Source organism: Amblyraja radiata, chromosome 2, assembly GCF_010909765.2.
Source record: "Amblyraja radiata isolate CabotCenter1 chromosome 2, sAmbRad1.1.pri, whole genome shotgun sequence".
In the NCBI taxonomy this organism is placed as follows: Eukaryota; Metazoa; Chordata; class Chondrichthyes; order Rajiformes; family Rajidae; genus Amblyraja; species Amblyraja radiata.
This window is the reverse complement of record NC_045957.1, coordinates 123,324,999-123,469,177: the sequence shown is the minus strand read 5'-3', so window position 1 is coordinate 123,469,177 and position 144,179 is coordinate 123,324,999. Positions and strand designations below refer to the sequence as shown.

Genomic DNA, 144,179 nt, shown 5'->3' with positions numbered 1-144,179 from the left:
ATTTGGCCCAACTCATCCAGGCCAACCAAGATGTCCTCATCTAAACTAGTCCCAATTGTCCACATTTGGCCCATATTCCTCTGAACCTTTCCCACCCAGAGACCAAACCCAGTGTCTTTAAAACGCTGTTATAGTGTCTGCCGCAACCACCTCATCTGGAAGCTCGTTCCATGCACCCACCATCCTTTTCACTATGGGTGCTGTCTGTGCAGAGTTTGCACGTTCTCCCTGCGACCACGTGGGTTTTCTCCGGGTGCTCAGGTTTCCTCCCACACTCCAAAGACATGCAGGTATGTGGTTTATATTTGCTTCGGTAAAAGTTGTAAATTGTCCCCGGTGTGTAGGATAGCGCTAGTGTGCGGGGTGATCGCTGGTCGGCGCGGACTTGGTGGGCCGAAGGGCCTGTATCCATGCCCCGTATCGCTGATGTTTAAAGTCTTGTGTCTCCAACCAGAATAAATTAAGTTGTTTAATTTTATTTATTAATTTTACTTCGGAGTCACGTGAAGAACCTGCTCAGTGCGCAGGCGCGCCATTACGCCAGCAGTGCAACAGCGGCTGCCACGGGAGTTAGGCGCTCCCGCTACAGAATGAACCGGACCATCAGGTGAGTGCCCTGAGGTCGGGTTTTCTTTTACAGGTGAGCCTTTTTCTGCTTGTGTTTTTTACAGGCAGAGAAAAAGGCTCTGGAATAAAACTGTCCCCCGTTCAAGGAGGAACGTATTCCCGTCGGGGAGGGGGGAAGCAACAGGCGGTAGGAGCGTTACCCGGTGTTCCGTAATTCCCCGACACCGTGCTGAGGCCAGCCCGCTAGTACCTGAGCAGCGGGCTGGATGCATAGAGAGGCATCCGGCAGGTGTTCCCGATGTCGGACGGGACGTCTCTCCATCCTTCTTTACCCTGTACCTTGTGGTCATGGTTTCCGAAGAGTCCACCTTGTGTTCACCATACTGTCTGTTGGACAATTCATACTGGACATTTTTTACATTTACCAAGCTAATTGACCTACAAACCTGTATGTCTTTGGAGTGTGGGAGGAAACCGAAGATCTCGGCGAAAACCCGCGCAGGTCACAGGGAGAACGTACAAATTCCGTACAGACAGCGCCTGTAGTCGGGATCGAACCCGGGCCTCCGGCGCTGCATTTTGCCGTAGGTCCCCTGCTCAGCAGACTCCATATCCCGGTGCTGGTGGACGGGGTGATCGCTGGCCGACGCGGGACTCGATGGGCCGAACGGCCTGTTTCCGCGCTGTATCTCGAAACTGTAAATAAATCTTCGATCTCAACAGCGCGGGCGTTTTGTAGTCAGGGGTGACCTTGGTAAAACGTTCCCATCACGATCGGCCCATCTTCGCAGCGTAGAACTCCCCAGTTCCCTCAATCACGGCTGTCAGGGGGTCAGGTCAAGGTGAACGTCAGCTGTGATGTTATCATGCTCGTGAGGCCGGCGAGATAGTCCTGCCGGTGAATTTTAGTTTAGTTTAGTTTAGAGATACTATACGGAAACAGCCCCTTCAGCCCACCGACACACACTAGGGACACTACAAGGTTAATTCCCGGGATGGCGGGATTGTCATATGCTGAGAGAATGGAGCAGCTGGGCTTGTACACCCTGGAGTTTAGAAGGATGAGAGGGCATCTCATTGAAACATATAAGATTGTTAAGGGCTTGGACACGCTAGAGGCAGGAAACATGTTCCCAATGTTGGGGGAGTCTAGAACCAGGGGCCACAGTTTAAGAATAAGGAGTAAGCCATTTAGAACGGAGACGAGGAAACACTTTTTCTTACAGAGAGTGGTGAGTCTGTGGAATTCTCTGCCTCAGGGGGCGGTGGAGGCCGGTTCTCTGGATGCTTTCACGAGAGAGCTAGATAGGGCTTTTAAGCGTAGCGGAGTCAGGGGATATGGGGAGAAGGCAGGAACGGGGTACTGATTGGGGATGATCAGCTATGATCACATTGAATGGCGGTGCTGGCTCGAAGGGCCAAATGGCCTACTCCTGCACCTATTGTCTATTGTCTATTGTCTATAGAGACAGTTTACCGTTGTACCAAAGCCAATTAACCTACAAAACCTGCGGTCACGGGGAGAACGTACAAACTACGTACAGACAGCACCCGTGGTCGGGATGGAACCCGGGTCTCTGGCCCTGTAAGGTAGCGACTCTACCGCTGTGCCACCATGCCACCCCAAAGCACAGTACCTGTGCTGTACTGTTTTACGCTGACTTTGTTTGGGATCCATCTCTGAGGAAGAATGTGCTGGCGTTGGAGAGGGTCCAGGGGAGGTTTATAAAAATGATCTCAGGGATGATTGGGTTAACATATGAATGACTAAGTTTGTTGGCCAAGTATTCACATACAAGGAATTTGCCTTGGTGCTCCGCCCACAAGTAACAACATGACATACAGTGACAGTTAGGAATGACACATAAAACATTAAACATTAATAATATAATGAATGTTTGACGGCAGTGGGCATGTACTGGCTGAAGTTTAGAAAGATGCGGGGGGGACTTCATTGATACCCACCTGGTGATGAAAGGGCTAGATGGAATGGATGTGGAAAGGATTGAAACATATAAGATTGTTAAGGGCTTGGACACACTAGAGGCAGGAAACATGTTCCCGATGTTGGGGGAGTCCAGAACAGTTTAAGGATAAGGAGTAAGCCATTTGGAACGGAGACGAGGAAACACTTTTTCTCACAGAGAGCGGTGAGTCTGTGGAATTCTCTGCCTCAGAGGGCGGTGGAGGCAGGTTCTCTGGATACTTTCAAGAGCGAGCTAGATAGGGCTCTTAAAAGTAGCGGAGTCAGGGAATATGGGGAGAAGGCAAGAACGGGGTACTGATTGGGGATGATCAGCCATGATCAGCCATGATCTCGAGGGGCCGAATGGCCTACTCCTGCACCTATTGTCTATTGTCTATTGATGTCTCCAGTAGTGGGAGAACCCAAGAGCAGAGGGCATGTCCTTAGAATAAAAGGACCTGGCTTCAAAATTGAGTTGAAGAGAAATGTATTTGCTAGAGGGTGGTGAATCTGTGGAATTCATTGCCACAGACGGCTGTGGAGGCCAAGTCAAGTCAATGGATATTTTTCAGATGGAGATTGACGAATTCTTGATTAATAAGGGCGTCAGAGGTTATGGGGAGAGGGCAGGAGAATGGGGTTAGGAGGGAGAGATAGATTAGCCATGATTGAATGGCGGAGTAGACTTGATGGCCTGAAAGGCCTAAATCTACTCCTATGACTTACAAACCTATGTGCTTGCTAGAGTTTAGAACAGGGGTTTCTCAACGTTTTTCGTCCCGTCTACCCCAGGCAATTTTAATAGCAAATAATAAAGTTATTGCACTTATTTATGAATTCAATTCTTCAATTCAATTCAATTCAACTTTAATGTCATTTCACAAATACTGAGTATGGGTACAACGAAATGCAGTTTTGTGTCAGTCCGTAGTAGTGCAATATAGAAATTTTTTTAAAAAAAGAAAAAAAAAAGAGGATACAGAATAATCAAAAATACAGAATAATTAAACAATGGGGTTGGAGGGATCGGAGGAATCTATCGGCGGGACTCCGAGTTCAGCAATGTGACGGTATGATTGTAGAAGCTGTTCCTCATCCTGCTGGTACGAGACCTGAGGCTCCTGTACCGCCTCCCTGATGGGAGGAGGGCAAACAGTCCATGGTTGGGGTGGGAGGGGTCTTTAATGATCTTCCCAGCCCGTTTCAGACACTGTTTTCGGTGGAGGGCATCCATGGCAGGGAGCGGGGCACCGATGATGTGCTGCGCGGTTTTCACCACCCGTTGTAGTGCCTTCCTGTCCGCAACAGTGCAGCTGCTGTACCATACCGTGAAGCAGGTGGTTAGGATGCTCTCGATGGTACACCGGTAGAAGTTGGTCAGGATCTGGGGGGACAGGTGGGCTTTCTTGAGCCTCCTCAGGAAGTAAAGGCGCTGCTGTGCCTTTTTGATCAGCTTGGAGGTGTTGAGGGACAAATCCTCCGAGATGTGTACCCCGAGGAATTTGTAGCTGGAGACGCGCTCCACCTCAGTCCCGTTTATATGGATGGGGGTATGTCTGCCCCCTCTGACCTTCCTGAAGTCGACAATAAGTTCCTTCGTCTTCTTGGAGTTGAGGACGAGGTTATTATTGGCACACCAGGTTGTCAGGTGCTGGACCTCCTCTCTGTAGGCTGACTCATCGTTGTCACTGATCAGTCCTACCACTGTGGTGTCGTCAGCAAACTTAATGATGGCGTTGGATCCGTACTTAGGGATGCAGTCGTGGGTGAAGAGGGAGTAGAGGAGAGGGCTGAGCACACAGCCCTGTGGCACGCCGGTGTTCAGTGTTATAGTGGTGGAGGTGAGGTTGTTGACCCTAACAGACTGTGGTCTGTTGGTGAGGAAATCCAGTGTCCAGTTGCAGAGGGAGGTGGAGATGCCAAGTCCGCTGAGTTTGGTGATCAAGCTGGTGGGGATGACAGTGTTGAAAGCGGAGCTGAAATCAATGAACAGCAACCTGATGTAGGAGTTGTTGTTGTCCAGGTGGGTCAGGGCAGAGTGTAGAGCCGCCGATATGGCGTCCTCTGTAGACCTGTTGGCCCGGTAGGCAAACTGATGGGGGTCCAGTGTGGGTGGGAGGCTGGCTTTGAGGTGAGCCAAGATCAGCCGCTCAAAGCACTTAGCAATGACAGGGGTGAGTGCCACTGGGCGGAAATCGTTGAGGCTCCCTGTGGCTGACTGTTTGGGCACTGGCACGATGGTTGATGTCTTGAGGCAAGTGGGGACAACACCCTGGGCCAGTGAGAGATTGAAAATGTCGGTAAAGACTGGGGATAGTTGTCCAGCACATGCCCTAAGCACCCGGCCAGGGATGCCATCGGGGCCGGCAGCTTTGCGCTCATGCAACAACTAATGATGAACAGATACCGGTGAACCAGAACCAAACACAGTCAGTCAATGAGAAAAAATATGTACAAATCCAGAATCAACAAATGTACCTCCTGGGCAGGCAAAATTTACCCCAGGTTGGGAACCCTTGGTTTAGAAGGACGAGGTAGATCTCATTGAAACCTACCGGAGAATGAAAGGCCTGGATATAGTGGACGTGGAGAGGAGACTCGATGGGCCAAACGGTCTAATTCGGCTCCTATGACTTATGGACTAATGGGAGGATAAAATAGATTCAGCCATGGATGAATGGTGGAGTAGACTCGAAGGGCCGAATTATCTAATGGACCTGTCCCACTTACGCAACTTTTTCGGCAACTGCCGGCATGTTGAAAATCCAGCGGCGACCAGAACGACGCTACGACTCTTTGGGCGACTGAGGAGACGACTCACGACCGTACAGGTGACGCCCTGGCGACATGTCGCGGGGGTGAAGCCTGTATGGTCGTGAGTAGTCGCCCAAAGAGTCGTACCTTGTTCTGGTTGCCGCTGGATTTTTAACATGTCGAAAATTGTTGGCGACCTGTAACGACCTATGACACTTAAAAAGTCGCGTAAGTGGGACAGGCCCAGAAGAGTGCTCCTATATCTTAATGATCGCTATTCACTAAAACGTCCCGGTGGTGAACTGGTTAATTCAGTCACGACCACAAACCACTTAAGGATTTGGATGGGAGGAAGGCAAGGCTTTGAAAAACAACCATTCACAAATCTGCAGATGTTAATCTAGTGTCTTGTTCGAGGGAAAACATACACTGGGTCACGGGAAGTATGAAGAACGAGATCAGAGCGAACGTACTCAGCCCCTTGCTTCCAGTCCTGACGGAGTTAATGACGCATATCAGTGTAACCTTGTCTGTTTTGATAGGTTTTGTTATCTGTTTCCGACAGGAATCGGTCGGTGAAAGATTGCAAGGGAAGTATTAAAAGAAAAAGTGAGGCAAAGAAAATAATATTCACAGATAATTGACGTAGATCTGAGCGTTTCTAATAGCTCAAATGCACATCGATTATCTCTAATAGATAGACGTAAAATGCTGGAGTAACTCAGCGGGTCAGGCAGCATCTGTGGAGAACATGGATAGGTGACGTTTCACAGAGTGCTGGAGTAACTCAGCAGGTCAGGCAGCATCTGTGGAGAACATGGATAGGTGACGTTTCACAGAGTGCTGGAGTAACTCAGCGGGTCAGGCAGCATCTCTGGGGAACATGGATAGGTGACGTTTCGGATCGGAACCTTTACTGGCTTTATCTTGCACTAAATGTTATTCATGTTATTCCTTTTTCATGTACACTGTAAATTGGCTTGATTGTAATCATGTATTGTTTTGTGTGAAGTCTGGAATTCTCTGCCTCAGAGGGTGGTGGAGGCCGGTTCTCTGGATACTAAGTTTAAGTTTATTGGCCAAGTATTCACATACAAGGAATTTGCCTTGGTGCTCCGCCTACAAGTGACAAGGACAGACAGTGACATTTAGGAATGGCACATAAAACATTAAGGGACAGAAGTTTAGGGGTAACATGAGGGGGAACTTCTTTACTCAGAGAGTGGTAGCGGTGCGGAATGAGCTTCCAGTGGAAGTGGTGGAGGCAGGTTCGTTGGTATCATTTAAAAATAAATTGGATAGGCATATGGATGAGAAGGGAATGGAGGGTTATGGTATGAGTGCAGGCAGGTGGGACTAAGGGAAAAAAGTTGTTCGGCACGGACTTGTAGGGCCGAGATGGCCTGTTTCTGTGCTGTAATTGTTATATGGTTATTAATAATAAAACATTATTTAGATAGGGCTTTAAAGATAGTGGAGTCAGGGGATATGGGGAGAAGGCAGGAACGGGGTACTGATTGTGGATGATCAGCCATGATCACATTGAATGGCGGTGCTGGCTCGAAGGGCCGAATGGCCTACTACTGCACCGTTTGTCTATTGTCTGTTGTTTTTCCACTGACTGGAAAGCACGCAACAAAAGCTTTTCACTGCACCTTGCCACACGTGACAATAAACTGAACTAAGCCAAACTATTCTTCAGCCAGTGGAACTCATTGCCACAGATGACTGTGGAAGCTGTCATTGGGTAAGGCAGAGATAGATAGATTCTTGATTACAAAGGGTCAGAAGAAGAGCCAGATTGGTTGAGGCTTAGGTTTATTGTCACATGTACCAAGGTATAGTGAAAAGCTTTGTTTCGCATGCTGCCCAAACTGATCCAAACAGGTCTGAAGAAAGGTCTCGGCCCGAAACGTCACCCATTCCTTCTCTCCAGAAATGCTGCCTCACCCGCTAAGTTACTGCAGCATTTTGTGTCTACCTAGATCAGATAATACGTGTAAGATCAGATAATTCTGTAGCTAAATACAATCAGGTCAAACTCAGGTGCACTAGGTAGAGCAAAGGGGAAGATACAGAGTGCAGAATATGTTCAGCATTGTAGCGCATGAATAGACAATAGACAATAGGTGCAGGAGTAGGCCATTCGGCCCTTCGAGCCAGCACCGCCATTCAATATGATCAAGTGGGTTTTATCCGAGCGCTCCGGTTCTCCGGGAGTCACAGTCTCCAGTTAATCGGCTTCTGTAAAATTGCAAATGGTCCCCATTGTGTAGGAAAGACAATAGACAATAGATAATAGGTGCAGGAGTAGGCCATTCAGCCCTTCGAGCCAGCACCGCCATTCAATGTGATCATGGCTGATCATCCACAATCAGTACCCCGTTCCTGCCTTCTCCCCATATCCCCTGACTCCACTATCTTTAAGAGCCCTATCTAGCTCTCTCTTGAAAGTATCCAGAGAACCGGCCTCTGAAGCAGAGAATTCCACAGACTCAGTTCCAGAGACAAAGTCCAATGTCCGCAATGGGGTAGAGGTGAATGGGACAGTACCCTAGTTCATGGAGGGACCGTTCAGAAACCTGATAACAGAGGGGAAGAAGGTGTTCCTGAGTCTTTCAAGTGCTTTCAAGTTTTTTGAATCTGCTGCCCAATAGTAGGGAGGAGATACAAGATGCATTTATTTGTCACATGTACCAATTGGTACAGAGCAATGTGTGGTCACCATACGAATAATAAAGAGCACAGAACACGATAGTCTTTACCACAGACATCCCCACACAGTGGGATTAAAGTTTCCCACCATGAGGGAAGGCCCAAAATTCAGTCATCCTCCTCTATTGTTGGTCGGAGGGCTCACGAACCCCCCCCCCCCCCCGTCGCCGCTACGGGCGGCCCGATGTTCAGGCCCGCTCGCCGGGGTGATGGAACTCCAACCTTGGGACTGGAGAACATCCGAATCGGCCACCTTGGACATCTGAATCGGCCACCTCCTACCGGAGCCCGCGGCTCCCGAAGTCCACAGGCCGCGATGGGCGGAGATTCAACGCTGGCGGCCCTCGGCAAAGGGATCCCAGGACTCCGCGATGTTGAAGTCAGCGCCAGCCGCGGCTGGAAGCTCTACGAACCACAGCCCCACGATGTTGAAGCAGCAGGCCCAACGCTCCGGAGCTTCAACGGCGATCCCAGGTCAGGCATCGCCCGCTCCGCGGTGAATCCATCTCTGCGCCGCCGCTGCTGAAGCTCTGGTCCGGGTCCCCGGCAGGAAAGGCCGCTCCAAACCAGGTGGTAGGCCGCAAGGAGGGGGGCAAGGACGCGACTCGGAGAATAGTCGCGTCCTCGCCAGGAAGCGACTGAGAAACAGTTTCCCCCTTACCCTTCCCCCCTCCCCCACATAGAAAAGTTAAAGAAACTAAAGAAACAAACTTTTAAAACTAACTAAAAATTAAAAAAAGACAGAAAAACAAACAGACTGTAGGCAGCGGCTGCCTTCAGTGCGGCGCCCCAAGTGGCCAGAAGGAATGACCGGGGTGAGACGAGTCTTTAATGATGTTGCCTGCTATTCCGAGGCAGCGTGAAGTGTCGATGGAGTCGATGGTGGGGGAGTCTGGTCTGTGCGATGGACTGGGCCACATCTACAACTCTTTGCAATTTCTCTCCGTCCCCAACCAAGCTGTGATGCAAGCCGACAGCAATGCTTTGTGTGGTGCATCTGAAGGAGTTGGAGTCACTGGGAGACATGTTGGACTTCGTCAGTCTTCCCATTGTTGTGGCTTCTTAGTTATGGCATAAACGCGCTTTGGTCCATAACAGATCATCGCTGATCTTAAAGCCAAGGAACCCGCACATGTCCGTCGGGGAATGTTGCCGACTGGCCCGCTGCAGACTGCAGGAGTACGCACTGAAGCTCGGTGCAGCCAACGCTAAGGCTCGGTGGGGGAGGACCACAGTCTAGGCTCCTTCCGCTGCTGGACATGGGGGGCAGGGTGTGGTGGAGACACCCCTCAAAATAAGGGAAGGGATTCCACGCCAGTGGGCCACGTGAGTGGCAAGGGTGGGGGGTAAAATTGTGATTTGGTGAAACTGTATTGAATGTATGTACAGCCTCCGAGAATGTCGGATGGAGTTTTGTAAAGATCATGTATTGTATATATTTACTTCTCGAATAAAGTCTATTTTGAAATTTAAAAAAAAAGGAACCTGCAGCTTTAGACTATAGAGATACAGCACAGAAACAGGCCCTTCGGCCCACCGAGTCCATGCTGACCAGTGACCACCCCATGCAATGGCACTGTCCTACAACACTAGGGGCAATGTTACAACATAACCAAATCCAATTGACCTAAAACCCTGTACAACCCTCCGCAGTGTGGGAGGAAACCGGAGCACCAGGAGGGAACCCACCCTCACGGGAAGAACATTAAAAACTCTGTACAGACAGCACCCGTAATCTGGATGGAACCCGGGTCACTGCCGCTGCAAGACAGCAACTCTACCGCTGCGCCACCGTGCCACCCTATGCACTCATCGATTTTCACTTTGGCACCATTGACATGGAGTGATACAGCGTGGAAACAGGCCCTTCGGCCCAACTCGCCCACACCGACCAACATGCCCCAGCTACACTAGTCCCACCTCCCTGCGTTTGGTCCATATCCCTCCAAACCTGTCATATCCATGTACCTGTCTAACTGTTTCTTAATCGTTGGGATAGTCCCAGCCTCAACTACCTCTTCTGGCAGCTTGTTCCATACACCCACTATGTGAAAATGTTACCCCTCAGATTCCTATTAAATCTCTTCCACTTCACCTTGAACCTACGATTACCCTACTCTGGGCAAGAGACTCTGTGCATCTACCTGATCTATTCCTCTCATGATTTTGTACACTTCTGTAAAGTTTTGCGTACAGTTTTGGTCTCCAAATCTGAGGAAAGACATTCTTGCCATAGAGGGAGTACAGAGAAGGTTCACCAGACTGATTCCTGGGATGTCACGACTTTCATATGAAGAATGACTGGATAGACTCGGCTTGTACTCCCTAGAATTTAGAAGATTGAGGGGGGATCTTATAGAAACTTACAAAATTCGTAAGGGGTTGGACAGGCTAGATGCAGGAAGATTGTTCCCGATGTTGGGGAAGTCCAGGACAAGGGGTCACAGTTTAAGGATAAAGGGAAAATCCTTTAGGACCGAGATGAGAAAAACATTTTTCACACAGAGAGTAGTGAATCTCTGGAACTTCCTGCCACAGAAGGTAGTTGAGGCCAGTTCATTGGCTATATTTAAGAGGGAGTTAGATGTGGCCCTTGTGGCTAAAGGGATCAGGGGGTATGGAGAGAAGGCAGGTACAGGATACTGAGTTGGATGATCAGCCATGATCATATTGAATGGCGGTGCAGGCTCAAAGGGCCGAATGGCCTACTCTTGCACCTATTTTCTATGTTTCTATGTAAGATCAACTCTCATCCTCCTGCGCTCCAGGGAATAGAGACCCAGCCTGCTCAACCTCTCCCTGTAGCTCACACCCTCTAGCCCTGGCAACATCCTCGTGACCGGCCTGTCCCACTCACGCGACTGCCGGCACCCGTCATAGGTCGCCGAAAATGTTCAACATGTTGAAAATCCAGCGGCGACCAGAAAGGCGCTACGACTCTTTGGGCGACTGAGGAGACGACTCACGGCTGTACAGGCGACGGACGCCCTGGCGACATGTCGCGGGGGTGACGCCTGTATGGTCGTGAGTTGTCACCCAAAGAGTCGTACCTTGTTCTGGTCGCCGCTGGATTTTCAACATGTTGAAGATTTTCGGAGACCTGCAACGACCTATGACGGGTGCTGGCAGTCGCCGAAAAAGTCGCGTAAGTGGGACAGGCCCTTTAAATCTTCTCTGTACCCTTTCCAGCATGGATTAACTGAGGCACGTTCTCCACCACACTGTCTGATGTCGAACTCCCTGGCAATCATTTCTGAACACTCCTTGTGGCTGAAGGTGAACTAATCAGATAAGAATAGGCACCTTGTAGTGGTTTCAGACAGTGTTGGGTCGTTGTAAGGGTATTGTCTTGCACTCGCTGGAAGCCAGCCACGGCTGCAACAAATCCCAGCGTTTAGTGACCCTGCCTGTAGTCATCGCCTGCAGAAAATCTTCCACATCGGCAGATAAAGCAACAGTCACCTCTCTCTGATCCATATCTGCACGGCAGAATCTAATAATTTATCCCTTGATGGTAGACAAAAGTGCTGGAGAAACTCAGCGGGTGAGGCAGCATCTATGGAGCGAAGGAATGGGTGATGTTTCGGGTCGAGACCCTTCTTCGGACTTCAGACCCTTCCATAGATGGTGCCTCACCTGCTGAGTTTCTCCAGCATTTGTGTCTACCTTCGATTGTTCCAGCATCTGCAGTTCCTTCTTAAACTTACCCCTTGATGCTGATTTTTAGTTTTTAGTTTTTAGTTTTTAGTTTTGGAGATACAGTGCGGTAACAGGCCCTTCGGCCCACCGGGTCCGCGCCGACCAGCGATCCCCGTACACTGACACTATCCTACACACACTGGGGACAATTTTTACATTTACACCAAGCCAATTGATCTACAAACCTCCACATCACTGGAGTGTGGGAGGAAACCGAAGATCTCGGAGAAAACCCCACGCAGGTCACGGGGAGAAGGCGCAAACTCCATAAAGGCAGCGCCCGTAGTCGGGATCGAACCCAGGTCTCCTCGGTACATGTAACAATAAACTAAAGTGAACCAAACTATCTAAATGGCGTCAAGTTGGGAAAAGGGGAAGTACAACGGGATCTGGGGGTCCTTGTACATCAGTCTATGAAAGTAAGCATGCAGGTACAGCAGGCAGTGAAGAAAGCGAATGGCATGTTGGCCTTTATAACAAGAGGAATCGAATATAACCATATAACAATTACAGCACGGAAACAGGCCATCTCGACCCCTCTAGTCCGTGCCGAACACATAGTCTCCCCTAGTCCCATATACCTGCGCTCAGACCATAACCCTCCATTCCTTTCCCATCCATATAACTATCCAATTTATTTTTAAATGATATAAACGAACCTGCCTCCACCACCTTCACTGGAAGCTCATTCCACACAGCTACCACTCTCTGAGTAAAGAAGTTCCCCCTCATGTTACCCCTAAACTTCAGTCCCTTAATTCTCAAGTCATGTCCCCTTGTTTGAATCTTCCCTACTCTCAGTGGGAAAAGCTTTTCCACGTCAACTCTGTCTATCCCTCTCATCATTTTAAAAACCTCTATCAAGTCCCCCCTTAACCTTCTGCGCTCCAAAGAATAAAGCCCTAACTTGTTCAACCTTTCTCTGTAACTTAGTTGCTGAAACCCAGGCAACATTCTAGTAAATCTCCTCTGTACTCTCTCTATTTTGTTGACATCCTTCCTATAATTAGGCGACCAAAATTGTACACCATACTCCAGAATTGGCCTCACCAATGCCTTGTACAATTTTAACATTACATCCCAACTTCTATACTTCAATATAGGAGCAAAGAGGTTCTTCTGCAGTTGTACAGATCCCTAGTGAGACCACACCTGGAGTATTGTGTGCAGTTTTGGTCCCCTAATTTGAGGAAGGAGATTCTTGCTATTGAGGGAGTGCAGCGTAGGTTTACAAGGTTAATTCCCGGGATGGCGGGACTGTCATATGCTGAGAGAATGGAGCGGCTGGGCTTGTATACTCTGGAGTTTAGATGGATGAGAGGCAATCTTATTGAAACATATAAGATTGTTAAGGGTTTGGACACGCTGGAGGCAGGAAACATGTTCCCGATGTTGGGGGAGTCCAGAACCAGGGGTCACAGTTTAAGAATAAGGGGTAAGCCATTTAGAACGGAGACGTGGAAACACTTTTTCTCACAGAGAGTTGTGAGTCTGTGGAATTCTCTGCCTCAGAGGGCCGGTTCTCTGGATACTTTCAAGAGAGAGCTAGATAGGGCTCTTAAAGATAGCGGAGTCAGAGGATATGGGGAGAAGGCAGGAACGGGGTACTGATTGTGGATGATCAACCATGATCACATTGAATGGCGGTGCTGGCTCGAAGTGCCAAATGGCCTACTCCTGCACCTATTGTCTATTGTCTATTGGAAGCCTCTTTGACCACCTGTGATGCCACATGCAAGGAAGCTACTGAGATTTTCCCACAAAATCAAAGTAGTGAGCCAGCACGGTGGTGCAGCGGTAGAGTTGCTGCCTCACAGCGCCGGTAAACCCGGGTTCCATCCTGATTACCCGTGCTGTCTGTACGGAGTTTGAAAGTTCTCCCCGTGACCGCATGGGTTTTCTCCGGCTGCTCCGGTTTCCTCCCACACTCCAAAGACGTGCGGGTTTGCAGGTTAATTGGCTTTGGGAAGATTTAATTTCAAGTTCATATGTGATAGGAGCAGAATTAGGCCATTAGGCCCATTAAGTCTGCTTTTTTTATAGTTTTGTTTAGTTTAGAGATACAGCACGGAAACAGGCCCTTTGGCCCACCGGGTCCGTGCCGACCAGCGATCCCCGCACATTAACACTATCCTACACCCACTAGGGACAATTTTTACATTTACCAAGCCAGTCAACCTACAAACCTGCACGTCTTTGGAGTGTGGGAGGAAACCGAAGGTCTCGGAGAAAACCCACGTAGGTCACGGGGAGAACGGGACTGCAAACTCCGTATAGACAGCACCCGTAGTCGGGGATCGAACCCGGGTCTCCGGCGCTGCATTCGCTGCAATTCTACTGCTGCGCCACCGTGACCGTCATTCAATCACATCTTTCCCCTCTCAACCCCATTCTCCTGCCTTCTGGCACCCGTACTAATCAAGAATCTGTCTTTCTCTGCCTTAAAAATATCCATTGAATTGTCCCCGGTGTGTGGGATAGTGCCGGTGTACGGGGCGATCGCTGGTCGGCGCGGACACGGTGGGCCGAAGGATCTGTTCCCGCGCTGCGTCTCTAAAGTCTAACGTGAGGTTTGTCAGTGTCGACGAGAAGTGAAGCAGAATGTTTCTCAACGATGAGAGCAACAGGTAAATGCGGGCGGAGAGGGCTCCGGGCGTCTGGCTTCACTGGAGGCAGTAAGTAAACATGTAGGTCCTCCATGCGATTAGGAAGGGGAGACGTACGTTGGCTTTAATCGTCATCACCCTGCGTTAGTTAACCTTGCAGCCAACACGCGGGGGCTTTGCTGACGCACTCCTGCAGTGTGTTGTGCGCTTGGTTCAGACTTTAAACTTTAGAGGTACAGCATGGAAAACAAGGATCGCCCCGTACAACAGCAGGGGTAAGCCATTTAGAACGGAGACGAGGAAGCACTTTTTCTCACAGAGAGTGGTGAGTCTGTGGAATTCTCTGCCACAGAGGGCGGTGGAGGCAGGTTCTCTGGATGCTTTCAAGAGAGAACTAGATAGGGCTCTTAAAAATAGCGGAGTCAGGGGTTATGGGGAGAAGGCAGGAATGGGGTACTGATTGGGGATGATCAGCCATGATCACATTGAATGGCGGTGCTGGCTCGAAGGGCCGAATGGCCTACTCCTGCACCTATTGTCTATTGTCTATCCTACACAATGGGGACCATATGCAATTTTACAGAAGCCGATTAACTGGAGACTGTGACTCCCGGAGAACCGGAGCGCTCGGATAAAACCCACTTGGTCACAAGGAGAATGTACACCCCGCGCTGCCTCGGCAAGGCCAGCAGCATAATCAAGGACGTGTCGCACCCCCGGCCACTCCCTCTTCTCCCCCTCTCCCATCGGGCAAGAGGTACAGAAGTGTGAAAACAAACGCACACCTCCAGATTCAGGGACAGGTACATGGATAGGACAGGTTTAGAGGGATATGGGCCAAACGTGGGCAGGTGGGACTAGTGTAGATGGGACATGTCGGCCTGGGTAGGTTGCCCGAAGGTCCTGTTTCCACACTGTATGACTATGACTTGGACATCAGAGAAGCTGTTCCCTAAGATTAAAAAGATCTAGAACTACAAGTTATAGTCTCCAGATAAGTGGTGCACAAAGTCATTCTGAGACAGATTTACAGGCTCCTCAAGATGGCCGCCGCGCCTTCTTTAAATTCTGACATGAAACGTCACCTATTCTTTTTCTCCAGAGATGCTGCCTGACCCGCTGAGTTAGAGTCACAGAGTGATACAGTGTGGAAACAGGCCCTTCGGCCCAACTCGCCCACACCGGCCAACAATGTCCCATCTACACTAGTCCCACCGTGCCTGCGTTGGGTCCATATCCCTCCAAACCTGTCCTATCCATGTAACTGTCTAACTGTTTCTTAAGTGATTGGATAGTCCCAGCCTCAACTACCTCCTCTGGCAGCTTGTTCCATACACCCACCACCCTCTGTGTGAAAGAGTTACCCCTTGGATTCCTGTTAAATCTTTTCCCCTTCACCTGGAACCTATGTATCTGGTCCCCTGGTTATAGACTCATAGAGTGATACAGTGTGGAAACAGGCCCTTCGGCCCAACTCGCCCACACCGGCCAACAATGTCCCAGCTACACGAGTCCCACCTGCCAGCATTTGGTCCATATTCCTACTAACCTGTCCTATCTGTGTACCTGTCCAACTGCTTCTTAAATATTGGGATCGTCACTGGAGTTACTCCAGCCTTTTGTGTCTATTCTGGCAGTCAAATTATTGACATACATGGGCCCCGGGTCATCGACCTCCCCGTGGTGAGCACTGTACAGCAGGCAGTGAAGAAAGCGAATGGTATGTTGGCCTTCATAACAAGAGAAGTTGAGAATAGGGGCAAAGAGGTCCTTCTGCAATTGTACAGGGCCCTAGTGAGACCACACCTGGAGTATTGTGTGCAGTTTTGGTCCCCTAATTTGAGGAAGGACATTCTTGCTATTGAGGGAGTGCAGCGTAGGTTCACAAGGTTAATTCCCAGGATGGCGGGACTGTCATATGCTGAGAGAATGGAGCGGCTGGGCTTGTATACTCTGTAATTTAGAAGGATGAGAGGGCATCTCATTGAAACATATAAGATTATTAAGGGTTTGGACACGCTAGAGGCAGGAAACATGTTCCCGATGTTGGGGGAGTCCAGAACCAGGGGCCACACACAGTTTAAGAATAAGGGGTAAGTCATTTAGAACGGAGATGAGGAAACACTTTTTCTCACAGAGAGTTGTGAATCTGTGGAATTCTCTGCCTAAGATAGGGTAGTCAGGGGATATGGGGAGAAGGCAGGAACGGGGTACCGATTGTGGATGATCGGCCATGATCACATTGAATGGCGGTGCTGGCTGGAAGGGCTGAATGGCCTACTCCTGCACCTATTGTCTATTGTCTCAATTGTATAAGATGTTGGAGAGGCCGCATTAGAGTAGTGTTTTCAGTTCTGGGCACCATGTTACAGGAAAGATGTCAAGCATCGCCATTCAATGTGATCATGGCTGATCATCCCCAATCAGTACCCCGTTCCTGCCTTCTCCCCATATCCGCTATATTTAAGGACCCTATCCAGCTCTCTCTTGAAAGCATCCAGAGAACCGGCCTCCATCGCCCTCTGAGGCAGAGAATTCCACAGACTCACAACTCTCTGTGTGAAAAAGTGTTTCCTCGTCTCCGTTCTAAATGCTTTACCCCTTATTCTAAAACTGTGGCCCCTGGTTCTGGACTCCCCCCAACATCGGGAACATTAAAACCCAGAAGAGTTTCTCGCCTCGGCACCTGTCTCCAAGTCAGATCTCGGTCTATAAACAGGACACTGACGGGGGGAGATCACTGATGGACTCGCAGTGAAAACAAAAATCATCCTGCGTAACAACGAACAGGTGCATTTGCCCCAACCACACAAACGCTGCCGCACTCTGCTAAGGTTAACAAACAATATAGTTTCATCATGATGTTTTAGCTTCCATTCTGTGATCGTTCAGGTTGACAGAGCCAGTGAGATACGTTACCTCTGTTATGTCTACAGGGCAAAGTAAAGCGTTAATGGATCTGACCCTCCCCACTGACCCTTCAATTTGTGATATGTTATACATCTTGCGACAAGGCTCAATACCCCAAGGTGTTCTTCGTTAAACTGGAGTAACGCAGCAGGTCAGGCAGCATCTGTGGAGAACATGGATAGGTGACGTTTCACAGAGTGCTGGAGTGACTCAGCGGGTCAGGCAGCATCTGTGGAGAACATGGATAGGTGACGTTTCACAGAGTGCTGGAGTAACTCAGCGGGTCAGGCAGCATCTCTGGAGGACATGGATAGTTGACATTTCACAGAGTGCTGGAGTAATACCCCTGTCCCAATTAGGGAACCTGAATGGAAACCTCTGGAGACTTTGCGCCCCACCCAAGGTTTCCGTGCGGTTCCCGGAGGTTTTTGTCAGTCTCCCTACCTGCTTCCACTACCTGCAACCTCCGGCAACCACCTGCAACCTCCGGGAACCGCACGGAAACCTTGGGTGGGACGCAAAGTCTCCAGAGGTTTCCGTTCAGGTTTCCTAAGTGGGACAGGGGCACAACTCAGCAGGTCAGGCGGAATCTCTGGAGAATAGGGATAGTTGACATTTTGGGTCAGAACCTTCTTCAGACTTTTTGAAGAAATACTGTACAAAATCTTGAGAGGAGTAGATTGAGCAGATACATGGTCTCTTGCCCAGAGTAAGATTTAAGAACCATTTGGACAGGTACATGGATAGGACTGGTTTAGAGAGATATGGGCCAAACGCAGGCAGGTGGGACTAGTGTCATGTCATGGGACATGTTGGCCGGCGTGGGCAAGTTGGGCCGAAGGGCCTGTTTTCACACTGTACTTTATTTCTGAATTAATTTCACTTATGATGAAGAGGCCAATACGGCTTTATAGAGACTTCTCGATAGATGCAAGGATAGGAAGGGTATAAGTTTAATTTAGTTTAGTTTAGTTTAGAGATGGGGTCAAGGAAAGAGCGTTCATGTCCTATTTCCACCAATCTTTCCACCACCACGCACAAGAAGCGACAAGACAGACAACCTTGTGTACAGATGCCGAGAAGTGTGTTCAGCTCTGGCTGAACAATTTCTAATCTTGTGTGATGGACTCGATAAGAAGAAGTATAGTATTATTGTCACCTGTACTGAGATAGAATGAAAAGCTTTTTTGGTTTTGCGATACCCAGTCAGGGGAAAGACAATACATAATTACAATTGAGCCATCCGCAGTGGACAGACAGAGTTGTGATTCTGTGGAATTCTCTGCCTCAGAGGGCGGTGGAGGCCGGTTCTCTGGATACTTTCAAGAGAGAGCTAGATAGGGCTCTTAAAGATAGCGGAGTCAGGAGATATGGGGAGAAGGCAGGAACGGGGTTCTGATTGGGGATGACCAGCCATGATCACATTGAATGGCGGTGCTGGCTCGAAGGGCCGAATGGCCTACTCCTGCACCTGTTCTATTGTCTATTGATAAAAGGAATCATGTTTAGTGCAAGATAAAGTCATAGTAAAGTCCAATTAATGATTGTCCGAGGATCTCCCAAATTTGCGTACAAGGTGTTTTTTAACTTTATTTCTGGATTCATTTCAATGATGGCGGTGGAGGCCTCAGCCGATACGATAGTGAAGTTTGAGAGACTTTTCAATAGGTCCATGGATATGCAGGGAATGGAGGGGGTGTGGATTATGTGCAGGCAGGTAAGAATTGGTCTCGGCATCATGTTTGAGGCAGACATTGTGGGCCGAAGGGCCTGTTTAGTTTAATTTAGTTTAGAGATGCAGCGTGCAAACAGATCCTTTGGCCGAGGGAGTCCGCACCGACCAGCGATCCCCGCACTCTAAGCCCCTGCCCACTTAGTTCATAAGTTCATAAGTTTATTTTGTCACATACACCAATTGGTGTAGCGAAATTCACTGGCCAGGTCAGTCATACAATTTAAAAAAGCAACAGACTCAGAAAACACATTTTAACATAAGCATCCATCACAGTGACTCCTACACATTCCTCACTGTGATGGAATGCGATGTGAGGCGAAAATAAAGTTCCAAGTCCTTCCCTTGTTGTTCTTCCTTGGTCGGGGGCCTCGAGCCCCCCGTTGACGGGACGGCCTTGACTCCCGTAGCCGGCGGCGTTTGGGCCCTCCGCGTCGAGGCGTTCAGCTCCTGCATCGGGGGGTTGTCAGCTCCCCCGCGCTGGATGATCGAACCTCGCGTCGGGGCTGGACGAACCTTCCGCGGCGTTGGAGCTCCCGACTCGGCCTCTCCCGAGACTGCGAGCCCTTGATGGTAAGTCCGCAGGCTGCGGTGGGAGCGATCCCAGGCAAGGGATCCGCTCCGATGATAAGTCCGCGCCCCGCGGTGGGGCTCACGACAGTCCGAGGCTGCCTCCAGCTCCAGCGATGGTAGGCCGCAGAGTCCGGAGAATGGGATCCGAAACTTGATCACATCTCCGGGAAGGTAAGACACCTCCTCCCCCCACATAAACAAACAGAAGAACATTAAAACAAACTTTAAACAAACACTGAAAATAACAAAAGGATCAAAAAAACGAACAGACTGCCGGCAGGGCTGCCATGTCCCTCCTCCGGCGCCCCCTACTTAGGAGACCTAAACAGCAACCTCTGGTAACCTTGCCCGCCACCCAAAAATCAAGGCCGAGGTGACCTGCAACCTCCTACCACCTCCCACGCATATGTTGAAAACCTTCCTCGACTGAAGAAAACCGGCTTCGACTAGCCCTGCGACTAAAAAATGATCGATTTTGCAAACGGCAACCTATTTTTAGTCGAGGCCGGTTTTAATCATGATGAAAAAATAGCGGCAACCTAATTGAAGCCTCGACCACGCGGAAACCACTCTCGACCATTAGGGAGAGTGACCAAAACCTTCGGTGACCTCATGGAAACCTTGGGTGGCGGGCAAGGTCACCAGAGGTTGCTGTTTAGGTCTCCTAAGTGGGACAGGGGCTTAACACTATCCTACACACATTTGGGGACAATTTTACAATTGCACCAAGGCAATTAACCTACAAACATGTACGTGTCTTCGGAGTGTGGGAGGAAACCGAAGTTCTCGGAGAAAACCCGCTCAGTTCACGGGGATGACGGACTCCATGCAGGCAGCACCGGTGGTTGGGATCGAACCCGGGTATCTGGCGATGTAAGCGCTATATGGCAGCAACTCTACCGCTGCGCTACCCCGCCATCGTGTTCTTGTTCTGAAACTAATCGCTAATAGTATGGTTCAGCTCACATAGAACATAGAACAGTACAGCACGTGAACGGACCCTTTGACGCCAAAGATGATGCCAAGACTAATCCTTATCTGCTTGCCGATAATCCAAACCCCTACTTTGCTTGTATTTCCGTATGCCTATCGTAGAGTCATAGAGTGATAAAGTCTTGGGCCCACGCCGACCAACATTTCCCATCTACACTAGTCCCACCTGCCTACGTTTGGCCCATAGCCCTGTCCATGTACCTATCAAAATGGTTCTGTCCAAAAATCTCTTGAATACCGCTATCGTATCTGCCTTCACCACCACCGAGGTACAATGGGCGGTCACGGTGGCGCAGTGGTAGAGTTGCTGCCTTACAACAAATGCAGCGCCGGAGACCCGGGTTCGATCCTGACTACGGGCGCTGTCTGTACGGAGTTTGTACGTTCTCCCCGTGACCTGCGTGGGTTTTCCCCGAGATCTTCGGTTTCCTCCCACACTCCAAAGATGCACAGGTCTGTAGGCCAATTGGCTTGGTAAATGTAAAAATTGTCCCTGGTGTGTGTAGGATGGTGTTAGTGTGCGGGGATCGCTGGTCGGTGTGGACTCGGTGGGCCGAAGGGCCTTTTTCCGCGCTGTATCTCTAAGCACCAACAGCAGCGCATTCCAACTACCCACCACTCTCTGGGGAAAATACTTGCCCTGCACTTCTTTAAACTTACAGCAGGGGTTCGGCGACCTTGTTCTGCATCGGGGCCGGGACGCATGTGTGTGAGCGGATGACGGGCCACATCTATCACGTGTACACATGGATCCCGCCCCCGTCCCGCCCCGGATGGCAGGCATCAAATCACGTGTTCACGGAAGGTGCACAAAAATGCTGGAGAAACTCAGCGGGTGAGGCAGTCTCACGCAATCCTTGCATGTCTCCACCCGCTGAGTTTCTCTGGCATTTTTCGTCAACCGTCGATTTTTCCAGCATCGGCAGTTCTTTCGTAAACGTGTTCACAGAATTGAATTGAATTGAATCCTTTATTTGTCATTCAGACCTTTCGGTCTGAACGAAATGCTGTGCGTGGTGCGTGGCTGTGCCGGCGGCTTTGCGCAGGATACGGTACGGACAGAGCTCGGCGGCGCTTGGCCACGCTCGGCGGGCTGGATGATTGCGGGGAAAAAATCTGCCTGCACGCCGGATGATTTAGGGTTATGGGCCGCATTCGGCCCGGGGGCCGTAGGTTGCCGAACCCCGTTCTAATTCTGTTCCTATCAATTATGACCTTGTGACCTTAACAGATCAAGAATCTATCTATCTCTGCCTTAAATATATCAATTGACAGCCTCCACAGCCTTCTGTGGCAATTAATTCCACAGATTCACCGCCCTCTGACTAAAGAAATTCCTCCTCATCTTAGGGTGGTCACGGTGGCGCAGCGGTAGAGTTGCAGTCTTACACCGACTACGGGCGCTGTCTGTACGCAGTTTGTACATTCTCCCCGTGACCTGCGTGGGTTTTCTCTGATATCTTCGGTTTCCTCCCACACTCCAAAGACGTGCAGGTTTGTAGATTAATTGGCTTGGTAAATGTAAAAAATTTGTCCCTAGTGGGTGTAGGACAGTGTTAATGTGCAGGTCGTCGCAGACCCGGTGGGCCGAAGGGCCTCTTTCCGCGCTGTATCTCTAAACTAAATCTCCTTCCTAAAGGAACGTCATTTAATTCTAAAGCTATGACCTCTGGTCCTAGACACTCCCACTAGTGGAAACATCCTCTCCACATCCACTCTGCCCAGGCCTTTCACACACACGGCCCAAGAAGCAGCAGGGAATCTTTCCAGTGGATTCCCGGAAAACCAGTAGCAAATTTGGAAAGTCTATCCTAACAGTCTGGTTTCTTACTGCATTCCATCTTGCCACACCCTCCCCCCCTCAACCCCCCCCCCCCCCCTCAACCAGCACCTGATAACACAATATGCCAGCATCTGCTGCAGCCAAGGATTTAACAAGCATCTGCCTTCAGTTCAACTTGTCCTTTCATGTTTAGCTTGTTTAATTTTTCTTCTCTCTCTCTGCTGAAAGTACACTGATAACATCGCAGCAAAGGGAAAATACAGTCAGACAGCACGGAAACAGGCCCTTCTTCCCAACCCGTCCTTGCCAACCAAGATTCCCCGCCTACGCTAGGCCCATTTGCCTGCGTTTGGCCCATATCCCGCCAGACTTTCCTATCCATGTACCTGGCCAAATGCCGTCTGAAAATGTTTTTAGAGAATTTCAGCGACGCAGAGCGGAAAGGCCCCTCGGCCCAGCGAGTCTGCGCTGTCCTGTGGTTACACTCGCACTATCCTACACACCAATTAATAGACAATAGGTGCAGGAGTAGGCCATTCGGCCCTTCGAGCCAGCAACGCCATTCAATGTGATCATGGCTGATCATCCCCAATCAGTATCCCGTTCCTGCCTTCTACCCATATCGCCTGACTCCGCCATCTTTAAGAGCCCTATCTAGCTCTCTCTTGTAATTCCTCATCTACATCAACCTACAAATCTGCTCGTCTTTGGAGTGTGGGAGGAAGCCAGAGCACCCGGAGAAAACCCACGCAGGTCACGGGGAGATCGCACAAACTCCGTACAGACAACACCCGTAGTCGGGATGGAACACGGGTCACTGGCGCTGTGAGGCAGCAACTCTACCACTGCGCCACCATGCCTGTACTGTAGTGTTCTAGGTTCTCTGTTCTTGTAGGTTGTGAATAATATACACATTTAAAAACGAAGTACCGGGTCCCAGCCAGTGCCGATGAATGGGCTCATAAAGTTACACACATTAGTTGCCGGTGCCAGTGAACACGTTCTTCCAGGCTACTCCTTCTCGGCTCAGCTGTTACGGAAGTCGGTGGAGTTGACTGTCTGGGCTTGAGGTGCGTTGGAATCAGTTAAGGGCCTGTCCCACTAACGCTATTTTTTCGGCGCCTTACCGGCGCCCATCATGGTCGCAGCAGGTGGCTGAAATTTTTCAAACATGTTGGAAATCCATAGGCGACCAGAAAAAGGTACGACTCTTTGGGCGACTAATGAAACCAAACAGGCGTCACAGTCGCAGCAGGTCGCTGAAAAATGTCAACGTGTTTAGAAGGATGAGAGGGTATCTCATTGAAACACATAAGATTGTTAAGGGCTTGGACACGCTAGAGGCAGGAAACATGTTCCTGATGTTGGGGGAGTCCAGAACCAGGGGCCACAGTTTAAGAATCTCTGTTCGCGGGGTGACGCCTGTATGGTGGTGAGTAGTCGCCCAAAGAGTCGTACCTTTTTGTGGTCGCCGCTGGATTTTCAACGTTTGATATTTTTCGGCGACCTGCTGCGACTGTGACGAGTGCCGGCAAGTCGGCGGGAAAAAAACGGGTAAGTGGGACAGGCCCTTTAAGGTTGTGATGAAGAGAGCTGATGAAGGAAGGGAAGCCTGGCTTGGGGCCTTTATCTGGGAGCTGAACAAAGCTGGGAAGATTAAAGAGAACATCAGTCGGGCAGATAAGAGATGAGAAGGATTGGAGAAAGCGCCGACGCAGGTAGTTTACCTGCAGCTACCCTACCTGTTGGGTGTGACCTGACTGAGTCTTGCCTCCGTTGTAACCCATTCCATGTTAAATTTAGGCACGTTTAAGAATAAGGGGTAAGCCATTTAGAACGGACACGAGGAAACACTTTTTCACACAGAGAGTGGTGAGTCTGTGGAATTCTCTGCCTCAGAGGGCGGTGGAGGCCGGTTCTCTGGATACTTTCATGACAGGGCTAGATAGGGCTCTTAAAGATAGCATCCAGGGAATCGGCCTCCACTGCCTTCTGAGGCCGAGAATTCCACAGATTCACAATTCTCTCGGTGAAGAATTGTTTCCTCATCTCTGTTCTAAATGGCCTACCCCCTTATTCTTAAACTATGGCCCCTGGTTCTGGACTCCCCCAACATCAGGAACACGTTTCCTGACTCTAGCGTGTCCAATCCCTTAATAATCGTATATGTTTCAACAAGATGCCCTCTCATCCTTCTAAATTCCAGTGTGTACAAGCCCGGCTGCTCCGATTCTTTCAACATATGACAGTCCCGCCATCCCGGGAATTAACCTCGAGACTGCGTAATAGCAAATGTAGGCATAGTCAGAGTCAGGCAACCCTTCAGCTCAGCTTGCCCAAGATGTCCCATCTACACCACCATCTGCTCACATTTGGCCCATATCCCTCCAAACCTTTCCTCTTCATGCATCTGTCCAAATGTGATTTAAATAGTTACAGTACCTGCTACAACATCTCCTCTGGCAGCTCGTTCCATATACCCACAGCCCTTTGTGTAAAAAGGTTGCCGCTCAGGTTAGACATAGAAAATAGGTGCAGGAGGAGGTCATTCGGCCCTTCGAGCCAGCACCACCATTTATTGTGATCACGGCTGATCGTCCCCAATCAATAACCCGTGCCTGCCTTCTCCCCATATCCCACTAGCCCCTAGAGCTCTATCTAACTCTCTCTTAAATCCACTCTTTCCCACCTCACCCTAAACCTATATCCTTGAATCCTGGTTCTTGAATCCTCCACTCTGGGTAAAAGACTCTGTACATTCACCCTTAAGCAGTTCAGCTCATGATCTTATACACCTCTATCAAAGGACAAAGGACATTTGAGTTACCATGCAGCAAACAAATAAAATAAGCACAACACTATAGAATTTAACATAAAACATAAGAACGTCTCCCCGCATTGGAATCAACGTTTCCCACTGTGAGGGAAGGCACCAAAGTTCAGTCATCTTCCTCTTGTTCACCCGTGGTCGGGGCCTATTGAGGCCTCCGCAGTCGCCCCTCATCCTCCTGTGCTCCAAGGAATACAGTCCCAGCCTGTCTCGGCCTTCCCTGTAGCTCTGGCCACGAATAGTGAAAGGCCTGGATAGTGTGGACGTGGAGAGGATGTTTCCACTAGTGGGAGAGTTCTAAGACCAGAGGGCACAGCCTCAGATTAAAAGGACCTATCTTTAGGAAGGAGATGAGGAGAAATTTCTTTAGCCAGAGGGCGGTGAATCGGTGGAATTCATTGACACAGACGGCTGTGGAGGCCAAGTCAATGGGTATTTTCTAAGGCGGAGAATGACAGATACTTAATTGGTAAATGCGTCAGGGGTTATGGGGAGACGGCAGGCGAATTAGGTTGTGAGGTAAAGATAGATCGGCCATGATTGAGGCCGCAGTAGACTACAGGGGCAGAATGGCCTAATGCTGTTCCAATGATGTATGAACGTATGAACTTATGAGACCCTCGAGTCCTCACAAATCTTCTCTGCACTGGGATGGGATCTGTTGCGGAGCTGGTAACACACAAAGGATTATTGTAGTCTGAAAAAATACACGTAAAACTGCACTGCAAAACCGAAATAGCAAGAAAAATATCTCCGACATGCTGGTTTTTGTCTGGGAAGAATTTGTACAGTTGCATTTTAATCTCTGGACATCGCTGATGCATCTGTGACAAGCCTGTTTATGTGATGAAGATACTCTCTATCAGAACTACCAGCATTTAAACAATGACGGCATGCTTGGCTTTAATCCCAGTGTGGAGAAATGCCTACGTGCGGAGTGGCCGCGGCAGATTTGTGCGACTTTGCTGCCTCTGGGGCAGCGTTTGATGAAAGAATTTTGACACGCCCAAAAAGGTTTTGCAAGATGCTCTGTGAAGTGACCGATATAATGCGGGCGGCACGGTGGCGCAGCGGTAGAGTTGCCACCTCGCAGAGCCAGAGGCCCGGGTTCGATCCTGACCAGGGGTGCTGTCTGTGCGGAGTTTGCACGTTCTCCCCGTGACCTGCGTGGGTTTTACTCCGGGTGCTCCGGTTTCCCCCCCAACACTCCAAACACGTAGGTTAATTGGCTTCTGTAAAATGTCCGTAGATGAGTCGGATAGAAATAGTGTACAGGTGATCGCTGGTCGATGCGGACTCGGTGGGCCGAAGGGCCTGTTTCCGCGTTGTATCTCTAAACTAAAACTAATGGGCATATTCCAGCATCAGTACGTGAATACAAACGTGACTTGCTGGAATCTTTTTGAAGAATAATTTAACAAATTATTTTAAATGTCTTCTTTACTGAAGTCATAGAGAATCATGGTCATTAGCACAGAAACAGGTTAATAGACACTAGACAATAGGTGCAGGAGTAGGCCATTCGGCCCTTAGAGGGGCCACAGTCTTAGAATAAAGGGGAGACCATTGAGGTGAGAAAAAACTTTTCACCCAGAGAGTTGTGAATTTGTGGAATTCCCTGCCACAGAGGACAGTGGAGGCCAAATCACTGGATGGATTTAAGAGAGAGTTAGATAGAGCTCTAGGGGCTAGTGGAGTCAAGGGATATGGGGAGAAGGCAGGCACAGGGTATTGATTTGGGACTATCAGCCATGATCACAATGATTGGCGGTGCTAGCTCGAAGGGCCGAATGGCCTCCTGCTGCACCTATTATCTGTTGTCTTTTTTTTAAATTTATTTATTTATATATATATTTTATTAGAAGTACAGTAAATTACAATAATACTCATCACATAAATCTTATTACATTTTGTTGTACCACTTCGTTTTCTGAGCTTTAAAAAAGGTAGAAATAAAAGAAGTAAGGAAAGTGAGCAAGAATCGTGAAGGTGCAGGAAAGTGTTGGGAGAAGAAAGCCCCTTAAGGAAGAAATTAGAGAAGGAAGTAAAGAAAGGAAATAAGACCCTAGAAAGAAAAGAAGAAAAAAAAGGAAAAACAATCGCTCTATTGTAACACAAAACTCCGCAAAAAAAATATACCAACCGTGTTTTAAAAAAATATATATTTTATACCCCCCGTTACCAGATCCTGGTACCATTTATATTTTAAATTACTATTGCACCTTATGCTTGTAATAGTTCCGTAAATGCAGACCACGTCTTTTGGAAGTTCACATATTATTTCTTTATCTATCTATCTATCTATCTATCTATCTATCTATCTATCTATCTATCTATCTATCTATCTATCTATCTATCTATCTATCTATCTATCTATCTATCTATCTATCTATCTATCTATCTATCTATCTATCTATCTATCTATCTATCCTTTCTTATCACATGTAACGTCACGGTAAAATTCTTTGATTTGTGTACCACGGACAAAGTATGCAAAGGGGGGCTACGTATAGGGCACCGACAAAGTTACAAAGTGTTCAATATGGTCCACAATGGTCCCTCTTTGTTCTCCGATTCCCTTTATCATGTATCCCTATACTCCAGCTTTATGTGTCCATCACCAATTCCTTCCTACACATCTCTACACTGTGGACGGCTCGATTGTAATCATGTATTGTCTTTCCGCTGACTGGTCCGCTGACGCATCAAAAGCTTTTCACTGTACCTCGGTCCACTAAACCCCATGGTCTGCCGAAAGGGAGAAGAAGGGAGAAGAAGGAATAACCTGGGGGCATGGGTGGAAATCCTGCGGGGAACGGGAGGACACGCACGCACGCACCCCCCCCCCCCCCCCATGCTTTGTAATCCGGACTTTGTCAGCCGCTTTCTTTGGGCTGAATTGGCCCGTTCGCAGGGCCTTTCAGCGCCCTGCGCGGCTTAAAATCAAACTGCTGCATCGGGGCGATCAAGGCTCCCGATGTTGAAGCCCCCGCAGGCCAATGAAAGGCCCCGTGAACGGGCCGATTCAAGCCCCACGATTCGGGGCGGACGTAGCTGCTGTTGCTGGAGTTCGTATTCGGTCACCATCCAGGTCAGCTCCCGATGTTACCGTCCACAGGACCCATGGCCGAAGCCTCCTGCGTGTGCGTGCGTGCGTGTGTGTGTGTGTATGTGTGTGTTTGTGTGTGCGCATGTGCGCGCGCGGCCGACATGAAATTGTGTCCCCCCCATGTTTTGATAGCGATTTCCGTGCCTGCCTGGGGGTGACAAGCCATTGATAATATTGGCTGTTTTTTCCCGAGACAGCGTGAAGTGCCAAACACTGATGGGCAGAAACCTCCATGAAAAAGCCCGCCTGTAGTAGTGGTACTGACACGGACAGAACGAGTTGGTTCAGTATTTAGCCCAAATGACCTTGACATACTTCCTTGTGTTTGATTAGCCTGTCTGAAAGCAGAATTGTTTAGCTTTAGCATGAGCGGGTGATGTGAGACGTTCCGTTCCTTTGACGTTGCTATTATGTTGGTGAAGGGCAAAGTGTAATCAGCATGTAAACACGGCCGTGACAGATGGAGGAGAGTGTGGGGATTAACTGTCCAACTTGAGGTCATTCTGGGTTGTCAGGTGACAGATTCACCTTCAACACCAGACAACAGGTGCAGGAATGGTACCCGGACGCGGCGCCGACAGACAAGAAGCCGAAGCAAAGAAGTCGAAGCCAAAGAACCGAATGGAAACGAGGCCGAAACGCCAATAAACCAAAAGAGTCCGAAGCCGAAACGCCAACTAACCGAAAAGATGGGACGCCTAAATGCAAACTAACCGAAAGGGCGGTACGCCAAAAAGCCAACGAACCAAAAAGCTGCGTAGCCTAAAAGCAAACTCACCGAATGGCCACTCTGCCGAAACGCCACCTACCCGGAAGGCGGCATCGCCTACAAGCCAACGGACCGAATGCCGCTCAACAGAAAAGTCCAATAATGGACATGACGTTGCCGGGGGGCGGGACTTGTCAGCGATTGGTCCAGACCCCCGCGTCCATCACATCACTGTGGAGGGATGAACATTGTCCCACACCTCCGCTCCACCCGACCCACAGCCCACGGAGGGTGGGCGTGGGAGAGTGAGGGCTGTCCTGAGGGATGCGCACCTTCGGCCGCTTACAACTTGCTGTTTGGGTTCAGATTGCCCAGTCACCTATGGCTTGTGTGGGAAAATGAACCCCACGCCCCCGTCTCCCCCTTCTCTCTCCCCTCTTCTCTCGCTCCCCCTCTCTCTCTCTCCCTCCACTCTTCTCTCTCTCCACTCTTCTCTCTCACCCCCCTCTCTCTCCTCTCTCCCTCCCTTCTCCCTCTCCCCCCCTCTCCCCCTTCTCTCTCTCCTCCGTCTCCACCCGCGGGAGCGTCCCTCAGTCACTGACTGTGATGCACCGCCATCGTACCCCAACCCCCACACCAGGGTGACTCACCCCGGCCGCGGGGACAGACGTTTTATTTATTACCGTCTCGGTGCTTGCGAACGCACCCAAGCTCCCACGCACAAAAGAGGCAGCATCTCTGGAGAGAAGGAATGGGTGACGTTTAGTGCCGAGACCATTCTTCAGAGTGCGTCTGAAAGGTCTCGACCCGAAACGCCACCCATTCCTTCTCTCCAGAGATGCTGCCCGGTGAGGCTGCTGTCACACAGTGACCCAGCCGGAGAGGCTGCTGTCACACAGTGACCCAGCCGGTGAGGCTGCTGTCACACAGTGACCCAGCCGGTGAGGCTGCTGACACACAGTGACCCAGCCGGTGAGGCTGCTGTCACACAGTGACCCAGCCGGTGAGGCTGCTGTCACACAGTGACCCAGCCGGTGAGGCTACTGTCACAAAGTGACCCAGCCGGTGAGGTTGCTGTCACACAGTGACCCAGCCGGTGAGGCTGCTGTCACATAGTGACCCAGCCGGTGAGACTGCTGTCACACAGTGACCCCGCCGGTGAGGCTGCTGTCACACAGTGACCAAGCCGGAGAGGCTGCTGTCACACAGTGACCCCGCCGGAGAGGCTGCTGTCACACAGTGACCCAGCCGGAGAGGCTGCTGTCACACAGTGACCCCGCCGGAGAGGCTGCTGTCACACAGTGACCCAGCCGGTGAGGCTGCTGTCACACAGTGGCCCGGCCATTAAGGCTGCGTCACATAGTGAATGGCGGAGAAGAAAAGATGGGCCAAATGGCCTAATTCTATTCTTATGAACGTTTAGATAGCCACATGGAAGTGTAAGGAATGGAGGGATATGGATCATATGCAGGCAGATTAGATAATTTCAGCAAGGTATCATGTGTGCCAAAGCACCAGTCATGTGCTGTACTGTTCTATATTCTAATTCAATGTTCATACCATTGAGTTGTAAGCTACTCAAGCGGAATATCTATATATAACTAAAACTCTCATCTTGTATGTATGTGTATATATATATATATATATATATATATATATATATATATATATATGTGTATGTCAAAGGTGCAGTGAAATAAATTTGCCAGCAGCGATACACTTAAAAAGAACACACAATACACAATAAGATTTAACACAAACATCCACCACAGCATTCTTCACTGTTCAGCCAGTCCTCCTCCTTTGTTCACCCGTGGTCGGGGCCATGAACCCTCTGCAGTCGCCGCTACGGACGGCCCGATGTACAGGCCCTCTCGTGGGGATGATCCAAACTTCGACGTCAGGACAGTCGAACACACTCCGAGGCTTGGTGCCCGAATCGGCAACTTTCTTATCAGCGACCGTGGCTTCAGGGTGTTATAGGCTGCAGGTCGGCGGTCAGAGCTCTTCTCCGGCGATCCCAAGCAAGGGATCCCAGATGGTAAGTCCACTCAACGCCACGCCCGCGGCTAGAGGCTCCGCAGACCACAGCCCCATGATGCCAAAGTCACCAGGCCAGCGATCGGAGCACTCCTTTCTGGCGACCCCTGGCAAGGGTGCGCCCGCTCCGCGATGGAAAAGTCCACGCTGCGCCCACTGTTGTAGCTCTGGTCCCGACTCCGGGAAAGGCCGCTCCAATCCATGGTGTTAGGCAGCGAGGGAGGCGACATAGAAAAAATTGCCTCTCTGTTGAGGAGGCGACCGAAAGCGGTTCCCCCTTCTCCCCCACCCCCCGCCACCACCCCCCCACACAAGACACACTGAAAGACACTAAAACAAACATTTGGACAAACTAAAAAAACTTAAAAAGTTAAAATAACGAACACGCTGCTGGCAGGGCAACCGACCCGCAGCGCCCTCACCAACCTGAATGTATGTATGTGCCCCAAATACAGCTAAAACATTACACGATAGCGCTAACATTTTAGGGGCGCCTTAGTCCCCATTCACCTGCGGTGTGCAGTAGCAAGTTTCATTCGATTTGACAGAGTAATTCCCTTTAAAAACTTAAATTATCTTTCTCCCGCAAACGGCACTGCACTCCCACTTGCCGGCCCGGGTCCACGCTTGGTCGAGTGAGAAATAAAATCAGAGAATTCAACATTCATTCCATCCCTATAACTGCAGACTTCAATTCTGGTTGAGTCTCTTGGAAAAAGATCACTATTAACGCAGAGTATAGATCGGCAAATAAGTGTTTAGTTTAGATTAGGAAGGAACTGCAGTTGCTGATTTAAAACAAAGATACACACAAAAAGCTGAAGTAACTCAGCAGGCCTGACATAATGTCTGAAACAAAGGAATAGGTGACAAAGGAAAGGAATAGGTATCGGAGCAAAGTGGTCCTTCTGCATTCGTAGCTTGAAGGGCCGAATGGCCTACTCCTGCACCTATTGTCTATTGTCTATTGTACAGGGCCCTAGTGAGACCACACCTGGAGTATTGTGTGCAGTTTTGGTCTCCAAATTTGAGGAAGGACATTCTTGCTATTGAGGGAATGGAGCGTAGGTTCACCAGGTTAATTCCCGGGATGGCGGGACTGTCATATGTTGATAGAATAGAGCGGCTGGGCTTGTATACTCTGGAATTTAGAAGGATGAGAGGATATCTTATAGAAACATATAAAATTATTAAGGGTTTGGACACGCTGGAGGCAGGAAACATGTTCTTGATGTTGGGGGAGTCCAGATTGTGCATGATCAGCCATGATCACATTGAATGGCGGTGCTGGCTTGAAGGACCGAATGGCCTACTCCGGCACCTATTGTCTATTGTCTATTGTGACGTTTCAGGTCTTGAAGGGTCTCAGGTCTGGAAGATGCCACCAATTCATTTTCTCCAGAGATGCTGTCTGACCCGCTGAGTTACTCCAGCTTTTTGTGTCTTTCTTTAGTTTAGTTTAGTTTAGTTTAGATTAGTGTGGAAACATGCCCTTCAGCCCACCGAGTCCACGCCAACCCGCAATCACCCAGTACAGTAAGTTCTATCTTACACACAATTTAATTTTACAGAAGCCAACTAACCTACAAACCTGCATGTCTTTGAGATGTGGGAGGAAACCGGAGCACCCGGAGAAAACCCACAAGGTTCACAGGGACTGCCGCCCTCAATGTGATCCAATGAACTTTGAGTCGCACCCCGGCCACTCCCTCTTCTCCCCTCTCCCATCAAGCAAAATATATAGAAATGTGAAAACGCACACCTCCAGATTCAGGGACAGTTTCTTCCCAGCTGTTATCAATTATTGCAACTGAATCATCCTGACACAACCAGAGAGCAGTGCTGAACAACTATCTATCTCCTAGGTGACCCTCGGACTATCTACGATCGGACTTTACTGGCTTTACCTTGCACTAAACGTTATCCCCTTATCATGTATCTACACACTGTAAATGGGTCAATTGTAATCATGTATTGTCTTTCCGCTGACCGGATAGCACGCAACAAAAGCTTTTCACTGTACCTCGGTACACGTGACAATTGGCCGAAGTGAACTTTGAAGGTAGACAAAAATGCTGGAGAAACTCAGCGGGCGAGGAATAGGCGAAGAAGCGTCGAAACGTCGCCTATTTCCTTTGCTCCATAGATGCTGCCTCACCCGCTGAGTTTCTCCAGCATTTTTGTCTACGAAGGAATAGGTGACTTCGCTCCATAGATGCTGCCTCACCCGCTGAGTTTCTCCAGCATTTTCGTCTACCTTCGACTTTTCCAGCATCTGCAGTTCTTTCTTAAACTGAACTTTTGTATTTTTTTGTTTTGAAGAGGACACAAATCTTCTGAGAATCCTTATCTGTCCCTGAGAAACAGCAGCCAAAAAAAAAATGTAGTGTATATATACATCTACTAAATAAGCATGAAGATGCAGGTCCTACCCGTGAGTGGTTCTGTGGCTCACTCACCCTGATAGCGATCTTATAGCCAGGATATTGCGGGCTGTTGTTGATAATCCATCTACCAGCTGCGCTGCTGCGGATTCCAGCCCGCTTACCTGTCTTTTTTTGATCGTCCCCAAGTGCCAATAAGCGAGGATGAAAAAAAAAAGTTACTGAGCACCAGAGAAAGTGGTGCCTGAATGTGTAGGAAGGAACTGCAGATGCTGGTCGACTGCTGGTTGTAGTCCCTGCCTCAACGGTTTGGCCGAACGCATTATGGGAACTACACTCACCCCCGCCCCTGCAGGACCTATACACCAGGAGGTGCAGATCCAGAGCCAGCAACATTATGGGGGACCCCTACCACCCCAGCAACGGACTGTTCCAGCTGCTACGGTCAGGCAAACACCTCCACTGTCACGCTGCGAAAACAGAGAGGATGAGACGGAGTTTCTTCCCACAGGCCGTCAGGACTGTAAACTCTTATCTCACCAGGGACTAATTTACTGTTGTGTTGTGTCTTTTTATTTTTTTCTAAAATGTAAATACTGGTTCTGTTCTGTTCTGTTCTGTTGTTCTGTAGTTTTTTGCACAATCCGCAGGCATTGCCACTTTCATTTCATTGCACATCTTGTATGTGTATGTGACAAATAAAGTTGACTTGACTTGAACTAACTCCTCTGGCAGCTTGTTCCATACACCTGCCACCCTCTGTGCAAAAATATTGCCCCTCATTAAATCTCCCCCCCCCCCCTCCCACCTCACCTTAATCCGATGTCCTCTTGTACATGATTCCCCTTCTCCAGGTAAAATACTCCATTCACCTGATCTATTCCCCTCATGATTTTATACACCTCTATAAGATCAACCCTCATCATCCAAGAGACAAGACTCAAGAGAGTTTTATTGTCATGTGTCCCAGATAGGACAATGAAATTCTTGCTTTGCTTCAGCACAACAGAATATGTAAAACTAATACGGAACAGGAGATAAAAGTTCAGTGTGTCTATAGACCATAGACCATATATATATACACAATAAATAAACAGATAAAGTGCAATAGGCTGTTATTGTTCAGAGTTTGTTTCATGACGAGTTTAACAGCCTGATGGCTGTGGGGAAGCAGCTATTCCTGAACCTGGATGTTCCAGATTTCAGGCTCCTGTACCTTCTTCCCGATGGCAACGGAGAGATAGGTGTGTGGCCAGGGTGGTGTGGGTCTTTGATGATGTTGGCAGCCTTTTTGAGGCAGCAACTGCGATAGATCCCCTCGATGGTGGGGAGGTCAGAGCCGGTGATGGACTGGGCAGTGGTCACAACTTTCTGCATTCTTTTCCGCTCCTGGACGCTTAAGTTACCGAACCAACGCTACAAGGAATAAATTCCACAGATTCACCACCCTCTGGCTAAAGAAATTCCTCCTCATCTCCTTCCTAAAGCCACGTCCTTTTATTCTGAGGCTATGCCCTCTGGTCCTAGACATATCTTTAGGAAGGAAATGAGAAGGAATTTCTGGCCGAAACCCTTCTTTAGACTGATGTAGGGTGGGGGCTGATGTAGGGTGCCCCCTTCTTCTTCTTCTTGCGTATGGCGTGCACAGCCTAAAGTTGTAAGACAACTTGTTCTGTTTGATCTTTTGTTTGTGCACACCGGGTTGATTGCATTTGTTGAATCAGGGTGGACCACGTGAAGGTTGCAATCTCCCACCCCAGGGTGCCCCCCACCCTACATCAGTCTGAAGAAGGGTTTCGGCCCGAAACGTTGCCTATTCCTTCGCTCCATAGATGCTGCCGAACCCGTTGAGTTTCTCCAGCACTTTTGTCTACCTTCGATTTTCCAGCATCTGCAGTTCCTTCTTCAACAAAACTGAGAAGGAATTTCTTTAGCCAGAGGGCGGTGAATCTGTGGAATTCATTGACACAGATGTCTGTAGAGGCCAAGTCAATGGGTATTTTTAAGGCGGAGAATGACTTAAGAATCTCCTCTATAAGATCACCCCTCAGTCTCCTGCACTCCAAGGAATAAAGTCATTGTCACACAGTGTGGAAACAGGCCCTTCGCTAGACTTGCCCATGCTGACCAACATGCCCCATCTACACGGGTCCCACCTGCCCGCGTTTGGCCCACATCCCTCTAGACCTCAAGATTTTGCAAACCTCGTTAAGGTCACCCTTCAAAAATCACCATACTGTATGTAGGAAGGAACCGCAGATGCGAGTTTCAGGTCGAGTCCCCTGAGTTCACAGTAGGGTCTCGACCCGAAACGTCACCCATTCCTTCTCTCCAGAGATGCTGCCTGTCCCACTGAGTTACTCCAGCGTTTTGTGTATGTCTTCAAAGCTGTGCCTGATCTCTGCGGCTTCACATGTTTTGAAGGACGTCGGGGTGGTGTTATGAATGAGGCAGAGCGGGCATTTGAAATTAGATCCCATTACCACTGCATTGAAAATATAGGGAATCTGCTGTGGGAGTAGATTGAACGATTAGCTGACTTCTTTCAACACCGCTGAGGTAAAGATAACACAAAGTCAAACAATCTATGTTTTGTGATTTACCCTCGGGAGATAGCTTAGAGAGATAGGAAGTAGTTCTACAAAACTGAAATCCTTTTGACAAACATGAGCTGACACTCTTTGAAATCTGCATTTAACTCTTTGCTCTCATCTGCATCATTGAGACCAAAGATTGAGACCTTTCAACTATCTTTAATCAGACATTATCGGACTTCAATGTTATATCTTGCATTAAATTTAGTTCCGTTTTCAGTTTAAAGATACAGGAGCTGAAACAGGCCCCTCGGCCCACCGAGTCAATAGACAATAGACAATAGGTACAGGAGGAGGCCATTCAGCACTTCGAGCCAGCACCGCCATTTACTGTGATCATGGCTGATCATCCACAATCAGTACCCCGTTCCTGCCTTCTCCCCAGATCCCTTGATTCCGCTATCTTTAAGAGTTCTATCTAACTCTCTCTTGAAAGCATCCAGAGAATCGGCCTCCACCGCCTTCTGAGGTGGAGAATTCCACAGATTCACAACTCTCTGGGTCGGATTGTCAAGAAAGACTCTCTCTAACTTCTACAGGTGCACAGTAGAGAGCATGCTGACCGGTTGCATCGTGGCTTGGTTCGGCAATTTGAGCGCCCTGGAGAGGAAAAGACTACAAAAAGTAGTAAACACTGCCCAGTCCATCATCGGCTCTGACCTTCCTTCCATCGAGGGGATTTATCGCAGTCGCTGCCTCAAAAAGGCTGGCAGTATCATCAAAGACCCACACCACCCTGGCCACACACTCATCTCCCTGCTACCTTCAGGTAGAAGGTACAGGAGCCTGAAGACTGCAACAACCAGGTTCAGGAATAGCTACTTCCCCTCAGCCATCAGGCTATTAAACCTGGCTCGGACAAAACTCTGATTATTAACAACCACTTTCTGTTATTTGCACTTTATTTGCACTTTATTTATTCATGTGTGTATATATTTATATCACGGTATATGGACACATTTATCTGTACTGTAGTAAATGCCTTACTATTTTTCTGTGTCCTTAATCAAAGCAAGAATTTCATTGTCCTATACAGGGACACATGACAATAAACTCACTTGAACTTGAAAAAGTGTTTCCTCACCGAGTCCAGGCCTACCAGCGATCACCTCGTGCTATCCTAACGGGCCTGTCCCACTTAGGTAATTTTTTAGGCAACTACAGGCGACCAGTTTGTCACCACATGTTCACCAGTGGTCACCGGAAGTAGTCTCCTCAGTCGCGCAAAAAGTCGTAGCATCTATCTGGTCGCCGCTAAATTTTCAAAATGTTGAATTTATTTCGGCGACGGTGAGTTTGACACAAATGAGCATAGCTTGACTTCTCCTGACGTGGGTGCTGTCGTAGGTTGTCGCCAGGATGACGTAGGTTGTCGCCGTTCTTTCGGCGAACTGATATGACTATGACTGTCGCCAGCCGTTGCCTAAAAAATCGCCAAGTGGGACAGGCCCATAAAACACTGTCCTATACACTAAAGACAATTTTTTTAACAACTTACCAAAGCCAATTAACCAACAAACCTGTAGTCAAGTCAAGTTCAAGTTCAAGTTCAAGTTAGTTTATTGTCATGTGTCCCTGTATAGGACAATGAAATTCTTGCTTTGCTTAAGCACACAGAAAATAGTAGGCATTTACTACAAAACAGATAAATGTGTCCATATACCATGATATAAATATATACACACATGAATAAATAAACTGATAGTGCAAATAACAGAAAGTGGTTGGTAATAATCAGAGTTTTGTCCGAGCCAGGTTTAATAGCCTGATGGCTGAGGGGAAGTAACTATTCCTGAACCTGGTTGTTGCAGTCTTCAGGCTCCTGTACCTTCTACCTGAAGGTAGCAGGGAGATGAGTGTGTGGCCCGGATGGTGTGGGTCTTTCATGATACTGCCAGCCTTTTTGAGGCAGCGACTGCGATAGATCCCCTCGATGGAAGGAAGGTCAGAGCCGATGATGGACTGGGCAGTGTTTACTACTTTTTGTAGTCTTTTCCTTTCCAGGGCGCTCAAATTGCCGAACCAAGCCACGATGCAACCGGTCAGCATGCTCTCGACTGTGCACCTGTAGAAGTTAGAGAGAGTCTTCCTTGACAATCCGACTCTCCGTAATCTTCTCAGGAAGTAGAGGCGCTGATGTGCTTTTTTGATGATTGCATTAGTGTTCTCGGACCAGGAAAGATCTTCAGAGATGTGCACGCCCAGGAATTTGAAGCTCTTGACCCTTTCAACCATCGACCCGTTGATATAAATGGGGCTGTGGGTCCCCCTCCTACTCCTTCCAAAGTCCACAATCAGTTCCTTGGTTTTGCTGGTGTTGAGGGCCAGGTTATTGCACTGGCACCATATGGACAGTTGCTCGATCTCTCTTCTGTACTCTGACTCATCCCCATCAGTGATACGCCCCACAATAGTGGTGTCGTCAGCGAACTTGATGATGGAGTTCGCACTGTGGTTCGCTACGCAGTCATGGGTATAGAGTGAGTACAGCAGGGGGCTGAGCACGCAGCCTTGAGGTGCTCCCGTGCTGATTGTTATTGAGGCTGACACATTTCCACCAATACGAACAGACTGTGGTCTGTGGACGAGGAAGTCGAGGATCCAGTTGCAGAGGGATGCGCAGAGACCCAGTTCTGCGAGTTTGGTAACCAGTTTGGAGGGGATGATTGTGTTAAATGCCGAGCTGTAATCAATGAATAACAGCCTGACATATGAGTTTTTGTTGTCCAAGTGGTCCAGTGCGGAGTGGAGGGCCAGCGAGATCGCATCCACCGTTGATCTGTTGTGGCGGTACGCGAACTGCAGTGGGTCCAGGTTTTTGTCGATGTAGGAGTTGATTTGCTCCATGATCAACCTCTCAAAGCACTTCATCACCACCGCCGTTAGTGCCACTGGTCGATAGTCATTGAGGCATGTCACCTTACTCTTCTTGGGCACCGGTATAATTGATGCCCTTTTAAAGCAGGTGGGGACCTCAGACCTCAGAAGTGAGAGATTGAAAATGTCCGTAAAAACTCCTGCCAGTTGGTCCGCACAGGTTTTTAGAACACGGCCGGGTATACCATCAGGACCAGGTGCTTTTCGGGGGTTCACCCCTCTGAAGGATTTCCTGACATCGGCCTCTGTGACTGAGACTGAAATGCCATCGCAGCGAATGGGGGATCGGGAAGGCACATCAGTATTCTCCCTGTCAAAGCGTGCGTAAAATGCATTGAGCTCGTCAGGGAGTGATGTTACACCGGCATTCGAGCTGCCTCCTGGTTTTGCCTTGTAGGAGGTGATTGCATTCAGACCCTGCCACAGCTGCCGAACATCTGTCTCGTCCTCCAGTTTGGAGCAGAAGTCCCTTTTGGCCTTTCTGATGGCCTTACCAAGGTCGTATCTGGTCTTCATGTAGGCCACTGTATCATCGGAGGTGAATGCCCTGTGTCTGGACTTCAGGAGAGTGCGGATCTCAAAGTTCATCCAAGGTTTCTGATTGGGAAACACTCGGAAGGTTTTTGTAGGGATGCAGTCCTCCACACATTTCTTTATGAAGTCTGTAACGACTGTGGCGTATTCGTTCAAGTCCGTTGCCGAGTCCTTGAACATTGCCCAGTCTACAGACTCCAAACAGTCCTGGAGTTGTTCTTCTGCCCCCCCCCGACCAGCTCTGTGCTGTCCTCACTTCTGGGGGTGCGCTCTTTAATTGCTGCTTGTAGGCAGGAAGAAGCAGCACCGCGGTATGGTCGGATTTACCGAAGTGAGGGCGAGGGATAGAACGATAGGCATTCTTGATGGTGGTGTAGCAGTGGTTGAGGGTGTTTGGTCCTCTGGTGCAGCAGGAGACATGTTGGTGGAAGTTGGGGAGTGATTTCTTGAGGTTCGCCTTATTGAAGTCCCCAGCAATGGTGGTAAATGCCTCGGGGTAAGACGTCTGGTGTTTGTTGACCACGGCCTGCAGCTCCTCCAGTGCCAGACGGACGTCTGCCTGGGGTGGGATGTAGACCGCGGTCAGGATAACGGAGGTGAATTCTCTCGGGAGGTAGAAGGGACGGCACTTCACCGCCAGATGTTCGAGGTGTGGAGAGCATGAGTTGGACAGGACTGCCACGTCGGAACACCACGCAGAGTTGACCATGAGGCAGACGCCCCCTCCTCTCCCTTTCCCAGATGCCAGGGTACGGTCCATGCGGTGGATGGAGAACCCTTCAGGCTGGACCGCTGAGTCTGGGGAGCTGGGGGTGAGCCATGTCTCTGTGAAACAGAACACAGAGCATTCCCTCAGCTCCCTTTGATAAAGCAGTCTTGCCCTTAAGTCCTCCACTTTGTTTTCAGGATCAAACCTGAGTCTCTGGCGCTGTAAGGCAGCGCCTCTACCGCTGTGCCGCTCCATTAGAGACCTTTCAACTATCTTTAATCAGATTTTATCAAACTTCAATGACAATGTTATATCTTGCACTAAATGATTTACTTTTTATCCTTGATGAAGAAGTGTCTCGACCCGAAACGTCACCTATTCCTTTTCTCCTTAGATGCTGCATCACCCGCTGAGTTTCTCCAGCAATTTTCTCTACTTACCTTTTAGACAATAGACAATAGGTGCAAGAGTAGGCTATTCAGCCCTTCGTGCCAGCACCACCATTCAATGTGATCATGGCTGATCATCCCCAATCAGTACCCCTTTCCTGCCTTCTCCCCATATCCCCTGACTCCACTATCTTTATGAGCCCTATCTAGCTCTCTCTTGAAAGTATCCAGAGAACCGGCCTCCACCACCCTCTGAGGCAGAGAATTCCACAGACTCACAACTCTCTGTGTGAAAAAGTGTTTCCTCGTCTCCGTTCTAAATGGCTTACCCGTTATTCTTAAACTGTGGCCCCTGGTTCTGGACTCCCCCAACATCGGGAACATGTTTCCTGCCTCTTTTATCCTTTATCTGTGCAGTCAGTCGATGGCTAGATTATATTCATACGTAGTCTTTTCTCTGAATGGATGGCACACAAACAAAAGCTTTTCATGTACCTCAGTACACTTGACGATAATAAACTAAACTAAGTTGTTGTCAGTTAGCAAGGTTCATGAGGCCTCATTTTCCATATTCATCGACATGTTTTAGACAGTCAGAACTGTTTTTCCTCAGGATAGAAATATTAAATATTAAGAGGGCACAGCTGTAAGGTGAGAGAGGTAAAGTGTAAAGGAGATGTGCGGGGCAAGTGTAGAAGAAACTTAGAGAAACAGCATGGAAAGAGGCTCTTCAACCCACCATGCTGAGCATTCATCACAATCTCACACTAGTTCTATCTTATTCTATTTTCATCCATCCCCTGCAAACTTGGCTCAATTTAACCCTATCTCCGACCACGTCTTTGAGATGTGGTAGGAGATGGGGACAAAGTTTAAAGGAGATGTGCGCGGCAAGTTTTTTTTAACGCAGAGGTTGGTGGGTGCCTGCAACGGGCTACCAGAGGTGGTGGTGGAGGCAGATACAATAGAGGTGTTTAAACGGCCTTGCCAATTTATTTCGGCGACTGCCGGCATCATTGACTGACGTATCCGGTCACGGAAAAATTTGCGGCATGATAAAGTTTGACGTTTTCTGGCAAGTGTCGCAACATCTTTTGGGGATTTTGTAAAACGTTCAAAATCTTTTGGCAACGCTGATATGACGCCGGCTGTCGCCGAAAAAAGTCGGCAAGTGGGACGGGCCCTTAAGAGTTTGAGTTTATTGTACAGTGAAAATCTTTCGTCGCGTGCTAACCAGTCAGCGGAAAGACAATACAGGATTACAATCGAGCCGTCCACAGTGTACAGATACAAGATAAAGGGAATAAGGTGAATAATGTTTAGTGCAAGGTAAAGCCAGCAAAGTCCGATCAAAGATAGTCTGAGGGTCTCTCTACTTATCATCAAAAACAGTATTTAGAATGGATCAGATACATAAAGTTCTGCAAATCTTTTCTACCTGTGATCAACATCCAGCATCAGATATTGTTTTTGACAGGTATCATTCTTGAGATATTCTTTTTTGCCTTGAAGATAAACATGTGAAGATAAATCATCGGCAGGTGAGATAAATAGCTCGGGAAATCTCTCAAAGAGAAACATTTGATGCTTTGCAGACTACAAGCCTGAAAACTGAACCAAGAACGGTACAGCGTAGCACAGGCCCTTCGGCCCACAATGTCCGAACAAGATGCCAGGTCAACCTAATCTCCTCTGCCTGCACGTGACTATCTAAAAGCCTCTTCATTGGAGACCCTTGGACTTCACTAGAGAGATCCTCGGACTATCTTTGATCGGACTTTACTGGACTTTATCTTGCACTAAACATTATTTCCAGAGTCACAGAATGATACAGCGTGGAAACAGGCCAACTTTCCCACACCGACCAACATGTCCCAGCTACGCTAGTCCCACCTGCCTGTATTTGGTCCATATCCCTCCAATTCTGCCCTAACCATTTACCTGTCTAACTGTTTCATAAATGTTGGAATAGTCCCAGCCACAGCTTGTTCCATGCACCCACCATCCTTTGTGTGAAAACGTTACCCATCAGATTCCTATTAAATCATTTCCCCTTCACCTTAAACCTACTGTATGTCCTCTGGTCCTCAATTCACCTACTTTTGGCAAGGCACTCAACGAGATCTATTCCTCTCATGATTTTGTACACCTCTATAAGATCACCCCATCTCCCCCATCCTTCTGCGCTCCAAGGAATAGAGTCCCAGCCTACTCAACCTCACCCTATAGCTCAGACCCTCTAGTCCTGGCAACATCCTCATAAATCTTCTGTACCCTTTCCAGCTTGACAACATCTTTCCCTTAACATGGTGCCCAGAACTGAACACAATCCTCTAAATGCAGCCTCACCAACGTCTTACATAACTGCAACATGACCTCCCAACTTCTATACTCAATACTCTGACGGTGGATGGTCTTGCAGATCACGTAGATGGTTGCGAACGATTGCAGCAGGATCTGGATCGATTGGCCAGGTGAGCTGAGGAATGGTTGATGGAATTTAGTACAGAGAAGTGTGCGGTGTTGCATTTTGGGACGCCGAACAAGGGCAGGACCTACACAGTGAATGGTCGGCCTCTGGGTAGTGTTGTAGAGCAGAGGGATCTAGGAGTACAGCTGCATGGTTCCATGAAGGTGGAGTCAGAGATAGATAGGGTGGTCAAAAAGGCTTTTGGCACTTTGGCCTTCATCAGTCATAGAGTCATAGAGTGATACAGTGTGGAAACAGTCCTTTCGGCCCAACTTGCTCACATGTCCCAGCTACACTAGTCTCACCTGCCTGCGCTTGGTCCATGTTCCTCCAAACCTGTCCTATCCATTTCTTAAATGCTGGGATAGTCCCAGCCTCAACTACCTCTTATGGCAGCTTGTTCCATGCACCATGTGTGAAAAAGTTATCCCTCAGATTCCTATTAAATCTTTTCCCCTTCACGCTTTCCGCTGACTGGTCAGCACGCCACAAAAGCTTTTCACTGCACCTCAGTACACGTGACAATAAGCTAAACTCAAATACATAGTGTTTAAGAAGGAACTGCAGATGCTGGAAAATCGAAGGTACACAAAAATGCTGGAGAAACTCAACGGGTGCAGCAGCATCTATGGAGCGAAGGAAATAGGCAACGTTTCGGGCCAAAACCCTTTTCCAGTCTGAAGAAGGGTTTCGGCCCAAAACGTTGCCTATTTCCTTCGCTCCATAGATGCTGCTGCACCCGCTGAGTTTCTCCAGCATTTTTGTGTACCTTCAAATACATAGTGACTGCCTTATATGCTGAACGTGGCTGCAGGTTAACACTCAGTGTCTATTAGCGCCATCTGCAGACCAGTTTAATCTTTGTCAAAGCCTTACAATAGACAATAGGTGCAGGAGTAGACCATTCGGCCCTTAGAGCCAGCACCGCCATTCAATGTGATCATGGCTGATCATCCACAATCAGTACCCAGTTTCTGCCTTCTCCCCATATCCCCTGACTCCACTATCTTTAGGAGCCCTATCTAGCTCTCTTGAAAGTATCCAGAGAACCAGCCTCCACCGCCCTCTGAGGCAGAGAATTCCACAGACTCACCACTCTCTGTGAGAAAAAGTGTTTCCTCGTCTCCGTTATAAATGGCTTACCCCTTATTCTGAAACTGTAGCCCCTGGTTCTGGACTCCCCCAACATCGGGAACTTGTTTCCTGCCTCTAGCGTGTCCAAACCCTTAATAATATTATTTGTTTCAATAAGATTCCCTCACATCCTTATAGCTCCAGAGTATACAAGCCCAGCCGCTCCATTCTCTCAGCATATGACAGTCCCGCCATCCCGGGAATTAACCTTGTAAACCTACGCTGCACTCCCTCAATAGCAAGAATGTCCTTGCTCAAAGTAGGGGACCAAAACTGCACACAATATTCCAGGTGTGGTCTCACTAGGGCCAAAAACGTTCCACTGTACCTCAGTACGCGTGATAATAATAAACTAAACTACATCAGAGGTCTGGCAGCGTCTCTGGAGAACATGGACCAGTGACGTTTCGCGTTGGGACCCTTCTTCTGACTTCAATACAGGAAGTGCTGTTTGGACAGAGGAAATTTGGTATCATACGACTGGTTTCATAAGATATAGGAACAGAATTAGGCCATTGGGCCCATCGAGTCTGCTCTGCCATTCGATCGCGGCTGATCTATTTTTACCCTCTCAACCCCATTCCCCTGCCTTCTCCCCGTGACCTCAGATGGCATCGCTGAGGTGTGGCACAGATCTTAGATCATTGCAAACAATTTTGCTTCCTAAATAGAATATTTTAAAGAGAAACTGTGGACCATTCCCACTCAATGACAAAAATGGTGCCGTGGTTGCATCGTGGCCTGGATCGGCAACCTGAACGCCCAGGAGCGAAGAAGACTGCAAAATGTTGTGAACACTGCCCGGTCCTTCAGGGGTACTGACCTCCCCACCATCGAAGGGATCTACAGGAATTGCTGCCTCAAAAAGGCAGCCAGCATCAACAGAGACCCACTCCACCCTGGCCACACACTCATCTCACTCCTGCCATCGGGAAGAAGGTACAGGAGCCTGAAAACTGTAACGTCCAGGTTCAGGAACAGCTTCTTCCCCACAGCCATCAGGCTATTAAACACTACAACCTCAAATAAGCTCTGAACTACAATAGACTGTTATTATTATTATTGCACTATTATTGTCAGTGTTTTTTTTGTGTACGTATGTGTGCGTGTGAAATTGTTTCACAACTTCATAACAAGAGGATTTCAGTATAGGAGTAAAGAGGTTCTTCTGCAGTTGTATAGGGCTCTGGTAAGACCACATCTGGAGTTTTGGTCTCCTAATTTGAGGAAGGACATCCTTGTGATTGAGGCAGTGCAGCGTAGGTTCACGAGATTGATCCCTGAGATGGCGGCGGGACTGTCATATGAGGAAAGATTGAAAAGACTAAGCTTGTATTAGAAGGATGAGGGGGGGATCTTATAGAGACATATAAAAATTATAAAAAGACTGGACAAGCTAGATGCAGGAAAAATGTTCCCAATGTTGGGCGAGTCCAGAACCAGGGGCCACAGTCTTAGAATAAAGGGGAGGTGAGAAAAAACGTTTTCACCCAGAGAGTTGTGAATTTGTGGAATTCCCTGTCACAGAGGGCAGTGGAGGCCAAATCACTGGATGGATTTAAGAGAGAGTTACAAGATACAAGATACATTTATTTGTCACATGTCCCAGTTGGTACAGTGAAATGTGTGGTCAGATAGATAGAGTTAGATAGAGTTAGATAGAGCTCTAAGGGCTAGTGATATCAGGAGATATGGGGAAAGGGTGGGCACAGGTTATTGATTGGGGACGGTCAGACATGATCACAATGAATGGCGGTGCTGGCTCAAAGGGCCGAATGGCCTCCTCCTGCACCTATTTTCTATGTTTCTATGTTTCTAACCTGAATCAGTGCTATAGGCCCAATGACTGACTCCATTAGCTGATATTGATCTTAAAATACTCACTACTTCACAAATCAAAGTAAAGTTTCATTATTTTATTAATCTGTAACAAAATAAATGTATTAATTTGTATTATAGGAGAGATGCCCTTCATACGTTCCATAAGTCATAGGAGCAGAATTAGGGCATTCGGCCCATAGAGTCCATTACTGATCTGTCTTTCCCTCTCAACCCCATTCTCCTGCCTTCTCCCCAGAACCTTTGATACCCGCACTAATCAATGTCAATCTGTCAATCTTCGCCTTAAAAATACCCATTAACGGCTTCCACAGCCCCCTGTGGCAGTGACTTCTACAGATTCACCACCCTCTGACTAAAGAACCCTCCTCATCTCCTGTTTAAAGGTATGTTCTTTATTCTGATACCATGCCCTCGAGTCCTGGACTCTCCCACTAGTGGAAACATCCTCTCCATATCCACTCTATCCAGGCCTTTCACTATTCGGTAAGTTTCAATTAGGTCCCCCCCCCCCATCCCCCCCCTTATCCTTCTAAACTCCAGTGAGTACAGGCCAAGTGCCGTCAAACCCACACATTCCAGGGATCATTGTCGTAAAGCACCTCTGGACCCTCTCTAATGCCAGCATATCTTTCTTATAAAGCCTCAGCACTACATCCCTGTTTTTATCTCTCAAAATAGAGAATAAATTCAGAATAAGGGCTAGGCCATTTAGGACTGAGATGAGGAAAAACTTTTCACCCAGGGAGTTGTGAATCTGTGGAATTCTCTACCACAGAAGGCAGTGGAGGCCAATTCACTGGATGTATTCAAGAGAGAGTTATGCCCCTGTCCACTTAGGAAACCTGAACGGAAACCTCTGGAGACTTTGCGCCCCACCCTAGGTTTCCGTGCGGTTCCCGGAGGTTGCAGGCGGTTGCCGGAGGTTGCAGGTAGTGGAAGCAGGTAGGGAGACTGACAAAAACCTCCAGGAACCTCCGGGAACCGCATGGAAACCTTGGGTGGGGCGCAAAGTCTAAAGAGGTTTCCGTTCAGGTTTCCTAAGTGGGACAGGGGCATTAGAAAGAGCTCTTAGGGCTAACAGAATCAAGGGATATTGGGAGAAAGCTGGAACAGGGTACTGATCATCAGCCATGATCATGTTGAAACATAGAAACATAGAAAATAGGTGCAGGAGGAGGCCATTTGGCCCTTTGAGCCTGCACTGCCATTCATTGTGAGTATGGCTGATCATCCACAATCAGTAACCCGTGCCTGCCTTCTCCCATATCCCTTGATTCCGCTAGCCCCTAAAGCTCTATCTTTTAAATTCATCCAGTGAATTGGCCTCCACTGCCTTCTTTGGGAACATTTCTCCCCCTTCATTGGGAACATTTTTCCTGCATCCAGCTTGTCCAGTCCTTTTATAATTTTATACTTTTTTATAAGATGCCCACTCATTCTTCTAAATTCAAGTGACTACCAAGCCCAGTCTTTCCAATCTTTGAATGGTGGTGCTGGCTCATAGGGCCGAATGGTCTACTCCTGCACCTATTTTCTATGTTTCTAATATAAATGCTAACATTGCATTTGCATTGAGGTGGAAATGGTGCAGAGCCAGCACTTTTAATTTAATTTAAGAGTGCAGAAAAGTTTTACAACAATGTTGCCAGGACTCAAGAACCTGAACTATGGGATGTGGTTGGGCAGGCGAGGCTATGTTACAGTTGCACAAGACGTTGGTGAAGCCATACTTGGAGTTGGGAGTTCAGTTTTGGTCACCCTGCTATGGGAAGGATACAGGGGGCGGAAATCGCTATCAAAACATGGGGGGGGCACAATTTTTGGGTGGCCACACACACACATGCGAGGTTTTGGCCGTGGGCCCTGTAGACGGTAACATCGGGAGCTGACCTGGTTGGTGACCGACCACGAACACCAGCAACAGCAGCTTCGTCCGCCCCGAATTGTGAGGCTTGAATCGGCCCGTTTGCGGGGCCTTTCATCGCCCGGCGCGGTTTAAAACCGGCAGCAGGATCTTCCATTGCCCGGCGGGGGCTTCAACATCGGGAGCCTCGGTCGCCTCAACGCAGCAATTTGACCGCGGGCGATGGAAGATCCCGCGGCCGATTTTAAGCCGCGCCACGCCGTGCTGGGCGATGAAAGGCCCCGTGAACGGGCCGATTCAAGCTCCGCTCTATGATCTTTGCTCCACCAGGACGTCTCCCTCCTCCAATTACCGCCCTCTATCCTCAGTCCCACCCCCGTACTTCCGCCTCTGCCCGACACCTCTCTCCTCCAATCATCGCGCTGAATCAGCATGCCCCCACCCCACTGCCTGCTGACCGACGTCTCTCTCGTCCAATCGGCGCCCTCGATCATCAGTCCCACCCCCACTATATCGCGGAAGGCGGAGATTTTTAATAGATTTTTTTTTCACCAAATTTCAAAATACGGATTATAAAATATTTGGGGGGATTGTCCCGCACCTCTCAAAACATGGAGGGGACGTGTCCCCCCTGGGATTTCCACCCATGAAAGGATAAACTGCAAAGAGTGCAGAGAAGATTAACGAGGATGTTGCACGGACTCAAGGGCCTGAGCTATAGGAAGAGGTTGTGCAGGCTAGGACATTATTCCTTGGAACAGGGGAGACTTAAGCGGTGATCTTATGGAGGTGCTGAGTGTATGGAACAATCCATGGAGGGGGTAATCGACGCAGGTACTATCATAATGTTTAAGAGACATTTCGACAAGTACATGGATAGGATAGGTTTAGAGAGATATGTACCAAACGCAGGCAGGTGGGACCAGCATAGATGGGGCATGTTGGTCGGCATGGGCAAGTTGGGCTGAAGAGCCCGTTTACACGCTGTATGCCTCAGAGATGTTCAGTCAAGCTGGTACTTGTCATATATTGTTTAATGATTCTTAATCGGCGCCATTTCAAAACTTGGAGGAAATATTGTTGAAACAAAATATTGTCAGGGTCTGATTGAAACTGACAACCTCCGTCATTTCTTTCACCACAGCTTTTCTTGACTAGAATAAACAGCATATCACCGAGCTCAACTCATGGCCACGTCTACTCACGCGAGACAGTGAAATCCAACCACCAGTAGCTTTTTTTTTTAAATCATCTTTACATCTCATTGGTTTCACTTTTGAATCCTGTTCTTTGAAGGTTTGGAAAAAGTATGTTTTCCAAGACTGTGACAGAAAATATCAATAGACAAATCAGTCAGCATATATGAAATACAGATCAACATTTTCGAGTATAGACCCGATTCATTTCGCTCCTACCATTGGGAAGAAGGACCAAGAGCCCGATAACCGTAACCGCCAGGTCTGAAGAAGGGTCTCAACCAGAAATATCACCTATTCCTTTTCTCCAGAGATGCTACCTGACCCGCTGCATCACCCCAGTATCATAATCATAATCATAGTTTATTAGCCAAGCATGTTTTGCAACATACGAGGAATTTGATTTTTCATACAGTCATACCAATAAAAAGCAACAGAACACACAAAATACATTTTAACATGAACAGTGAATCCTCCACATTCCTCACTGTGATGGAAGGCGAAAAAAAGTCCAATCTCTTCCCTTCTTTGTCCTCCAGCGGTCGGGGGCCTCTAACATTCCGTTGACGGGACGATCTTACTCCCGTAGCCGGCGGCAGGCCTCCTCGTCGGGGCGGTCAAGCTCCTGCATCGGGGGGGGAGAATCTCAGCTCCCCCGTGCCGGGCGATCTGACCCCGGGTCAGAGCTGGTCGAACGCCGTGCGGTTTTTGGAGTTTCCCGATGTCGGTCTCTTACCCGAGACTGCGAGCTCCTCGATGGTGAAATCCGCAGGCCGCAGTTTGAGCGTCGATTCCAGGCAAGGGATCGGCTCCGATGGTAAGTCCACGGCCCGCGGTGGGGCTCAAAGTCAGTCCCGAGCGAGGCCTCCAGCTCCACGATGTTAGGCCGCAGAGTGACCGGAGGTATGATCCGGAAAACAATCGCATCTCCGGCAAGGTGAGTGATTGAAAAAAAGTTTCCCCCGACCCCCCTCACCCACCCCCCACATAAAACAAACCAGGGAACATTAATACTTATTTAAACACACTAAAAATAACAAAAAAAAGACGAAAAGGACAGACAGACTAGCCATCGAAGCGCCACCCGTTGGAACCCAGTATTTTGTGACCATCTCAAGTTCAAGTACAGCTTCTTCCCAACAATCATCAGCCTCTTGAACACTACACAACACTAACTTCAACTATGAGGTCAGAAGAAGCGTCCCGACTTGAATCATCATCTTTTAGAGATTAGAGGATGCAGCACGAAAACAGGCCCTTCGGTGCACCGACCTGTGATCCCCATTACACTAACATATATCATGCAACAGTGGAAATTCACATTTAAAAAAATCAAAGCCAATTTATCCACAAACCTGTACGTCTTTGGAGTGCGGGAGGAAACCGGAGCACCCGTGGGGAAAACCCATGCGGCCACGGGGAGAACATACAAACTCCATCCAGACAGCATCCCATAATCAGAATCGAACCCGGGTCTCTGGACTGTAAAGCAGCAACTCTACCGCTGCACCACTGTGCTGCCACATCACGTATCCAAGTCAAGTCAAGTCAAGTTTATTCGTCACATACACATCCAGGATGTGCAGTGAAATGAAAAATGGCAATGCTCGCGGACTTTGTGCAAAAAGACAAACAAACAAACAATCAAACAAACTACAAACAGAATGTAACAGAATCACATATTCTTTTTCATATTAAATATTGTGGGCGGAAGGAAAAAGGGGAAAAAAACAGCAATTTTAAGAAAAAGCAGTAGAGTGGTACAGTAAATTTAGTCCCTGGTGAGATAGGAGTTTACAGTCCTAATGGCCTCTGGGAAGAAGCTTCTTCTCAACCTCTCCGTTCTCACAGCATGGTAGCGGAGGCGTTTGCCTGACCGTAGCAGCTGGAACAGTCCGTTGCAGGGGTGGAAGGGGTCTCCCATGATTTTATTGGCTCTGGAGTTGCACATCCTGATGCATAGTTCCTGCAAGGGGGCGAGTGAAGTTCCCATAGTGCGTTCGGCCGAACGCACTACTCTCTGCAGAGCCTTCTTGTCCTGGGCAGAGCAATTCCCAAACCAGATTGTAATATTTCCGGACAAGATACTTTCCACAGTTCCTTTTTCTCCAGAGTTCTCCAGAGAGACTGCCTGACTCGCTGAGTTACTCCAGCACCTTGTGTCCTTCGATAAACTACTTTGGACTGTCTTATGTGCATAAAGTCTTTTATTTTAACTGGTATAACGGTTATTAATTTATAGATGTGGGTTTTCACCGGGTGCTCCTGTTTCCTCCCACAGTCCAAAGACGTTTGGGTGTGTAGGTTAATCAGTTTTGGCAAAGATTGTAAATTGTCCCTAGTGTGTGTGGGATAATGCTTGTGTATGGGGATCACACTGGTCGACGCGGATTTGGTGGGCCAAAGGGCCTGTTTCCACACTGTATCTCTGACCTAAACTAAACTAGACCAATTTCTTCATTTTGAGCTTCATGCAGAATGACTACAGCACAGATGTAAATTAAAAACATCAAATGCTGAAAACACTCAGAAGCTCAGGATACTTCGTGTGGGAAGAGAAACAGAGTTAACATTTCAGGTCAAAGTTCTTTCATCCGGAGAAAGGTTTAAACTGTGCTTTTGTAGACAAAAAGGTGCCGGTTAAAATATAATTCCTTTCTGTTGGTGACTATAGAAACAGAAAATAGGTGCAGGAGGAGGCCATTCGACCCTTCGTGCCAGCACCGCCATTCATTGTGAATTAGGCCATTCGGCCCATTGTCTACTCTGCCATTCAATCATGGTTGATCTATATTTCCTTCTCAACCTCATTCTCCCACCTTCTCCCCATAACCCCTGACACCCTTGCTAATCACAATAGACAATAAGTGCAGGAGTAGGCCATTCGGCCCTTCGAGCCAGCATCGCCATTCAATGTGATCATGGCTGATCATCCCCAATCAGTACCCCATTCCTGCCTTCTCCCCATATCCCCTGATATCCGCTATCTTTAAGAGCCCTATCTAGCTCTCTCTTGAAAGCATCCAGAGAACCTGCCTCCACCGCCCTCTGAGGCAGAGAATTCCCCAGAACTCTCTGTGGGAAAAAGTGTATCCTCATCTCCGTTCTAAATGGCTTACCCCTTATTCTTAAACTGTGGCCCCTGGTTCTGAACCCTTAATAATCTTATATGTTTCAATGAGATATCCTCTTATCCTTCTGTCCAGCTGCTCCATTCTCTCAGCATATGACAGTCCCGCCATCCCGAGAATTAACCTTGTAAACCTACGCTGCACTCCCTCAATAGCAAGAATGTCCTTCCTGAAATGAGGGGACCAAAACTGCACACAATACTCCAGGTGTGGTCTCACTAGGGCCCTGTACAACTGCAGAAGGACCTCTTTGCTCCAATACTCAACTCAACTCAATCTTTGGGCGGCAGTGTGCCGCTCTTGAGCATGCGCAGTGAGGCAGGCCGGTCGCCTGGGAGCGAAGGCGGGGCTGTTCCGTCTCTAGCGTTGCCATGGAGATGATTGAGATTGACGGCGGCGGGGCGGGGCCATCGCCCGATCATGCGCGTTGAGGCCCGGCGTCGCCAAGGTGACAGCGCCGGGATTGACCGGAGCCGCCTCTAGAGCATGCGCACGAAGGCCGGCCAGCCGTTGCTATGGAGACGCTAGGGGCGGGTGGGGGGGCGGTGCCGCATCCCGAGCATGCGAGTTGAGCCGCGGCGTTGCTATGGAGACGCCTGCGGGTGGACGGCGGCGGCGGCGGCGCGTTGCCATGGAGAGGCCGGGCCTAGAGCCGGCGATGGGCGGCAGCGGCGTGGAGGTAAACAGGGCGGCCGGGGTGAGCGACGCGGGGTGCTGGGGAGGGGTCATAAGATCATGAGTGGGATCGGGCAGAATTGGACCATTCGGTCCATCCAGTCTACTCCGCCATTCAATCATGGCTGATCTATCTATCTCTCCCTCCTAACCCCAGTCTCCTGCTATCTCCTCATAACCTCTGACATGTCAGGGAGGCTCCGGCCCCCAGCGGTCTGTCTTCCTGTGGCAGCGGCCCTGTGGTGGACGGCGCCGGCCCCGGGCTGGGCTGGGCTGGGCAGGCAGCCGCCCCTTGACACACAGAGGGAAAGAGTGGGGTGGAAGAGAGGGTGGGAGAGGTGGGAGAGAGAGATGGGAGAGAGAGCGTGGTGGGAGAAAGGGAGAGAGAGAGGTGGGAGAGAGGGAAAGAGAGGAGGAAGAGAGGGAAAGAGGAGGGAGTGAGTGGGGAGAGAGGGAAAGAGAGAGGTTGGAGAAAGGGAGAGAATGGGAGAGAGGTGGGGGAGAGAGAGGGAGAGGTGCGAGAGAGATGGGAGAAAGAGAGGGGGAGGGAGAGAGAGAGAGAGGGGAGAGATGGAGAGAGAGGTGGGAGAGAGGGAGCGAGGGAGAGAGGGAGAGACGAGGGGTGAGATGCAACATGAGAGAAGAACAATTTAATAGGAATCTGTGGGGCACCTTTTTTTCACACAGGGTATATGGAACGAGTTGCCTGAGCAGGTAGTTGAGGCTGGGACTATAACAGCATTTGAAATACAGGTACATGGATAGGACAGGTTTAGAGGGATCTGTTTCCATGCTGTATGACTCCATGAGATAAGAGATGGACGGCATCATGTTCAGTGCAGACATTGTAGGCCTGTTCTTGTGCTGTACTGTTCAATGTTCCAAAGATACAGCATGGTAACAGGCTCTTCAGCCCACCAAGTCCACACTGACCATTGATCATCTGTTCATACTTACTGTTAGGTCAGCATCATTCATTCTCTTGTGGACTGCTGGATCTGGCATTTGCTATTGTCTCAATAGACAATAACTGCCTCACAGCGGCAGAGAACTGGCCTTGATCCCAACCTCCGGTGCTCTCTGCATGGAGTTTGCATGTTCTCCCTGTTTCCTCTGGATGCTCTGGTTTTCTCCCACACCCCAGACATGTGGGATGTGTTGGTTCATTTGTAAAATTGTCCATAGTGTGTCAGAAGTGGGTAAGAAAGTGAGATAACATTGAGCAGGTGATTGATGGTCAGTGTGGACTCGGCAGGCCAAAGTGTCTGGTTTCATGTTGTATCTTTCAAGTAATCAATTTAAATAGTAATCTGAAATATTGAGCTAAGCAGTAGAAAAATTAAGACGAGACACAAGAGACTGCAGTTGCTCGAGTGTTGAAGTGTGAAAACGCACACCTCCAGATTCAGGAACAGTTTCTACCCAGCTGTTATTAGGCAACTGAATCATCCTACCGCAACCAGTGAGCAGTGCTGAACTACTATCTACCTCTATGATGTCTCACGGACTATCCTTGACCTGACTCTACCTTACACTAAACGTTATTCCCTTATCATGCATACACTGTAAATGGCTTGATTGTAATCATGTACTGTCTTTCCGCTGACTGGTTAGCACGCAACAAAAAGCTTTCCACTGTAGCTTGGTATTCGTGACAATAAACTGAACCGAACGGGATTCTCTGGCAACATAAACTGCAACAAACATATTGGGATAAATAGTGTAGACAAACTGAAACTTTTGCCCAGTGTGGAAATGACAAAGACAGATGATACCAAAGATGGCAGATGACATTAAAGTAGGTGCTACCATAGGCAGGGAAGATGCTTATCAAAAATGACAGCAGGCTCTTGAACAGCTGGCCAAGTGAGCAGAGGAATGTGTCTCACCTATCACACAGATCACAGGAGATCTGGAAGCCTTGGGCGAATTGAATTGTCCGTGTCTTTATTTACTTATTTATTTATCTATTTATTTATTTATTTATTTTTACATTTGAGCGTGATAAATTTGTGATCAGCGTGAGAGCGTGAGAATTTTTGTGAAATGTGTGAGTCTCACACTCAATGCATGAGAGTTGGCAGCCCTGGCTGTAGGAAGAGGCTAGGACTTTAGGAGTGGTGGTGCAGTCCGATACAATAGTGACATTTAAGAAGTGACGTTTGGATAGGCACATGGATACGCAGGAAGTACGTCATCAAGTTTGCCATGGACATTGTGGACTGAAGGGTCTGTTCCTCTTCTGTAGCATTTTATTGCTATACACTGGAGGGGCTCTGAGGATTGGGCAGCATCTGTGGTGCAGGAAATTCTGGGTTGAAGCCCTGCATGAGGACTCGTGAATTTTGATTTTTTGATGCTTAGAGAAGCAGTTGCTTGTAGAGGAAAACTCAACATAGTTAAATTGTTAAATATCTGCTTGAGAAGCAGAATATTGGTGGTGCCTGACTTTAATTCCAAGGAAGCCTGATAAAGACAGGGGATGGAAGCAGAGAGGCTCTGGATTTTCTTGGTCATTGGAACTGTTTCTGGGAAAGGAGGAAGTTTCAAAGATGGATGGGTTGCACCTCAATTCAGACATTGATGGGACGGTCCCAACCTCAAACGTCACCTATCCACGTTCTCCAGAGAAGCTGCCTGACCCGCTGAGTTACTCCAGTACTCTGTGAAATGTCACCTATCCATGTTCTCCACAGATGCTGCCTGACCCGCTGAGTTACTCCAGCACCCTGTGAAATGTCACCTATCCATGTTCTCCGCAGGTGCTGCCTGACCCGCTGAGTTACTCCAGCACTCTGTGAAACGTCACCTATCCATGTTCTCCAGAGATGCTGCCTGACCCGCTGAGTTATTCCAGCGCTTTGTGTCCTTTTGTGTAAACCAGCATTGGAGTTCCTTGTTTCCACAATGAATTGCAGGAATTTGTTTAATATTTAAATTGAAGAAGTGACTTTCTTTTTGAAATTTGGTTTAGTTTTTCATTTTCATTTTAACTTGGAACAATAAGATGGTATCATTTACAGTGTTAGTCAACAGTAAATACCCTTGTTGCTGTTGTTATTCTTTATTGGAACATGTGCCTAGATACAGTGAAATGCTTTGTTTTGCATACAACCCAGTAAAATCATACTGTAGATAAGGACAATCACACACAAATAAGAGTGAAAGATTGAGTAGATTTCTTCTGAAGCAGTACACAAAGAGTTTAGTTTGGAGATACAGCCTGGAAACTGCCCGCAGAGTCCGCACCGGCCAGCGATCCCCGTACACTGACACTATCCTACACACATTTTTTGTACCTAAGCCAATTAACCTACTAACATGTACGTCTTTGGAGTGTGGGAGGAAACCGGAGCACCCGGTGAAAACCTACACAATCACAGGGAGAATGTACAGACTCTGCAAAGACAGCACCCGGGTCTCTGGCGCTGTGAGGCAGCAACTCTTCAGCTGCGCCACCATGCCAACCCCTTACTGCGTTTACAACACCATCTTTGTAGCTTTCAAGTATCAAGTTCTTAAAAACATTGATTCTTATCTTGGCCTCAAAGGTGCCTGTGGCAAATTACAGTTAATGGCTCAATGGTTCTTTATTATCCTGTGTACCAAGGTACAGTGTTCTCTTTTGCATAGATCAGTAAGATTATTGCCATGCCTAAGTCCAAACCCCAGTTAAGTACAGAAACAGCCCACTGAGTCCATAACAGGTGCCTGGTGTTGGTGTTGGTGCCAATTTAACAGTTCCACCTGCAGTTGGCTATAAAGGCCTGCTGTATAAGTTAGTCCCTGGTGAGATCAGAGTTTACAGTTCTAATGGGCTCTGGGAAGAAACTCCTTCTCATCCTCTCTGTTTTCACAGCGTGACATTGGAGGCGTTTGCCTGACCGTAGCAGCTGGAACAGTCTGTTGCTGTGGTGGAAGGGGTCCCCCATAATGTTGCTAGCTCTGGATCTGCACCTTCTGATGTATAGTTCCTGCAGAGGGGCGAGTGTAGTTCCCATAGTGCGTTCGGACGAACGCACTACTCTCTGCAGAGCCTCCTTGTCCTGGGCAGAGCAGTTCCCAAACCAGATTGTGATGTTTCTGTACAAGATGCTTTCTACAGCCGCTGAGTAGAAGCACTGGAGGATCCTCAGAGAGACTCTGAATTTCCTCAGCTGCCTGAGGTGGTAAAGGCTCTGCCTTTCCTTACTCACCAGTGCGGCAGTGTGTGATGTCCATGTCAGACCCATGTCAGACCAGAGATTTAAAGCAGCTCTCCCTACCCACTGTATCCCCATTTATCTTCAGTGGGGTGGCGTGTACGTCCTCGGATGTTGTTCCCTCCTAAAGTCAACGATCAGCTCCTTAGTTTTTTTGACATTCAAGAGGAGGCTGTTGTCCTGACACCAGAGTGCCAGATCAGCCACCACCTCCAGGTAGGCCTTCTCATCGTTATTGGAGATCAGGCCCGCCACCACAGTGTCAACAGCAAACTTGATTATAAAGTTGGAGCTGAACCTCACCACACAGTCATGTGTGTACAGGGAGTACAGTAGGGGGCTGAGGACGCAACCCTGGGGGGATCCTATGCTCAGGGTGAGGGTCTTCGATGTATTTCCTCCCATCCTGACTACCTGGGGCCTGGTGGTGAGAAAGACACACAGGGGAGTGTTAAGCCCAGGTTCCAGCAGCTTCTCAACAAGTCTGGTTGGGACTATCGTGTTGAAGGCTGAACTGGTCAAGTCAGGAGCTGTTCTTATAGATCCAACAGCTGCCTATGACTCCGTGTGGCACCGGGGACCAACTGCAAAGCTACCTCGGGTGCTGCCAGACAGGCGCATGGTACGCTACACCATGGAGCTGATATCAAACCGCAGCTTTGTGCTTAAGACCAGCAGAGTAGGCTACGTAGACTAAAGAATGGCGTCCCACAGGTATCTGTCTTGGCTTCGCTGCTTTTCAACGTGTACATCCATGACCTCCCAGAGACCATCGCTGGAAAATATGGGAATGCTGACGATCTAGCCATCCTGATGAGACCACAAAGAGTGGAAGACAATCGAAAGCTCCTTGAGTCAAGACATGGGCACTTTGGCTGTATACCTACGACAGTGGCGTCTAAAGCTGAGCGAAGGCAAAACAGTGTCAACGGCATTCCATCTAAACAACAAGGAAGCTAAGCGAGAGCTAGCTGTCTTCGTTAACAACAGGCGCTTGGACGTCCAACAAACACCCACTTACCTCGGCGTAAAGCTGGACAGGTCGCTTACATTTCGTCAACACCTGGCTGGTCTCCGCGACAAGGTCATGGCACATAGCGGCCTCATCCGACGCCTGGCAGGAACAAGTTGGGGAGCTACTCCATCAACTCTTCGCACCTCTCCCTTAGCTCTTGTGTTTGCCCCAGCTGAGTAATGCACACCCGTATGGAGTAGAATTAGACATACTAGCCTGGTAGACATGAGCCTGAACAGCATCTTGCGAACCATCACTGGGTGCCTTCAACCTACTCCAGTCGAGCAGCTCCGCCTGCAGGGATCCGAAGGCAAGCAGCTACTCTGGCACTATCTCGTCGTGCCATGGACCCAGATCACCTCCTCCATCAGGCTATCAGCAGAGAGCAGAGGCCACCCCGACTGAAGTCCCGTCACCCCTTTGCTCCACATGGAAAACAACTCCTAGCATCCATCCAGCCAACTGAGACAAAAGCACACTGGATAGCCACCAAGTGGTCACAGGAGTGGAAGGCAACCTCATCTCCATTACACAGCTACATCTCTTCACCAGATAAAAGCTGTCCAAGGTCTGACCTCCCCAGAGGAGCATGGGTGAAGCCCAACAGACTTGGTACTGGAGTTGGGCGTTTAAATGCCAGCATGTGGAGATGGGGGCTCCGCCAGAGCCCAGCCTGTGAATGTGGAGCAGAACAACAGACAGCCAACCATGTCATCTCTGGGTGCCCGCTCTACCACCCACCAAATGGAGCTCAGGGCCCGGCAGACATTGACACCAGCAGAGACAACACCCTGGCTGCTCAACATTCGGCTTGAGATCTAACTATTACTTTGGTTTATGTTTCATTCGCGAGAAGAAGAGTAATCCTGGATAGCACCCAACAAACGCTTTTCACTGTACCTCGGTACATGTGACAATAAACTAAACTGAACTGAAACAAACTTTCTAAAAGGAATTATATTCAACCAGGTGCACAAAAGCCTACATTTTCTACTAAAGACGGACACAAAAAGCTGGAGTAACTCAGCGGGTCAGGCAGCATATCTAGAGAACATTGATAGGTGATGTTTCACAGAGTGCTGGAGTAACTCAACGGGTCAGGCAGCATCTGTGGAGAACATTGATAGGTGACGTTTCACAGAGTGCTGGAGTAACTCAGCGGGTCAGGCAGCATCTGTGGAGAACATGGATAGGTGACGTTTCACAGAGTGCTGGAGTAACTCAGTGGGTCAGGCAGCATCTCTGGAGAACATGGATAGGTGACGTTTCACAGAGTGTTGGAGTAACTCAGCGGGTCAGGCAGCATCTGTGGAGAACATGGATAAGTGACGTTTCACAGAGTGCTGGAGTAATTCAGCGGGTCGAAGGCATAGGAAGATTGGCATGTCCCCTCCAAAAATCTTACCAAACTCTACGGATGCGCCATAGAAAGCACTTTATCAGGATGCATCACCGCTTGGTTTGGGAACTGAAAAAGAGCGCAAAGCTTGGCTCAGGGCTGCGACACTCAGTCTTTGTCCTCTCCTTGATTTGGTTTGGTGTTATCGGCATCTGTCTCCACAAAGTATTCCACGAGAGAAGACTAACTAGATTAACGGGAGAGACCACGAGAAGGTTGCCGACATCTCCCCGACGTTACAATCAAGCCATTTACAGTGCACAGATACATGATCAGGGAATAACGTTTAGTGCAAGGTAAAGTCCGATCCAGGATAGTCCGAGGGTCACCAATGAGGTAGATAGTAGTTCAGCACTGCTCTCTGGTTGTGGTAGGATGGTTCTGTTGCCTGGGTAGAAATTGTCCCTGAATCTTGGGTTTCCGACTGTATAGATTATTATCTTATGTGATACGGTATAAAATGAATTATAAGGATGCTTTTGTTTTGCTTTCACAGCAGAATGGCAGAGAACCAGTCACAAGGATAGTCTTGTAACCTATTGCAAATACGGATTAAGGATATGAAAAGCAACCATACACCCAAGGACTTCTTTCATTTCTGAGAGCAATATCTGAAGACTTTAAACCAGTCTAGGAGTTATACAATTTCTTAAACTGCGAATCAAACAGATGAAGGAATATTGAGCTTAGGTTTCCGACTGTATAGATTTTTTCTTCCTTCAAATATGAATCGATATACAACGATGAAACAGCTGGGGGATGGAACATATGGCTGCGTCCTCATGGGGAAGAGTAATGAATCGGGAGAATTGGTAGCCATCAAAAGGTATGTGCGTATTTTCAGCAACATAGCGGACATTTTAAGTATCAGTACAAAAATGTTCTTGAATTGATTAGTATGACTGGATGTTACAATTCAATAAGGTTTTTCACTACAATTGACATTTGGTATTCTTGGGGATGACCCCAAGGTGATTTTGCTACCAGACACATCTTCAGTTGTGTACCTCAACGTCACTGGGTGTTTCGGCCTTTTATCACAAGCCGCCCTCAGTCGAGGCAGGCCCACCGCAGGGTGATCAGCCCTGGGTGTGTGTCCTATGGTTAGCCTCTAGATGGTCACGTGGCAGCCCAGACAGCATCTTTTCTCTTCAGCCACAGCCAGTGACTGCTCCATTCGGCTTTTCAAGGATAATCAAGGGTCAAGGGCCGGTCCCACTTGGCGATTTTTTTCGGCGGTGTGATGCGGAGTGATGTGGCGGTGACGGAGTGATGTGGCGGTGACGCGGCGTGATGATGTATTGACGCGCGGTGTTTTTTTTCAAGTGTCACAACATTTTTTCTGTCGCCGCTGGATTTTGAAATGTTCAAAATCTTTTGGCGACTCTGATATGACGCCGGCAGTCGCTGAAAAAATCGGCAAGTGGGACAGGCCCTTAAGAAATCTTTTGTATTTTTCTAATCCACCATGAGAAAAGTTCATGTTCTTCAGTGATAGCAGAATTAGGCCATTCGACCCATCAAGTCTACTCCACCATTCAATCATGGCTGATCTCTATTTCCTCCTCAACCCCATTCTCCTGCCTTCTCCCCCTAACCCCTGATACCCGTACTAATCAAGAATCTATCTCGTCCTTAAAAATATCCATTGACTTGGCCTCACATAATAAACAACTCGTGGCAAAGTGGTATTTAAATTAGTTTACTTTAGTTTATTGTTCAGAGATACAGCGGGGAAACAGGCCCTTCAGCTCACCGAGTCTGCGTCGACCAGCGATCCCCGCACATTAGCGCTATCCTACTCACTATTTTTACCGAAGGCAACTAACCTACAAACCCATACGTCTTTGGAGTGTGGGAGGAAACCGGAGCACTCGGAGAAAACCCACGCGGTTACAGGGAGAACGTGCAAACTCCGTACAGACAGCACCCAAAGTCAGGATTGAACCTGGGTCTCTGGCGCTGTGAGGCAGCAACTCTACCGCTGTGCCGCCCTTAACATGTTACAGTAATGTTCCTGAAGGAGAGACACAGGTGAAAAATCTATTTATTTAATTTTATAAATGAGATGAATAATCTTCATAATGAACACCTAGTATCAAAGTGCGTCACAGTGGCTCAGCAGGAGCTTCAGAATTCCTGGTCCGTTCCTCACTATAGGTGCTGTGTGTATTGAGTTTGTACGTTCTTCATGTGACCACCTTGGTTTTCTCCGGGTGCTCCGGTTTCAATATACAATAGTCAAATAGGTGCAGGTGTTGGCCATTCGGCCCTTCGAGCCAGCACCGCCATTCACTGTGATCATGGCTGATCATCCACAATCAGTAACCCGTTCCTGCCTTCTCCCCATATCCCTTTGCTATCTTTAAGAGCTCTATCTAACTCTTCTGTGGCAGAGATTTTCACAGATTCACAACTCTATGGGTGAAAAGGTTTTTCCTCATCTCTGTTCTAAATGGGCTACCCCTTATTCTTTCCGCCCACATTCCATAGGCTTGCAGGTTTGTAGGTTAATTAGCTTCTGTAAATTGGACCCTAGTATGAGGATGCGAAACTGGGATAACGTGGAACTGGCGTATCGGTGATCGTTGGCGCACTCGTGGACCTGTTTCCACGTTGTATCTTTCAGCTAAACTAAAGTGGGATTTCAATTGACGCATTGGGTACGGTTTCCTTAGTTTAGTTGTTTAGAGATACAGCGCAGAAAGGCCGCATACACCATGATGTTAGGCCGATACGGAAAAACATCGCATCTCCGTCGAGGTAAGAGATTGGAAAAACTTTTTCCCCAAAAACTTTTTCCCCAAAAAGGAAAAAACTTTTGCCGACTGAGGATGGTTTGACTGCCCCGACCGCGGGAGAACAAAGAGTAAGAAGATGAAACTCCAAGCCGTTGAGTGTGTTCTTCCATTCCGACGCCGGAGCTCCGATCATCCCGGCGAGAGGGCGTGAACATCGGGCCGCCGTAGCGGCGACTGCGGAGGGCTCAAAGGCCACGGGTGAACAAAGAGGAAGATGACTGAATTTTATTGCTTTCTTTCACAGTGGGAAGCGTTGATTCCGCTGTGTGGGGATGTTTATGTTAAATCCTATCGTGTATTGTGTTCTTTTTTATTCTTATGGCTGTATGGTCACTCAAATCTCACTGTACCAAGTGGTGCACAAGACAATAAATGTAACTGGAACTTGAACTTGAGCGGAAAAGATCAGGTAGACGCAGAGTCTTTTGCCCACAGTGGGGGAATTGAGGACCAGAGGACACAGGTTTATAGACAATAGGTGCAGGAATGGGCCATTTGGCCCTTCGAGCCAGCACCGCCATTCAATGTGATCATCGCTGATCATCCCCAATCAGTACCCCGTTCCTGCCTTCTCCCCATATCCCCTGACTGTTCTTTAAGAGCCCTATCTAGCTCTCTCTTGAAAGTATCCAGAGAACCGGCCTCCACCGCCCTCTGAGGCAGAGAATTCCACAGACTCACAACTGTGTGTGTGGAAAAAGTGTTTCCTCATCTCTGTTCTAAATGGCCAACCCCTTATTCTTAAACTGTGGCCCCTAGTTCTGGACTCCCCCGACATCGGGAACATGTTTCCTGCCTGTAGCTTGGCCAAACCCTTAATAATCTTATATGATATGTTTCAATAAGATATCCTCTCATCCTTCTGAATTCCAGAGTATACAAGCCCAGCCTCTCCATTCTCTCAGCATATTGACAGTCCCACCATCCCGGGAACTAACCTTGTTAACCTACGCTGTACTCCCTTAATAGCAAGAATTTAAGGTGAAGGGGAAAATGTTTAATAGGAATCTGAGGGGTAACATTTCCACACAGGTGGGTGTATGGAACGGGCTACCAGAGGAGGTAGTTGAGGCAGGGACTATCGCAAAATTTAAGAAACATTTAGACCAGTACATGGATGGGACAGGTTTGGAGTGATATGGGCCAAACACAGGCAGATGGGACTAGTGTAGCTGGGACATGATTGGTGTGGGCAAGTTGGGCCAAAGGGCCTGTTTCCACGCTGTATGACTCTATGATTCTAAATCATTCCGATCCATGTACCTGTCCAAATGTCTTTTAAAATTCTCTGGAAGATTTAAATACATTTCAAGAACATTTATACTTTTGATATCCCATTAATCAGCTTGCCAACTGCAGTGCGTGAATTCCCCGCTGAGCATGGCTATGTTATGTTCAGCGAGAGTATTACATTATCTTGATGAATTCCTACATTTAACTTTCTCATTACCTTTTTAAGAATATTTTTAGTATCATTATTATCTCGCCGTTGTTTCAGCCCATTTGTTTCAGTCCATGTGTTTAATTTTGCAGGATGAAGAGGAAATTCTACTCCTGGGATGAATGTATAAATCTCAGAGAAGTTAAGGTAATGCTAACTTATTCGTATACAAAGCCCCCCACCCCCTCCATATCAAAAATCTCTAACCCACCATTCTACCTCCAGGTCCCTCAGGTCGGCCGACTTGGGGCTACTGACTATCCTGCGGTCTAGGTTTAAGCTCAGGCGACCGCGTTTTTGCAGTTGCAGCACCCAGACTGTGGAACAGCATCCCTCTTCCCATCAGAACTGCCCCCTCCATTGACTCCTTTAACTCGATGCTCAAAACCTTTTCTACTCCCTAGCATTTTTGAGGCCCTCTGAGGGGGCGCTGTAATTAGTTGATGTATGTATTGTTAGGTCTGGGTACCATTAGTAGCACAGTAGTATCTGCACTGATGTACACTTTGGTCAACGTGAGTTGTTTTTAAATGTGCTATCCAAATAAAATTGACTGACTGACTAACTGCTAATACTAACTGTGTAGGTAGAAACCACGGATGCTGGTTTAAAAAGAAGATAAACACAAAAAAGCTGGAGTAACTCGGCGGGTCAAACAGCACCTCCGGAGAAAAGGAATAGGTGACGTTAAGGGGTCGAGTCTGAAGAAGGGTCGCGACCCGAAATGTCACCTATACCTTTTCTCCAAATTTGCTGTCTGACCAGCTGAGTTGCTCACGATGCTTCTATCTCTGTTAATTATTTCTTGCCATTCTCTTGAACATTAGAATATAAAACGTAGAACTGTACAGCACAGAGCAGGCCCTGCGGTCCACAATATCTGTTCCAAGTACAATGCCAAGACCAGCTCTTGTTTGCCAGCACATAATCCATATCGATCCATATCCACGTACCTATCCAAAAGTAAGTAAGTAAGTAATTTTTATTTATATAGCACTTTTAAATCAAATCACGTTGAAGCCAAAGTGCATTACAGAGAAGAAATTAGATTACCATACATCCATATAAAAGAAATAAGAGAAAACAGACACAATACACTATAGGATTCAACATGAACGTCCCCCCACAGCAGAATCAACACTTTCCACTGTGAGGGAAGGCACTAAAAAGTCCAGTCCTCCTCCTCCTCCTAGTCCATCCGATGTCGGGGCCTATTTGAGGCCTCCGCAGCCAGTCGCCACAACGGCGGCCCGATTTTATAAGCCCTCTTGCCGGGAAGATAGAACTCCGGCGTCGGGTGAACACTTAAATTCTTAAATTTAAATTCCACTATGTGTAAGAAGGAACTGCAGATGCTGGAAAATCGAAGGTAGACAAAAATGCTGGAGGAACTCAGCGGGTGAGGCAGCATCTATGGAGCGAAGGAAATAGGCGACGTTTTGGGTCGAGACCCTTCTAAGGGTCTCGACCCAAAACGTCGCCTATTTCCTTCACTCCACAGATGCTGCCTCACCCGCTGAGTTTCTCCAGCATTTTTGTCTACCTTAAATTCCACTATCGTATGTCTGCCCCCACAGCACCGTGCCGGCGAGTTCCAGGCACTTGCCACTCCAGGTGTAAAAAAAAACTTGCCCCGCACATCTCCTTAAAACTTTAGATAGGCACAAAATGCTGGAGTAACACAACGGGATAGGCGGCATCTCTGGAGAGAAGGAATGGGTGACGTTTCAGGTCGAGACCCTTCAGACACGTTTCGGGTCTCAGACCCCTTAAAGATTTATGTAGAATGAACTCTTTTCTCTTTTCCATTCCCTCCCCTGCCCCTCTCTTCCCCCTGACACCTGTGTTGTGTGTGTATGTGTGTGCGCATGTATGCCTATGTTAATTTCCTTCTTGTGCATATCTGCCCGTTACCAGAAAATGCTTGGTTGATGGTTACAAGTGCAGCTACTATCATGGCCCATCCTAGGTGGAGCATTGTTTAATGTCCTCTCCACTGCAGTTTTGTTGGAAAGTAGATAACATCATAATAGACAATAGGTGCACGAGTAAGCCATTCGGCCCTTCGGGCCAGCCCCGCCATTCACTGTGATCATGGCTGATCATCCACAATCAGTACCCCGTCCCTGCCTTCTCCCCATATCCCTTGACTCCGCTATCTTTAAGAACTCTATCTAGCTCTCTCTTGAAAGCATCCAGAGAACCGGTCTCCACCGCCCTCTGAGGCAGAGAATTCCACAGATTCACAACTCTCTGCGTGAAAAGGTTTTTCCTCATCTCCGTTCTAGATGGCCTAGCCCTTATTCTTAAACTGTGGCCCCTGGTTCTTGACTCCCCCAACATCGGGAGCATGTTTCCTGCCTCTAGCGTGCCCAATCCCTTAATAATCTTATGTGTTTCAATAAGATGCCCTCTCATCCTTCTAAATTCCAGTGTACGCAAGCCCTGTCGCTCCATTCTTTCAACATATGACAGTCCCGCCATCATTCGTGGAGGAAGGAACTGCAGGTGCTGGTTTAAACCGAAGATAGACACAAAAAGCTGGAGTAAGTCTGCGGGACAGGCAGCATCTTTGGAGAGAAGGAATGGGTGACGTTTCGGGTCGAGACCCTTCTTCAGGCTGAAGAAGGATCTCGACCAGAAACGTCACCCATTCCTTCTCTTCAGAGATGTTACCGGTCCCGCTGAGATAACATCATTCCCCATTCTGAAGAGTGGTCCCGATCCGAAACATCGCCTGTCCATTCCCTCCCCAGATGATGCCTGATCCACTGAGTTCATCCAGCATGCTCAAGAATCAAGCATTTCCAATTTCTTTTGTCTATAACATCATTCCTCATTGTAACATCTATATTCACAGAAGCAAGTACATAACTTATGTCAACGTCTTGAATTGTTCTGTGTAATATTTAGCTTGCATCTTGGTCAGTTTACTGAAAACTGCCAATGCAATGGTGACGAGATGACCTTATTAACCGTACAAGAACCGTGCAATGCACAATGGCGCAGTGGCAGACTCAATGACGCCAAGAGTCCCAACCCAAAACATTACCTATCCATGTTCTCCAGAGATGTTGAGTTACTCCAGCACTCTTGTGTCCTTATCTGTTTTTGTATGACACCTGCTGGCTGAAAGGAGAAGCAACATGCAATCCTTTTGAAGAACATCCTGGACATCTCGAATGCACCAAAGTGCTCCAAACTGTACTAAATTCACAGTGTCATACAACGTGGAACGCTGACCAACATGTCCCGTCTACACGTCCCACCTGCCTGTGTTTGGCCCATAATTATCCCTCGAAACCTGTCTCATGCATGTACCTGTCCAATTGTTTCTTAAACGTCGCAATAGTACCTGCCACAATTACCTCCTCTGGCAGCTCGTTCCATTACACCCACCACCTTTTGTTTGAAAAAGTTACCCCTCGGGTTCCTATTAAATCTTTTCCCCTTCACCTTGAACCTATGTCCTACTCTGGGCAAAAGACTCTGTGCATTTACCCGATCTATTCCCCTCATGATTTTGTACACCTCTAAGAGCAATATGAAATGTGGCATAGATAAGGTGTAGTGCCCTTCATCATTCTGGAGGCTACCATGTTTACGGTGATGGTTGCTTTCTCCTGTACAAGCAGAGCACTCCGAGCACAGGAGTGTGACGAGCTCTGTCCGCAGATAGTGATGGATCTCTGATGTAGAAAACATTAAAGTCTAGATGTCTTGCTCCTCAAAAACCTGGACATGGGCAAGGTTTCTCTTGCTTTTAGTAGACAGGTTCTCCGGGTTATAAAGCTTCTCCCTATCTCTTATACTCTTATCTCTGCCCGGTCCATCACGGGTACTGACCTCTCCACCAACGAAAGGATCTACAGGAGTCACTGCCTCAAAAAGGCAGCCAGCATCATCAGAGACCCACACCACCCTGGCCACGTTCTCATCTCACCCCTGCCATTGGGAAGAAGGTACAGGAGCCTGAAAACTGTAACGTCCAGGTTCAGGAACAGCTTCTTCCCTACAAATCATCATTCAACCAACCATCGGGCGGCACGATGTCACAGGGGTAGAGTTGCCGCCTTACAGCGTCAGAGACCCGGGTTCGATCCTGACTATGGGTGCAGTCTGTACAAAGTTTGTACATTCTCCCCGTGACGACGTGCGTTTTCCCCGGGTGCTCAGGTTTCCTACCACAGATGTACAGGTTTGTAGGTTAATTGGCTTTGGTAAAGATTGTAAATTGTCGCTAGTGTGTGTAGGATAGTGCTAGTGTACGGGGATCGCTGGACGGAGTAGGCCGAAGGGCCTGTTCACTACAACCTCCAAATAAGCTCTGAACTACATAGACTTGGGGGTATTGTTTTTGCCTTTCCACTATTATTATTTGTTTGGTCTTTTTTATATATTGCGCTGCTGCAAGTAAGAATTTCATTGTTCCATTTCAGGACAAAATGACAATAAAACACTCTTTACTTCTTGCTCACGGTGTTCTTACACTAAACCATCCAATTTCCTATCACCTTGTTGTGCTCCTTGTCAATATTTACTCCACCTCTAAAAACAACAGCATTTGTAGTCCCTTAATATAATTGCAGCGATCTCCTCAACAGGGCAGTGGGCAGGTGCTATAGACCTGCACTGCTCCCGCCCCCATGAGTCTCGGGCAGATGGGGCTCGTCAGCCTGGGAAGGCAGTCCATCTAGGAGAGGGAAAACTCTGATTTCTAGAATTTAGAAGATTGCTCGCTCGCTAGAATTTAGAAGATTGAGGGGGGGTCTTATAGAAACTTACAAAATTCTTAAGGGGTTGGACAGGCTAGATGCAGGAAGATTGTTCCCGATGTTGGGGAAGTCCAGAACAAGGGGTCACAGTTTACGGATAAGGGGGAAATCTTTTAGGACCGAGATGAGAAAAACATTTTTCACACAGAGAGTGGTGAATCTCTGGAATTCTCTGCCACAGAAGGTAACCATATAACCATATAACAATTACAGCACGGAAACAGGCCATCTCGACCCCTCTAGTCCGTGCCGAACACATAATCTCCCCTAGTCCCATATACCTGCGCTCAGACCATAACCCTCCATTCCTTTCCCATCCATATAACTATCCAATTTATTTTTAAATGATAAAAACGAACCTGCCTCCACCACCTTCACTGGAAGCTCATTCCACACAGCTACCACTCTCTGAGTAAAGAAGTTCCCCCTCATGTTACCCCTAAACTTCAGTCCCTTAATTCTCAAGTCATGTCCCCTTGTTTGAATCTTCCCTACTCTCAGTGGGAAAAGCTTTTCCACGTCAACTCTGTCTATCCCTCTCATCATTTTAAAAACCTCTATCAAGTCCCCCCTTAACCTTCTGCGCTCCAAAGAATAAAGCCCTAACTTGTTCAACCTTTCTCTGTAACTTAGTTGCTGAAACCCAGGCAACATTCTAGTAAATCTCCTCTGTACTCTCTCTATTTTGTTGACATCCTTCCTATAATTAGGCGACCAAAATTGTACACCATACTCCAGAATTGGCCTCACCAATGCCTTGTACAATTTTAACATTACATCCCAACTTCTATACTCAATGCTCTGATTTATAAAGGCCAGCACACCAAAAGCTTTCTTTACCACCCTATCTACATGAGATTCCACTTTCATGGACCTGTGCACAGTTATTCCCAGATCCCTCTGTTCACCTACATTCTTCAATTCCCTACCATTTACCATGTACGTCCTATTTTGATTTGTCCTGCCAAGATGTAGCACCTCACACTTATCAGCATTAAACTCCATCTGCCATCTTTCAGCCCACTCTTCCAACTGGCATAAATCTCTCTGTAGACTTTGAAACTCTTCTTCATTACCCGCAACCCCACCTATCTTAGTATCATCTGCATACTTACTAATCCAATTTACCACACCATCGTCCAGATCATTGATGTAGATGACAAACAACAGTGGACCCAACACAGATCCCTGTGGCACCCCACTCGTCACTGGCCTCCAACCTGACAAACAACCATCCACCATTACTCTCTGGCATCTCCCATTCAGCCACTGTTGAATCCATCTTGCTACTCCACCATTAATACCCAACCATTGAACCTTCTTAACCAACCTTCCATGAGGAACCTTGTCAAAGGCCTTACTGAAGTCCATATACACAACATCCACTGCTTTACCCTCATCAATTTCCCGAGTAACATCTTCAAAAAATTCAAGAAGATTAGTTAAACATGACCTTCCAGGCACAAATCCATGTTGACTGTTCCTAATCAGACCCTGTTTATCCAGATGCTTATATATATTATCTCTAAGTATTCTTTCCATTAATTTGCCCACCACTGACGTCAAACTAATAGGTCTATAATTGCTAGGTTTACTCTTAGACCCCTTTTTAAACAATGGAACAACATGCGCAGTACACCAATCCTCCGGTACTATTCCCGTTTCTAATGACATTTGAAATATTTCTGCCATAGCCCCTGCTATTTCTACACTAACTTCCCTCAATGTCCTAGGGAATATCCTGTCCGGACCTGGAGACTTATCCACTTTTATATTTCTCAAAAGTGTCAGTACTTCCTCTTCTTTGATCCTCATAGTTTCCATAGCTACTCTACTTGTTTCCCTTACCTCACATAATTCAATATCCTTCTCCTTGGTGAATACCGAAGGTAGTTGAGGCCGGTTCATTGGCTATATTTAAGAGGGAGTTAGATGTGGCCCTTGTGGCTAAAGGGATCAGGGAGTATGGTGAGAAGGCAGGTACAGGATACTGAGTTGGATGATCAGCCATGATCATATTGAATGGCGGTGCAGGCTTGAGGGCGTACTCCTGCACCTATTTTCTATGTTTCTATGATTTAAAACCTCCACTGCCTTGTGGCCATATCCAGTCATGGAAAAGGTTCCAGGAGTAAACCTCCAGAAAATCCGGAGTCAGAGCCCCTAAGGTAGTTCGTCGTTGTCTACAACCTCGCTCTGGCAGCTCCTGCGACGGCGCTGGTGCCAAACTGTAATGGCCCTGCTGTTCCTTTGGATCGATCAGCGACGTGGAGAGGGGGGACATGCTGCATGGGCAGCAGCCTGTCCTCCATATGACATCACCCAGGCTTGCATCCGACCCGGATGCATCACCCATGGTCAGTCAAAGGTTCAAAGGTTATTTTATTGGTCACATACACCTAGGTGTGGTGAAATGCTTCTTGCCAATGCAGCACATAAAGAAAGAATACAGACATAACAGCAATAAAGAAATTTAAACATAAAAACATCCCCCCACAATGGTTCCCATTATGAGGGAAGGCACAAAGTCCAGTCCCCATCCCCAGTTCACCCATAGTCGGGCCTATTGAGGCCTCCACAGTCGCCTTTACGGAGGCCCGATGTTCCAGGCCGTTCTCGCCGGGTGATGGTGCTCCGGCGTCGGGAGAATCCTCACAGCGGCATGGGACACCTGGAACGGCCGCTTCCGTACTGGAAGCCGCGGCTTCCGAAGCCAACAAGGCCGCGCCGGATGGAGCTCCACAACTGGTGATCTAGCTGAGAGATCCCAGGCTCCCGATGAAAAGTCAGCGCCACCACCCGCAGCTGGCCGCTCCTCAGACCCGCAGCTCCGCGATGTTTTTATTGGCGGTCTAAGCTCACTGGAGTTCCAGCGCGGCGACCCGGGTAGGGCATCGCCTGCTCCACGATAGCGCTCCAGCGCTGTGCCGCCGCCGAAGCCGAGGTTCTGGGCGGTCCCCGACAGGAAACGCCGCTCCAGGCCCGCTGGTAGGCCGCGAGGACAGGTCAACGGTGCAGCCCGGAGAAAAGCTGCCTCTCCGACCAGGTAGGGACCGTAGAAAAGCAGTTTCCCCCTCCCCCCACATAAAAAAGGCTAGAACTCCAGAACAAAAAAACTCAACTAACTAAAAATTAAAAAAAAGAGAGAAAAAAACGGACAGCTGCAGGCTGGGCAGCCATACCATACAGGACGGCGCCCCCTATCCATACAGGACGGCGCCCCCTATGTCATGACCGAGGGGGGGCCTAGGACCTCAACAAAGACAATTGATGATTAACAGTTGAGGGTGGACAGCCAGAACCTTTTTCCCCTGGCTGGGAATGTCCAACACTGGAGGGCGCAGCTATAAGGTGAGAGGGAGAACGTTTAATGGAGATGTGCAGGGCAAGTTTTTTTTTACAGTGTGGTGGAGGCCTGGACCGCATTGCCAGGGGTGGTGGTGGAGGCAGATACGATAGTGGTTTTTAAGAGGCTTTTAGATTGGCACATGGATGCCCAGAGAACCAGCAGGCAGATGAGATAGATCAGTTTAGCTTGGCATCATGCTTGGCGCAGATGTTGTGGGCAGAAGGGCCCGTTCTTTTGCTGTGCTATTCCTACTTTGAGGAAGGGTACTCTTGCTTTTGAGAGGGAGTGCAGCGTTGGTTCACCAGGTTAATTCCCGGGATGACGGGACTGATGTAGGATGAAAGAATGGGTCGACTGGGCTTGTGTTCACTGGAATTTAGAAGGGATGAGAGGAGATCTTGTAGAAGCAAATCAATTCTTAGAGGTTTGGACAGGGTAGATGCAGGAAAAATGTTCCCGGTGTTGGGGGAGTCCAGAACCAGGGGTCACAGTTTAAGAATAAGGACTCATCCTTTTTAGGACTGAGATGAGGAAAAATGTTTTCACCCAGAGAGTTGTGAATCTGTGGAATTCTCTGCCACAGAAGCCAATAGACAATAGATGCAGGAGTAGGCCATTCGGCCCTTCGAGCCAGCACCGCCATTCAGTGTGATCATGGCTGATCATCCACAATCAGTACCCCGTTCCTGCCTTCTCCCCATATCCCCTGACTCCACTATCTTTAAGAAATAGACAATGGACAAAGAAATAGAAATAGGCAGTGGAGGTCAATTCACTGTATGATTTCAAGAGAGAGTTACATTCAGCTCTTAGGGCTGAGGGAATCAAGGAATATGCGGAAAAAACTGGAACGGGGTACTGATTGTGGTTGATCAGCCATGATCATATTGAATGACAGTGCTGGCTCGAAGGGCCAATTGGCCTACTCGAGCACCTATTTTCTGTGTACTGTTCTAGGTTCCATCAACTTGTACGGCAGGTGTAGGCTCTGTCCCTACACCTACTTTCCTTTGTGTGGCCAACAATTAATTACATAATTACTTTATTACAAATTATGATGCAGTTTCATAGCAGAGCCACATTGTAGAGGGATTGACATTACTCGTAGGTCATCCATGCACTCTGTGCATGAAGTGCCCTAAATGAGGTTCCCATAATCCATAATTCACACCAGTTATGATTTACAAACATGGCACTACAATTGGGCACTGTTTGGCACTATAAGTCAATCACCAAGGATAGTCTTCCCAGTTGAGGTGTTTTCACTTGTGGGGGAACTATAGCCTATTGGTGTATAAGTTTCAGGAGCAAAACTATATAAAACTATAGCCTATTGGTGCAAAGTTTCAGGAGCAGAATAAGGCCATTCGGGCCATCAAGTCTACTCCGCCATTCAATCATGGCTGATCTATCTTTCCTTCTCAATCCCATTCTCCTGCCTTCTCCCCATAACCCCTGACAACCATACTAATCAAGAATCTGTCAATCTCCTTAAAAATACCCATTGACGACCACCACAGCTATCTGTGGCAATGAATTCCACAGATTCACCACCCTCTGACTAACGATATTCCTCCTCATCTCCTTTCTAAAGGTACATCCTTTTATTCTGAGGCTGTACCCTCTGGTCTTAGACTCCCACTAGTGTAAACATCCTTTCCACATCCAGGCCTTTCACCGTTCGGTAAGTTTCAATGAGGTTACCCCCCCCCCCCGCCGTCATCCGTCTAAACACCTGCGAATCAATAGTTTCAAAAATTGCCCCTAGTGTGGAAGGGGATGCAAACTTGCGATAGCATGGAACTAGTGTGAACGGGTGATCGATGGTCGGTGTAGTCTTTGGTGGGCGGGAAGGCCTGTTTCTGTACCGTATCTTTCAATCAATCAATATATATTGTAATGGAAACAGGCCCTTCAGCCCACCAATTCCACGCCGACCATCGATCACCCGTTCACACTAGTTCTATGTTATTCCCATTTTCGCATCCACTCCCTTACACACTAGGGGGCAATTTACAGAGGGCCGATTAACCTACAATCCTGCACGTCTTTGGGATGCGGGTGGAAACCGGAGCTCCCAGGGGCGTAGTCACAGGGAGAACGTGCAAACTCCACACAGACAGCAGCCGAGGTCAGGATCGAACCCGGCACTCTGGCACTGTGATGATTCGGCCAAGGTGACGAATTGAGAATGCCACTTGACTTGATGAGGTAAACATAGAAACATAGAAATTAGGTGCAGGAGTAGGCCATTCGGCCCTTCGAGCCTGCACCGCCATTCAATATGATCATGGCTGATCATCCAACTCAGTATCCCGTACCTGCCTTCTCTCCATACCCTCTGATCCCCTTAGCCACAAGGGCCACATCTAACTCCCTCTTAAATATAGCCAATGAACTGGCCTCGACTACCCTCTGTGGCAGGGAGTTCCAGAGATTCACCACTCTCTGTGTGAAAAAAGTTCTTCTCATCTCGGTTTTAAAGGATTTCCCCCTTATCCTTAAGCTGTGACCCCTTGTCCTGGACTTCCCCAACATCGGGAGCAATCTTCCTGCATCTAGCCTGTCCAACCCCTTAAGAATTTTGTAAGTTTCTATAAGATCTCCTCTCAATCTCCTAAATTCTAGAGAGTATAAACCAAGTCTATCCAGTCTTCATAAGACAGTCCTGACATCCCAGGAATCAGTCTGGTGAACCTTCTCTGCACTCCCTCTATGGCAATAATGTCCTTCCTCAGATTTGGAGACCAAAACTGTACGCAATACTCCAGGTGTGGTCTCACCAAGACCACTGCAGTAGAACCTCCCTGCTCCTATACTCAAATCCTTTTGCTATGAAAGCTAACATACCATTCGCTTTCTTCACTGCCTGCTGCACCTGCATGCCCACTTTCAATGACTGGTGTACCATGACACCCAGGTCTCGCTGCATCTCCCCTTTTCCTAGTCGGCCACCATTTAGATAATAGTCTGCTTTCCTGTTTTTGCCACCAAAATGGATAACCTCACATTTATCCACATTATACTGCATCTGCCAAACATTTGCCCACTCACCCAGCCTATCCAAGTCACCTTGCAGTCTCCTAGCATCCTCCTCACAGCTAACACTGCCCCCCAGCTTAGTGTCATCCGCAAACTTGGAGATATTGCCTTCAATTCCCTCATCCAGATCATTAATATATATTGTAAATAGCTGGGGTCCCAGCACTGAGCCTTGCGGTACCCCACTAGTCACTGCCTGCCATTGTGAAAAGGACCCGTTTACTCCTACTCTTTGCTTCCTGTTTGCCAGCCAGTTCTCTATCCACATCAATACTGAACCCCCAATGCCGTGTGCTTTAAGTTTGTAAACTAATCTCTTATGTGGGACCTTGTCGAAAGCCTTCTGGAAGTCCATATACACCACATCCACTGGTTCTCCCCTATCCACCCTACTAGTTACATCCTCGAAAAATTCTATAAGATTCGTCAGACATGATTTACCTTTTGTAAATCCATGCTGACTTTGTCCAATGATTTCACCACTTTCCAAATGTGCTGCTATCCCATCTTTAATAACCGACTCTAGCAGTTTCCCCACTACCGATGTTAGACTAACTGGTCTGTAATTCCCAGTTTTCTCTCTCCCTCCCTTCTTAAAAAGTGGGGTTACGTTTGCTACCCGCCAATCCTCAGGAACTACTCCAGAATCTAAAGAGTTCTGAAAGATTATTACTAATGCATCCACTATTTCTGGAGCTACTTCCTTAAGTACTCTGGGATGCAGCCTATCTGGCCCTGGGGATTTATCGTCCTTTAATCCATTTAATTTACCCAACACCACTTCCCGGCTAACCTGGATTTCACTCAATTCCTCCAACTCCTTTGACCCGCGGTCCCCTGCTATTTCCGGCAGATTATTTATGTCTTCCTTAGTGAAGACGGAACCAAAGTAGTTATTCAATTGGTCCGCCATATCCTTGTTCCCCATGATCAACTCACCTGTTTCTGACTGCAAGGGACCTACATTTGTTTTAACTAATCTCTTTCTTTTCACATATCTATAAAAACTTTTGCAGTCAGTTTTTATGTTCCCTGCCAGTTTTCTTTCATAATCTATTTTTCCTTTCCTAATTAAGCCCTTTGTCCTCCTCTGCTGGTCTCTGAATTTCTCCCAGTCCTCCGGTATGCTGCTTTTTCTGGCTAATCTTGGCCAATTCACGTCTCATACCCTCAAAATTACCTTTCTTTAAGTTCAGAACCATTGTTTCTGAATTAACAATGTCACTCTCCATCCTAATGAAGAACTCAACCATATTATGGTCACTCTTGCCCAAGGGGGCACGTACAACAAGACTGCTAACTAACCCTTCCTCATTACTCAATACCCAGTCTAAAATAGCCTGCTCTCTCGTTGGTTCCTCTACATGTTGATTTAGATAACTATCCCGCATACATTCCAAAAAATCCTCTTCCTCAGCACCCCTGCCAATTTGATTCACCCAATCTATATGTAGATTGAAGTCACCCTTATAACGGTTTTGCCTTTGTCGCACGCATTTCTAATTTCCTGTTTGATACCATCTCCAACTTCACTACTACTGTTAGGTGGCCTGTACACAACACCCACCAGCGTTTTCTGCCCCTTAGTGTTTCGCAGCTCTACCCATACCGATTCCACATCCTGCAAACTAATGTCCTTCCTTTCCATTGCGTTAATCTCCTCTCTAATCAGCAACGCTACCCCACCTCCTTTTCCTTTCTCTCTATCCCTCCTGAATATTGAATATCCCTGGATGTTCAGCTCCCAGCCTTGGTCACCCTGGAACCATGTCTCCGTGATCCCAACTATATCATAGTAATTAATAGCTATCTGCACATTCAACTCATCCACCTTATTACGAATGCTCCTTGCATTGAGACACAAAGCCTTCAGGCTTGTTTTTACAACACTCTTACCCCTTATACAATTTTGTTGAAAAGCGGCCCTTTTTGATTTTTGCCCTGGATTTTCCGGCCTGCCACTTTTACTTTTCACCTTGCTACCTATTGCTTCTACCCTCATTTTACACCCCTCTGTCTCTACGCTCACACATTTAAGAAACCCTTTCCCTTTAACTCCATCCTCCACTAGCCCATTCGACACCCCACCCCCCTTATTCAGTTTAAAACCACCCGTGTAGCAGTGGCAAACCTGCCTGCCAGAATGCTGGTCCCACACCTGTTAAGATGCAATCCGTCCCTTTTGTACAGTTCCCCCTTACCCCAAAACAGATCCCAGTGATCTAAGAATCTAAATCCCTGCCCCGTGCACCAGTTCCTCAGCCACACGTTCAGGTCCCGTATCTCCCTGTTCCTGCTCTCGCCAGCACGAGGAACTGGAAGCAAACCGGAGATAATTCAATTCAATTCAACTTTAATGTCATTGCACAAATACTGAGTATCGGTACAACGAAATGCAGTTTTGCGTCAGTCCGTAGTAGTGCATATAGAAATTTTTTTTTTTTAAAAAGAGGATACAGAACAATAGAAAATGCAGAATAATTAAACAATGGGGACGGAGGGATCGGAGGAATCTATCGGCGGAACTCCGAGTTCAGCAATGCGACGGTATGATTGTAGAAGCTGTTCTTCATCCTACTGGTACGAGACCTGAGGCTCCTGTACCGCCTCCCTGATGGGAGGAGGGCAAACAGTCCATGATTGGGGTGGGAGGGGTCTTTAATGATCATCCCAGCTCGTTTCAGACACCGTTTTCGGTGGAGGGCATCCATGGCAGGGAGTGGGGCGCCGATGATGTGCTGCGAAGTTTTCACCACCCGTTGTAGTGCCTTCCTGTCCGCAACAGTGCAGCTGCTGTACCATACCGTGAAGCAGGCGGTCAGGATGCTCTCGATGGTACACCTGTAGAAGTTGGTCAGGATCTGGGGGGACAGGTGGGCTTTCTTGAGCCTCCTCAGGAAGTAAAGGCGCTGCTGTGCCTTTTTGATCAGCTTGGAGGTGTTGAGGGACCAGGACAAATCCTCCGAGATGTGTACCCCGAGGAATTTGTAGCTGGAGACGCGCTCCACCTCAGTCCCGTTTATGTGGATGGGGGTATGTCTGCCCCCTCTGACCTTCCTGAAGTCGACAATAAGTTCCTTCGTCTTCTTGGAGTTGAGGACGAGGTTATTATTGGCACACCAGGTTGTCAGGTGCTGGACCTCCTCTCGGTAGGCTGACTCATCGTTGTCACTGATCAGTCCTACCACCGTGGTGTCGTCAGCAAACTTAATGATGGCGTTGGATCCGTACTTAGGGATGCAGTCGTGGGTGAAGAGGGAGTAGAGGAGAGGGCTGAGCACACAGCCCTGTGGCACGCCGGTGTTCAGTGTTATAGTGGTGGAGTTGAGGTTGTTGACCCTAACAGACTGTGGTCTGTTGGTGAGGAAATCCAGTGTCCAGTTGCAGAGGGAGGTGGAGATGCCAAGCCCGCTGAGTTTGGTGATCAAGCTGGCGGGGATGACAGTGTTGAAAGCGGAGCTGAAATCAATGAACAGCAACCTGATGTAGGAGTTGTTGTTGTCCAGGTGGGTCAGGGCAGAGTGTAGGGCCGCCGATATGGCGTCCTCTGTAGACCTGTTGGCCCGGTAGGCCAACTGATGGGGGTCCAGTGTGGGGGGGAGGCTGGCTTTGAGGTGAGCCAAGATCAGCCGCTCAAAGCACTTAGCAATGACAGGGGTGAGTGCCACTGGGCGGAAATCGTTGAGGCTCCCTGTGGCTGACTGTTTGGGCACTGGCACGATGGTTGATGTCTTGAGGCAAGTGGGGACAACACCCTGGGCCAGTGAGTGATTGAAAATGTCGGTAAAGACTTGGGATAGTTGTCCAGCACATGCCCTAAGCACCCGGCCAGGGATGCCATCGGGGCCGGCAGCTTTGCGCTCATTCACCTTGCTCAGTGCATCTTGTACAGCAGAGGTGGAGAGACTGAGGGGTTGTTCATTTGGGGGTGGAGCAACTTTGATGGCTGGGGTTTTGTTATCACGGTCAAAGCGAGCATAGAAATGGTTTAGCTCGTCAGGAAGGGTGGCGTTGTCTGGGGGAGGGGTGTTAACTTTCTGGTAATCGGCAAGGGATTTGATTCCTTGCCACATGCGCCTGGGGTCAGAGTTGTTATGGAAGTGCTCCTCAATCCGCCGTTTGTGATTGAGTTTGGCATTCCTAATTCCCATTTTCAGATTGGCCCTAGATGAGCTGTATCCCTCAGCGTCGCCAGATCTGTAAGCGGCATCGCGATCCTTCAGTAGGAGTCTGACCTCCCTGCTCATCCACGGCTTCTGGTTAGGGAAGGTCTTTATTTCTTTGTGTGTAGTGACATTATCGGTGCAGAATTTTATATAGTCCATAACTGTTGAGGTGTATGAGTTGATGTCCACTTGTGAATTGAAGGTGGACTGGGTAGCAAACAGACTCCAGTCTGTCTGCTGAAACTGCTGCTGTAAAACAGAGACAGCCCCCTCAGGCCAGACCTTCACTGTCCTCGTGGTAGGTTTCACACGTCTGATCAGAGGTGTGTATTTGGGGAGCAGGAACAGAGAGAGGTGGTCAGACTGACCAAGGTGGGGGAGGGGGAGGGCTTTGTAGGCTTCAGTAATATTAGTGTAAACTAAGTCCAGAATATTGTTTCCTCTGGTTGGGCAGGAAACATGCTGATGGAACCTGGGGAGTACAGTTTTGAGGTCGGAGTGGTTGAAATCACCCGCAACAATAAATGCCCCCTCTGGGTGAGCAGATAGATTTTTGCTGATAGCAGCTTGCAGCTCTTCCATTGCTAGCCTGGCATTAGCGTCCGGGGGTACATAGACTGCGGTGATAACAGTCGATGAGAATTCTCTTGGCAAATAGAAGGGCCTGCACTTTAACATCAGGTAACAACCCTGGAGGTCCTGCTTTTCAGCATTTTTCCGAGCTCTCTAAAGTCACGCTGGAGAATATTCATCCCCTTCTTTCCGACATCGTTTGTGCCGACATGCACTACCACTTCCGGATGTTCACCTTCGCCCTTGAGGATTTTCTGCACTCTGTCCGTGACATCCTGGATCCTGGCACCAGGAAGGCAGCACACCATCCTCGCATCCCGTCTGTTGCCGCAGAAACCCCTGTCCGTACCTCTCACAATGGAGTCTCCCACTACAATGGCGTTGCCTGCCTTAGGCCTTTTTGGTTTTGGCTCAACAGCCCTATTCGCATCACAAGCCAGTCCGCCGCCCAGTGTAAACACCTCTTCTGTCCCGACAGCTTCTAAGTGGGTGAACCTGTTCACAAGAGGTACAACACCCGGGGACGTTGGCATTCCATGCTTCCCTCCCGTTCTCACTGTCTCCCACCTTCTCTCTTCCAGTACCTTAGGTGTAACAATCGTACTGTAGGACTTGTCGAGGAACGACTCCGTTTCTCGGACGAACCGGAGGTCATCCACTTGCTTCTCCAGTTCCCCAACACGGCCCTTCAGGAGCTCTACCTGGATGCACTTCTCGCATTTGTAGCAGCCAGAGGCACCGGCGGTGTCCTTGACCTCCCACATACTGCAAGCATCGCACTGAATCAGCTTGCCTGACATCTCCTTCTTTCGTCTCCTCTCCGAAGACTCTCGAGCCAAAGACTCACACTTTTCTCACAGGGCACTTCACTCACTCACTGCCGCTCGCTAAGAGCAGTCTTGCTTAAATTGACTGATAAATTGCCTGATTTACCAATTTACAAACCAAATTCCTCAGTTTTCAACTGTTTTACCAGCACTGAAACTGTTTTCACTTCTCTCCTCCCACTTGGGAGGTAGGTAGCTGTTAACAAAGTTGAGACTCTCTTGCTGCAAATACAGAACCGCCACCGATTTTAACGGTGACCGGCGGTCCAGCACCTCCTTTCATTGAGACAAAATTACGAGAGCGCTATTCAAATCCCGCTGAAAATGTGGCGGCCGATCACCGGCACTTCCACGGCCAATTGCCGGGTGGAATTTGCCCCCCTGCGGCCTAGGCGGACCCAGTACCGGTACCGTTCAACTAATCTCGGAGTCCGTGACCATTCCTGGTCCGGCAAAATGGATAATCCAAGAGGCTTTGCAAACCAAGGGTGCCGGAAATCTGGCCTCAGACCCAGTACAAAGACACTTTCATCTGGGAGAAATTTGTTCCTGCATGCTCAGAAAAATATTTTAGCCAGAGTAGGATGTTCCACTTTCCCGCACAATGTAGAAATTAATCATATGAAGAGAATGTTTTTGTTTAGTTTAGAGACACAATATAGAAACAGGCCCTTCGGCCCACCGACCAATTAACCTACAAGTCCTTGGGAGCAAACCGGAGCACCTGTAAAAAACCCACGTGGTCACAGGGAGAGAGTGCAAACCGCATACAGACAGCACCCATCGTAGTCAGGATGGAACCCGGGTCTCTGGCGCTGTGAGGCAGCAACTCTACCGCTGCGCCACCGTGCCGACCAATGTGTTGATGCATTCACTATATGTCCGAACTTTATATCATCCAGATGATTTCCACATCTGGATGAGATGAGTAACACATTTTTTTATTGTTTTGCAGTCATTGAAGAAATTAAACCATGCAAATATTATCAAGCTCAAAGAAGTTATAAGGGAAAATAATCATCTTTACTTTATTTTTGAATACATGAAAGAAAACCTGTATCAACTCATGAAAGATAGGTACTTCTTTTATTCAACAGCTTATTCAACTCTATTTCTGATTTTGCTACTTTTGGGGAATTGGGGATATTATGTTTATTATTGTCATAGTCATACAGCATGGATACAGGCCCTTCGATCCATCTCTTTCATGCTGACCAAAATACCCCATCTAGGCCCATTTGGCTCATATCCCTTTAAACCTTTCCCATCCATGGACTTGTTAAAATGCCTATTAAATGTTGTTATAATGAATGAATGAATGAATGAATGAATGAATGAATGAATGAATGAATGAATGAATGAGTTTATTGGCCAAGTATTCACATACAAGGAATTTGCCTTGGTGCTCCGCCCGTAAGTGACAACAACGACATACAGTGACAGTTAGGAATGACACATAAAATATTAAACATTAACAATAAAACATTATCGATTGAACATGAGAATTAAGTAAAATACCAGAGCAAAAGGAGGCTACATATTTTTGGTTATTGAGTAGAGCTACTACTCGTGGAAAAAAGCTGTTTTTATGTCTGGCTGTGGCAGCTTTGACAGTCCGGAGTCGCCTTCCAGAGGGAAGTGATTCAAAGTGTTTGTGGCCAGGGTGAGAAGTGTCAGAGATGATCTTACCCGCTCGCTTCCTGGCCCTTGCAGTAATACCTGCCTCAACTACCTCCTCTGGCACACCTTCCATATCCTCACTACCCTCTGTGTGAAAACATTTCCTCTCAGCTTTCTATTAGTATTTAGTTCAGTTTATTGTCACGTGTATCGAGGTTGCGTGCTAACCAGTCAGCGGAAACACAATATAGTATTACAATCAAGTGTACAGATACATGATTAGGGAATAACGTTTAGTGCAAGATAAAGCCAGTAAAGTCTGATCAAAGATAGTCCGAGGGTCTCCAATGAGGTAGATAGTTGTTCAGCACTGCTCTCTGATTGTGGTAGGATGGTTCAGTTGCCTGATAACAGCTGGGAAGAAACTGTCCCCGAATCTGGAGGTGTGCGTTTTCACATTTCTATACTTTTTTTACCCTTTAAATCTTTCCCTCTCACCTTAAACATATGTCCTTTGGTTCTTCATTCCCCTACTCTCAGTAAAAGATTCTGTGTTTAAGAAGGAACTGCAGATGCTGGAAAATCGAAGGTACACAAAAATGCTGGAGAAACTCAGCGGGTGCAGCAGCATCTATGGAGCGAAGGAAATAGGCAACGTTTCGGGCCGAAACGTTGCCTATTTCCTTCGCTCCATAGATGCTGCTGCACCCGCTGAGTTTCTCCAGCATTTTTGTGTACCAAAAGATTCTGTGCATCCATCCTATATATTACCATTATGATCCTTCCCATAGCAGGGTGACCAAAACTGAAGACAAATACTCCAAATGTGGCCTCACCAATGTCTTGAACAGGCCTCTTGATTCCCCTACGCTGGGTAAACGGCTCTGTGCGTTCAACCCATCTATTCCAAGTTGGTGCATTCACCAAACTCTCTGCCTCCACCTTGGATGCAGTCCATGACAATTACAATTCGCCCCTTCTCTGTTCAACCCGTGTGTTGAGAAGAGGTATGGTTGGTATAAGCAATGATTTTGTATAAAATTCAGACTGAGTTTGTCAGGGCGGCACGGTGGCGCAGCGATAGAGATGCTGCCTCACAGCACCAGAGACACGGGTTCCATCCTGACCACGGGTGCTGTCTGCAAGGAGTTTGTACGCTCTCTCCCTGTGACCGCGTAGGTTTTCTCCGTTGCTCCGGTTTCCTCCCACTCTTCAAAGACGTTCGTACGAGTTTGTAGGTTAATTGGCTCACAAGGTCATAAGGAATAGGAGTAGAATTAGGCCATTCGGCCCATCATGTCTACTCCACCATTCAACCATGGATTATCTATCTCTCCCTCCCAACCCCATTCTCAGAGGCATGCAAGACTTCTGGACAGGCACATGAATATGCTGGAAATGGTGGGATATGGATTATGTGCAGACAGATAAGAGTTCATAACGTCATAAGTGATAGCAGTAGAATTAGGCTATTCGGCCCATAAAGTCTACTCCATTTAATTTAACTCTCCTAACCCCATTCTCATGCCTTCTCCCCATAACTTCTGACACCCGTACTAATCAAGAATCTATCTATCTCTGCCTTAAAAATATCCACTGACTTGGCCTGCACAGCCGTCTGTGGCAAATAATTCCACAGATTCACCACCCTCTGACCAAAGAAATTTCTCCTCATCTCCTTCCTAAAAGAGCGTCCGTTAATTCTGAGGCTGTGACCTCTAGTCCTAGACTCTCCCACTAGTGGAAACATCCTCTCCACAAAACTACAGCGAGTACAGGCCCAGTGCTGAGAAATACTTATCATAGGTTAACCTGCTCATTCCTGGGATCATTCTTGTAAACCTCCTGTGGACCCATCCACTCCAGAGCAAGCACATCCTTCCTCAGATATGGTGCCCAAATTTGCTCAGATTGCTTTGGTAAAATTGTAAATTGTCCCTAATGTGTGTAGGATAGTGTTAGTGTGCGGGCTGGTCGCTGGTTGATGCTGTCCAAAGGGTCTGTTTCCATGCTGTATCTCTATATAGTCTAAAGTAAAGTATTACAAATATTAACTCTACTCAAAATGACTTAACTCGATCATAGATGTTTATGTCTCTCCACAGAGATAAGTTATTTCCTGAATCGATCATTAGGAACATAATGTATCAAGTAATACAAGGATTGGCTTTTATCCACAAGCACGGTAGGTTTTTTCTAAGGGCCTGTGTAGCCCATCTCTCTTGCAAAAGATCGATACAAAATGCCGGAGTAACTCAGTGGGTCAGGCAGCACCTCTGGAGAACATGGACAGGTGACGTTCCACAGAGTGCAGGAGTAACTCAGCGAGTCAGGCAGCATCTCTGAAGAACATGGATAGGTGACGTTTCACAGAGTGCTGGAGTAACTCAGCGGGTCAGGCAGCATCTGTGGAGAACATGGATAGGTGGTATTTCACAGAGTGCTGGAGCAACTCAGCAGGCCAATAGACAATAGGTGCAGGACTAGGCCATTCGGCCCTTTGAGCCAGCACCGCCATTCAATGTTATCATGGCTGATCATCCCCAATCAGTACCCCGTTCCTGCCTTCCCCCCCAACGTACTCTAGCACTCTGTGAAACGTCACCTATCCATGTTCTCCAGAGATGCTGCCTGACCTGCTGAGTTACTCCAGCACTTTGTGAAACGTCACCTATCCATGTTCTCCAGAGATGCTGCCTGACCCGCTGAGTTACTCCAGCACTCTGTGAAACAACACCTATCCATGTTCTCCATTGATGCTGCCTGAAGTATGATGTTGTGGGAATTACAGAGACATGGCTGCAAGAGGGCCAGAGCTGGGAACTGAATATTCAAGGGTATACCTCCTATCGAAAAGACAGACAGGTGGGCAGACGGGGTGGGATAGCTCTGTTGGTGAGGAATGAAATTCAGTCCCTTGCAAGGGGTGACATTGAAACAGGAGATGTGGAGTCAGTATGGATAAAACTAAGGAATTGTACGGGTAAAAATACCCTAATGGGACTTATCTACAGGCCCCCAAACAATAGCCTGGATAGAGGGTGCAAGTTGAATCAGGAGTTAAAATTGGCATGTAGTAAAGGTAATATTAATGATCTGGATGAGGGAATTGAAGGCAATATCTCCAAGTTTGCGGATGACACTAAGCTGGGGGGCAGTGTTAGCTGTGAGGAGGATGCTAGGAGACTGCAAGGTGACTTGGATAGGCTGGGTGAGTGGGCAAATGTTTGGCAGATGCAGTATAATGTGGATAAATGTGAGGTTATCCATTTTGGTGGCAAAAACAGGAAAGCAGACTATTATCTAAATTGTGGCCGACTAGGAAAAGGGGAGATGCAGCGAGACCTGGGTGTCATGGTACACCAGTCATTGAAAGTAGGCATGCAGGTGCAGCAGGCAGTGAAGAAAGCGAATGGTATGTTAGCTTTCATAGCAAAAGGATTTGAGTATAGGAGCAGGGAGGTTCTACTGCAGTTGTACAGGGTCTTGGTGAGACCACACCTGGTGTATTGCTAACAGTTTTGGTCTCCAAATCTGAGGAAGGACATTATTGCCATAGAAGGAGTGCAGAGAAGGTTCATCAGACTGATTCCTGGGATGTCAGGACTGTTTTATGAAGAAAGACTGGATAGACTTGGTTTATACTCTCTAGAATTTAGGAGATTGAGAGGGGATCTTATAGAAACTTATAAAATTCTTAAGGGGTTGGACAGGCTAGATGCAGGAAGATTGCTCCCGATGTTGGGGAAGTCCAGGACAAGGGGCCACAGCTTAAGGATAAGGGGGAAATCCTTTAAAACAGAGATGAGAAGAACTTTTTTCACACAGAGAGTGGTGAATCTCTGGAACTCTCTGCCACAGAGGGTAGTCGAGGCCAGTTCATTGGCTATATTTAAGAGGGAGTTAGATGTGGCCCTTGTGGCTAAGGGGATCAGAGGGTATGGAGAGAAGGCAGGTACGGGATACTGAGTTGGATGATCAGCCATGATCATATTGAATGGCGGTGCAGGCTCGAAGGGCCGAATGGCCTACTCCTGCACCTAATTTCTATGTTTCTATGTTTCTAATGCTGTGGTTGTTATGGGAGATTTCAACATGCAGGTAGACTGGACCCATGAAATGGAGTTTGTGGAGTGCCTCCGCGATGGATTCTTAGAGCAGCTTGTATTGGAGCCTACCAGGGAGAAGGCAATACTAGATTTACTGTTATGTAATGAACCAGATTTGATAAAGGAACTTGAGGTTAAGGAGTCATTAGGAGGTAGTGACCATAATATGGTCAAGTTTCATCAACAATTGGAGAGGGAGAAGGGTAAATCGGAGGTGTCAGTGTTACAGTTGAATAAAGGGGACTATGGAGCCATGAGGGAGGAGCTGGCCAAAGTTGACTGGAAACATACACTAGCAGAGATAACAGTAGAACAAAAATGGCAGGTATTTCTGGGAATAATACAGAAGGTGCAGGATCAGTTCATTCCAAAGAGGAAGAAATATTCTAAGGGGAGTAAGGGGCGACCCTGGCTGACAAGGGACGTCAGGGACAGTATAAAAATAAAAGAGAAGTACAACGTAGCAAAGATGTGCAGCAAGCAAGAGGATTGGGTAATGTTTAAAGTGTTGACATGGATAGAAAATTGGTTGGCAGACAGGAAACAAAGAGTAGGGATTAACGGGTCCCTTTCAGAATGGCAGGCAGTGACTAGTGGGGTACCGCAAGGCTCGGTGCCGGGACCGCAGCTATTTACAATATACATCAATGATTTAGATGAGGGGATTCAAAGTAACATTAGCAAATTTGCAGATGACACAAAGCTGGGTGGCAGTGTGAACTGTGAGGAGGATGCTATGAGAATGCAGGGTGACTTGGACAGGTTGGGTGAGTGGGCAGATGCATGGCAGATGCAGTTTAATGTGGATAAATGTGAGGTTATCCACTTTGGTAGCAAAAACAGGAAGACAGATTATTATCTAAATGCTGTCAAGTTGGGAAAAGGGGTAGTACAACGGGATCTGGGGTCCTTGTTCATCAGCCAATTAAAGTAAGCATGCAGGTACAGTAGGCAGTGAAGAAAGCGATTGGCATGGTGGCCTTCATAACAAGAGGAGTTGAGTATAGGAACAAAGAGGTCCTTCTGCAGTTGTACAGGGCCCTAGTGAGACCACACCTGGAGTATTGCGTGCAGTCGTGGTCCCCTAATTTGAGGAAGGACATTCTTGCTATTGAGGGAGTGCAGTGTAGATTTACAAGGTTAATTCCTGGGATGGCGGGACTGTCATATGCTGAGAGAATGGAGTGGCTGGGCTTGTATACTCTGGTGTTTAGAAGGATGAGAGGGCATCTTATTGAAACATATAAGGGTTTGGACACGCTAGAGGCAGCATCTCGGGAGAACATGGATAGGTGATGTCTCTACCCGAAATGTCACCTATGGCTTTTCTCCAGAGATGCTGCCTGACCCGTTGAGTTACTCCAGTTTTTTGTGTTAATATTAGACAATGGTAAAATCCACAGATCTTTTATTTGCTAATACTGCTTCTTAAAGTGCTGTGGGCGACTCTAGTTGCTGTTTTAAGAAACTCTGGATATCTTTTAGGATTCTTTCATCGTGACATGAAGCCAGAAAACTTGCTCTGCATGGGTCCAGATCTTGTCAAAATAGGAGATTTTGGATTAGCCAGAGAGATAAGATCACGTCCACCGTACACAGACTATGTATCCACAAGATGGTAAGTCCAATTTTATATGAATTGTACATGGGACTGTTGTGGAGCAGAGAGATCTTGCTATGCAGGTGCATAATTCTTAAAGTAGTATCGCAGGTAAATAGAGTGGTCACGAAGGCTTTCAGCACATTGGCCATCAGTCAAAGTATTGAGTATAGGAGTTGGGAGGTCATGTTCCTGTTGTAGTAAGGCATTGCTGAGGGGTCAGTTAGAGTATTGTTTAAGAAAGGAACTGCAGATGCTGGAAAATCGAAGGTAGACAAAAATGCTGGAGAAACTCAGCGGGTGAGGCAGCATCTATGGAGCGAAGGAAATAGGCAACGTTTCAGATAATTGGTGGTGTACCTGTATTTGTAAAGCCATCAAATGACTTTGCAGTTTGTTCAAAAGGGAACTGCAGATGCTGGAATATCGAAGGTACACAAAATTGCTGGGGAAACTCAGCGGGTGCAGCAGCATCTATGGAGCGAAGGAAATAGGCGACGTTTCGGGCCGAAACGTCGCCTATTTCCTTCGCTCCATAGATGCTGCTGCACCCGCTGAGTTTCCCCAGCAATTTTGTGTACCAAATGACTTTGCACATTGGCTATGATTTATTTTGACAGTTTAGAAACAATGACTCCTTGCAAAACAATCTGAGAAATGTGACACCACATAACGCATTTTTTCCCATCTTAAACCTTTTCCCTGTTTTCCCAGGTATCGTGCTCCTGAAGTGCTACTGCGATCGTCAATCTATAGTTCTCCGATAGATATTTGGGCAATCGGATGCATTATGGCTGAACTGTACACTCTGAGGCCGCTCTTTCCCGGAGTCAGCGAGGTGGATGAAATCTTTAAAATTTGCCAAGTGCTGGGCACACCAAAGAAAGTAGGTGACAATGTGGGAATTTTACAAAGTAACTTTCCTTTTGGAAATCTACCATACGTCACCACAGCTCCACACTCTTAAATCTCTACTCCTGCAGCACCATTTCTTACTGTACACTGTAAACGGCTCGATTGCAATCACGAGCAGTCTTTCCGCTGACTGGTTAGCACGTGACAAAAGCTGTTCACTGTGCCTCGGTACACGTGACAATAAACTAAACTGAACTGAACTAAATCTTGGGCATGAAGACAACAATGGCAGAGTGGTAAAGGGCCTGTCCCACTGTACGAGCCAATTCAAGAGTTCTCCCGAGTTTCCCCTGATTCGAACTCGGAGAATTACGGTAATAGCCGCTCGTAGGTACTCGGGGCTCTCGTGGACTTTTTTCAACATGTTGAAAATCTTCACGAGTCTTCACGAGCTTACCGCGTTTCTCGAGTACCTACTGATACCATTACGAGCCGCTAAGAGACATCCCGAGCTCTGACGCACCCGCTACGTACATTCTACGTGCTTACCACGAGTTTGATTTTTTTTTAAACTCGGGAGAGCTCTTGAATTAGCTCGTACAGTGGGACAGCCCCTTTAAGCTGCTGCCTCATGGTGCCAGAGACCCGGGCTTAATCGTAATTAGTCGGATAGTGCTAACATGCAGGGATCGCTGGGCAGTGGGCCTCTTTCCGTGCTGTATCTCTAAACTAAACTAAACTAAACTAGACAAGACAAGATAGGTCAGAAGGCTTGTTCCTATGCTGTTCGATGAGACCATGAAAGGATTTGACAGCGTACCATCCCCAGTCGAATGGGTTGGTGGAGCAGTTCCACCGCTGTCTGAAGGCCGCGCTGACTTTAGCGGCCGCTTTCCAGTTGCTGACAGGAAAGCCCCTCACGTTTGATTTCGCCAAGGTTTCGGATCCTTGGTCCGCCCGTCAGCAGCGCCAACTGCCGGCTATTTCGGAGTATACAACGGACGTCCGGCACATCGCTGGGAAATGCAACCTCGTGGCGGATGCTTTGTCCCATCCGGCAATTGCAGCCGTGCTTAACCCGGCCTTGGGGATAGATTACTCTTCCTTGGCGGCGGCCCAACTGGCGGATGATGAGATGCCGGCGTACTGCACTTGGTGCTTAAGGACGTGCCGTTGGGTGCCTCGGGTTCCATCCTCTGCGACGTGAGTGCAGGTCAGCCGAGGCCTATCGTTCCGGCGGCCTGGCCCCGTTGTGTGTTTGAGGTGATCCATGGGTTGGCCTACCCATCGAACCGGGTCACGGTCTCCATGGTGGCCGCAAGGTTTATGTGGCACGGACTTCAGAAGCAGGTTGCTCGCTGGGCCCTGGCATGCATCCCGTGCCAGATATCGAAGAGGCCACCCCGCTCATGGACACTTCAACTCAGTCATGTGCTCGTGCCCTCGTGGCAACTTGGATTGCCCGCTTTGGGGTTCCACTGCACATCACATCCGACCGGAGCACCCAGTTCATGTCTGAACTGTGGTCCGCCATGGCCCGCCTGTTGGGGACGCAGCTCCATCACTCAACAGCGTACCATCCCCAGTCAAATGGGGATGGTTCCACAATTGTCTGAAGGCCGCCCTGAAGGCTCGTCTCACAGGCCTTGGGTGGATGGACGAGTTGCCATGATGTCCTGTTGGGGATTCGGACGGCCCCCAAGGAGGATCTGTCATGGTCCTCCGCGGAGTTAGTATATGGTGCTTCGCTCCAGGAGTTTGTCCCTGCTGCTGATGGGTCCCAGGAATCCCCGTCATCGGTGCTGATCCGCTTGTGGGAGAGGGTCGGCGCTCTGTCTCCCATCCCAACGTCGCGTCATGGAGTGGCCCCTTCCCATGTGCCACTGCCGCTGATGGGCTGCCCGTATGTCTTTCTTTGCCGTGACTCCCACAGGTCGCCCTTGCAGCGCACGTATGAAGGTCCCTTTCGCGTGCTGCGGCACGGGCCTACTACATTTGATTTGGACATGGGAGGCCGGCGTGAAACTGTGTCTGTGGCTCGTTTGAAACCAGCCCACTTGGACCTGAACGAGCCAGTCCATGTGGCTCAACCTCCCCATCACAGGCGTCCGCCGTCCCGGGCTCACGGAGATTCTTCCGAACCGAGCAAGCCCCCGGGGCATGGGATTGTATCGACGCGTTCGGGCCGCCCCGTTCGGCGTCCCATTCAGTTTAGTGCCTCTGGTTCTGGGGGGGGGGGTCATGTGGCGGCACCTGGTGGCAAGCCACGGGCACAACGAATCCTCGGCTCTGGAGGGAGGCGTCTCGATGTGGGAGGCGCTAGTCACGGGGTCGGTACCTGAGTTGGTATTTAAGGTCGGGCAACGCCCGTGACCTGGGAGGAGTAGGGAGCTGTATCGGAGAGAATAAACACGTCTAGTGTCCGCTTAGGTTTTGGCTGGACTCCTGCTACAGTACAATATTTAGTGCAAAGATATTACATTGAAGTCTGATAAAGTCCGATTAAAGATAGGTCAAAGGTCTTCATTGAGGTAGATGGGAGATCAGGAATAGGTCCGCAGAGACCTAATATTCTTCATTTAAACCTTGTCTAGTTTATTGTAACGTGTATCAAGGTACAGTGAAAAGCTTTTGTTTCATGCTACCCAGTCTGCAGAGAGGCAAGTCTACCCGCAGAAAGACAATGCATGATTACAATCCAGCCATTTACAGTATAAAGATACATGATAAGGGAATAACATTTAGTGCAAGGTAAAGCCAGCAAAACGCTAGGGAGTAGAAATAGGTTAAAATCGATTTAAAGGAGTCGATGGAGGGGGCAGTTCTGATGGGAAGAGGGATGCTGTTCCACAGTCTAGGTGCTGCAACCGCAAAACGCGGTCGCCCCTGAGCTTAAACCTAGACCGCGGGATAGTCAGTAGCCCCAAGTCGGCCGACCTGAGGGACCTGGAGGTAGAATGGTGGGTTAGAAGATTTTTGATATAGGAGGGGGCAAGCCCGTTAAGGGCTTTGTATACGAATAAGAGAAGTTGATTCTGTACCGCACTGGGAGCCAGTGGAGAGAGGCCAGAATCGGGGTGATGTGGTCCCTTTTACGGGTACCCGTCAGAAGTCTCGCTGCAGCGTTTTGAACCAATTGTAGGTGGGACAGGGATGATTGGCTGATGCCAGTGTATAGGGAGTTGCAGTAGTCTAGGCGGGAGGAGATACATGCGTGGATGATTTTTTTCAAGGTCATCGAATTGGAGGAATGGTTTGATGATTCAGTTGCCTGATAACAGCTGGGAAGAAACTGTCCCTGAATCTGGAGGTGTGCGTTTCCACACTTCTTTACCTTTTGCCTGATGGGAGAGGGGAGAAGAGGGAGTGGCCAGGGTGCGACTCGTCCTTGATTATACAGCTGGCGTTGCCGAGGCAGCGTGAGGTGTAGATGGAGTCAATGGAAGGGAGGTTGGTTTGTGCGATGGCCTGGGCTGCGTCCACAATTCGCTGCAATTTCTTGCGGTCCTGCGGAGCTGTTCCCAAACCAAGCTGTGATGCATCCCGACAAAATGCTTTCCATGGTGCATCTGTAATATAGGTAACGTCAACTTAATATTGTAGTTAATTTGTGGAGCTCATTGCCACAGAGGGCTGTGGAGGCCGAGTCAGTGGGTATTTTTAAGGCAGAGATAGACAAATTATTGATTAGAACGGGTGTCAAGGGTTTTGGGAAGAAGGCAGGAAAAATGGGATTAGGAGGCAGAGATCAGCCATGATTGAATGGCGGAGTGGACTCGATGGGCCGAATGGCCTAGTGCTAAACCTATAACTTGTGAACTTGTTTATCTTGGGGGGGAAAAGTCCCTGTGTTTAACTGAGAGCGATCTTGTTCCCCTTCACAGAGCGAGTGGCCGGAAGGTTATCAGCTTTCGGCTGCCATGAATTTCCGTTTTCCACAGTGTGTGCCCATTCACCTGAAGGCATTGATACCCAATGCAAGCGATGACGCAATTCAGCTACTTAAAGAAACGCTTTATTGGGATCCTAAAAGGCGACCAAATGCCAGTCAAGTAAGTTAACAGGGGCGGCACGGTGGCGCAGCGGTAGAGTTGCTGCCTCTCAGCGCCAGAGACCCGAATTTGATCCCGACTACGGGCGCTGTCTGTACGGAGTTTGTACGTTCTCCCTGTAACTATATGCTGAGTGAATGGAGCAGCTGGGCTTGTACACTCTGGAGTTTAGAAGGATGAGAGGGAATCTCATTGAAACATATAAGATTGTTAAGGGCTTGGACACACTAGAGGCAGGAAACATGTTCGCGATGTTGGGGGAGACCAGAACCAGGGGCCACTGTTTAAGAATAAGGAGTAAGCCATTTAGAACGGAGATGAGGAAACACTTTTTCTCACAGAGAGTGGTGAGCCTGTGGAATTCTCTGCCTCAGAGGGCGGTGGAGGCTGGTTCTCTGGATGCTTTCAAGAGAGAGCTAGATAGGGCTCTTAAAAATAGTGGAGTCAGGGGATATGGGGAGAAGGCAGGAACGGGGTACTGATTGGGGATGATCAACCATAATCACATTGAATGGCAGTGCTAGCTCGAAGGGCCAAATGGCCTACTCCTACACCTATTGTCTATTGTCTATTGTAACCTGTGTGGGTTTTCTCCGAGATCTTCAGTTTCCTCCCCACACACCAAAAACTTACCGATATGTAGGTTTGGTATAAATGTAAATTGTCCCCAGTGTGTGCAGGATTAGTATAAGTGTGCAGAGATCGCTGGTCAGTGCGGACTCGGTGGGCCGAAGGACTGTATCTCTCAACTAAACTAAACTAATCTAAACGGAGAAAGGAATATTCTGTAACTTTTGTACATTTTGATAAACTGAGGTTACAATTATGTTTCCAGCAACTGCAGATGTTGATTTACAAAGAAAGGACACAATGTGCTGGAGTAATTCAGCGGGTCAGGCAGCATCTGTGGAGAACATGGATAGGTGACGTTTCACAATGTGCTGGAGTAACTCAGCGAGTCAGGCAGCATCTGTGGAGAACATGGATAGGTGACAAGGGCAGTCATTGCAAGCCCTTTTTTGCAGAGAGAATTAAGTCAACTTTCAAGGGAATTGAGAGGTTGCGGGTGTTAGAAACATAGAAAATAGGTGCAGGAGTAGGCCATTCGGCCCTTCGAGACTGCACCGCCATTCAATATGATCATGGCTGATCATCCCCAATCAGTATCCCGTACCTGCCTTCTCTCCATACCCCCTGATCCCTTTAGCCACAAGGGCCACATCTAACTCCCTCTTAAATATAGCCAATGAACTGGCCTCAACTACCCTCTGTGGCAGAGAATTCCAGAGATTCACCACTCTCTGTGTGAAAAATGTTTTTCTCATCTCGGTCTTAAAGGATTTCCCTCTTATCCTTAAGCTCTGACCCCTTGTCCTAGACTTCCCCAACATCGGGAACAATCTTCCTGCATTTAGCCTGTCCAACCCCTTAAGTATTTTGCAAGTTTCTATAAGATCCCCCCTCAATCTCCTAAATTCAAGCGAGTATAAGCCAAGTCTATCCAGTCTTTCTTCATATGAAAGTCCTGACATCTCAGGAATCAGTCTGGTGAACCTTCTCTGTACTCCCTCTATGGCAAGAATGTCTTTCCTCAGATTAGGAGACCAAAACTGTACGCAATACTCCAGGTGTGGTCTCACCAAGACCCTGTACAACTGCAGTAGAACCTCCCTGCTCCTATACTCAAATCCTTTTGCTATGAAAGCTAACATACCATTCGCTTTCTTCACTGGCTGCTGCACCTGCATGCCTACTTTCAATGACTGGTGTACCATGACACCCAGGTCTCGTTGCATCTCCCCTTTTCCTAATCGGCCACCATTTAGATAATAGTCTGCTTTCCTGTTTTTGTCACCAAAATGGATAACCTCACATTTATCCACATTATACTGAATCTGCCAAACATTTGCCCACTCACCCAGCCTATACAAGTCACCTTGCAGTCTCCTAGCATCCTCCTCACAGCTAACACTGCCCCCCAGCTTAGTATCATCAGCAAACTTGGAGATGTTGCCTTCAATTCCCTCATCCAGATCATTAATATATATTGTAAATAGCTGGGGTCCAAGCACTGAGCCTTGCGGTACCCCACTAGTCACTGCCTGCCATTGTGAAAAGGACCCGTTTACTCCTACTCTTTGCTTCCTGTTTGCCAGCCAGTTCTCTATCCACATCAATACTGAACCCCCAATACCGTGTGCTTTAAGTTTGTATACTAATCTCTTATGTGGGACCTTGTCGAAAGCCTTCTGAAAGTCCAGATATAACACATCCACTGGTTCTCCCTTATCCACTCTACTAGTTACATCCTCGAAAATTTCTATAAGATTCGTCAGACATGATTTACCTTTCGTAAATCCATGCTGACTTTGTCCAATGATTTCACCACTTTCCAAATGTGCTGCTATCCTATCTTTAATAACTGACTAGCAGTTTCCCCACTACCGATGTTAGACTAACTGGTCTGTAATTCCCCGTTTTCTCTCTCCCTCCCTTTTTAAAAAGTGGGGTTACGTTAGCTACCCTCCAATCCTCAGGAACTACTCCAGAATCTAAAGAGTTTTGAAAAATTATCACTAATGCATCCACTATTTCTGGAGCTACTTCCTTAAGTACTCTGGGATGCAGCCTATCTGGCCCTGGGGATTTATCGGCCTTTAATCCATTCAATTTACCCAACACCACTTCCCGACTAACCTGGATTTCTCTCAGTTCCTCCATCTCCTTTGACCCGCGGTCCCCTGCTATTTCCGGCAGATTATTTATGTCTTCCTTAGTGAAGACGGAACCAAAGTAGTTATTCCATTGGTCCGCCATATCCTTGTTCTCCATGATCAATTCTCCTGTTTCTGACTGCAAGGGACCTACAATTGTTTTAACTAATCTCTTTCCCTTCACATATCTATAAAAACTTTTGCAGTCAGTTTTTATGTTCCCTGCCAGTTTTCTTTCATAATCTATTTTCCCTTTCCTAATTAAGCCCTTTGTCCTCTGCTGGTCTCTGAATTTCTCCCAGTCCTCTGGTATGCTGCTTTTTCTGGCTAATTTGTACGCATCATCTTTTGTTTTGATACTATCCCTGATTTCCCTTGTTATCCACAGATGCATTACTTTCCCTGATTTATTCTTTTGCCAAACTGGGATGAACAATTTTTGTAGTTCATCCATGCAGTCTTTAAATGCCTTCCATTGCATATCCACCGCCAACCCTTTTAGAATTAATTGCCAGTCAATCTTGGTTACCTTACTTTAAGTTCAGAACCATTGTTTCTGAATTAACAATGTCACTCTCCATCCTAATGAAGAACTCAACCATATTATGGTCACTCTTGCCCAAGGGGGCACGCACAACAAGACTGCTAACTAACCCTTTCTCATTACTCAATACCCAGTCTAGAATACCTGCTCTCTCGTTGGTTCCACTACATGTTGGTTTAGAAAACTATCCCGCATACATTCCAAGAAATCCTCTTCCTCAGCACCCCTGCCAATTTGATTCATCCAATCTATATGTAGATTGAAGTCACCCATTATAACTGTTTTACCTTTGTTGCACGCATTTCTAATTTCCTGTTTGATGCCATCCCCAACTTCACTACTACTGTTAGGTGGCCTGTACACAACACCCACTAGTGTTTTCTGCCCCTTAGTGTTTCGCAGCTCTACCCATATCAATTCCACATCCTCCAAGCTAATGTCCTTCCTTTCCATTGCGTTAATCTCCTCTCTAACCAGCAACGCTACCACACCTCCTTTTCCTTTCTGTCTTTCCCTCCTGAATATTGAATATCCCTGGATGTTCAGCTCCCAGCCTTGGTCACCCTGGAGCCATGTCTCCGTGATCCCAACTATATCATAATCATTAATAGCTATCTGCACATTCAACTCATCCACCTTATTACGAATGCTCCTTGCATTGAGACACAAAGCCTTCAGGCTTGTTTTTACAACGCTCTTACCCCTTTTACAATTATGTTGAAAAGTGGCCCTTTTTGATTTTTGCCCTGGATTTGTCTGCCTGCCACTTTTACTTTTCACCTTGCTACCTATTGCTTCCATCCCCATTTTACACCCCTCTGTCTCTCTGCTCACCCATTTAAGAACCCCACCACCTCTTATTCTCTGTTTATTATTGTTTTCTTCTTTCCCCCCTACATGTTGGGTCTGAGTGCTTCCCTTCTCTGCCTCCTGCCTCACACACTGTCTACTAGCTTTCTCTATTTGAGTCCCTCTCCCCAACCGTTCTAGTTTAAAGTCTCCCCAGTAGCCTTTGCAAATCTCCCCGCCAGGATATTGGTCCCCCTCGGGTTCAAGTGCAACCCATCCTTTTTGTACAGGTCGCACCTTCCACAAAAGAAGTCCCAATGATCCAGAAATTTGAATCCCTGCCCTCTGCACCAGTCCTTCAGCCACGCATTTATCCTCCACCTCGCTCCATTCCTACTCTCACTGTCGCGTGACACAGGCAGTAATCCCGAGATTGTTACCTTTGCGGTCCTTCTCTTTAACTCCCCTCCTAACACCCTAAATTCTCCTTTCAGGACCTCTTCTCTTTTTCTACCTATGTCATTGGTACCTATATGCACCACGACCTCGGGCTCCTCTCCCTGCCATTTCAGGATATCTTGGACACGTTCAGACACATCCCAGACCCTGGCACCAGGGAGGCAAACTACCATCCGGGTCTCCCGACTGCGTCCACAGAATCGCCTGTCTGACCCCCTAACTATAGAGTCCCCTATTAGTATTGCCCTCCTCTTCTTTTCCTTACCCTTCTGAGCAACAGGACCAGTCTCTGTACCGGAGGCCCGGCCGCTGTCGCTACCCCCAGGTAGGCTGTCCCCCCCCCAACAGTACTCAAACAGGAGTACTTATTGTCAAGGTGTACAGCCACCGGGGTACTCTCTAGTCCCTGCCTGTGCCCCTTGCCTCTCCCAACCGTGACCCACTTGCCTGCCTCATGTGGTCTTGGAGTGACCACCTCCCTGTAACTCTTCTCAATGACTTCCTCGCTCTCCCTGACCAGACGGAGGTCATCGAGCTGCTGCTCCAGGTTCCTAATACGGTCCCTTAGGAGCCCCATCTCGACGCACCTGGCGCAGATGTGGACGTCTGTAAGGCTGTCAGGTTCCTTGATCTCCCACATCTGACATCCAGAACAGCAAACTGCCCTGGCCCTCATTCTCCCCTCTTACCTAGGATACAATACAAATCAAACTGCCACAATACAATACAATCAGCAGGGATCTGACTCCCAATCAGCTGCTCCCTCTTGTCAGCTTCCACCAATCAGCGGCTTCCTCAAGCCCACTTGTTTTGAAGTGCGAATGGAACTTGGAACATTGTATGGTTGTTATATGGTTGCAGATTTGGGTTCCTCCCTCGGCGACCTCTCCAACGGCTCTCGGGCCTCTGCAAGCCACAAGCCCCGCGCTCGGGTTTTATCCCTACCGCTCAGGTGTAGCTCCTCCCTCCGCGACCTCTCCAACGGCTCTCGGGCCTCTGTAAGCAACAAGCCCCGCGCTCGGGTTTTATCCCTACCGCTCGGGTGTAGCTCCTCCCTCCGCGACCTCTCCAACGGCTCTCGGGCCTCTGGGCCCCTTAGGGGTTATGGGGAGAAGCCAGGAGAATGGGTTTGAGATGGTTAGATAGATCCGCCATGATTGAATGGTGGAGTAGACGATGGGCCGAATGGCCTAATTCTGCTCCTATAACTTATGAACTTAAACTAGATGACCTTGCTCATCTCTTTTGTTATGACTCTTTTAGTTTATTATTCATCACGTGAACTGAGGTACAGTGAAAAGCTTTCTCTTATGTGCTATCCAGTCATTGGAAAGACTACACATGATTACAATCATTCAGTCTACAGTGTACAGATACAAGATAATGGGCATAACGTTCAGTGTAATATGCAGTTTATTGCTTCTACTCCATTGAGTCATTGTCTTCCAGCATGGAAACAGGCCTGTAAAGTCCGACTCGATAGTTCAAAAGTCTCCACTGAGGTAGATGGGAGGACAGGACCACTCTCAATTTGTTGGTTGGATTGTTCAGTTGCCTGAGGACAACTGGAGAGAAACAGTCCCTTGAATTTGGAGGAGTGTGTTTTCAGACTTCTGTACCTCTTGCCTGATGGGAGAGGGGAGAAGAGTGAGTGGCCGGGGGTGCGACTGGTCCTTGATGATGCTGCTAGCCTTGCTGAGGCAGCATGAGGTGTAAATGGAGTCAATGGAAGGGAGGTTGGTTTGCGTGATGGTCTGGGCTGCGTCCACAACTCTGCAATTTCTCACCGGCTTGGATGGAGCTGTTCCCAAACTGAGCTGTGATGCATCCCGATAAAATGCTTTCTGCGGCGCATCTGTAGAAGTTGGTGAGGGCTGTTATAGAGTTACATAGAGTGAAAACAGGCCCTTCAGCCCAACTTGCCCACGCCGACCAAAATGTCCCAGCTACACTAGTCCCACCTGCCCGCATTTGGCACAGATCCCTCTAAACATAGAAACTTAGAAACATAGAAAATAGGTGCAGGAGGAGGCCATTCGGCCCTTCGAGCCAGCACCGCCATTCATTGCGATCATGGCTGATCGTCCCCAATCAAGAACCCGTGCCTGCCTTCTCCCCATATCCCTTGATTCCACTAGCCCCTAGATCTCTATCTAACTCTCTTAAATCCATCCAGTGATTTGGCCTCCACTGCCCTCTGTGACAGAGAATTCCACAAATTCACAACTCTCTCGGTGAAAAAGTTTTTTCTCATCTCAGTCTTAAATGGCCTCCCATTTATTCTAAGACTGTGGCCCCTGGTTCTGGACTCGCCCAACATTGGGAACATTTTTCCTGCATCTAGCTTGTCCAGTCCTTTTATAATTTTATATGTTTCTATAAGATCCCCCCTCATCCTTCTAAACTCCAGTGAATACAAGCCTAGTCTTTTCAATCTTTCCCCATATGACAGTCCCGCCATCCCAGGGATCAATCTCGTGAACCTACGCTGCACTGCCTCAATCACAAGGATGTCCTTCCTCAAATTAGGAGACCAAAACTGTACGCAATACTCCAGATGTGGTCTTACCAGAGCCCTATACAACTGCAGAAGAACCTCTCTATTCTTGTATTGAAATCCTCTTGTTATGAAACCTGTCCTATCCCTAGGTTTTGGGCCTGCCAACCCTCCTTAAGTATTGGTTGACCATTTTTCTTGTCCATATAGCTTCAATGTGGCTCGTTACTAACAATTTTAAAATGGATTCTAAGTCTGGGCATTTGAAATTATAGGCACTTCGATATCCTTACTTCCAAGTGGGCCAAGCACTGGGCGCCCCTCTGACACCGTACGTTCAGCCTCCGCAGGTGCCGAAGAAAATAACTCAGCCGACGGAGGTCAAGCAAGAAATATTGCCAAAGTACAAGCTTCAGCCCCAGCCCCAGCCTCCATCTCAGCCTCAGCTGAAAGGCACAAATCAGCCACTGCGACAAGTGCAAATCCCACAGATGACTGCCAACCAGCGAGAACCGGAGAGGGAGGCGGTGAAATACAAGCCAGCCCCTCTTCCCGCTATCACCAATAATGCCTACCTGGTAAGATGCGCTTGAATGCACTGGGACTCTACTCACTGACGTTTGGAAGGACGAGCGGGGGGGGGGTCAAAGACCTGGAGAAACTCAGCGGGTGAGGCAGCATCTATGGAGCGAAGGAAATAGGCAACGTTTCAGATAATTGGTGGTGTACCTGACTTTGCATCAAATGACTTTGCACATTGGCTATGATTTATTTTGACAGTTTAGAAACAATGAATCCTTGCAGAACAATCTGAGAAAAAGGGTCTCGACTCGAAACATCGCCTATTTCCATCGCTCCATAAGGGTCTCGACCCGAAACGTCGCCTATTTCTTTTGCTCCATAGATGCTGCCTCACCCGCTGAGTTTCTCCGGCATTTTTGTCTACCTTCGATATTTCCAGCATCTGCAGTTCCTTCTTAAAAAGAAGTCAAAGACCTGGTTCGAGTAGACGTGGAGAGGATGTTTCCACCAGTGGGAGAGTCGAGGACCAGAGGTCACAGCCTCAGAGTTAAAGGGCGTCCCTTTAGTCTCTTCACACTGTGTTTTTGATTTTCTGTTTTTGGATTGAATTCTGTTTTTAATTTGTGTCTCTGTGATGTCTTTTTTACCTGTTCTATTCCGATTATATGTTTTTATTCCGATTACTATGTAAGGTGTCCTTGAGATGTCTGAAAGGCGCCCATTAAATAAAATTTATTATTATTATTATTATTTAGGAAGGAGATGAGGAGGAATTCCTTTAGTCAGGGGGTGGTGAATCTGTGGAAATCATTGCCACAGAAGGCTGTGGAGACCAAGTCAGTGGATATTTTTTAAGGCAGAGATAGACGGATTCTTGATTAGTACGGCTGTCAGAGGGTATGTGGAGAAGGCAGGAGAACGGGGTTAAGAGGGAAAGATAGATCAGCCATGATTGAACGGTGGAGTATCCTCAATGGGCCGAATGGCCTACTTCTGCTCCTATCACTTATGAACTACTAAACATGAATAGCTTACATAGTCATATGTAGGGAGTTCGATGTGGCCCTTGTGGCAAAAGGGATGAAGGGATATGGAGAGAAGGCAGGTACAGGATACTGAGTTGGATGATCAGCCATGATCATATTGAATGGCGGTGCAGAATCGAAGGGCTGAATGGCCTACTCCTGCACCTATTGTCTATGTCACATCCACATTAGTCCCCCCCTGCCTTCGTTTTGGCCCATATCCCTCTAAACTTGTCCCATCCATGAACATGCCTGAATGTTTCTTATAGGTTGTGATTGTACCTGCCTCAGCTACTTCCCCGGGCAGCTTGCTCCCTTTTTAACACCCAGCACCGTTTGTGTGAAAAGAGTTGCCCTAGTATTTGAGGAAGGATGTGCTGACATTGGAGAGCGTCAAGAGAAGGTTTACGAGAATTATCCTGTGGGTGATTGCATCATGTAGCCTCACTTTGATCTGGTATTTTGTTGGTTCACATGCTTGATCAATGGTGTTTTATCATTAATGTCTTATTATTATGAATGTTCAGTGTTTTCTGAGTTATTCATAACTGTCACTGTATGTCATGTTGTTACTTGTGGGCGGAGGGAGCATCAAGGCAAATTCCTTGTATGTGAATACTGGGCCAATTGATTCATTAGTAGGACTGGATGTTACAATCCCTAAGGTTTTTCACTACAATTTACATTTGGTATTCTTGGGGGTGACCACTAGGTGATTTTCCTACCAATCAGACACATCTTCAGTTGTGTACCTGGAACTCACTGGGTGTTTGGGCCTTTTATCACAAGACACCTTCAGTCAAGGCAGGCCCACCGCAGGGTGATCAGCCCTGGGTGTGTGTCTTATGGTTAGCCTCTAGATCAGTTGTTCCCAACCTTTTTTTGGCGATGCCCCACCTAATCACCTCTAAAATCCTGATGCCCCCCCCCCCCCCCCCCATATTTTAGCACGAGCAGACAAAGAAATAATTCTCAGAAAATGGAATTTACTCAAAATAACATCTGAAACATAAACTACATATGTTTACCTGATGCCCCCCTTAAAAATCAAATTGCCCCCCTGTGGGGCGTACGCCCCACGTTGGGAACCACTGCTCTAGATGGTCACGTGGCAGCCCAGACAGCATCTTTTCTCTTCAGCCACAGCCAGTGACTTCTCCATTCGGCGGCATTGGCAAGTTCTTTTATTGCCCTCCTTTGTGCCTGCCCTCTGACTCCTACGTCCCTCAGGAGCCTTGCGGTGGAACTTACTTACTTAACGTATGAGGAGCGTTTGAAGATTCTAGGCCTGAATTCATTGGAGTTTGGAAGGATGATGGGTAGGGGGCCTCATTGAAACCCTCCGAATATTGAAAGGCCTGGATCGGGTGGATGGGGAGAGGATGGCTGAGCAGCCATGATCGAATGGCTGAGCAGACAAATCATTCTGCTCTTATGACATGGGCTTTTGGTCAAAGTGCCAGAGTAACTCAACAGTCAGACAACATCACTGGAGAGAATGGCAAGTACAACGGAATCTGGGAGATCCTTGTTCATCAGTCACTAAAAGTAAGCATGCAGGTACAGCAGGCAGTGAAGAAAGCAAATGGCATGTTGGCGTTCATAACAAGAGGAGTTGAGTATAGGAGCAAAGAGGTCCTTCTGCAGTTGTATAGGGCCCTAGTGAGACCACACCTATTGTGTGCAGTTTTGGTCTCCAAATTTGAGGAAGGACATTCTTGCTATTGAGGGAGTGCAGCGTAGGTTCACAAGGTTAATTCTCCGGATGGCGGGACTGTCGTATATATTGATAGAATGGAGCGGCTGGGCTTGTATACTCTGGAGTTTAGAAGGATGAAAGGGGATCTTATTGAAACATATAAGATTATTAAGGGTTTGGACACGCTAGAGGCAGGAAACATGTTCCCGGTGTTGGGGGAGTCCAGAACCAGGGGCCACAGTTTAAGAATAAGGAGTAAGCCATTTAGAACATAGATGAGGAAATACTTTTTCACACAGAGGGTTGTGAGTCTGTGGAATTCTCTGCCTCAGAGGGCGGTGGAGGCCAGTTCTCTGGATGCTTTCAAGAGAGAGTTAGATAGAGCTCTTAAAGATAGCGGAGTCAGGGGATATGGGGAGAAAGGAGGAACGGGGTACTGATTGTGGATGATCAGCCATGATCACATTGAATGGTGGTGCTGGCTCGAAGGGCCGAATGGCCTACTCCTGCACCTGTTGTCTATTGTCTATTGTTTCAACTAGTGGGAGAGTCCAGGACCAGAGGGGAAAGCCTTGGAATAAAAGGATGTAGCTTTAAAATGGAAATGAGGAGGAAATTCTTTAGTCAGTTGGTGGTGAGTCTGTGGAATTCATTGCCACAGACGGCTGTGGAGGCCAAGTCAGTGGGTATTTTTAAGGCGGAGAATGACACATTCTTGACAGACAGATTGACAGAAGCTTGACTGGCAAGGACGTCAAAGGTTATGGGGAAAAGGCAAGAGAATAGGGTTGAGAGGGAAAGATTAGCCATGATCATATTGAATGGCGGTGCAGGCTCGAAGGGCCCAATGGCCTACTCCTGCACCTAATTTCTATGTTTCTATGTTTCTATAAGATCAGCCATGAACGAATGGCTGAACAGATTCGATGAGCCAAATGGCATCATTCTGCTCCTATGACATGGGCCTTTGAACAAAGCGCTGGTGTAACTCAGCAGGTCAGGTAACATCACTGGAGAGAATGGCAAGTTATGTTTTGGGTCGGAACCTTTTTTCAGAGGGGAGAAGAGACCCAAGCCGAAACTTCGCATCTAGTCTGAAGAAGGGTCCCGACCGTAAAAGTCACTTATCCACTCCTCTCCACAGATGCCTCCTGACCCATAAACAGGTTCTCCAGCACTTTGTGTTTTACTGAAGATTCCAGATCTGCAGTTCTTTGTGTCTCCAAGAAGATAAATCAGATGGAAGGAATCATACAGGGTGGAAACAGGCCCTTCAGCCCAAATTGCCTGCACCGACCAACATTTTCCATCTACACTAGTCCCACCTGCCTGCGCTTGGCCCATATCCCTCCAAACCTGTCCTGTCCATGTACCTGTCTAATTGTTTCTTAAATGTTGCAATTGTACATGTCTCGATAGCAGAGTCAGGGGATATGAGGAGAAGGCAGGAACGGGGTACTGATTGGGGATGATCAGCCATGATCATATTGAATGGTGCTGGCTCGAAGGGCCGAATGGCCTACTCCTGCACCTATTGTCTATTGTCTATTGATTCCCTCCTCCGGCAACTCATTACATACCCCACCACCCATCAGATTCCTATTGTGTAAGAAGGAACTGCCGATGCTGGTTTACACCGAAGATAGACTCAAAATGCTGGAGTAAGTCAGCGGGACAGGCAGCATCTCTGTAGAGAAGGAATGGGTCGAGACCTTTCTTCAGACTGATCTTTCCCCCTTCCCTTTAAACCTGCGTCCTCCGGTTCTCGATTCCCCTTGCTCTGGGCAAGACACAGTGGGTGGCGCATACAGCGCTTGAAGCTCCAGGGACCTGGGTTCAATCCCGGGTGCCGTCTGTACAGAGTTTGCACGTTCTCCCCGTGACCTGCGTGGGTATCCTCCAAGATCTTCGGTTTCCTCCCACACTCCAAAGACGTGCATGTTTGCAGGTTAATTGGCTTGGTATAAATGTAAAAATTGTCCCTAGTGTGTGTCGGTTAGTGTTAATGTGCGGGGATCACCGGTCGGCGCGGACCCGGTGGGCCGAAGGGCCTGTTTCCGCGCTGTGTATCTCTATTACAATATTTTTCTTGAACTAATGGCGGCATCATGCTTACTTTCTGTTCCAATGCAAAGAATGAACTTCAGAAGCCAGCCAAAGGGAGAGAGAATAATGCTCTGGGGTTCAAAAGCGGCAGACGGAGATGGGGCCAGATTGCAATGAAAACCATGGACAGTTGGGACGATTTTGATAGTTCTGACTTTGGAGTGTCCTTCTCAAAAAAGGCCACTGTCGAGCAGCCGAAGGAGGATTTCGCTGACAGCTTTCTACAAAGGTACATCAAATAACAATGTGTTTCTTCAATTGAGACGTTCGCACTGTCATTATTTTTTCCCCAAGAACTGTTACAGCAATAGGAAAATGATGGCACTTTTTTAAAATGCCTGTCCTGGCTTTTTCGGGCTGTGTGCTGGTCCTTGTTTTAAAAAAAGAGGGAGTGGCACGATGGAGCAGAGGTAGAGTTGCTGCCTCAGAGCGCCAGAGACCCGGGTTCGAACCTGACTACGGGTGCAGTCTGTATGGAGTTTGTACGTTCTCTCCGTGACCTGCGTGGGTTTACTCCGGGCGCTCCGGTTTCCTCCCACAGTCCAAAGACGTGCAGGTTTGTAGCTTAATCGGCTTTGGGATGAATGTAAAATTGTTTCTTGTGTCTCTAATGTGTGAGGGATCGCTGGTCGGTGCAGACTCAGAACTGTATCTCTGAACTAAACAAAAACAGGGGGCTTGGAACGTAGTGGAGATGGCAGATTCGACAGTGGCATTTAAGAGACTTTTGGAAAGGCACATGGACATATAGGGATTAGACAGACAATAGGTACAGGAGTGGGCCATTCGGCCCTTCAAGCCAGCACCGTCATTCAATGTGATCATGGCTGATCATCCCCAATCAGTACCCCGTTCCAGCATTCTCCCCATATCCCCTGACTCCGCTATTTTTAAGAGCCCTATCAAGCTCTCTCTTGAAAGCATCCAGAGAACCTGCCTCCACCGCCCTCTGAGGCAGAGAATTCCACAGACTCACCACTCTCTGTGGAAAAAAAGTGTTTCCTCGTCTCCGTTCTAAATGGCTTACTCCTTATTCTTAAACTGTGGCACCAGGTCTTGGTGAGACCACACCTGGAGTATTGCGTACAGTTTTGGTCTCTTAATCTGAGGAAAGACATTCTTGCCATAGAGGGAGTACAGAGAAGGTTCACCAGACTGATTCCTGGGATGGCAGGACTTTCATATGAAGAAAGACTGGATAGACTCGGCTTGTACACGCTAGAATTTAGAAGATTGAGGGGGGATCTTATAGAAACTTACAAAATTCTAAAGGGGTTGGACAGGCTAGATACAGGAAGATTATTCCCGATGTTGGGGAAATCCAGAACTAGGGGTCACAGTTTAAGGATAAGGGGGAAATCTTTTAGGACCGAGATGAGAAAATCATTTTTCACACAGAGAGTGGTGAATCTGTGGAATTTTACTTCGGAGTCACGTGAGTGACTACGTGAAGAACCCCGCCAGGACGCATGCGTGTCATATCGCTACACGCATTGCAACGAGTCACAGCAGGGGGAACAACGTTCCCCTTAGCGGCAAAAATTGAAAGCCGGGAACAGCAGGTAAGGAGACTCTGCGTTCCTTCCACTTACCTTACAGGTGGAGACATGGACCAGATCCACGAAGGCTGCGAAAAAGCTGGCGGGGGAGAACTGCGGAGTTGCGGGCAGCCGGCAGCCGGCAGCAGCAGCCAACGGCACGCCAATCTCCCGTAATGGGAACAGCTGTGCCCGACTTCGCTCCCGCACCGGCCACGGCCGGGCGGTAGAGCGAAGCAAAACACTAACAGAGTCGTTGACTCCGATGAGTCCGACTCTGAATAGCCGCGAGCGGCCAGTGCCCGTGCGCATTGGAGCCGGTTGGAGCGGCTGCAGGAGGAACAGCTTCAAGCAGCCGCGACGGCCAGTGCCCGTGAGCATTGGAGCCGGTTGGAGCGGCTGCTGGAGGAAATACTCCAAAGTGGCAGGCTCCGGGAGATGGAGGCTAGCCACAGTGGGCAGTTAGTAAGCCCCACAGCAGTACCTCTTGTGGGGCTGCACAGTGTTCTCCCTCATCAGAGGGGAGCACGGAGGGTCAATCCTGGGCTGACTGCAGCAGCTGGAGCAGGAGCGGCTTCAGGAACAGCCGCGATGGCCAGTGCCCGTGAGCATTGGAGCCGGTTGGAGCGGCTGCAGGAACTGGAGCAGGAGCGGCTTCAGGAGTAGCGGCTTCAGGGCAGCCGCGACGGCCAGTGACCATGAGGTGGCCAGTGCCGGAGAGCATCGGAGCCAGCTGGAGCGGCTGTTGGAGCAGGTAAGTGGCAGGCTCCGGGAGATGGAGACTAGTCACAGGGGGCAGCTAGTAGGTCCTACAGCAGTACCTCTTGTAGGGCTGCACAGTGTTTCTCCCTCATCAGAGGGGAGTATAGGGGGTCAATTCTGGGCTGAACCTGAAGAGGGGTGCAGAACATACCCCTAGTGCACATGGGGTGCAAGAAAACCTATTGGAAGACACTTACCATCAGGGAACTGCAAAACACTGAATGTTCCCAGTATTAACCAGTGTATTTGAAAACATGGTAGGGCCAGGGACTTGAAACAACAGAAAGTTCTGAAAGTCCTAACAGCGGGAATTACGGGTTTCGCCCGCACAATAAACAAAAAAGACATGACACAAGATCACCAGGATGCACTGGCTTTATTTTGCAACTACCAATACGAGTAAACAGCATTAGGAAGAAGTGCCATCCAACCGGCTTTAGACCCTAATTTGCAGGCCTATGCAAACCTGGAACCTCCAAACCACCAATATTACTATTTGGAGGCAACTTATCAAAACAGGTAAAACAGAACTTGACAAAGAGGGTAAAACCCTGGGGCTCATTAAAGCAATGTCTAAAAACTACTTCCTGGGGAATGAGCTAACCATCAACACCGACCCAACTACAGATCCAGACACCGGCACCTCAACATCCACGGAGGATGCCGAAAAAGTAACAAACCTACTAATAGTAACCATGGAGGAAGGTGGGTCTGGTTCCTTACGAGGTTGGTGGGAGATTACAATTCTATCTGGATGCATGGAATAAATTAACTACCGACACTTATATTTTCAGAAGTATAGGGTTATACCATAGAATTTATACAAAACATAATCCTCCAGTTCAGCATGTACCGAACCGAATGTTCGTGCTTACAGGCAAAGAAAAAATCAAAAGCGCATACTGAACTACAGTGCCCATATAAAAAAGGAGTAATGGAGGATATCCAACACGAATCACAGGAATTCGTGTCCAAAATCTTTATCATAAAATAGATGGTGGTTGCCACATCATCATAGATTTGACTAATTTGAATACTTTCGTACTTTATATTCATTACTAGATGGGAACCTTTGTTACTGCTAAGCAATTGATTCCTAGGTTACTACATGGCAAGCATCGTATTAAAAAATGCTTACTATACAGTACCCATTAGAGGTGACCACAGATGTTATTTAACACAATGGATCATCTGCGGTTCACCCTTAACACAGTTCACATGTCAGTGACTTTGCCGAAAGAAAAGGTTACAGCCTTAATGGAGGCTTGCAGCAAAACAAAACCATCCATCAGACTGGTAGCAAGAATAATTGGCATTATAGTGGCTGCGTTTCCAGCCACACAAATCGGACCTGTACATTATCAAAAATTACAGAGGGCAAACATTCGTGCACTCAAAAATTATGGGGGTCATTCTGACAGACCAATGAAGCTACCAACAGAGGCCATAATGGAACTAAAATGGTGGAAAGATAACATTAGGCATTGTTCCGATCCAAACATTATCAGCTACCCGTCAATGGAACTACATACTGATGCCAGTGCACTTGGATGGGATGCTACCAATTCCATCTCCAACTGTGGCGGAGATGGAATGCACAGGAGGCATCATTATTACAAACACTGGGCATAAACTACCTGGGAATGTTGAGTGCATTCCATGGCTTTAAGTCATATTGTTCTGGGTTATATCATCAGCATGTTAGACTACAAATTGACAACACCACCGTGGTAGCATATATCAACCATATGGGTGGAAACATATCGACATCATGTGACAATCTGGCCAACACAATTTGGCAATAGTGTATCCAGAGAGATATTTGGATATCAGCTACCTACTTACCAGGTAAACTGAATCTAGTGGCAGACAACAGGTCACGCTAATTCTATGAAAAACACTGAATGGATGTTGGATAAAAATGTATTGCTGAAATTACAGCACGGTATGGAACACCAGATATCGACCTATTCGCATCCATGCTCTCACCAGTTATCGAATTATGTTCATGGGAACCAGAACCTGGGGCAGTGGCAACAGATGCATTTTCGCTGCATTGGGGGATTGTTTATTTATGCATTCCCTCCTTCTGCCTCATCAGTCGGGTATTTAGGAATATACAGTAGACTCCGCATCTGATATTTTGATAGTACACGATTGGCCTACTCAACCATGGGTCCCGGTGATACACAACATGGTTTTAGAACTATGCATCACCATCCATCATAGACCTAATTTACTGGTTCTTCCGGCAACAAGGGGTAGTTACCCATGTCATAATTATATAAACCTATTAATTTATAGAGTTGAAAGCACCTCTACTACACCTGGGACTGACGGACCGAACAGTGGATATTATTTCAGCGGCCCACAGACAGTCCACCAAAAAACAGTACTTGGTGTCTTCAAGAAATGGGAAGTACTGTCACAACAATAAACATCACCCACAGATCTATGAACATACCGTCTGTTCTGGAATTCCTGGCAAGCCTCCATTACGATGAGAGGCTCAGTCATAGTGCCATCAACTGTGCCAGAAGTGCTCTGTCAACATACCTGTGGCAAGGAACAGAGCGGCATTCTGTTGGGACACACCCTGGTAACCAAACTCATGAGGGGCATTTTAATGTTAATCCCCAAGAACTCCCAAATATGGAATGTGAGCATTGTACTGACCATGTTAAGAAACTGGTCTCCAGCTACAGCTCTGTCCCTACAGAAACTGACTATGAAAACAGTCATGCTGATGGCCTTGGTCACGGCACAAAGGGTCCAGTCACTGCAGAAACTAAGGCTGGACAACATGATTATTTCATCTGGAAATTTAACTTTTCACATCAATGAAATAGTCAAACAGAACAGACAGGGGTCAGCAGGCCTAAAAACAGAATTCAGGGCCTACCCGACAGATGGTCGTCTCTGTATTGTAACACACTTATTATTATATATGGAGTATACTAAGATCATCAGAGGGAAAGAAATGTCACTTTAATCAGCTACAAACAGCCACTCAAAACAGTGACAGTCCAGACCATCTCTAGATGGCTAAAACAGGTCCTAATAAAGGCTGGAGTAGACACTAGCATTTTTAAATCTCACTCCACCAGGGCTGCAGCTACATCGGCAGCTATGAAGTTGGACGTTCCTATGGACCAAATCCTCAAGACAGCAGGATGGTCAACGGAGGAAACTTTCCAACGACTTTATAACAAACCAGTCATTGAACCTGGAACATTTGCAGAAACAACTTTAAGTTCTGTAATATAATTTACCCCATAAATAGGGGCAATAATTGGTGTTAATATATTTATCGTTGGGTTTCAATATCGTATTGATGTCTAATGATGTTAACACTATTCTCCCCATAATCAAGGCAGATGTGATGCATGGACTCGTTTCCACGGCATGAAATCACAGAGCTTTAAAATCTTCACGTGACTCCGAAGTAAAATAGTAAGATTAAACGAGAACTTACCAGTTTGAAGTTTGATCGTTATTTTATGAGGAGTAACGTTGAGGGAATACGTGCCCTCCGCTCCCACCCATGATCATATACTCAACTGGTATTTCTTCTCTAATCTTACTATGTTTAGTCATTACAGTTATCTGTGATTTCACACCGCTGCTTTGAAGAATGACACGCATGCGTCCTGGCGGGGTTCTTCACGTAATCCCTCAACGTTACTCCTCATAAAATAACGATCAAACGTCAAACTGGTAAGTTCTCGTTTAATCTTACTATTCTCTGCCACAGAAGGTAGTTGAGGCCAGTTCATTGGCTATATTTAATAGGGAGTTAGATGTGGCCCTTGTGGCTAAAGGGATCAGGGGGTATGGAGAGAAAGCAGGGATGGGATACTGAGTTGGATGATCAGCCATGATCATATCGAATGGTGGTGCAGGCTCGAAGGGCCGATGGCCTACTCCTGCACCTATTTTCTATGTTTCTATGTAAACCATCCACAGTGTACAGATACAGGATAAAGGGAATAACGTTTGGTGCATGATAAAGATAGTCGTAGGGTCTCTAATTAGGTAGATGGCAGCTCAGGGCTGCTCTCTAGTTGGTGGTAGGATGGTTCAGTTGCCTGATAACAGCTGGGAATAAACTGTCCCTGAATCTGCATTCCCCTCAGGTTCCTATTAAATCTCTCCCCCCCCCCCCCCCAATCCCCCACCTTAAACCCATGCCCTCCGGACTCTTGTCTAATAGCACCATACGTTGTTATGTTTTCCAGCACAGTTGAACACCAACCACTACACCACAACAGCAGAGGAACAAAAACGGTTCCGAACACCACGGTGTCTAGACTGGACTCTGGATTATCTTCATCCTCAGCAAGGCAGCACTACCTGAGGCAGTCAAGGTATCTTCCAGGTAAGCACCTGGATCATTCATCAGCTTGAGATTCATTCCACTGCCTCCTGTGATATTGAGATAAAGCAAGTCTGAGATTTTGCCAAGACTTGCGGGCTTGAGGCTATAGCAGGGGTTTCCCAACCTCTTTTGTCCCGTTCACCCCTGGTAACTTTAATAGCACACAACAATGTTATTGCACTTATTTATGAATAACAATGTTATTTATGAATATTATTATTTTTGAATATTATTTATGAATATTATTATTTTTGAATATTATTATTTTGAATATTATTGTGAATATTATTATTTTTGAATATTATTATTTTGAATATTATTGTGAATATTATTATTTTTGAACATTATTTTGAATATTATTATTTTTGACTTATTATTTTTGAATATTATTATTTTGAATATTATTGTGGATATTATTATTTAAGGAGATTATTATTGTGAATATTATTATTTATGAATACTATTTATGAATATTATTTATGGGTGTTATTTATGAATAACAATGTTATTTCACTTATTTATGAACAACTAATGATGAACAGAACCAAACACAGTCAGTCAATGAGAAAAAAATATGTACAAATCCAGAATCAACAAATTTACCCCCTGAGTTGGCGAAATGTACCCCGGAGGTAAATTTACCCCAGGGTTGGGAACCCTTGAGCTATAGGGGGAGGCTGAGCAGGCTGGGACTCTAATCCTTGGAGCACAGGAGGATGAGGGGTGATCTTATAGAGCTGTACAAATTCATGAGAGGAATAGATCGGGTAGACGCACAGAATATCTTGCCCAGAGTAGGTGAATCATGACTCAGAGGATATAGGTTTAAGGTGAGGGGGGAAAGATTTAATAGGAACCTAAGGGGTAGCACAGATATTCAGAGCTACCAAGTTTTGTCATAGCATTTTAGTATTGTGGTACCTGAAAAATCAGTATTTTGCTGAGGAAATCAGTATTTTTACGAGGTGCCATTTTGCTGAAAAAAGTGTTATTTTTTATGTGCAGTTATACCCATGTAAGAGTACAAGAATGCATAACTTTGCTACCAATTGACATGTCTTCTACGCACCTTACTTGACAGTGCATTCATTGCCATCTCTTTGTATACTGCTGTTTGAACGGCTGCTTCCTGCTTTTAGCACCAGATGGTGATGTGGAAGCCATTTTGGAAGCTTCCCTCTGCCTCCCTCGCTCCCTCTCTCCCTCCTTCCTCTATTTCCCTGCCTCTCCCTCCCACCTCCCTCTCTCCATCTCTCTCTCTCTCCCTCCCTCTCCCTCCCTCTCCCTCTCTTCCTCACCCTCCCTCGGACTCAATCAAAATGATAGCAGGCAGTCTTGGAAGCCTTACCCCACTACTCAAACCTCACGTCAAAAACCTCGGCGTGATATTTGACTCGGTACTGAAATTTGACAAACAAGTCAATGCCGTGGTAAAAGCTACCTTCTTTCAGCTTCGGACGATAGCTAAAATTAAACAATTCCTCCACTTTGATGACCTCGAAAAGATCATCCACATATTTATCTCCTCCCGCCTAGATTACTGCAACTCTCTTTACACTGGCATCAGCCAATCTTCCCTGTCCCGCCTGCAACTGGTCCAAAACGCCGCAGCGAGACTCCTGACGGGGACCCGAAAAAGGGACCACATCACCCCAATCCTGGCCTCTCTCCACTGGCTCCCTGTGCGGTTCCGTATACATTTCAAGTCCCTCCTCCATGTCTACATGTGTACTTCCGGTGGCGCTGGTGCCAGCAGCCTCCACCTACAGCCCGGTATCTTTTTGTTTTTTTGTTTATTTAGTTATGTAAAAGTGTGTTTTTTTGTGTTTTTTTTGTGTTTTGATGTGGGGGAAGAGGGTACGGTGCGGGGGATACCGTCCTTCAGCCGCTTCCTGGTGAAGACGCGACTATTATTCGAGTCGCGTCCTCGCCCCCCCCCCTCCCCCCCCAGCGGCCTACCTACTGGATTGGCGTGGCCTTTCCTGCTGGGATCGACCAGAGCTCCAGCAGCGGCGGGACAGCACTGTAACATCGTGGGGCTGGCGATGCCTTACCGGGGATCGCCGTCTGGAGCCCGGAGTGCTGGACCTGCGGCACCGACATCATGGAGCTGCGGTTTGCGGGTTTGCGGGCTCCCAACGCGGGCGGCGCTGATGGACAGCGCGGGGTCCTGTGACTCTGCCCGGCTCGGCCTGTGGACACGGGAGCTGCGGACTCCGGCTGCGGGAGGCGGCTGATCTGGAGGTCCGGGCCGCTGAGGAGGAGGATGTTCACCGTCGGGGTTCGGCGTCGGCGTTCCACCGGCCCGGCGTGAGGGCCTGAACATCGGGCCACCCGGGGCGGCGACTGCGGGTGCTAGGAAGGCCTCGACCACGAGTGAACATCTGGGAAGAACGGAGGGGAGGCTGGCTGGACTATGGTGCCTTCCTCACCTTGGTGCCACTGTGTTATGTTGTGTCGTGGACTTTCAGTGTTTGTGCTTTTTTTTAAATTCTATTTTATTTTTAATATGTTTTATTATTTATTTATTTTTATTTTTATGATACTGCCTGTAAGGGAAATTCATTTCGTTGTCTCTAACTGAGACAATGACAATAAATTTGAATACTACAATACAATACAAAGCCCTCAATGGGCTTGCCCCCTCCTACATTAAAAGTCTTCTCACCCACCACTCCACCTCCAGGTCCCTCAGATCGGCCGACTTGGGGCTGCTGAATATCCCGCGGTCTAGGCATAAGCTTAGGGGCGACCGCGCCTTTGCGGTTGCAGATCCTAGACTGTGGAACAGCATCCCCCTTCCCATCAGAACTGCCCCCTCCATCGACTCCTTTAAGTCAAGACTAAAATCTTATCTATACTCCCAAGCCTTTCCTGACATCCACTGAGCGAGGGCTATATGTATATATGTATGTAGTTTGTTTGTCTATACTATTCTTATAACAAATGTAAAGCACTTTGGCCAACGAGAGTTGTTTTTTAAATGTGCTATATAAATAAATGTGACTTGACTTGACTTGACTATTTCCCTCCCACCCTCCCTCTCTTATTCCCTCCCTCCCTCCTACTCCCTCTCTCCTTCTCCCTCTCCCCCTCCCCTAATAGTCTGTGACCCATAGCGCTGTGGCCATAACACTATGTGTAAAGGCAATAGCGCTCCAGCTGGTAGCGCTATGATTAGAACCCATAGCGCTGTTCGTTTAAATCCCCACGCACTAAGCTGACAGCGCTGTTTAAACCTGGAGCGGGACAGGCAGATCAAAGCTTACAAAAATAATCACCCAGATCTTGAAATGTAAAATACTAATAGATTTAATCTGCTATAATTTTTAGAGGTACACTATGACTTTTTATATCATTGCATTTTTTCAGCAGCAAGATGAAACAGGAAGTCGGGCCGATTTTTTAAAAATCCGTATTTTACAAAACAAATCCGTACATCCGTATTCTTATTGCATTTCTGTACAAAATACGGAAAATCCGTTCTACTTGGCAGCTCTGGATATTGCCAATAAGGAATCTGAGGGGTAACCTTTTCTCCTAAAGGGTGGTGGGTGTATGGAACAAGCTGCCAGAGGAGGGAGTTGAAGCTGGGATTATCCCAACATTTAAGAAACAGTTGGACAGGTACATGGATCGGACAGGTTTGGAGGGATATGGACCAAGTGCGGGCAGGTGGGACTAGTGTAGCTGGGACATGTTGGCTGGTGTGGGCAAGTTGGGCCGAAGGGCCTGTTTGCACACAGTATCTCTCTATATGACAGATTTTGAGGGATATGGCCTAAACACAGGCTGGTGGGAAATGTTGGCCGGTGTGGGCAAGTTGGGCCACTGTAAGGTGTACAGTGACACTGCATAGAGTCACTGTATGACTCTATGCTCCCAAATTTCCGAAGTTTAGACTTTACTTTAGAGAAACACCATGGAAACAGGCCCTTAGGCCCACTGTCGTACACACAAGGGACAATTTACAATTTTTACCAAAGTCAATTAATCTATGAAACCTGTATGTGTTTGGGATGTGGTGGGAAACTATAAAGTTCTATCGTATCGTATCGTAAACTAGAGCACCAGGAGAAAACCCACGCAGTCACGGGGAGAACGTACAAACTCCATATAGACAGCACCCATAGTCAGGATTGAACCCGGGTCTCTGGCACTGTGAGGCAGCAACTCGTCACTGTGCCACCCTGCTAACTAGTTACAAGATGTAACTAGAACTTTGGAGCGCAGAAGGTTAAGGGGGGACTTGATAGAGGTTTTTAAAATGATGAGAGGGATAGACAGAGTTGACGTGGAAAAGCTTTTCCCACTGAGAGTAGGGAAGTTTCAAACAAGGGGACATGACTTGAGAATTAAGGGACTGAAGTTTAGGGGTAACATGAGGGGGAACTTCTTTACTCAGAGAGTGGTAGCTGTGTGGAATGAGCTTCCAGTGAAGGTGGTGGAGGCAGGTTCGTTTTTATCATTTAAAAATAAATTGGATAGTTATATGGATGGGAAAGGAATGGAGGGTTATGGTCTGAGCGCAGGTATATGGGACTAGGGGAGATTATGTGTTCGGCACGGACTAGAAGGGTCGAGATGGCCTGTTTCCGTGCTGTAATTGTTATATGGTTATATGGTTATATGGTTAAGATGTAAAACACAAAGTGCCAGAGTAACTTAGCGGGTCAGGCAGTATCTGCGAGAGATTGGATAGATGACATTTTGGGCCAGGAACCTTCTTCAGACTGATTTTATTGTGTGGATACAGGTGAGGGGGAGAAGGGTGAACAAAAGCTTGAGATGGAGAGAAATAGAGTCAAACAGCAAGGAAACAGGCCCTTCAGCCCAACCTGTCCATGCCATCAAAATGCCCCATCTAAGCCTTTGGCCCATATTCCTCCAAACTTTTCCTATCTATTTACCTGTCCAAGCATCTTTTAAATTATGTCTCAACTACTTCCTGGCACCTCACCTGTTTCTAATGTTGATATCTCAGCTTGGAAGCCCGCAATTTCCTCTCTAGCTTCCCACAGTTCTCTCTGATATATCTGATCGTGCCCAGGAGATCTAACTACATTCATGTGCCTTGGAGCATTCAGCCCTGACTCCACCATAATGTGGGCTGCTCCAGGTTCCCCGGTCTTCATGCCTCTCTCCACAGTCAAAACAGGAGAAATACTCATGGAGGACAATGCCCATCTCCTGTTGCTCCACACAGAGTTGACCCCTTTAATTCCTGAGGGGTCCCGCTCTCTCTCTGGTTACCCGTTTCACCATGAATGTTCTTTAAAATCTCTTGGTTGTGGTTTTAAGTTTACGCTTGGTCTTCGCCCAACACCTCCGCTCGGTTCGCAATAACCAACCTGATCTCCCGGTGGCTCAGCACTTCAACTCCCCCTCCCATTCCCAATCCGACCTTTCTGTCCTGGGCCTCCTCCATGCCCAGAGTGAGGCCCACCGTAAATTGGAGGAGCAGCACCTCATTGCTGCGGATTGTGCAAAACAACAGAACAGAATAGAACAGAACCAGTGTTTAAATTTTAGGGAAAAAAAAGACACAACACAACAATAAGTTAGTCCCTGGTGAGATCAGAGTTTACAGACCTGATAGCCTGTGGGAAGAAACTCCGTCTCATCCTCTCTGTTTTCACAGCGTGACAGTGGAGGCGTTTGCCTGACCGTAGCAGCTGGAACAGCCCATTGCTGGGGTGGTAGGGGTCCCCCATAATGTTGCTGGCTCTGGATCTGCACCTCCTGGTGTATAGGTCCTGCAGGGGGGCGAGTGTAGTTCCCATAGTGCGTTCGGCCGAACGCACTACTCTCTGCAGAGCCTTCCTGTCCTGGGCAGAGCTGATCCCAAACCAGATTGAGATGTTGCCGGACAAGATGCTTTCTACAGCCCCAGAGTAGAAGCACTGAAGGATCCTCAGCGAGACTCTGAATTTCCTCAGCTGCCTGAGGTAGTAAAGGCACTGCCTTGCCTTACTCACCAGTCCAGCAGTGTGTGTTGTCCATGTCAGATCCTCTGTGATGTGGACTCCCAGGTATTTAAACTGCTCACCCTACCCACTGTATCCCCATTTATCTCCAATGGTGTATACGTCCTCGGATGTTGTGCCCTTCTAAAGTCCACAATCAGCTCCTTAGTTTTTGTGACATTCAAGAGGACGCTGTAGTCTTGACACCAGGGTATCAGATCAGCCACCACCTGCCAGTAAGCCTTCTCAATGTTTCTTAAACGTTGCAATAGACGCAGCCTCAACTCCCTCCTCTGGCAGCTCGTTCCAGACACCCACCACATTTTGTATAAAAAAAGTTACCCCTCAGGTTCCTATTAAATCTTTCCCCCCTCACCTTAAACCTATGTCCTCTGGTTTTCGATTCCCCTACTCTGGGCAAGAGACTGTGCATTTACCCGATCTGTTCCTCTCATGTTTTAGTACAAGGGACGGCACGGTGGCACAGCAGTAGAGTTGCTGCCTCACAGCGCCAGAGACCCACGTTCAATCCTGACTACGGGTGCTGCCTGTGCGGAGTCTGTATGTTCTTCCTGTGACCGCGTACGTTTTCTCCGGGTGCTCCGGTTTCCTCCCACACTCCAAAGGTGTGCAGATTTGAATTGGCTTTGGTAAAAAAATTGTGAAGTGTCCCCAGTGTGCAGGATAGTGCTAGTGTGCGGGGTCATCACTGGTCGGTGTGGAATGGGCGGAAATCGTTTTTAAAACATGGAGGGGGTAGGGGACATGATGAGGCCTGACGTCTAGGGCAGGGGTCAGCAGCCTACAGCCCACGGGCTGGATCCGGTTCGTAAACCCGAAATCATCCAACACGCAGGTGTATTTATTTTTCAATTCGTTTTCGCAACCTGGGAACCGCAGCTAGACCTGGGGCACTCAGGCGACCTGGGCCCTATAGCCAGTCCTGCCAGCCGAACTGGGCACTACAGCCAGTCCCGGGGCAGGCGAGCCGACTTGGTCATGCAGGCGACCAAGAAACTGCAGGACCTTTGGCCCACCGTGTCCGCGCCGACCAGCAATCACCCCGTACACTAGCACCATCCGACACACTAGGGACTATTTACAATTTACTGAAGCACTTAACCTACAAACCTGCACTTCTTTGGAGTGTGGGGCAGCCGAGCCGACCTGGGCGCTACAGCCAGTCCCGGGACACACAGCCAACCTGGGAGCTACAGCCAGTCCCGGGGCAAGCGAGCGTAAGTGGGACTGGCTGTAGCGCCCCACTTGGGCTGGATTGTCCCCCACCTCTCAAAACATGGGGGGGGGGGGGGTGGGCAGGTCCCCCCCGTACCCCTCCAGGATTTCCACCCATGCGACGGTGATCCGAAGGGTCTGTTTCCACACTGCATCTCTAAAGTCTAACAATGCCACTGAGTTACTCCAGCACTTTGTGTCTATCTTTGGTATAAACCAGCATCTGCAGGTCATTTTTATTATGTTTTATTATTAGGCAAGTTGCAAATGAAGGAGCTAAACATTTGTGACATTCTCCACAAACTGAAATCTATCGGGTATTTTTATGATTAGCACCCTGGTGATTGGAACTGCAGATGCTGGTTTACATCAAAGATAGACACAAAAAAGCTGGAGTAACTCAGCGGGACGGGCAGAGAGAAGGAATGGGTGACATTTCGGGTCGAGACCCATTCCTTCCCTCCAGAGATGCTGCCCGTCCCGCTGAGTTACTCCAGCTTTTTACATCGATTGACTATATTAGAATCTGATTTCTCAATTCTTTTTCCAGGGATACATTCCAAGAACGCATCGGTGGTAGGAACTAACAAGGAACATAACAAAGCGTTGGGAATGATCAGTGGAGGACCCTCCATCGGTAGAATTAATGCTGGTAAATAGAGCAGTTGTCTCACCTCGCACACTGGCACCATCCTACACCCACTAGGGACAATTTATAATTGTACCAAAGCCAATTAGCCTACAAACCTGCGCGTCTTTGGAATGTGAGAGGGAAACCAGAGCTCCCGGAGAAAACCCACGCAGGTCACGGGAAAAAGGACAAACTGCGTACAGACAAGCACCCATAGTCGGGATTGAACCGGGGTCTCCGGCGCTGCATTCGCTGTAAGGCAGCAACTCTACCGCTGCGCCACCGTGCCGCCCGTCATCCTTTAATCTTTGTGTTATCCGACGAAATCTAGGCACGTTCTCCAAGGCGTGGACCAAATCATAGCTCTATGAACCTTACCGTCCTCTGCACCTAGAAATAATTCCATCAAGATTTGGAGGTTGAATGTATGGAGAGAGCACACAGCTCACGGCAAGACCCTCTACAGCAATGATGTGCAGAGGGATCTTGGAGTTCAATTGATAACTGGGTTGTATTGAAGGCGTATGGTATGCTTGTCTTCATTGCCAGGTTATCCCAGACCAAGCTGTGATGCAGCACAACAGTATGCCGGCTCTGGTGCATCCTGTTTGTAAGAGTTCATATGTCACAGCAGCAGATTTAGGCCATTCGGCCCATCAAGTCTACTCTGCTATTCAATCTTGGTTGATCCATCGCTCCCTCTCCACCCCATTTTCCTGCCTTCACCCCATAACCCCTGACACCCGTACTAATCAAGAATCCGTCCATCTCCGCCTTAAAAAAATATCTATTGGCTTGGCCTCCACGGCCGTCTGTAGCAATGAATTCCACAGATTCACCACCCTCTGACAATAAATTCCTCATGATATCCGTCGTAAAGGCACGTCCTTTAATTCTGAGGCTGTGCCCTTTGCTCCTAGACTCTCCCACTAGTGGAAACATCCTCTCCACATCCACTATATCCAGCTCTACACAGGCACAGGAAGATACAAACATGGCATTCTAGACCAGTGGAAACATTCTTATATTGTATGAATGTAATATTGTATTAATATAATGTAAACCCTGTATAGTTTAGCATGAGACAGTGTGTTAGACAATAAGTGCAGGAGTAGGCCATTCGGCCCTTCGAGCCAGTACCGCCATTCACAGTGATCACGGCTGATCATCCACAATCAGTACCCCGTTCCTGCCTTCTCCCCATATCCCCTGACTCCGCTATCTTTAAGAGCCCTATCTAGCTCTCTCTTGAAAGTATCCAGAGAATCGGCCTCCACCGCCCTCTGGGGAAGAGAATTCCGCACTCACAACTCTGGGTGGAAAAAGTGTTTTTTCTCATCTCCGTTCTAAATGGCTTACCCCTTATTCTTAAGCGGTGTTATTGTTTCCAGGAAACCTGGGCGTGTTTGGTCCAGACAGTACGACCGGTGGTTATATCCCGTCTTTCTTTAAAAAGGAAGTTGGCTCAGCGGGACAGAGAGTTCAGTTTGCTTTTGGTGGACCTGCGACTAGTGAGTATCATTTATTTTTAGCCTCGTCGTCCCATGTACCAGAGTGCGCCTCCCCCCCCCCCCCCCCCCCCCCCCCACTCCCCCGTCCCCCCGTCCCAGACTGCGCCCCCACCCCCTCCCCCCCTCATGGAGTTTTTGCTCGGGTTGCCAGCATCTGTAGAGCCCTGTATCTCCACAGACCACAAGCATCTGATTGTTGCTACCTGGCCCATCTCAAAAGCACAGCCCCGAGGGACTCCAGGCTGGACATAATGACACTCCTCTCCCGATAACGTGTAGGAAAGAATTGCAGATGCTGGTTTAAATCGCAGATAAGAGACACAAAATTGCTGGAGTAACTCGGCGGGGGACAGGCAGCATCACCGGAGAGAAGGAATGGGTGACGTTTCAGGATGCTGCCTGTCCCTCCGAGTTACTCCAGCATTTTGTGCCTTAGTCTCGTCCCGATAATTCTGCTAGTGGTCTTTCCAAGCCAGCACGGGGCAGAGACGGAGTCGATGGAATGGAGACTACATTTTCACTTCACGCTGCCTCGGCAAGGCCGGCAGAACCAGTCTCACCCCCGGACACTTCCCCTTCTTCCCTCTCCCATCAATGTTCAATGGATCAATGGTTCTTTATTAGAAGGACCAAGATAAAACTATAGACAATAGGTGCAGGAGTAGGCCATTCGGCCCTTCGATCCAGCACCGCCATTCAATGTGATCATGGCTGATCATCCCCATTCAGTACCCCGTTCCTCTCCGTCGAATTCGAATCCATCATCAGACATATAACACGGACGGGCCTGTTCTTGTGCTGAACTGTTCTATGTGGAAAGTAAAGGGTGATTATTGCTTCATAAAATCAAAATGTTAACGGATGTTCTTTTTTGTTTGCCCCTCTCCCCCCCCTCCCCCCAAAGACCACGATGCTTGGAAAACCAACCCGACCCAACCCCAGCTCCCGGCCCCCAATTACAATGCAGCCAAAAAGCACTCAGCTGAACGCCTGGCCTATCCACCGCACATTCACCCCGTTCATGGAAGGACGGACTGGGCATCTAAATACGGCGACCACAGATAGCCACTGCCCTCGCGGCTACTACTTCCCAGTCCCGGACTGTGAGAGCTTGGGCTCCGGCCTCACCAACCCAGTCCAAAGATGACCTTCACCTCCATTTTGATAACTGGCGGGATCATTTTCAATTTGAAACCCAGGCAGTCGTCACAGTCCAAGATACAGCCGGCTGTTCACACATTAACAGCACGGATGCAGATACGATCAGCGGCTGTAGAATTTATACCATGCTCCTGGAAGATGTCAATTTATGTTTTAATATTTAAATCAATTTTAATAAGCGTAGTAGATTAGGGATATTTATTTTCATATCTTGCGGATACTACAAGTGCCTTGAAAACCCTTTTGCTTTTTGAACATTTAAGGCTGACTGGAATGTAAAACTTTATTTCATGTTCGAATGTGTTGTGTTGGGATTAGTCATTCGTGCTTAGACCCGGTGATTACGGGCACCAGAGGAAGAAATATCGATCCTTCCAAGTAACCAGAAATATTTTAAAATGCATGTTAATGTCCAGAACCAGCTTCTTAAAATGTTGTTGTATTTAAAATGCTTCTTAGCACTGAAGATGCCTTCAGTAATTTGTTTGTAATGAACCAATCACAATCACCAATCCTGCAGGGTTTGTTTTGTTAGTAAAACTCTATTGATTTATTGGGATTTAATAGTCTTTTTTCACAATGAGTGGAAAAAGGAAACAAGTAAATGCAGTTTAACGCCACACTCCTCCACCAAGCGCGCGGCACTGTGACAGGTCAAAGGTGTGCCAGTTGGAGGTTATCTTGCCTCGGGCAGCGTGCAGCTTTGAAACACAAAGTGCTGGAGGAACTCAGCAGGTCTGGCAGCATCTGTGGAAGGGAAGTTGCCCCTCGGGTTCCTATGAAATCTTTCCCCTCTTACCTTCAACCCATGTCCTCTGGTTCTTGATTCCCCTACTCTGGATAAAAGGCTGTGTATGCATTCACCCTGTCTGTTCCTCTCATCTATTTAGAAACATATAAAATAGGTGCTGGAGGAGGCCATTCGGCCCTTCGAGCCAGCACCGCCATTCATTGCGATCATGGCTGATTGTCCCCTATCAATAACCCGTGCCTGCCTTCTCCCCATATCCCTCGACTCCACTAGCCCCTAGAGCTCTAGCTAACTCTCTCTTAAATCCATCCAGTGATTTGGCCTCCACTGCCCTCTGCATAAATACACAACTCTCTGGGTGAAAATGTTTTTTCTCACCTCAGTCTTAAATGATCTCCCCTTTATTCTAAGACTGTGGCCCCTGGTTTTGGACTTGCCCCTGGACTCGAAGACTGTGGCCCATGGTTCTGGACTTCTTGCGTATGGAGTGCACAGCCCACAGTCACAGTCGGATAACTTGTTCTATTTGATTGCGCACGCCAGGTTGATTGCATTCGTCGAAACAGGGCGGACCGTTGAAGGTTGCAATCTCCCACCCCTCTTCCTCTCAGGACCCTATACACCTCTCAGCCACTCCAGGGAATAAGATTCCTTGTGTCTCTAATATTTCAGGGTGAGGGTAGTTCCATAGAACCGGGTAATATAAAGAGACAAGACTCATGCCAAGTACAGACTCGGGGAAAGGGTTAGGAAAGTGTTTAAGAAGGAACTGCAAATGCTGGAAAATCGAAGGTAGACAAAAGTGATGGAGAAACTCAGCGGGTGCAGCAGCATCTATGGAGCGAAGGAAATAGGCAACGTTTCGGGGCCGAAACTCTTGGTTTCGGCCCAAAACGTTGCCTATTTCCTTCGCTCCATAGATGCTGCTGCACCTGCTGAGTTTCTCCAGCACTTTTGTCTACCAAAGGGTTATGAAAAAACTGAAGAGAGGATCACTGATGAGGTAGAAGTCAAATTGATTAGAAATCCAGCTATCTTACAACATTCAACGACTCAGTTCGGGCGGCACAGTGGCGCAGCAGTAGAGTTGCTGCCTTACAGTACCAGAGACCGGTGTTCGATCCTGAGTACGGAGTCTTGTACGTTCTCCCGTCGCTTTTCTCCGGGATCTTCGGTTTCTTCCCGCACTCCAAAGACGTCCAGGTTTGTAGGTTAATTGGCTTGGCATGAATGTAAATTGTCCCCAGTATCTGTAGGATAGTGTTAGTGTGCGGGGATCGCTGGTCAGCGCGGAATCGGTGGGCAGAAGAGTTTGTTTCCGCGCTGTATCTCTAAACTATTCTGGATGATGATCTCATTGGTTTCATGATTGCCCTGGAAATGGGAAAAGATATAGAAACAGCTCCTCTTTCTGCAGATGTTTAAGTTGAACCATCAACAATGTTCCCGATGTTGGGGGAGTCCAGGACCAGGGGCCACAGTTTAAGAATAAGGAGTAAGCCATTTAGAACAGAGACGAGGAAACACGTTTTCTCACAGAGAGTGGTGAGTCTGGAATTCTCTGCCTCAGAGGGCGGTGGAGACAGGTTCTCTGGATGCTTTCAAGAGAGAGCTGGATAGGGCTTTTAAAAATAGCGGAGTCAGGGGATATGGGGAGAAGGCAGGAATGGGGTACTGATTGGGGATGATCAGCCATGATCACATTGAGCCGAATGGCCTACTCCTGCACCTATTGTCTATCAATCAGTATATAGGAATGGTATACTGAAAGCGATTTACCAAAAGATGATACAATATTTTTCCAGACGCAGGAAGAAAGTTAATAAACAAAACACAAGGGCGACCAAAACAATTTTGACTTTGGTGATTTATTGGAACATCTCTTGCAGATTCAAATTCAGTTTAGTGTACTCACATCTTGCATGATAAACGTCAAAAGTCAAAGTGATCCCTGCACATTTATACAAAACTTTGTTGTTTAAAAAAAACAAAGCTTCATGATTCATGAGGTTTTCCCATCATTTTTACTCCAAGTCTTCCGACCATTAGTATGCTGTGGGAGAACATACAAGAATTATTCAACAGCATGCAACTCAAACAGTAGTGCACGTGCTTCGGCAATATCTAAAGGATTTGTTCCTTGATCTTTGGAAATATAGATTTTAAATTATTCTAACGATATTACCTCTATGGCAAAAATCTGATCAGACAATAGACAACAGACAATAGACAATAAGGGCAGGAGAAGGCCATTTGGCCCTTCGAGCCAGCACCGCCATTCAATGTGATCATGGCTGACCATCCCCAATCAGTACCCCGTTCCTGCCTTCTCCCCATATCCCCTGACTCCGCTATTTTTAAGAGCCCTATCTAGCTCTCTCTTGAAAGCATCCAGAGAACCGGCCTCCACTGCCCTCTGAGGCAGAGAATTCCACAGATTCACCACTCTCTGTGAGAAAAAGTGTTTCATCGACTACGTTCTAAATGGCTTACTCCTTATTCTTAAACTGTGGCCCCTTGTTCTGGACTCCCCCAACATCGGGAACATGTTTCCTGCCTCTAGTGGGTCCAAGCCCATAACAATCTTAGCAATCAGGACTTTGTCATCTTAATCTTAAATCTGAGTTATTGATTTACGGTCTATCCAATTGTTTCAGTTTAGTTTATTGTCACGTGTACCGAGGTACAGTGAAAAGCTTTTGTAACCAGTCAGCGGAAAGACAATACATGATTACAATCGAGCCGTTCAGTGTAGAGATACAGGATAAAGGGAATAAGTTGAATGACACAGTGCAAGGTAAAGTCCTATTAACGATAGTCCGAAGGTAGATTGTAGCTCAGGACCATTCTCTAGCTGATGTGAGGACGGTTCAGTTGCCTGATCACAGCTGGAAAGAAACTGTCCCTGAATCTGGAGGTAGACAAAAATGCTGGAGAAACTCAGCAGGTGAAGCAGCATCTATGGAGCGAAGATTTCGGGTCGAGACCCTTCCTCAGACTGATGAATCTGGAGGTGTGCGTTGTCACACTTCTGTACCTCCTGCCTGATGGGGGAGGGGGAGAAGAGGGAATGACCAGGGTGAGATCGCTCCTTGATGATGCTGCTGGCCTTGCCGAGGCAGCTGTGAAGGCAGGAGCCCCATTGGATGCTGGTCCCAGAGAACCCTTCTTGGCCCTTCTAGTCCGTGCCGAACACGTATTCTCCCCTAGTCCCATCTACCTGCGCTCAGACCATAACCCTCCATTCCTTTCCCGTCCATATAACTATCCAATTTATTTTTAAATGATAAAATCGAACCTGCCTCCACAATATCTAATACAATCCTGTCTTTTCAATCTCTTTTCTACTTGTAAATCTAGCATTATCTCTAGTTGTACTAAACCATATTCTGCACTCTATCTTCCCCTTCACTCTGCCTATTGTATTGGGCTTGACTGTATTCATGTATAGTATATTCGGATTTGATTCGATAGCTTGCAAAACCAAAGCTTTTCCACTGTGCCTCGGTACACACGACAATAATAAATGGAATGGAGATGAGGAGGAATCATTTTAGTCATGGTGGAGGCCAAGTCAATGGATATCTTTAAAGCGGAGAGCGATAGGCTCATGATTAGTAAGGGATACGGGCAGAAGGCAGGAGAATGGGGTTGAGAGGATAAAATAGATCAGCCATGATTAACTAGCGGAGCAGATTTGATGGCCTCATTCTACTCCTGTGTCTTGTGCTCTCGTTCAATTGGGGGGGGGGGGGGGGATCATAATAATGTGGCGCACCTGGTGGTTGGCCACTGGCAGAGCGAACCCTCGGCTCTGGAGGGAGGAGTTAGGTGTCTCGGTGTGGGAGGAGCAGGTCATGGGGCTGACCCTCAGGGGTATTTAAAAGGTCGGGCAACGCCCGTGCCCATTTGAGGAGTAGGGAGCTGTAACTGACCGATTAAAACACGTCTCAAGCACACAACTTGTGTCTGCTTAGTTTTTTAGCCGGACTCCTGCCAGTCCCTGCCATAATAGAAACAATCTTTAAAAAGATGGTTTTATAGATCTGAACCAGCTGTTTATTTGGCACCTCTCTCTCTCTCAAATAAAAAGATATTCATCTTTTCTCCCCAGCCCACTTTACCCCTTCATTCATATACCGCCCTCCCTCCAGCTTCACATTTCACACCTCCCCTCTCCTGATCTGAAGGATACCCTTTAGTCTTCTTTTCATCTCTAGCCTTTGTCACTATCTCCACCCCCACCTGCATCCACCTATCACTTACATCACCATAGATGCTGCTGCACCCGCTGAGTTTCCCCAGCAATTTTGTGTACCTTCCACCTATCACTTGCCAGGCTTTGTCCGTCCCCCACCCCCACACTCCCACACATTTTCCCAGCTTTCTCAAATTCTTGGCCAGAGGAAGGGAATCGAGAAGCAGAAGTTTAAAGTTAGGGGGAAAGCTGCGATAGGAACCCAAGGGGCAACTTTTCTTACACAAAGGGCGGAGGGTGTATGAAGCGGGATGTCGGAAGCGGCAGTTGAGGCAGGGACTATCGCAACGTTTAAGAAACATTTAGACAGTCACATGGACATGAGAGGTTTGGAGGGATACGGACCAAATGCAGGCAGGTGGGACTAGTGTAGCTGGGACGTGTTGGTCAGTGTGGGCAGGTTGTGCCAAGGGGGCTGTTCCCACGCTGTATCACTCTATGACACTGGTCCTGTATAATCAGGCAGTGTGTGCTGGTGTTAATTGCAGGATGGTGATGTAAGACTATCGAGAATCACCTTCACTAACCCTAACCCTAACCCTTCACCTTTACTTGTCCCATCCGCACCCTTTTTTTGCCTTAAGCTATCAGCGCCCATAATGACTCCTGTCCACCAACCACTCAAGTGGAGCAGCTGGTAGAGAGCCTGCTTCCATCCTGACCTTGGGTGCTGTCTGTGTTCTCCCTGTGACATTGTGGGCTTTCTCCGGGTTCCTCCCATGTCCCAAAGCCGTTCAGGTTTGTGGGTTAATTGGCCTGTGTATAATTGCCCCCTAGTGTGTCAGGGGTGGGAGAGGTGGGCCTGTTTCTAGGCTGTATCTCTAAAACAAACCTACCTTTCTACATTGCAGCCTTCCCTTTCCCTCCTTCACTCTGAAGGGCACTACTAGTGTTTACTAACATTGAGTTTTTGGCCAAACTTTCCCCCGACAGACCAGTCTAAAGATGATCAACTTAAAACACGATCGGTTTCTTTCAGCACAGGAGCCGTGTGGCCTTTGAGTATTCTCTCAACATCTGCCGCTGTTATTGATATGGCAGGCGGCTGAAAAGATTTGCATGCTTGAAAAGTCTTTGTATTGAGGGAGTTAGTTGTTCGATTGCAATGGGGTAACCCAATAGCAAAAAAACAATTCCTTAGTCATTCAAGGTCCTAGTGCTTTGTAAAAGATTGCCGGATAAGGAATGGTAAAACAATACAATGGAGGAACATGTAGAAATAAAGAACTGCAGATGCTGGTTAATACACAAAAGGACAGAGTGCTGGAGTAACTCAGCGGGTCAGGCAGCATCTGTGGAGAACATGGATAGGTGACGTTTCACAGAGTGCTGGAGTAACTCAGCGGGTCAGGCAGCATCTGTGGAGAACATGGATAGGTGACGTTTCACAGAGTGCTGGAGTAACTCAGCGGGTCAGGCAGCATCTGTGGAGAACATGGATAGGTGACGCCTCGACCCGAAACGTCACCTATTCCTTTTCCCCAGAGATGCTCCCTGACCCGCTGAGTTACTCCAGTTTTTTGTGTTAATGTTAGACAATGGTAAAATCTGCAGATCGTGGATAGGTGACAATTTGGGTCTGGTCCCCTCTTCACACCACAGATGCTGCCTGACCCGATGAGTTACTCCAGCACTCTGTGTCTTTTTTGTTTTGTAAATCAGCATCTGCAGTTCTTTTGTTTCACTGGCCCAATATTTTACTTCTATTTCGTTATACGCGATGCACTTAGCCATTGGATGGATGTGATTCATTTTTATTTCTGCTTATTTCCTGGTATTTTAGCTCTGTACCATGTGCAAGCATTCAAACAAACCATTCCCGCTGTATACTGCTGGAGTAAAGGTCTGAGAACAGGGACAGTTTAACTGGAAAGGAGGCAACTAATATTTTTCAGGACTTTGACCAAAATGGATCCGTGTGGACCAGTTATTAACCGTGGGAGCGTGCGCACGTATTAGATACGCCTGCCTCAGTTTCTATGCTGCACCTGCCAATAAAATGGAGTTTAGAACGCAATAAAGACTTATATTTATTTTGCCTTGCATGTCCGTGAGAGTTTCCATAAAGCACTTTGGGAAGTTTAGTCAATGCTAAATGCAGATTGTGTGTACATTAATGCAATTAGATCAAACACTAGTACAATAAGTGAGTTCGGTATTCCGACTGCACATGCCCAGGTCACTAGCTATAAAACACTTGGCAACGGTGGTGCTGCATTGTTCCAGGCTTGCGTTTCGTCCGTGGTCGGGTCGGGGTCGGCTCTCCGTCGCTGCGGGTGCTGTTGAGTTGCTGCTGGGCCGTCCCCGTCCTCTCTCCGGTGTCCCGTCCCTGTCCGGAGGTGTCCGGAGTGGCCCTGGGCTGGCGGTCAGCCCCGGACTTGCAGCCTCTGGCTCCAGCTCGGCTCTGCCTGTCCCGCCGGGTTGGCCGGCAGCCCTCCACCTCCACCTCCACCCCCTCCCCTCACTCCGACACCGAGACCCAGCTGAAGATGGGCAGCCTCGGCCCTGCTCGAAGATGGGCGACTCAGAGCCGCTGCTGCTGGAGTCGTCCTGGTCGGGGAGAGAGTCTGTGGACGAGCTCCTGCCGGCCATGGGCACGCCGGGCGCCCGCTGGAGCTGCGGGTACTGTTGGTGATGGTGGTGCTGGCGGCAGCAGGAATCTCCTCCCCCTCCCTTGCCCAGCCCCAAGCCCAGAGTCCGGGCCTGCTCCAACTCCAGGTCGGGGTTGAAGGCGCGGCCCAGTCTAGCGCCGGGCCGGAGGAGGCTGAGCCCAGGCTGGCGCTCTGGCGCAGACGATGCCGGGGCCCTCGCTCCTCCTCTGGGTTTTGGATGAAGTGGCAGCGGGCACCGTAGGGGCAGAAGCCGGTGGTGTGCAAGGTACGGCTTGTAATTGGGGTGGCGGCTAAGGCCGCGGGCGAACTGGCACTTGTCGCCATAGCGGCCCAGCGGGGAGCGGGTTGCTCTGGAGTTGGAGCGGGGTTGGGCTGGAGTTGGCTGTGTGGTCTGTGGGGCTGGGGCCGCTGGTGTTGGAGTTGGCGTTTCTCCACACTGGGTCTGGGGGCCGGTGTCTCGTCAGTCCGAACGTCTCGCGTGGGGGGGGACCGGAGAAGGTCCAGCGGTGGTTCGGCAGCGCCTACGGGTCTCCCCCAGCCCACCGCTGAGATCTATTTACCCTTATAGCTTACGACCTTTGACAAATCCCATGATTCCTTGCATTTTTTCGGAATACCGAACTTGCTTATAGGTCGAGCAAAGAGAATGCAGAATATAGATTACAGGAGATGTGCGGTTCACGTTGCTTTTAAACTCAGAGGGTGGTTTGCAAATTCACAAGTTATAGGAGTAGAAGTAGGCCATTCGGCCCATCGAGTCTACTCTGCCATTTAATCATGGCTGATCTCTGCCTTCTTGTCCTGCTGGGCGGGGTTTGTAGTTCTGGGAGTAGGATCCTCCCTGGATGAGATGCGAGTTCACAAATGATGGGAGTAAATCAGGCCATTCAGCCCATCGAGCCCACTCCGCCATTCAATCATGGCTGATCTCTGCCTCCTAATCCCAGTTTCTTGCCTTCTGCCCAAAACCCTTGACACCCGTTCTAATCAAGAATTTGTCTATCTCTGCCTTAAAATGATCCACTGACTTGGCCTCCACAGCCCTCCGTGGCAATGAGTTCCACAGATTAACTACCCTCTGACTAAAGGGTGGTAGCTGCCAGGGGTGGTGGTGGAGGCAGATACGATAGTGGGGTTTAAGATGCTTTTAAACGGGTACATGGACATGCAGGGATTGGAGGGATATGGATCAGAGGAGATTAGTTTAACTCGGTATCATATTCACCACGGATATAGTGGGCCGAATGGCCTGTTCCTGTGCAGTTCAATGTTTAGATTATTATTGTCACGTGTACTGAGGTACAGTAAAAAGCTTTTTTTGTTGAATGCTATCCAGTCAGCAGAAAGATTATACATGATTCCAATCGAGCCGTCCACAGTGTACAGATACAAGATAAGGGAATGACATTGAGTGCAAGATAAAGTCCAGTAAAGTCCAATTGATGATATGAGGTAGATGGGAGGTCAGGACCGTTCACTAGTTGGTGAGAGGACGTTTCAGTTGCCTGATAACAACTGCCCCTGAATCTGGAGGTGTGCGTTTTCACCTTCTGTACCTCTGACCCGATGGGAGAGGGGAGAAGAGGGAGTGACCTCTCGATTAGTCCGGGCGTCGGGGGTTAAGGGGAGATGGCGGGAGAATGGGATTGAGAGGGAAAGATAGATCAGCCATGATTAAATGGCGGAGTGGACTTGATGGGCTGGGGCAGAATTTTCTCCTTTTAAGTTTACAGAAGTGTTTTCATCCCATACTTAACATGTAGCTGCCACAGCGATTCTGATTCTCATTCCACTCCTCAGCAAGACAATCAGTTGGACACACAGCGGTCCACATTTACCTTAATCCTGCGACTAAACCAGCTGGCATGAACTTCCTCGAATTGTAGAACCGCATTCCCATTATTCCGGTCAGCGTTCCTGAAACCACTGGAAAATAACAAGCCACACAGATCAGCCAAACTTCTCCAGGGTTTCCCACTCATGCCACAGGTCCATAGAATATAACCGGTGTTCTAAACTGACCAAATATCACTTCAGCAGACCAAGTAGTTTAGTTTAGTTCAGAGGTACAAGGTGGAAACAGGTGCATGGGCGCATTAAGTCCGCACCGACCGGCGATCACCCCGTACACTAGCTCTATCCTACACACACTAGGGACAAATTGTGATTCTTTACCGAAGCCAATCAATCTACAAACCTGCACGTCTTTGGACTGTGGGAGGAAACCAGGGCAGGTCACGGGGAGAAGGTACAAACTCCATAGAGACAGCGCCCGTGGTCAGAATCGAACCCGGGTCTCTGGCGCTGTGAGGCAGCAACTCTACTGCTGCGCCACCGTGCCTTCCTTGAAGTAGAGCAAGATCTACTTTGCCTTGTCGGGCCTTTACTGATCAAAGGCTGACTACAGCTCACACCAAGGTCAGGAGAATGAATGCAGGCAGATATTTATAGCTATACATGTTTTAAATGCAGACAAGTGGAGAATAGCTTCCTTTCAACTCACCGGAGCCCCATTCCTGCCCTCCCATTACTCTTGTTGGGAGTGGTTGTGTGTGTGTGTGCGCGTTCGGGTATGCGTGCGTACAAACCAATACGCCTTTGGAGTGTGGGCGGAACCCGGAGAAAGCCCACGCTGTCATGGAGAGAACGTACAAGAGCTAGATATGTCTCTTAAAAATAGCAGAGTCAGGGATATGGGGAGAAGGCAGGAACGGGGTACTGATTGGAGATGATCAGCCATGATCACATTGAATTGCGGTGCTGCTCGAAGGGCCGAATGGCCTACTCCTGCACCAATTGTCTATTGTCTAATTGGAGAGGGAAAAGGGTAAATTGGAGGTGTCAGCGTTACCGTTGAACAAAGGGGACTATGGAGCCATGAGGGAGGAGCTGGCCAAAGTTGACTGGAAACATACCCAAGCAGGGATGACGGTAGAACAACAATGGCAGGTATTTCTAAGAACAATACAGAAGGTGCAGGATCAGTTCATTCCAAAGAGGAAGAAAGATTCCAAGGGGAGTAAGGGGCGACCGTGGCTGACAAGGGACGTCAGGGACAGTATAAAAATAAAAGAGCAGTACAACATTGCAAAGATGAGCGGGAAGCAAAAGGATTGGGCAACCTTTAAAAAGCAATAGAAAATAACTAAAAATGCGATATGGGGAGAAAAGATGAGGTACGAAGGTAAGCTAGCCAAGAATATAAAGCAGGATAGTAAAAGCTTCTTTAGGTATGTGAAGAGGAAAAAAATAGTTAAGACCAAAGACTTGAAGACTGAAAAAAGGTGAATTTATTATGGGGAACAAGGAAATGGCAGATGAGTTGAACAGGTACTTTGGATCTGTCTTCACTAAAGAGGACACAAACAATCTTTCTGATGTACTAGTGGCCAGAGGATCTAGGGTGACGGAGGAACTTAAGGAAATCCAGTGAGGAAGCTGTTGTTCTTTAAACATTACCCAATCCTCTTGCTTCCCGCTCATCTTTGCTACGTTGTACTTCTCTTTAATTTTTATATGTCCCTGACGTCCCTTGTCAGCCATGGTCGCCCCTTACTCCCCTTGGAATCTTTCTTCCTCCTAGGAATGAACTGATCTTGCACCTTCTGTATTATTCCTAGAAATACCTGCCATTGTTGTTCCACTGTCATCCCTGCTAGTGTATCTTTCCAGTCAACTTTGGCCAGCTCCTCCCTCATGGCCCCATAGTCCCCTTTATTCAACTGCAACACTGACACCTCCGATCTACTCTTCTCCCTCTCCAATTGTAGATTAAACCTGACCATGTTATGGTCACTGCCTCCTAATGGCTCATTAACCTCGAGGTCCTTTATCAAATCCGGTTCATTACATAACACTAAATCCAGAATTGCCTTCTCCCTGGTAGGCTCCAATACAAGCTGATCAAAGAATCCATCACAAAGGCACTCTACAAAGTCCCTTTCTTGGGGTCCAGTACCAACCTGATTTTCCCAGTCTACCTGCATGTTGAAATCTCCCATAACAACCACAGCATTACCTTTACTACATGCCAATTTTAACTCCTGATTCAACTTGCGCCCTATGTCCAGGCTACTGTTTGGGGGCCTGTAGATTAGTCCCATTAGGGTCTTTTTACCCTTACAATTCCTTAGTTCTATCCATACTGACTCCACATCTCCTGTTTCAATGTCACCCCTTGCAAGGGACTGAATTTCATTCCTCACCAACAGAGCAAACCCACCCCCTCTGCCCACCTGTCTGTCTTTTCGATAGGAGGTATACCCTTGAATATTCAGTTCCCAGCCCTGGCCCTCTTGCAGCCATGTCTCTGTAATTCCCACAACATCATACTTGCCAGTTTCTAACTGAGCCTCAAGCTCGTCCACTTTATTCCTTATACTTCGCGCATTCATATACAACACTTTGACCTCCGTATTCACCCCCCCTCTCGCTCCGCTTGCAATTGGCCCTGACCTAACCCTCTTATCCCTTCTCGAAATTTCCTTCCATTAATTCGGGAGTCTTTTGTAACATTTCGGGTTGGGACTATTCTTCAGTCTGAAAGTAGAGGGGAGGGAACTGGAGGTGGGGAGAGGCCAGAACAAAGCAGGGCCAGCTAGATGACCATAAAAACATAGAAATTAGGTGCAGGAGTAGGCCATTCAATATGATCATGGACCAAGGACAATGGAGGAGGCCCAGGACAGAAAGGTCAGTGTGGGGATGGAAATGGGAATTGAAATGTTTCATCTTATAGAGGTGTATAAAATCATGAGAGGAATATATCGGGCAACTCCAGCCTCTTGCCTAGAGTACGTGAATCAAGAATCAGAGGTCATTGATCGAAGGGAAGGAGGGAAAGATTTTATAGGAATCTGAGGGGTAAGTTGTCCACACAAAGGGTGGTGGGTGTATGGAAGGAGGTAGTTGAGGCTGGGATTATCACAATGTTTAAGAAACATTTGGACAGGTACATGGATAGAACAGGTTTGGAGGGATATGGACCAAGCGCAGGCAGGTGTGACAAGTGTAGATAGGACGGGCAGGTTGGACTGAAGGGCCTGTTTCCACGCTGTGAGACACACTGTGACTGTAAATGAAGCCAGGATACTCACCCAGTGACAGCCAGACGTTTTTCGGGTTCTGGGTGATCTGATAGGCACCGATTCCTGCCGCAGTCCCAAACAACAGGCCGGCCGCGAGCGAAGGTACGCTACCTGGAGGAAAACAAGCAAAGCGGTAATAGCCGAGCCAGCGATGAGATGCCGCTGCTGCATGGTCTTATATAATGGTGAGGAATGAACTCAGGGGGGCGTTTAGATTGAAGTGAGAGGGGCTTCGAGCTAAAGCAGACCTGGTTCGCCGTTGTGACGAGATAGGACCGTTCAATTAACCATTTGCAACTTAGTCCGCACCAGAAAGGCACAACAGAGGATGTACTTTCTGCGGCAGCTGAGGAAGCACAATCTGCCACAGGCAATGATGGTCCAATTCTATACGGCCATCGTAAAGTCTGTCCTCACCTTTATGGTCATGGTCTGGTTTGGCTCAGCCACCAAGCACGACACCTGGAGGCTGCAGCGAATCGTCCGATCAGCAGAGAAGGTTATTGGCTGCAACCTTCCCTTCATTGACATAGAAACATAGAAAATAGGTGCAGAAGTAGGCCATTCGGCCCTTCGAGCCTACACCGCCATTCAATATGATCACGACTCATCATCCAACTCAGTATCCTGTACCTGCTTTCTCTCCATACCCCCTGATCCCTTTAGCCACAAGGGCCACATCTAACTCCCTTTTAAATATAGCCAATGAACTGGCCTCAACTACATTCTGTGGCAGAGAATTCCAGAGATTCACCACTCTCTGTGTAAATAATGTTTTTCTCATCTCAGTCCTAAAAGATTTCCCCTTTATCCTTAAACTGTGACCCCTTGTTCTGGACTTCCCCAACATCGGCAACAATCTTCCTGCATCTAGCTTGTCCAACCCCTTAAGAATTTTGTAAGTTTCTATAAGATCCCCCCTCAATCTTCTAAATTCTAGCGAGTACAAGCCGAGTCTATCCAGTCTTTCTTCATATGAAAGTCCTGACATCCCAGGAATCAGTCTGGTGAACCTTCTCTGTACTTCCTCTATGGCAAGAATGTCCTTCCTCAGATTAGGAGACCAAAACTGTATGCAATATTCCAGGTGTGGTCTCACCAAGACCCTGTACAAATGCAGTAGAACCTCCCTGCTCCTATACACAAATCCTTTTGCAATGAATGCTAACATAACATTCGCTTTCTTCACTGCCTGCTGCACCTGCATGCCTACTTTCAATGACTGGTGTACCATGACACCCAGGTCTCGTTGCATCTCCCCTTTTCCTAATCGGCCACCATTCAGGTAATAGTCTACTTTCCTGTTTTTGCCACCAAAGTGGATAACCTCACAAACAAACTGTACACTGCAAGGGCCAGGAAGCGAGTGGGTAAGATCATCTCTGAACCCTCTCACCCTGGCCACAAACTCTCTGAATCACTTCGCTCTGGAAGGCGACTCCTGAATGTCAAAGCTGCCACAGCCAGGCATAAAAACAGCTTTTTTTCACGAGTAGTAGCTCTACTCAATAACCAAAAATCTGTAGCCTCCTTTTGCTCTGGTATTTTACTTAATTCTCATGTTCAATCGATAATGTTTTATTGTTAATGTTTAATATTTTATGTGTCATTCCTAACTGTCGCTGTATGTCATGTTGTCACTTGTGGATGGAGCACCAAGGCAAATTCCTTGTATGTGAATACTTGGCCAATAAACTTATTCATTCATTCAAATGTGGCGGATCTTTGTAAGCTGCCTGGGTGAAGTCTGCAATATGATTTTACCGGATTGAATGCAAAAACTAAAAATGTCACTGTACCCCTTGGTCCATCTGAGGAACAAGGAAGAACCGACCAAGAACAAAGAGGGAGCCGGCGGGGAGGTTGGGGACAGACAAAGAGGGGACACACATTAGGTAAAGAGTCATTTTTGTGGCAACTCTTCCGTATACTTGATATGCAAAAACAAAGAATTTCACTGTAACAAGGTACATTTGACAATATAGTACCGTCATAAAGTATCATTGAATCATTAGGTAGACAAAAATGCTGGAGAAACTCAGCGGGTGAGGCAGCATCAATGGAGTGAAGGAATGGGTGACGTTTCGGGTCGAGACCCTTCTTCAGACTGATGAGGAGATGGTGAGGGCGGGAAACGTAGAAACATAGAAAATAGGTGCAGGAGTAGGCCATTCGGCCCTTCGAGCCTGCACCGCCATTCAATATGATCATGGCTGATCATCCAAATCAATATCCCATACCTGCCTTCTCTCCATACCCCCTGATCCCTTTAGCCACAAGGGCCACATCTAACTCCCTCTTTAATCTAGCCAATGAACTGGCCTCAACTACCTTCTGTGGCAGAGAATTCCACAGATTCACCACTCTCTGTGTAAAAAATGATTTTCTCATCTCGGTCCTAAAAGACTTCCCTCTTATCCTTAAACTGTGACCCCTTGTTCTGGGAAGAAGAACCATCTTCGATTGTTCCAGCATTCCTTCGCTCCATAGATACTGCCTCACCCGCTGAGTTTCTCCAGCAATTTTGTCTACCTTCGATTGTTCCAGCATCTGCAGTTCCTTCTTAAACATGGAATCATTAGTGTGTTATACGGCAGCAGGGAATGCACACTCCTTTGCAATGTTCTGAAGATGATAAGTGGCCCCATAGCAGAAGCGTCCACGTGGCGGGGCTGGAAACTGGAAGTATCCCGAGCTAATTCTGCTGCCACCATCATCTATTGCAACAAGTGATGACTCCCACTGATTGTCGCCTTTCGGGACGGACGATGACAGCGATGTCAACATTTGAAACATGGAAGATGGGCACGAAAGAAGAAGACCGTTTAAGTGCAAGGGGATACTATTCAAGATGGAGTGGACAGTCAAGCTTCTCACTGTGCCTCGGTACACGTGACAATAAACTCAACTGAAACTGAATAAGACACAAGGAGGTTCAACGGTAGACAAAAATGCTGGAGAAACTCAGCGGGTGAGGCAGGCAGCATCTATGGAGCGAAGGAATAGGCAACGTATCCGGTCGAAACCCTTCTTCAGATTGATGTGGTGGTGGTGGTGGGGGGGAGAAGAAAGGAAGAGGTGGAGACAGTGGGCTGTGGGAGAGCTGGGGAGGGGAAGGAAGGAGAAAGCAAGGACTACCTGAAATTAGAGAAGTCAATGTTCATATCGCTGGGGTGCAGACTGCCCAAGCGAAATATGAGGTGCTGCTCCTCCAATTTACAGTGGGCCTCACTCTGGCTATGGAGGAGGCCCAGGACAGAAAGATCGGATTCGGAATGGGAGGGGGAGTTGAAGTGAGGGGAAGGTTCAACAATCGGTTCCAACAATCTGCCGAACCTTCATTCCTGACCTTTGTCTAACAATCTGCCTATCGAAAACCCCACCTCACCTGAAGTCCCAAAGCCCACCTCCGCAGACGATGGGCAGGTTGAATTTGCCCCCTGGGGCCGGGGCTCTGGAACTCTGTCCCGGCCACAGCCGGAAAATCCGTTCCCATAGCCAACTTCCGTAGTCGGCTTTGCAAGCCGATATCTCAGCCCCTTGGTGGACCGCTCTGGTACCGTTGGGACTCCTCTCGGAGCCCGTGACCTCTGTTGGTCCGACTAAACGGACAATCCAGAAAGGCTGTGGAACTAAGGCTGCCAGAAGAATCGGTGGTGGACCAGTACATTTATTGCAAGATAAAGTCCAATTGTAGATTGGTGAGAGAACGGTTCAGTTGCCTGATAACAGTCGGGAAGAAACAGTCCCTGAATCTGGAGGTGCGCGTTTTTCACACCAGTAACTCTTGCCCGACGGGAGAGGGGGAGAAGAGGGAGTGACTGGGGAGACTGGTCCTTGATTATGCTGCTGGCCTTGCCGAGGCAGCATGAGGTGTAAATGGAGTCAATGGAAGGGAGGTTGGTTTATGTGATGGTCTGAGCTGCTCCACAACTCGCTGCATTTTCTTGGAACTTGGAAGGGGTTGCTGTGATAAAATACGCCGCATCTAGAGTCGTCTCCGTAAAAGTGAAGACCATGCTCGCTCCGTACACTGGTGGAGCAGTGGATTGCAAGGAAACTACTTGTGAGAGGAGATAAGACTGAAGACTGTCAAGACTGAAACATGGGACAATGACTGCTGCCCTGTGGATGTTAGGAGTTCACATTATCTGTTGCACTGCAAAATAGGATGGAGGGCAGACACCTTATCAGTGAAAGACACAAAATGCTGGAGTAACTCAGCGGGTCAGGCAGCATCTCTGGAGAACATGGATAGGTGATGTTTCACAGAGTGCTGGAGTAACTCAGCGGGTTAGATACCGTTTTGGGTTGGGACCCTTCATCAGACTGCATCGGCAGTTCGTTATTTCTACATTATCACTGCAGACCTTATCAGAGTTTTGCAACCTGTTACTGATCAGTGCGCAAACACACCCAAAGGCCGATAACACTCTGCCGATCAGGCAACATCTGCGGCGAGGGATACAGAGTTAACGTTTAAGGTCACAGTCCTTTTGTCATTTCTGAGCTGTCGACTGTGTCCAGCATTTTCTCAATTTATTTCAAGAGTCAAGAGTGTTTTATTGTCATGTGTCCCGGATGGGACAATTATATTCTTACTTGCTGCAGCACAACAGAATATATGAATATGTAAACATTGTATATAACGGGGGAAGAGAAAAATAAATAACAAATATAGTGCAAATAACAATTAATAATAGTCTTTTGCAGTTCAGAGCTTATTCATTGTTGTGTTTAATAGCCTGATGGCTGTGGGGAAGAAGCTGTTCCTGAACCTGGACGTTACAGTTTAATTTCCAATCAATGTAGTTTAGATTTAGTTTAGAGATACAGCATGGAAACAGGCCCTATCCATGCAGGCCCATCCACCGAGTCTGTGCCGACTAGCAATCACCCCACATACTAGCACCATCCGACACATTAGGGACAATTTACAGTCTTGCTATTGAGGGAGTGCAGCGTAGGTTTACAAGGTTAATTCCCGGGATGGCGGGACTGTCATATGCTGAGAGAATGGAGCGGTTGGGCTTGTACACTCTGGAGTTTAGAAGGGTGAGAGGGGATCTCATTGAAACATATAAGATTGTTAAGGGCTTGGACACGCTAGAGGCAGGAAACATGTTCCCGATGTTGGGGGAGTCCAGAGCCAGGGGCCAGTTTAAGAATAAGGGGTAAGCCATTTAGAACGGAGACGAGGTAAACCTTTTTCTCACAGAGAGTTGTGAGTCTGTGGAATTCTCTGCCGCAGAGGGGGTGGTGGAGGCCGGTTCTCTGGATACTTTCAAGAGAGAGCTAGATAGGGCTCTTAAAGATAGCGGAGTCAGGGAGATATGGGAAGAAGGCAGGAACAGGGTATTGATTGTGGATGATCAGCCATGATTGCATTGAACAGTGGTGCTGGCTCGAGGGGCCGAATGGCCTCCTCCTGCACTTATTGTCTATTGTCACCCATTCCTTCTCTCCAAAGATGCTGCCTGTCCCGCTGAGTTACTCCAGCTTTTTGTGTCAATCTTCACAGTGTGTAGATACAGGTACGGATGAAATCTAACACCACTCATGAACCTATATGGGCATGCTTAAAAACTGTTCTGCTTTGTTTCATGAATACTTCAAGTTCTTTCATTTAACTCATTGTTGTCACACAACTGCAAATGGGTGGCGATGAAGCACGCTGCTAAATATACGTGGACATTAACAGGTTGAAGAGATGAAAATCTCGTATCTCTGTCAGCATTAGGTCTGTCATCAGTAAGACTGTAGAAAATGCAATTTTGTTCAAACCAAGGAGCTTGAATGACAATAAAAGACATTCTATTCTATTCTAATAGAAACCAATCGACACGGTGGCGCAGCAGTAGAGTCGCTGCCTTACAGCGTCAGAGACCCAGGTCCAATCCTGACTACGGGTGCTGTCTGTACTCATTAATTCATTTATCCTGTGTATGTACACTGTGACTAGACATACAATGCTGGACCAACTCAGCGGGTCACGCAGCATCTCTGGAGAAAGGGAATCAGTGACGATTCGGGTCGAGACCCGTCTTCAGACTGAGAGTTCAAATGTACACGGCTTGATTGTCATCATGTACGGCCTTTTCACTGACTGGATAGCACGCAACACAAAAGCTTTTCACTTGTACACGTAAACTAAACACGGAAACTAATAATTGATTTGAATACTACAAGGCCAATAAGGGTAATGCACAATATAAAATCAGAAATTCAAAATACTTGTCTGCGGAGGGCGCTCAGCATCGCCAAGGACTGCTCTCACCCCAACCACGGACTGTTTACCCTCCTACCATCCGGGAGGCGCTACAGGTCTCTCCGTTCCCGGACCAGCAGGTCCAGGAACAGCTTCTTCCCTGCGGCTGTCACTCTACTCAACAATGTACTTCGGTGACTGCCAATCACCCCCCCCCCCCCCCCCCCCCTCGGACACTCCTCCCACAGGAAAAACACTATGTCTGTATACATGTAAATAGATTTATTTATTGAAATCATATTCTATGTCGCTCTTCCAGGGAGATGCTAACTGCATTTCGTTGTCTCTGTACTGTACACTGACAATGACAATTAAAGTTGAATCTGAATCTGAATCTGATACTTTGAGAAACTTTTCCCAAAAATGTTTTTACTGTAAAGTGCACATGAAGAAACTGACATGTTCCTCTATAATCGAACAAGAGGCAGGATGGAGGGGATGTGTAGGAAGGAACAGCAGAAGGTAGACAAAAATGCTGGAGAAACTGAGCGGGTGAGGCAGCATCTATGGAGCAAAGAAAATAGGCAACGTTTCGGGTCAAAACCCTTCTTAAGACCCAGTCTGAAGAAGGGTTTCGACCCGAAATGTTGCCTATTTCCTTTGCTCCATAGATGCTGCCTCACCCGCTCAGTTTCTCCAGCATGTTTGTTTACCTTCGATTTTCCAGCATCTGCAGTTCCTTCTTAAACCATACTACAGTGTAAACAGCAGATGCCTGTTTACACTGTAGATAGACACAAATAACTGGAGTAACTCAGCGGGACAGGTAGCATCTCTGGAGAGAAGGAACGGGTGACGTTTCAGGTCGAGACCCTTCATTGGCCTAAGAGTCAGGGGAGAGGGAGACATAGAGATATGGATGGGTAAGGTGTGAAAAGGGCAGATCAAAGCAGACGATGCTCAAGGAAAGGTAGAATCACTCATTGTTCGCTGAGGTCTATCCAGTCAGAGACAACAACCTGGCTGCTCAACACCCGGCTTCCGATCTAACTATTCCTTTGGTTTAAGGTAGACAAAAATGCTGGAGAAACTCAGCGGGTGAGACAGCATCTATGGAACGAAGGAATAGTCGAGATCCGACACGTAACCTATTCCTTCGCTCCATAGATGCTGCCTCACCCGCTGAGTTTCTCCAGCATTTTTGTCTACCTTCGATTTTCCAGCATCTGCAGTTCCTTCTTAAACATTCCTTTGGTTTATGTTTCATTCGCAAGACGAAGAAGCTGAGGGGAAGCTGACAGCGAGGCATACAATCAGTAAAATTCATCAGGAGGACAAGTAAAACTAGTTGGAGAACTAAGGTGGGGGAGGGACGGAGAATGAGGAAAAACAAGGTGTTAGGTGCAGTTAGAGAAGTCAATATTCATACCTCTGGGTTAGAAGCTGCCCAAGTTCATTCACGCAGAGCGGAGTTCGCTCACACACTCGCTAACTCACACCAAGACAAGGGGCTGGGAGGAGGGCAGAAGAGGGAGAAGGAATACAAAAACAGAGATGAAATGCTGAGGCTCTATGTAAGGTGCTGATCAGGCGGTATTTAGAGTACTGTGAGCAAATTTGGGCCCCATATCTGAGAAAGGGTGTGCTGGCTCTAGAGGAGGTTTACAAGAATGATTCCAGGAATGAGTGGGTTAGCATATGAGAAGCGTTTGACAGCACCGGGCCTCGACTCGCTGGAGTTTAGAAGGATGAGGAGTACCCTCATTGAAACTTGCAGAATAATGAAAAGCATAGATGGAGTGGATGTGGAGAGGATGTTTCCACTGGTGGGAGAGTCTAGGACCAGAGGTCACAGCCTCAGAATTAAAGGGCGCTCTTTTGGAAAGGAGGTGAGGAGGATCTTCTTTAGTCAGAGGGTGGTGAATCTGTGGAACTCATTGCAATGGACAGTGGTGGAGGCCAAGTCAGTGGATATTTTTAAGGCAGAGATAGATAGATTCTTGATTAGTACGGGTGTCAGGGGTTATGGGGAGAAGGCAGGAGAATGGGGTTAGGAGGCAGAGATAGATCAGCCATGATTGAATGGCGGAGTAGACTCGATGGGCCGAATGGCCTAATTCTACGCCTATAACTTGTGAAGTAATGGGGAGAACACTCACTCAGGCACCCGTGGGGGAAAGAGGTGAGCTCCATCAAGCTATCTAGGGCAGAAGGGAGATCCCTCATGATATCTAGACCAGAGAGACGCTCCCTCACACTCATCCTGGGAAAAGGGGCGCTCCCTCAGTTTCCCCCCACTCTGTCCCTGGGGGGTGGGGGCGCTCCCTCACTGCAACACAGCGCCAGACGCGCTCCCCCGTCGCCGGCTCTAGACACAGACACATGGGCCCCCGGAGCTCTCACCCGCTTTGACGTATCCGAGCAGCCCGCCGGCCGCCACGAGCGCCGCGTATCCGAAGCCGGGCCAGTCCGTCCCCGCCGCCATGTTGTCTGTTGTCCCCTCACCGGGCGGGACTACACTGGGCATGCGCACCACCGGGCCCGGTCAAACCGCACTGGGCATGCGCACCACCGGGCCCGGTCAAACCGCACTGGGCATGCGCACCACCGGGCCCGGTCAAACCGCACTGGGCATGCGCACCACCTTCGGCGTCAAGGTCATGGGGAGGCCACTGCGCATGCTCGGCGGGAGGGGGAACTGCAGGTGGCTGTTTACAAATGGAAAAAGTGCTGGAGTAACTCAGCATCTCTGGAGAACATGGACAGGTGACGTTTCGAAAAGTCACGAATGACGGGAGTAGAATTAATGGGCCATTCGGCCCATCAAGTCTACTCTGCCGGTAGACACAAAATGCTGGAGTAACTCAGAGCAGAGCTGCCAACTCTCACGCATTAATAATAATAATAATGGATGGGATTTATAAAGTAGCAATGTTACAATATTTTGAGATTTTAAAAATCAAGTCTGTAATTTATCCCATCAGATAAAGCATAAAAATAAGTTTAATTTGACACCTAATTCACTTTCATATCTCAAGTATTTAAAAAGTTATGGCCATTTTCATACTCAGAAATGAGCATCTTGTTCCCTATTGATTTTCTATGGACATAACA

General features: G+C 47.9%; 2 protein-coding genes across 4 annotated transcripts; one reads left to right on the top strand and one right to left on the bottom strand.

Moving 5' to 3' along the window:
* The first annotated feature begins 52,662 nt into the window (after nucleotides 1-52,662).
* Nucleotides 52,663-129,170, top strand: mak (male germ cell associated kinase). Of its 3 annotated transcripts, none has more exons than XM_033014902.1 (14): nucleotides 52,663-52,789; nucleotides 59,898-60,227; nucleotides 63,736-63,790; nucleotides 81,331-81,452; nucleotides 84,101-84,180; nucleotides 87,590-87,722; nucleotides 88,419-88,590; nucleotides 92,444-92,611; nucleotides 99,890-100,192; nucleotides 104,996-105,195; nucleotides 111,505-111,644; nucleotides 119,397-119,498; nucleotides 120,869-120,988; nucleotides 128,942-129,170. In XM_033014902.1, exons 2-14 carry the CDS (start codon nucleotides 60,127-60,129, stop codon nucleotides 129,022-129,024), a joined length of 1,779 nt encoding a protein of 592 aa, XP_032870793.1. In that variant the 5' UTR covers nucleotides 52,663-52,789; nucleotides 59,898-60,126; the 3' UTR covers nucleotides 129,025-129,170. The 3 variants fall into 3 exon arrangements, with proteins under 3 accessions (XP_032870793.1, XP_032870785.1, XP_032870799.1); XM_033014894.1 differs by lacking the exon at nucleotides 128,942-129,170 and adding an exon at nucleotides 121,893-122,708; XM_033014908.1 differs by lacking the exons at nucleotides 81,331-81,452; nucleotides 128,942-129,170 and adding an exon at nucleotides 121,893-122,706.
* On the bottom strand, nucleotides 124,750-143,592 carry tmem14c (transmembrane protein 14C). Its single transcript, XM_033014939.1, has 4 exons — nucleotides 143,469-143,592; nucleotides 134,867-134,968; nucleotides 131,609-131,696; nucleotides 124,750-124,953 (listed from the first exon to the last, which is right to left on the bottom strand). Exons 1-4 carry the CDS (start codon nucleotides 143,590-143,592, stop codon nucleotides 124,896-124,898), a joined length of 372 nt encoding a protein of 123 aa, XP_032870830.1. The 3' UTR covers nucleotides 124,750-124,895.
* Nucleotides 143,593-144,179: the final 587 nt, after the last annotated feature.

Bases quoted from the DNA above. Each gene is read 5' to 3' on its own strand.
- tmem14c (XM_033014939.1), bottom strand. From the start codon at position 143,592: ATGCCCAGTGTAGTCCCGCCCGGTGAGGGGACAACAGACAACATGGCG. The intron at 131,697-134,866 runs GTGAGTATCCTG...GTTATTTTCCAG, and splicing joins AAACGTCTGGCTGTCACTGG to TGGTTTCAGGAACGCTGACC. The intron at 124,954-131,608 runs GTAAATGTGGAC...GTTCTCCCACAG, and splicing joins GGTTTAGTCGCAGGATTAAG to CATACTAATGGTCGGAAGAC.
- mak (XM_033014894.1), top strand. From the start codon at position 60,127: ATGAATCGATATACAACGATGAAACAGCTGGGGGATGGAACATATGGC. The intron at 100,193-104,995 runs GTAAGATGCGCT...TCCAATGCAAAG, and splicing joins TCACCAATAATGCCTACCTG to AATGAACTTCAGAAGCCAGC. The intron at 105,196-111,504 runs GTACATCAAATA...TATGTTTTCCAG, and splicing joins GCTGACAGCTTTCTACAAAG to CACAGTTGAACACCAACCAC.